Source organism: Xenopus laevis, chromosome 1L, assembly GCF_017654675.1.
Source record: "Xenopus laevis strain J_2021 chromosome 1L, Xenopus_laevis_v10.1, whole genome shotgun sequence".
NCBI lineage: Eukaryota > Metazoa > Chordata > Amphibia > Anura > Pipidae > Xenopus > Xenopus laevis.
The window spans coordinates 156,520,709-156,642,837 of record NC_054371.1 but is presented as its reverse complement, the minus strand read 5'-3'; the positions used below and the strand labels follow the sequence as shown (position 1 = coordinate 156,642,837).

General features: G+C 39.8%; 3 protein-coding genes and 2 long non-coding RNA genes across 7 annotated transcripts; 2 read left to right on the top strand and 3 right to left on the bottom strand.

The window, feature by feature from the left end:
- Positions 1 to 5,365: 5,365 nt before the first annotated feature.
- Positions 5,366 to 14,593, bottom strand: zmat5.L (zinc finger, matrin-type 5 L homeolog). Its single transcript, NM_001093865.3, is given in 5 exon segments — positions 5,366 to 5,583; positions 6,911 to 7,013; positions 10,338 to 10,418; positions 13,258 to 13,320; positions 14,335 to 14,593. Coding segments are annotated over 5 exon segments (498 nt in total). The 5' UTR covers positions 14,462 to 14,593; the 3' UTR covers positions 5,366 to 5,459.
- Positions 14,594 to 14,702: 109 nt separating this feature from the next.
- On the top strand, positions 14,703 to 16,917 carry LOC108715381. Its single transcript, XR_001935505.2, has 3 exons — positions 14,703 to 14,821; positions 15,855 to 15,959; positions 16,742 to 16,917. It is a non-coding gene; the product is annotated as an uncharacterized LOC108715381 (long non-coding RNA).
- Positions 16,918 to 35,377: 18,460 nt separating this feature from the next.
- On the bottom strand, positions 35,378 to 38,167 carry LOC108715375. The gene is made up of 2 exons (XR_001935504.2): positions 38,046 to 38,167; positions 35,378 to 37,763 (listed from the first exon to the last, which is right to left on the bottom strand). It is a non-coding gene; the product is annotated as an uncharacterized LOC108715375 (long non-coding RNA).
- Positions 38,168 to 38,405: 238 nt separating this feature from the next.
- Positions 38,406 to 90,483, top strand: mtmr3.L (myotubularin related protein 3 homeolog L; the record flags this gene model as incomplete). The annotated part of the gene is given in 21 exon segments (NM_001086542.1): positions 38,406 to 38,505; positions 68,887 to 68,933; positions 69,078 to 69,100; positions 69,456 to 69,528; positions 69,607 to 69,696; positions 69,980 to 70,096; positions 71,071 to 71,153; positions 71,660 to 71,826; positions 71,904 to 72,000; positions 72,100 to 72,213; positions 74,037 to 74,245; positions 74,354 to 74,485; positions 74,705 to 74,816; positions 80,424 to 80,619; positions 81,160 to 81,345; positions 81,624 to 81,794; positions 82,000 to 82,145; positions 83,472 to 84,966; positions 86,011 to 86,121; positions 86,808 to 86,896; positions 89,528 to 90,483. Coding segments are annotated over 18 exon segments (3,675 nt in total). The 3' UTR covers positions 89,685 to 90,483.
- Positions 90,484 to 94,939: 4,456 nt separating this feature from the next.
- On the bottom strand, positions 94,940 to 111,843 carry MGC107841.L (novel acyl-CoA-dehydrogenase protein L homeolog). Of its 3 annotated transcripts, none has more exons than XM_018245957.2 (15): positions 111,496 to 111,786; positions 108,484 to 108,763; positions 107,279 to 107,511; positions 104,529 to 104,628; positions 103,838 to 103,955; positions 103,420 to 103,562; positions 103,125 to 103,274; positions 102,867 to 102,961; positions 102,694 to 102,793; positions 99,977 to 100,117; positions 98,600 to 98,692; positions 98,148 to 98,255; positions 96,680 to 96,851; positions 95,819 to 95,885; positions 94,940 to 95,736 (listed from the first exon to the last, which is right to left on the bottom strand). In XM_018245957.2, exons 1-15 carry the CDS (start codon positions 111,588 to 111,590, stop codon positions 95,610 to 95,612), a joined length of 2,022 nt encoding a protein of 673 aa, XP_018101446.1. In that variant the 5' UTR covers positions 111,591 to 111,786; the 3' UTR covers positions 94,940 to 95,609.
- Between the last annotated feature and the right edge of the window lie 10,286 nt (positions 111,844 to 122,129).

The window sequence follows — 122,129 nt, the reverse complement described above, 5'->3', positions numbered from 1 at the left end:
CTGCCCTTCATTTTTTATGTTTTAAATGAACATAACACTTATGGGATCTATTATCCACAATGCTTGGGACCTGGGGTTTTCTAAAACTTTGAATTATTTGCTTAAAATGGACTATATTCGAAGTTTCCAGATAAGGGCTCTCGTACCTGTATTAGCTTTCTCTTTCCTTCCTGAAGCTGACCCCCAGCAAGGCCACATTCACCGGGAGGTTTCAATTTTCTTATTCTTGTGTTTTCATTGCATCCAGGTTCTCTTCTATCTTTTACTCTGACTTCTCCAATGTTTACTGATTACTAGAGTAAATAAGCCATAGCAACACTGCATTACATTCAAAGCTGCAGAATGAAAACTATCATGCAGCAGTTTCAAATTCAGAATGGCAGATGAATAGTAGAGGGTTAAAACAGAAATATAAGTAATAAAAATACCAGTAAGGAACCTTTGACATGGGACACTTCATCATCCAGCTGGAAATCTCCTCTCCTGCTGGCAATGAAGTGACCAACAATACTTGCCCATTCACATTAGTTGGGATCGGCACAAGTATACCACATTACAATGCAATGACCATGGGTAATTGTCTGAAAACGCTGATGGAGGCATTCTTAAGCAATTTTACTGAAATCACCACATATAAAACACATTCCAAGTATTGTGATGGGGTATTGTTGGGCACGACATCACCCGTGGGAGAGAACATTTCCAGCCAGACAACGAGGGGCCCTAAAGCTCACGTGGGGCTTTCTCCTGCTGCCAAAGTGCCTGAATCTGAGGAGTCTGTCATTAGTTTTAATGAAAATCAGAATCCGCTTGTCACACTGGTGAAGGAAGGATCCTACTGAAACCATGAAACCAACCACGAGGATGCAAATGATTCTCTGATGTCCCATATGCCATAACCCTAAAGTTGAATCTAAAGGCCCCCATACACAGGCCGATAAAAGCTGGCGACAGACCAAGTCGGCAGCTTATTGGCCCGTGTGTAGAGCACCCCGACAGGCTTTCCCAATCGATATCTGCCCGACCACCGGTTTGGCCTCCATTCTGATCTCATCGTTGGGCCCTAGGGCCCATGATCGGATCAGCCCGATAGCGCCCACTCAATGTGGGCATATCAGGGAGAGATCCACTCGTATGGCCACCTTTACAGTCTAGTGGGCAGATTCACTAAAGCGCAAAGTGGCGTCTCTAACGACAATTCGCCAGAAATCTCACCTGCAGGGACTTTGCCAAATCACTAACAGGCGTAGAGGACAACTCACAAGCAAACGAGACCGTCGCTAGCATTCATTCGCACCCTATCGCCAGGCAACTTTTCGATCTCGCGAGTGGTCGTTACTCCGTAAATTCACTAAGAGGCAAATTTTACTGAATGTTACCTCTTTCACCAGAGTTTACTTCGCCACCTCAGACCAGACGAGCTGATAAAATTAAGCTACATCCTCCTCAATCTTATGTCAGTGACATCATATCCTGTATGCTGGAAATGCATTAAAGTTGCAAAAAACGCGGACGACTATAATTTTTTATAACTATTAAAGATTTATGTGTGAACAGTTTTTTAAAACTAATTTAAAGGGATCCTGTCATCGGAAAACGTTTTTTTCAAAACGCATCAGTTAATAGTGCTACTCCAGCAGAATTCTGCACTGAAATCCATTTCTCAAAAGAGCAAACATTTATATTCAATTTTGAAATCTGACATGGGGCTAGACATTTTGTCAATTTCCCAGATGCCCCTGGTCATGTGACTTGTGCCTGCACTTTAGGAGAGAAATGCATTCTGGCAGGCTGCTGTTTTTCCTTCTCAATGTAACTGAAGGAGTCTCAGTGGGACATAGTTCTTAGATCTACCAGGCAGCTGTTATCTTGTGTTAGGCAGATGTTATCTGGTTACCTTCCCATTGTTCTGTTGTTTGGCTGCTGGGGGGAAAAGGGAGGTGGGTGATGTCACTCCAACTTGCAGTACAGCAGTAAAGAGTGATTGAAGTTTATCAGAGCACAAGTCACATGACTTGGGGCAGCTGGGAAATTGACAATATGTCTAGCCCCATGTCAGATTTTAAAATTGAATATAAAAAATCAGTTTGCTCATTTGAGAAATGGATTTCAATGCAGAATAGCAGCACTATTAACTGATTCATTTTGAAAAAACATTTTTTTTCCCATGACAGTATGGCATGGAACATTTGTTTAAGGGTGGGTTCATGTCTAGGGCATTAGAGGATCTCTTCTGTCTTTATTATGGCTCATTGAACGTGTTTGAAAAAGTTGCCACTTCAAGCATTTGCACCAACATTATGTCCATACGACTTTTAGGTACACGCCCTATTCAAATTAACCTAAGCGCAAGAGTGCTAGCAAAGTTTTGCTTGCACAGCCGGAGTAAAACTAGAGAAAATTCAACAGCCTTCATCTGCTGATACACAACCTAGCATTTTAGTGAATTAGCGTAGTGGTATTGAATTGGCGCAGAGTGTGGTGAATCGGTCTTTAGCAAAAATTCACCCTTTAGTGAATTTGCTCCAATGTTTAAGGATCACAGATCCATGATGCTCTAGAATAAGAATAGAAAAGCTAATAATTCAAAGACCATAACAAATAAGAAAAACAAATTTTTCAAATGTATGTGCAGTGGAAAATTTTAGTATGTATGCAGAGAAATAACGGTATTTATAAGTTATTATGTGTGCACTTTACTGTTTTATTTTGGGGAAGCTTAAACAAAATTCTAACATACTGAATTGCACCCGTACTGCTCATACCAGTGTTGTGCATCGAAGCAAATAGCTGCAGTGAAAAGACTAAAGTGATTGTGGCAATCTGGTCATGATGCATATGATGATATACAGGAGATTGGTAGTCTGGGATCTGCTAGGTGCAACATGTGAAATGTGCACAAAACTGAAAAAAATATCATCCCAACTCAGATACAGGTAAAACAGGCATTTGTAACATGCTAAAGATGTTATTGATCGATATTGATTCCTGCCTATTTGTATAAACAATAAAATTGTGGTGTCTCTGTCACAGAGTCCGCAATGAATTCCTCATAAGAGCTAGAATGACCCACAGACTCTGTAATTAGAAAGGACAGTTGGGCACACAACCAGCAATTCATTGAGAAACGGACACAAACAGAACATGTTTTAAATTCAGAGGCTACTATTGTGGTATGCGCAGCCAATGCATGACTTCAGGGGTGCTACTGGTATTTAACAACCACAACCTAAAGGAAAAGATTGCCCACTGAGGCATGACAAGAATCAATGATGTTTTGATCATGCGCCTCGCTCCCTGCTCCTCTCGTGAAGCCTGCAAATGATAGCTGCTCTCTTCTAAAACCCTGTCCATAGATACGGTCTTGCAGACCTTGTAATTCTAGATTAGCAATGTATTCTGGAGACGAACAAGCTCCACATATCTTTATATATTGCAGCACGGTTGCAGTACGATTATAGTGCATTCAACCTGCAAGCTAATTATATGTAGCCGCAGTTAAAACTTCAGGAAGATTATGGTTTCTGCCCATGGGGCCACCAGCAGTCACACAGTATACTACTTTGATTTTATGAAACTAAAGCCAGAGATGATGGCATAGAATGTACAACAATATAGATTTATTAAGCTCTGCACATGAGAGACCTCCAGCATTCATGCCAAGCTGCAAGATCCCCCTCTTAAATATAAAGGGGCGTGTTTACCACAGTCAAGAAAACAATATTTACAAATGTTTCTTCAAAAAAAATATTTTAAAAATCCACTGATTTAGAGGTTGCTTTAAGGTACCAGTGGACCCAGGGCACACATTTCATCGGTGGGCCCCACATAGCCAAAAATTACTACTCTAAAGCAGGTGAACATAAATAAGCAATAAATAATAATAAGCAATAAATAAGCAGGCAATAAAGAAATGCTCTGTGATACTGAAGTAGACATCAAGGTCCAGGGGAGTCGTCCTGGCATTGGGATTGAATAAACTGTAATCACACCTCAAGAGGAAAAGAAACCGTTAAAATGCTTATGTTGTAGAGCTCTTCCAGATAAATTGAATGAGAGCTTTGTCATTTGAGGGATGCTTTAATCAAAGCTCCAACGGTGAGTCCCGTGTACTGGTGAGCCTGAGGCAAATGCACCTTTTGCCAAGTTTACTGAACGGTCTCCATCTAGGAGCACTTGTTGCAGAATCCAAGAAAGGTAATGAACGGTTAGGTCACTAATTTATAAATATGTCCAAATAAACAGATAGTAGGATGAGCAATTGAGACTGTAGTAAGTAAAGTAAAACCTCTATTTAAAATTTTACCATATAAATTTTAATACTGTGGTTCAGCCCATCTAGGAACCAATAATGAATCTGATCTACATGAGCTGTGGAGAACTAAGAGGACAATAGCAAGGAAATCTGAATAGGATAGGGCCTGATGATACAAAGACAAATATTGGGTTAAAGGGGTGGTTCACCTTCAAGTTAACCTTTAATATGTTATAGAATTGCTAAATCTAAGCAATTTTTCAATTGCCTGTCTTTTTTTTTTTTTTTTTTTATAGTTTTGGAATAATGTCTTCTTCTTCTGACTCTTTACAGCTTTCAAATGGGGGTCACTGACCCCATCTAAAAAACAAATGGTCAGTCAGGATACAGATTTATGGTTATTGCTACTTTTCTTTATAGAATGTGCTATTCTTTAGCAAACATGTTGAATATTTTTGCAGAGCTTCTGAACAAAATGTAAATAATTCAAAAACTAAAAACTGTCTGGTTGCTGGGCGCTGCTGAAAAATAGAAAAGAAAAAGGAATAAATAAACCCAATAACAAAAAAAAGTTAGTCAGGTGAAAATGGTCCATGTCTATTGTTAGAATGTGCTACCACTGCCTGATATGTGTTGCAGATCAGCTATAAAAAACAGACTGTATTAGAACAAATTAGAAGGTTCTGAAAAGGAAAGCAACATAAATCTGTGATGCAGAATGGCTGACAAGGTATAGCAGGGATGTACATGCTGTTGTTGAACTGTAATTGGCAGCATCATTCAGGTGAGAGGGATGGAATGATGAGAGCTAGATGTTACAGTTCAGCAAGAGCTCAAAGAGATCCGGTTAGGAATCTCTAAAGTAGAATACACAGAACAGAAGAGTTAAAAATGTACAATTAAACAATAAAATAGTGCGCACCATGTTAAAAAAGGTAAGATTGGCAAGTGGCCTCATTTAAAAGAGCTGTATAAAAACACAACACCCATCGTTCTATAATGCCAATATGCAACAAGGTACATTTTTCATAATATGTCATGTTCTTACTTTACAAATAAACACATGCACAACCATCCTTGCTTTGGGATACATTCATCAATAATCTCAAATTATTGTTTTTCACAATTTTATTATATAAAACAAAAGAAAAAATATCAGTGAACACTACATTGCAGATATGCCCTTTCTTATCTTCTTCTAGTTTCAGCCCCATTCCTGGCCAGGTGGTTCATCCCATTCTGAGGGGGGGTGGAGTGAAGGAGGCAGCTCACACAGAGGTGGCCAGCCAGGTGGCAATTGGTAGGTGGGTGGTTGAGAAACAGAATCACTTAAGAAAGAAAAATAAAAACAGTGTTAATGATGCAGCTGAAATGCAGGCTAATCAGTGAGAGAGAAAAAAAAAAAAAAAAAAAGCCATAAAGAGGTTTACAGGTTGATGCTTTGCAGCCTAGATTTTGCAATCTATTGAGTATCAGCAATATGGCCAAAGCACTACAACAGTGTAATGAAATTGTGATTGTCACTTGTATGTTGCAATATTAATTTGGTACAGCCAAATAATCGAAGAACTGTATGTACTGGTCATTAAAATGATACTGACACTAAAAAATGAATTTTAGCATATGAATGTACATTAAATGTTACCTATAGGTCATGTTGATCATTTTTTGTTGAGAGGTTTGTTTTTGTATATAATTGTTAGTTGAAGTTCCTAAGCCTGATACTCTGACTTTGCCAACCTGACTGTCCCATCTCAGCCTGTTAGTTACAGTTTCTAATGCTAACGGACTCCTGCTGCACAAATATGGCAGCCCCCTCATACAGGAACATGGGGGATCAGACAGGTAATGTAAAAGCATCATGCAAATACTTTATGGCAAAGTTAGAAGTAGCTTGCAAAGCCAATATTATTGGTACGGTACGGTGATCCACTTTATGGGTAAAAAGGTCCCCTGCTATTTGTCTATAATGTCCTCTAATGTACATTATAGTCATGTGACTTGTGCCTGCACTTTAGGATGGAACTGCTTTCTGGCAGGCTGTCATTTCTCCTACTTAATGTAACTGAATGTGTCTCAGTGGGACCTGGATTTTACCATGGAGTGTTGTTCTTATATCTACCAGGCAGCAGTTATCTTGTGTTAGGGAGCTGCTAACTGGTTACCTTCCCATTGTTATGTTGTTAGGCTGCTGGGGGGGGGAAGGGAGTGGGGTGCTATCACTCCAACTTGCAGCACAACAGTAAAGAGTCACTGAAGTTTATCAGAACACAAGTCACATGACTGGGGGCTCCTGGGAAACCGACAGTATCAAATCAGTAAAAAATCAGTTTCCTCTTTTGAGAATAGGATTTCAGTGCAGAATTCTGCTGGAGCAGCACTATCGACTGATGCGTTTTGAAAAAAAATTTTTTCCCATGACAGTATCTCTTTAACTAAGCAAAGAGAACAGAAAACAGGTTATATTATATATGAGGAAATGTGAAATCCCTGTTACCATCAGCTCATTTTTGTCCCCCTACCACCCCCACTGAAACTTTATGAGGGAGAGTAGGCGAGAGACAGCGAGGAAGAATTATAATACCTATAAGTTATAAGTGATAGAGTATGCAATTTGGCTCATTCTGCTCCAACAGCTCCCTCTGCTGTACTCACTTGTTACTGCACGCTTTCTTCTTCTTGGCTCTCTCTTCAAGCCATCTCTCTACATTGCAAGGGGGCAGTTGTCTTCTCTGCATCTCTCTTGCCCTTCTTTCTGCTGCAAGACAAAGTACTAAGCCATTAAACAATACAATTGTGACAAAACTGTGCTGGGGGGGGGGATAGTTCTGCCCACCAGGTATACTTAATGGGCAACAAGTAAAAAGGAGACAACAACAATTCTGCTAATTCCTGGCTATCCAAAATGCCCACATATTTATAGCTTGAATCATATCTGTCTGAACTCCTATAAACCTTTTGGTCTCAGATGTCTTAGCCTGGGGCAACATTACATATTATTAATGTAAGAATAGTTATGACAAAACCCTAAAACAGGATGAATTGTACTTGTCAAGCCAGTGGAGTTATTGATTGGAATTTAATAGAAGGAGTTCACAGCACAAAATATTTAAATAAACAGATAGATAGGGAAACTTTGGTTTAAGTAAATACACTGGTTTTGCACAAGTTCTGTGAATGCAGTAGTTTTGTTGTAACACATGAACAGTGCAGTAAAAGAGAAGAAATGAGGAGTCAAAAATTACCACTTATGTGCTCTATTGGAACAAATGGCCTCTGAGGAAGTAATATATATTAGCAATATATTGGGTTTGACAATTCAGGGAGCCTTGCACAACTAGTCTGGAGTAGGGTTACCAAACCATTTCAAAAGTCAGGGACAAATGTAATAAATGCATTTTTCAGGGCTGTGCTAACTGCATTTAAATTACATTCAAATCCCTTCTAGATGAATTTTCTATATGTCCTTCAATTGGTCTGGCAATCATAGCCTGAATTGCAGTTTCTGTAGGGACTTACTTAGCAGAGGCTGAACTAGGGGTTTACACGAAGCAGAGACACAGGGACGACATACAGGCCTCTGAGCCACTCAGATGGGCCTATATTAGGCTCTAAACATTTCAGCCCATCAGCCAATCGCCTTTACTTACAGGAGTTAAGCTTGAAGCATAAACCTTCCCTGTGGCCTGGTCTGGAGATGGTGGGCACATTAACATATCTACCCACCTTAGAACAACTGACCAGAACAAACACAAAAGAAAGAGTATGTTGCAATGGCTATAACAAATCGATCCGAAAAAATCATGTTAGAGATGGTTTCCTCTGTCCAGCCCATAATGGCTGATGACTCTCAGTCAAAGTTTAGTAAAAAAAACTATTCTATCCTGCACTAAGATAAGCTCAATGAAGTCGGCCAGCAGGAGATGTTGAGTGCGGTACGTTGGATCTTGCAGTGTGAATATCGCCCCATCGCCTTATTTCAGTAGACTGGAAGCTCAGTTGTATTGAGGTATTTTTAATAGCATTGAAAATAATGAACTTTGTGCAGGCTACAGCTTTTTATTAGTGCAGGGTAGAATGGATTTTTTTTTAGTGTTACAGTGCCTTTAAAGGACCAGTAACAGCAAAAATAAACTGGAAAAATGCATTTGTATGCGACACCAACACATTAAACTTTTTTTTTTTAAATTCGGGTAGTTTATTGAGTAGATAAAATAAGCAGTTTACAAAATAAAATCAAAATAAGGAAGAACAACATATTAAACTTTAAAGTCGCTAAGCCTTTATTAAGAAATAACAACGAAACCCCGCTTGCGCTCCTCTTCAGAAAAGGCGATCGGCGATCCATCGTACGGAGCTCCATTTCTCCCTCTGCCTTCCTTATAGGAGATAGCCAGGGAGGAGAAATCGAGCGCCACACGATGGATCAGTAAGTTTCAGTAAGTTAAGACTAAGTGATTTTAAAGTTTAATATGTGTTGGTGTCTTTTTTTCATATCATACTAACTAACCCACAAGCTTCTCTACCCCCCACTGTGAATCATTCTCTACAAATCTGGAAAAGGTAATCGGGATTCTTATCCCTTAATGTCTCCCGATCGCCCAGCTCTTTTCATACTTAACAACCCAGATTTTTCCCAGGGCTGCGAAAAGGGTGCCTTTATGTGGTGGCGATTAAATAATTTCTCAACTTTATACCGATTAACCCTTGAGCATAAATTGATCTCTATACAATCCTTAATGGAAAAATATCTTATGCCTAGTTCTGAAACCTTCAGATATGCTCAAATCCGTCACTATGTTTTGTCTCTGGTGGGGCAAGACCCTCAAAATTTACCTCCCCCCACTATTTTCTAAAGGTTATGTCTTCACACTCTCCCCTTTAAAGGGGCAATTTCCAGAATTTATGACATGTTAATTCACAACAGCCCCAGAAGGATCTGTGCTATATACTAAAATGGTAGGAAGAGCTACACATTACCCTAGAAGAAGATGACAGGCTAGACAGGTTCCAGGATATGACTACGTGCTCTCCAAGTATATTAATTCAGGAAACATCCCAGAAAGTCTTAACGAGATGGTATTTAGTTCCAGAAAAGATATCTAAGTGGTACCCGTCGGCACCGCCAACATGCTTCCATATTTGTGATCAAACAGGGTCTTTCTTACATGTTTGGTGGTCCTGCCCTAAGGCAGCACGATTCTGGACCAGAATCTTTACTATGACTGCAAGTGCTACAGGGTTAAATTTAAGTAAATCCCCTGCTATAGCACTCCTCCATGGGAGAGTGGCAGGTAGCAACAAATATGGTAGAAAGTTGATTAGTCACATCTTTTCAGCTGCTAAACAAACCATTGCCAAGGCATTGAAAACACCTCAACTTGATCTGAATCAAGTCAAAGCAAGACTGGATAATTACATGGCAATGGAGAAACTTACATTTGTAGCAAATGGGGAAATGGATAAGTTTCTTAAGATTTGGGATCTTTGAGCCAATATAGAGGTATAACACAGTGACTCCTGCTCCCATTGAAAGCATAGTATAGTCTTTTACTGAGGGTCTGCCCTGTACAGTGCCATGCTCTTTGATCTTTAAGTTAAGTTTAATGTGGACAAATACTTTCTATTCTTTCTTTTCTATCGGTTCTCTTTATTTCCTTTTCCTCACCTTTCTGTCCCTTTTTGGGTTTTTTTTTTCTTAATGGCAAAATAAGATCTGCTCAGTCTGCAGACAGCAATTGTGCGAGTAAAGACAATACTAAAGAGATGTAAAATTTCACGTGTTTATTTCTGTTTATTACAGCAATGCATAATGTAACGTATATACCTTTTTCTTTTTTCTTTTTTTTTGTACCACAGCAAAATGTCATATTCCTTACTGCCATTATGCCTTTGTTTTTTTTTTTCCTTTCTGTATGTTATTGCAAAACAAAAAAACTAAAAATAAATAAATAAAAAAGCCATTGCCAAAGCAGCAATTAAACATTTGAAGCAAAAATGGCTGATAGACAAGGCTGGAAAAAGGATGAGCCTAAACAAACATTATGTGAAAGAGACTTTGTGATAAAGTGTTTTCACTTACCTTCTACTTGACCCTTCAGAGCTTCCAGTTCCTCTACTGTCAGATGGGAAAAGCGGCAGCCAGGGCCAAAGTCACACTGACCTGAAAGAGGCAACTCATAATTTTAATAATGATACTTTAGTACTCATTGCAAGGACAAAAACATTAGTATAATCAATAGCAGCAGGCAGTGACATCACCAGCTAACCTTCAATTACATTGTATAGAGGGCACCGTACAAGAGCATTGCCATGTGCTGCCATCAGACAATCTTATTAAGGTGCTTCTAGGAGAAGGGCAAAATAAAGCAACCTATCTCACAGTGACAATGCATCCCATCATGCACTGCCTCATATTCATTACAAATATAATTAATGCCTAACGGTACCTCAACATGTTCTTATATAACAAGGGAGATGGTCTTTAATCAGAAATGGCATTGGAAACAACACTTAATTAACAAATAATTAATATACAACAGAGAAGAGCACTGGGACAGCAAAGTGCCTGAAAGCAATGAGCAATCAGTCAAGAGCCTTTAAGGTAGCACACAGTCAGTAATCATACATAGGTCATTTTTATTTGCATGTACTTACATGAATTGTACTCACACGCAGATGGTTGCTCGTGTGTTTCTGTGCAGTTCGGGTTTTTTTTGTGTTTCAGTACAGGACTTAATCACACTGAACCATCCAACCCAGGTGAGATGCAACAAGCAGCGTTCCATTTCAGTTTGATGGTACAGTGTAGTGCAGTGGGTATATAGACATAAATGGGCTCCGTTAACTCTTATTCCCTTGTGGTGGAACAAAGCAGGTTAAAGGAGCAGTAACACCAACGAAAAAAAGTGTATCAAAGTAATTTAAATATCACTTAATGTTGCTCTGCACTGGTAAAACTGGTGTGTTTGCTTCAGAAACACAACTATAGTTTATATAATAAGCTACTTTTTAGTCATGGGGCAGCCATTCAGGCTGGAAAAAAGGCACAGGTTGCATAGCACATAACAGACAAGACACCATTGTATTGGACAGAGCTTATCCATTATCTGCTATGTAACCTGTGCCTTTTCTCCTTATTTCCAGCCTGAATGTCTGTCCCCGTTGCTACACAGCAGCTTGTTTATATAAACTATAGTAGTGTTTCTGAAGCAAACAAACAGGTTTTTGTGAACAGTATATATTACTTTAAAACACAAATTTCTTGGTGTTATTGTCCCTTTAAGAACAGCAATGGTTACGGGATATACTATGTGATTGTACCAGCTACTAAGCCACATTACACACAGTGCAGTTGTTACAGGCAACCACTGCACATTGTACAGTAACAATAATAGTTACCCTAGAGCAGTGCACATTGTACAGTAACAATAATAGTTACCCTAGAACAGTGCACATTGTACAGTAACAATAATAGTTACCCTAGAACAGTGCACATGGGGGCGTATTTATCAACACTGGAGACAAACATCAACAGTGATATTGCCCATAGCAACCAATCAGCAATTAGATTTGAACAGTCACTTACAAGTCAGAAGACAGACACAAAAATCAGCTTGGTTGCTATGGGCAACATCACCGGTGTTGATAAATATGGTGTAAACAATGGCTACAAGTAAAATGTATTAAAGTATAATTGTGCTACTGACTTGGCCAATTAATCAGTGCACATTCCCTGGGCCCCTGTCTAAGTAATTCAGTATATATGCAAGTGCATTTGTTAACAAAGACAGGGGTTTTTAGTTACAAAGTTATGATCATAAAGTTGAAAAGCCACCATACCATGTCAAGTAAACCCCACACGGTGGTCCCTAACTTGTTTCAAGCAATTCAAGCACATTATATAAGGAGGACAGGGACTACTGGCAACTGCAGCACCTTGTACAACAAGGACAGTGGCTTTTGGAGACCCTGCGTATTACACAGATAAAATTAGATAACGACAGCCCCGTGACGGTCATTCTCGTGTGGATAACAGATAACACCATTATGTTCTACAGAGCTTATCTGCTATCTGCTGTGTAAACTGAGCCTTTTCTACTTTGAATGGCTGCCCCCATTGCTACACAGCAGTTTATTTATATAAACAATAGTAGTGTTACTGAAGCAAACACAGCAGTTTTACCAGTGCAGGGCAACACTGCATTATATTTTTATTACTTTAAAACACTTTCATGTTTTGGTGTTACTATTCTTTTTTAGGTATGAAGATCCAAATTATGGGAAGATCAGTTACCCTAAAGATCCCAGGTCCCGAGTATTCTGGATAACAAGTCCCATACCAGTACTAAAGAATGCTACTTACCTTTAAACAAAACATGGATTGTTTGTCCATTTATAGCAATATATGAAAAAATAATCAATGTTTTGTTTAAAGGGAAGGGCATTTATAGTAGCAAATAATGCACAAAATGTCAAAGGGGTTGTTTTCCTTTAATTTACCTTTTAGTAAGATGTAGACAGTGTTATTCTGAGACAATTTACAGTTGGTTTTCATTTGTTTTTACATGTCGTTTTTTAGTTATTTAGCTTTTTATTAAGCAGCTCTCCAGTTTGCAAATTTAGTGGTCTGATTGCTAGGCTCCAAATTTCCCTAAGAACCATGCATCAATTTGAATAAGAGACTGGAATATGAATAGAAAGTGCCTGAATAGAAAGAGGAGTAATAAAAAGTAGCAATAACAATTATAAAGTATTTTTTTTAAATTGGGGTTAGTGACTCCCATTTTAAAACTGGAAAGAGCAAGAAGAAAGTTGTACCCCGGTTATCATATATATGCAGAGGACCTCTTATTGTTGACTGTATGAATTTTGTGATCACAGCCTCATTTCACCCCCACCTAATGCTTTACAATTAAGTGGTGAGCAAAACTTTTCCTTTTGCAATATAGGAAATGGAGTGTTATCAAACACCTTTAGAAGAGGAGAGGAAAGAGTATTACCACACTGTATAAATCTCCTGCAAAGTTTCTTGGTTTGTTCTTCTGCAAGGACCTCCGAAGCATCTGTGAAAGGCAAGAGAAGAGGCAGATATTAAACGTGTCGGTTACCAACCTAAACCTTGTATTAACGGGTATTTTTGTGCATAGTGACATCGACAATCTTGCATGGTCTTTGAAAATTGCAAAAATGATATTTGGAGCACACGCCTGCACTTTCATACCACTCTCCTGTTCTCACACCTACATATGAATATCAATCAAATCAGGCCACTAGGAGGAGGCTCATCTGCTCCAGCTCAGAGAGGGTGTAGGACTAATGCAATTCATCACTGGGCTCACATAAGCAAACACTTGTACATGCCACATGTTACTGCTTCAATTAGATAACATGCACATATACACACACATATGTATATTTATATATATTCAAACATAGTTTAGAGCATAGTGTGGCTTTCAGTACTAGAAATGCTGTGCTCTGAAGTGCTAGCATTGGGGTTACCGTACTGTACACCCCTATGGCTTCAGAGCAAGAAGTGGGGCAGCCATATACAGGTCTGTCTTGTATAGTATTCCACAATAGCACCGTGAGCCAGACTGATCCTGTACAAGGGCAATACACTTTGGGGTCTATTTATCTTGCTGTGTAAAAAGTGGGGTGAAAGGTTACCGGCGATGTTGCTCATAGCAACCAATCAGATCTTTTGTCTTTGTTTTCTAACTGTTGAAATGTAATGGCTGGTTGTTTGCTCTGGGTAACATCACCTGTAATGCTTCTCCCACAGCCTGATAAATAGGTTTTTCCCTATTGTTCCCTGTGTTTGGATGGACAGTGTGAATGTAGGAAGGGACAAATGAGACGAGACCAGGGACACAAGACCCTGTAAGTGGGGCCAGCAGCTCTCTAGCAGCCCCCAGAATCCTCCTGCAGCTTTTGTCTGTCACTGTATAGTAGGATCAGTAGTATATGTAAGTTGGGCTAACTTTACACACAATATAGCATAAACGTTGCCGCATGAGAGACGAATCCTTTGGAGACACAGAGCATGTCATGAGGGACGCAGGAAGTGCTCTCACCTCTGAACGTATCAAACCAGGCCTTTTTGCTCCGCTGGTGCTGCACGCCATTCAGGTGCTTCTTGCGGTTGTGTAAATTGTCCTGAAAAGAGCGATCGCAGTAGTCGCAGAAATATCGCCTCCCCATTGCCTCAGCAGAGCCTGCTCGACCCACTCAGGAACGGCTGCGCTTAACATTTACTTATACACCGACCCAACTGGGAACCTGCTCTGCCATTCCCATAATCCTCACTGAGTGAGACCCGGGGGCGCATGCGCATTAGATAAAGCCGACGCAGAGAGATTGCGGCAAGGTAGTGGCTAGTTCCTATCCTCGGAAAGGACTTGACGTCACGGTCATGTGATCCTACCATGTGACCGCTCCACTGCGGTTTAACTATTAGTGAGCGGCAAATTCGAACATGGGAAAGTGGTAATGGGTTCTAGTGGCGGCTGCGGACTCTTGACAGGACCTGCAACTAAATCCCCGAAGTTGCCAACTTGTATTGTAGGCAAATGCTACCTTAGGTTTTGAGCAGTTCATTGTGTAGCTGGATGTTTGTAGGGGATGAAGGGATCAGTGTGCCTCTGAATTTTTATGGGGTATGGCTTCTTAGATGAACCCCAAACACGTATGCTCATTTCATTTAAAGGAAAAGTAAAGATACCAAAGTCATTTATTGCCAATAGATTAGCTGCAATAGTGTAAGCTATAGCACTATATTTATTCTGTAGAATGCTTTACCATACTTGAGTAAACCGCTCTAGAGGCTCTTTGTTTGTTTAGGATAGCAGCTGCAATATTAGCTTGGTGTGACATCACTTCCTGAGTCTCTCCGTGCTCACTCATAGCTCTGAGCTCAGATTACAGCAGAGAGGGGAGGGGGGAAAGGGAGAGGAGCAAACTCAAGCACAAGCCCTGGAGATTTATGCTGAAAACAGGAAATCTGATACAGAAGCCCATGTGTACACAATAAAAGGAAAGAAATGCAGTGTTTCTTTTGACATAGGAATCGGAAGCATTATTTTGATGGTTTACTGGTGTGTTTATATAGACCTTTCTGATAAAGCTTACTTAGTTGTAGCCCTTTCTTCTCCTTTAAGGCACTAGCCATTAGGGATGCACCAAATCCACTTTTTTGGATTTGTTTGAACCCCGGAATCCTTTGCGAAAGATTCAGCCGATTACAGAACGGTATCCGAACCCTAATTTGCATATGCAAATTATGGGTGGGAAGGGGAAAACATTTTTTACTTCCTTGTTTTGTGACAAAAAGTCACGTGATTTCCCTCCTCGCCCCTAATTTACATATGCAAAATATGATTCGGTTCGGCCGAATCCTGCTTAAAAAGGCCAAATGCGGAACCAAATCCTGGATTCGGTGCATCCCTACTATCCATATGGAGTGTCTGTTTCCCTCTGCAAATTTACTGATGACTTTATTGCCTCCTGAACTGAACCAACTGTGATAGGAAAATCAGTTCTACTGGAGACGCCATGTGCTGTATAAAGGATAATAATGATGTTTCTTTCCCCCCAGGCTCCTCTCTATGCAACCTCTCAGTTGGTCTGGTTCCCTTATTCAGCTATTGACCATCTCCGGCAGGCTCTGGGCGAGAATGAAAGTAACCGGGACAATCAGGCTGTGAGTTCTCTGCTGTCCTCCCTGTCTCATGTTAAAGGGGTTGTTCACCTTTAAATGAACTTTTACTATGATGTAGAGAGTGATATTCTGAGACAATTTGCTTTTCATTTATTATTATTTGTGGATTTTCAGTTATTTAGCTTTTTATTCAGCAGCTCTCGAGTTTGCAGTTTCAGCCATCTGGTTGCTAGGGTCCAAATTACCCTTAGCAACCATGCATTGATTTGAATAAGAGACTGGGATATGAATAGGAGAGGACCTTAATAATAAAAAGTAGCAATAACAATACATTTGTAGCTTTACTGAGCATTTGTTTTTTAGATGGGGGTCAGTGAAAACTAGAAAGAGTCAGAAGTAAAAGGCAAATAACTTAAAAACTATGAGAAATAAATGTCGATGACCAATTGAAAAGTTGTTTAGAATTGGCCATTCTATAACATGCTAAAAGTGATCTTAAAGGTGAACCACCCCTTTAAGCACTTCTGTTCAGGCTTCAAACAGTTCTAGCATTTTTATATTCAACTTTTCTTTAAAGAGGAGAAAATGTAAAATCACTGGGTACTGCCAAGTTGTTGGGGGGCCCCCCAGTTGTTCCAATCACTGATCCCCTGTATAGTCATCCCTCTTATATCCATTTGCACCAGACACAATGAACTGTCTCTAAAAGAACATTTCTAGGTATTTATTCTGCACACGGATGTGAGTAAAAGGGGTTTATTGACTGATACTAAACCGTTCTCTCTCTCTCTTGTTCATTTCTGCAAATTCTGGGCAAACTCCAGAGGAAGTTGGATGAATATTTTGAGAAGCTGAAGTAAGCCACCAACGACTACAAAAAGAAGCCGCTACGGTCGTAAAGCTGCTCATTTATATACAGATGGAAACCAGGCCCCCGTGTTTATAATTCAGAATGTCATTAGTTTTCTGTTTTGTACAAAAAATAAATAAAAATAAACTATTTTGTATGATGTTTCTATATTTGTCCATTTGTGGGATGTTTAATTATCAGATCTCAACCCCCTGTCACATGTCCTACTGAATATATAGATCTATACACTGTGTTTGGATTTGCTGTTTGATTATTTTTCCTGCTTAGATCTGATACCCGAAATATGCTCCCTTGCTCATTCTTTGAGAGGTGGACTAGTCTGGCCAATGGACTGTACAAGAGCAGGGAGCTGATCAGTGGCTACTTCAGTCAAGGGTCCATTTCAAACCTGGCCAGATACATATGGCTGAGTTTCAATCAGATATGAATTGGGTTGGCATATCACCAGACTTACCAGTAATATAGCAGCCGAGACTGGGACCAGTGTTACACATTTAACCAGCAGTGTATTTGCTCATAAATTTATAATTCCCTAACGTACCACCCCTGTCCTGTCCCTCCCCAGTCCCTGCCTCCAGCTCTGCTTCTTGCCCTTCTTCCTATAATGCCCCGCTCGCATATTGACCATATTTTCTCCCAAACCACCCCCTCATTGTCCCTCCCCTTTCTGTACAGCCAGATTTTTTTTTCCAAAATGGTGACAACCCTAGATATTGGTCAGGCAGGACCTTCTGAGGGCCCATGTATGATAATGTCCCTGGCACAGCACAAACCCAGTATAATGCCTCTTCCAAGCTGACTGGACTGTGCTGGCACCCAGCCTAAATCAGTGAAATGGACTGTGAAAACCTGTTGGTGGCACCAACTCCCACAAGCAGCGTCTCCTATTTCCCCTACTTCTGTATGTCAGTGGGCATGGGTATTCTACTACTACTTAATTCTAAAGCATGGGGGGGCAACACCATGCAGCAGGGAGGCAGCAAGATCAACATGTGATTCCTTAAAGGCCTGGGCCCAACAGAACTGAGACGCTTGATACGGCTGTACCCTGCAATTACATAAACTTAACCCTTGTCTCTTAAAAGGCAAGTTAATCCAGGACTAAACATAAACTGTATGGATCAATATCAGGGCAGAGGGGCTGCTGTACTGCCTCTCAGCCGTGTCATTGGTGAAGTTACATCCCCCACTTCAGCAGAAAAAACTTACCTGGTGACTCCTCTTCCCATTTTCCCAAAGGGAGTGATATGTGCAGTGAACCTCTAGGGAGCAGGGTACTATGGTAAAATATTCACTACGAATCAAAATTTAGAGTAAATTATGTAAGTCTTACTTTGGCCCAGGGCTCCTTGAATTTCCAGTGGCCATTAATATCCCAACTGTTATCAGTAGACCAATCACGGGATGGACTGATGCCCAATGAAACATCACACAGACCTGCCCTTCCTCTGCCCAAATAATACCAAAGGACACTTTAATCATGGGACAAACGTCTTCTAATGACAGTGGCATGTTTATGGGTCAGCTCTTTCTAGACCCAATGAGTCAGTTTCTCCTTGGCCCAAAGGATATTAATGGCAGTGACATGTATATCCAAGTCCCTGCTAGGCCCAAAATAACATATTAATAAGTCAGCACCTTCTGAACCCAGTCTCATAATGTACTAATCTCAGTGATATGTTTATATACACTATATATCATTTGTATGTGATTGATTGAGCAATACTCTGACATCAGTGCAGATCAGTAGGACTGGCTCCAGACATGGCTTATCCCCATTTTATATTTCTTCATCCTTAGCATCTTCTTTCACCAATTTCTCCCATCCTTGCCTCTTGATTCCACCTTCACTTTTCAGTGACCCTTTTCCCTTGCACTAGAGGTCTCCCTCCTCTGTAATGTTCCCTGGCAATACTATAGAACTATAAAAAATGCAAGAACACCAATGAAATGTGTATTAACATATTTATTTATAAATTGAATGTTATATTCATGCATTTTAGATTAAATTGGGAAGGACTCACATCCATTAGCTTCAAGTTTTAGTGTAAAAGGGATCTTCCTATTTAGTAGTTGATCCAGAGGAAGGCAAAAACCCCATCTGAAGCCAGAGCCAATTTGCCTCAGAGGGGGAAAAATTCCTTCCTGACTCCCAAAGGGCAATCGGACAAGTCCCTGGATCAACTTGTACTATGAGTTTATGTCAGTATCAGTACTAAGAGTTTATGTCAGGGTTTAGAGTAGGAGATGTGACTGGTTGTTGAGTGGAAGGCCTGAGAGGATAGAATTTAGAAAGGAAACAATTTGAACAGGAGAAATCACTGAGGAATTAGTGTTAGGAGATTGCGGGGGGGGGCAAAATAAAAAAGTGGAGAAGAGAAGCCTCTGTGTAGGGGGCATCATTTTAGTGTGTGCTGTGTGGTGGTGACTAAATGTCTTGGTATTGGTGGAATGGAAGAACCAATGGAGGTGCAGGTAGAAGGGCAAGGAGTAAAAGATATTTTAAAGAGGAGAAACTCTTGATGATCTGTAAATAAAAGAAGATATTGGTGGAGGTGTGTTAGCACAAGGACAGAGCTTGCGGGTCGAGGTAAAATATGGGATAAGGGCTGGTGGTGGAGCTAAAATTAAATGAAAAGTCCTTGGATGGAGATGTGGTAATTGGATACTAATGAAAACTAAGGTCCTAATAGTGGAGCTATGGTGTTTGAAAATGTGAATGCTGCTAGTGGAGCTGTAGAGGTGGATATGAATGTTGTATTTACGGTTCTGTGAAATGTAGATGCTTAAGGCAAGATGTTGGAGTTTGTAGTAGTCTGCAAAAAAAGGAAGATGGATGGAACTATGAGGTAGAGATGTGTGTGGGTGGAGTGATGTAAACTGTAGCAAAGACACCACTGGTGGAGATGTGGTAGTCTGAAAAGAATATTGTCATGGAGCTACAGAAGGAAATAAAGTCCCTGCTGGTGTAGGTACAGGAATCTTGAAGTTTCCACTTGCTGAACTGCATCAGCTTGAAAGGAGATGTTGCTGGTGGAGCTGCAGACGCCACTGGATCTGTATGAGAAAAACATATCAGTCAGTAATAGATCATCATTAATTCTCATTCAGAGGCATGGCATTTATGCACAATCCTTATTCAGTAGGGGTTCCAACATGTTAGGGAGTTTTTCTCCCAGGCTGATGCTCCTTTTAGAAATAAATGCACTGGCTTTGGGAATAGAAAATAATGCCCGAGCCTTCTCAATCGCATTCTACCCTGTTGTGTTATTGTGCGGCTGCTGCAGTGAGACTTATGTCCATTAGCACAGAAAACCTTGACTCAGCCCCTACTGCCTGGTGTGTTTATTTGCTTCACACATGGGGAGGATTATGACCAAGAAATGTAAACTTAAGCATCTTCTAGCCGGAACCCACCTCTTGTGCACAGTGAGGATTTGGGTCCTACCAATGTAGACAAACACCAGACAGCAGGGGATCAAATTGCTATTTGTCTACCAGCTGGGAACCATTGTACAGGGATACTGAATGGAGATGGGACCTTACCCTGTGGATGTTTCTTTTTCCTCGGCTGTGATTCAGGAAACTCATTCTGGGCTGTTGATGTTATTGGCCACAAGATCAATAACAGGAGAAGCCCTCCAGGGCCATTTGCAGAGCTGCATCTTGTTCTGCAGATGTCTGACAAGCACACCACAGCTGTTTCAGGGTCCAGAGAGCTATTCCCTTCAGTCCTGTATAGGGAAAAATCATATTTGTAATTCATGAATACTAATTAGAGCTTGTGTATGATTCATAAACAAAAAAATAAAGACTGAAGACCAAATGCAAATTGTCTTAGAACTCCATTGTCACCATTATACTAAAATATAATATTAAACTAAAGTACCCATTAACATGTTTATTATTCCCAGTGCCATTATAATAAAACCAACTCTTGCAACTGTTGAGTTACACTGTGTGTGTCAGAAACAGCCAGGAATCAAACCTTGGTCCCTGTTGTTGGGAGGTTCTGCATTACCAGGGTGAGCCACTGGAGGATCTCTGTCCTCATGTTAGACACTGCTCTGGACAGACTTGAAATATATTCTTTCTCCCCTGCCTCATTATCCACATGTGTCTTCCATTCCCAATTAATGACCCTTTATAAGCCTGTCCCTGCCTTAAGATCCTGGCTTGATTATCTGAGCTCCTGAGCCCGATCCAGCCCCTTACTTGCGATTCCTGATTCCTGACTCCTGACTCCTGTGTCCCCTGCCTGGTTCCTGTGTTCCCTGCCTCGACTCCTGATTCCTGTTCCCACCTGGTTCCTAATTCCTTTCTCTGTGGATTCCCTGGTTTGACCTTTGGCCTGTTATCTCGACCCTGCTTGAACGCTGCCTGCCTTTGACCTTGCCTTCTCTTTGGACCTTGCTTGCCTGCCCAGACCTTCTCCGCCTGTTTATTGGACTTTGCTTTGCCTTTACCCAGGTTGTATCTTTCAGTTTATACTGTTATTGATATTTCATTCATCTCCATTAAAAACTCCTTTATCATAACATGGCTTTTGCTGTTGCAGTAAATGTGTATCACCTGGATTATCCAGCATATAGGCTCCATTCATCAGCACCCAAACCTGACAGTGTGATGGTGCAGTTGTATCAAATATAATGGATTCCATCACCTTTCTTGGCCGATGGGTTCTGCAGAGTCAGGAGATGTTCTTCAATCTCAGCCCTGATGATCTTCTTAGGTGGCAGTTGGATGATGAATGGGTGCTGCAGGAGTTCTTCAGCACTCCCTCTCTCCGTAGGATCCTTCTTTAGACAGGACTCCAAGAAGGACACAAAACGTTGTGACCTGGAAAAAAAGATATTTTAGCTTTAGCTAGCAAAAAAACCTCCCCAGATTATTATTTCCAGATTCCAGAAGCTTTTACCCAGTAACCATTAGCTATACCCCAGAATATACATATATTTTGCAGTATATCTATCTATCTATCTATCTATCTATCTATCGTCTATTTATCCTCTATCATCTATCTATCTATCTATCTATTTATTGTCTGTCTATCTATCTATCTATTTATTGTCTATCTATCTATCTATCAATCGTCTATCTATAATCTATCTATCTATCTATTTATTGTCTATCTATCATCTATCTATCCCTGCATTTATCAATAGATATCTATCTATCCCTCAATCTTTCATCTATCTATCTATTTTGATTTGATCTCTTTAGGGAGAAGTGAGACCCATAGTATTACAGCATTACACATTATAGAAATCTTCTCCCAAAGTCTTGTCCCTACTGACTATGCCTTACCTTGTGCACTTTTTCATCTCCAATTTGTACCTCTATGTTAGCCTCCCATCCACATAGACTGTAAGCTCTATGGGACAGGGACCTCCTTCCAGCGCCGATTCTAATGAAGACGCCGCCTGAGGCGGCTCCTTAAATGCCGCCCCTCCCCTCGCAGAAACACTAGTGCGGAGAGCGCAACTGCGCTCTCTCGCACTAGTAAAGCCGAATTTCCGGTTTCAAAACCGGAAATTCGGCTCTTTAAAGTGACAGGAGCGGCTTTTTGCCGCCCCTGGAAACTTATCTGGCGCTGCCGCCTGAGGCGAGCGCCTCAGCTCGCCTCATTGGCGGAGCGCACCTGCCTCCTTCCCACTATGTCTCTTACCACATAGCACTTTAGCTCTTTGTCCTACGATTCTGTATATATTTATTATGTGACTTGTCTCCCCCATGGATGCTTTTATATATTTTTATATATTGTACTTTTATGCACTGTACAGTGCAGCGGCTCCTTAACAGCCCTTTACAAATAAAGTTATACATACATACATACAAGTGTAAACCTCTATTTATATTTAAAAACCTCTGTTTATATTTAGGAGGTATTTAAACAAAATACACATCCCCCGGAGCTGAGACTGAAATCTCCCCATTATTCCAAATTTGTACAGACAAGGGACATGGTGAGGGCAGACTGTGGAAGCGGCTAAGTGGATATAGGAGTTGCCAAATGTCCCAAGTGTTATTAAGAAAATGTGGGGAGTTCCATGTCTGCAAGCACAGGGACAATGTACAGTGACAAGAGCAGGGACCGACTCACCATCTGTTTGATTGAAGCTTCGGTGGTTGGGCTTCTCTTATCAGGTGCTCCACCGGATTGATCTGCATATGCTAAAAGTTAAAAATATATATATATCAGGCCCATCAAACATGTCTAGAAATTATTTATTTAATCTATAGAAAGTTATTTTTTGCTGGAAATAGCAAAACACCCCAAATTCCTCCCATTCTGATATAGAACCTCTGCTGCTCAATGTATAAAATAAAGTAGCCACAATTGTTGTGATTCACTTACGTTGTTTTCCCTCGGCCATTTTGATGGCAGTTATCCCCAGCGACCAGATGTCACACTGCAAAAGACACACCAAAGAGCATTAGAAGGAGAGAATTGGGTTAGTGGGTGTTTAATAAAAAAAGTAAAAAGGTTACACATATACAATTCCTTTTTAGAAACATATACATATATTATCATGGGTGCAAAAGTACACGCCATTCTCCTTAGCTCAATTATGGCCAAAATAGAACAGAATACAACTTATAGCCCAATGCAACCTCTAGTAAATGAACACATCATGGTATATGTAAAAGTGAAAAAATGCTTTATTATATATAAACGTGTATACAGCAATACATCTCCATTACTGCAGTTACAGTACATAACACTAGTGTCACAATGCAAATGAGCAAATATATTAAAGCAGACACATTGTGCAAAAAGTTAAGAAACCCAACGTTTCAGAAAAAAGCCTTTCTCTCCATGAGAAAATGACTGCTTCTATGTCCCATTAACACTGATAAGTAAATGCTCCATGTTGTTACAAGTATTAGAAGTACAACATACTTTGGTGTTGTATGCCAGGCGCTGGCCCTTTTGCCTTATGGCCTCGGGAGCCATCCAATGTGAAGTCCCGTCCGCTTCGTGGCACAACCCAGTCTGCGGGTCCAGGTCCCAGCTGTTTCCAAAGTCGACTGAAATGACAGATAGAATCTATTAATGCAAAATAACTTGTTTAACCACAATAAGATAGAAACCTGAATTATGAAACCCCCTGACTCCATATTCACAGAAGCTCCCCACCATCCATCACTCTTATAACTGTAAGTTTTACTCACTGATCTTCACTTTGGCCGTCTCTGTGAGCATGATGTTCAGGCTCTTGATGTCTCTATGAACGGCCCGGCTCTTGTGAATGTGGTGCAGCCCCTGGGGAGATTGAGATGAAGGTTATTAGACTATAACAGACATAAGACTAAACATTCCCAACAAAGAGATAAATCTGCCTTACCTTTAAAACCTCCTTGCAGACATAGCTAATCCAGGTCTCCTTCAGGGATTGGCCATTGGTCTTGCTGATGAGGTTGTAGAGAGAGCCTCCACCACAGTACTCGAGGACAATCTGCAATATATAGAAATTATTTAAGGTCATGTATTCTATCACTTCCAGTGGAGATTGCTTTGGCACAAGAGGAAAGAACACGATACAGTAAATCATTTCTTACTTCCAAGAGCTCCGATGAGCACTCCGTGAGTGGAGCCCTGTAGTAGGCTCCATAGTAAGAGGCGATGTTCTTGTGGTTGCTGAATTGCTGGAGAAACTTCAGCTCCCTGCAGACTGACTCTTCATCCTGGAGTGGAATAATAGAAATCCCTTTAGCTCACATAGGCAACTACACAAATAGGATTGATATATAGTGATTGGAATTATAAAGATACAGTACTCGGCTGATGTTGGCGATCTTCACCGCTACCATGCCTTTACGATGGTGTCGTCCCTGTAATACAGACAAAAGGGTTGACTTATATACAAGTAGGAAAGAGAGGGTCTAATGCAGCCCCCAAACCAAACGCTTGATATGTCTGCCTAAATCATTGTGTGATTGTGTCTAGTGATCACAATCTTGTTCAGTTCCCCTACTCTCTAGGAAGTGGTTGGTCCCTTACCTTGTAGACGTCTCCGGTGCCACCTTCTCCAAGAAGCAAATCCTTGGTCAGCCGACCATCAGGAGGCTGGAAAATTAAATAGAAAAAAAGAAAGATTTTATTGATAACATAATATTCCCCAGGGTACTAAACATGTCTCACTTCCGGCAGTAGCGGCAAGTGTTTTACCCTCCTTTCTACTCACCTTATAAATCTCGGAGAGGGGTCTGGATTCCACCTGTGGCTGAAGGAGAAGAGAAAGATTCTATTACATTCTATACTTTATCTGTATACAACAAAACCCCAAATTCAGATAAAACAGTAGCAGTTGCCTTACCTTCCTCCAGGGGGTGCAGAATGTCATTGCGCCCAAGTTTTTTAGCTCTTAAAAGAGCTGTTGGGTTATAAAGAAGATATCAGCTGACGTCAAAGGATGATGTTTTTTCCAAACGCCAAAAATCAGATGGAATATGGCTGAATATCTCTATAAAACAATCGCTGTGAAATCACTCGGAAATTCAGTCTGAAAATCGATTCGAAGACGCTATGAAAACGCTTCGTCGCTTGGAAATTTCACTGTTTGGGGACACAGAAAGAAAGAAGAGATTGTGAGCTCACATGCACCAGCCCTCTCTGCTATACATATCAGGATTCACTGCCTTATATAAGTATTCACACCCTCAATCAATTCTCCCATTGTACCAAAAACAAACCCTAAACTTATATATATTGTGGCATTTCCCTGTATTGGCATCATTCATTCTTCCCTCTATTACAGGAATCCCCAACCTTTTGGACCCATGAGCAACATTCAGAAGTAAAAGGAGTTGGGGAGCAACACTAGCATGAAAAATGTTCTTGGGGTGCCACATAAGAGCTGTGATTGGCCATTTGGTAGCCCTATGTGGATTGTCAACCTACATTGATGCTCTGTTTAGCAGTGCACCTGGTATCTATACAACCAAAACTTGCCTCCAAGCCTGGAATTCAAAAACAAGCACCTGCTTTGAGGCCACTGGGAGCAACATCCAAGGGGTTGGAGAGCAACATGTTGCTCACGAGTTACTGGTTGGGGGCCACTGCTCTATTATAATATAAGGCCCAGTCCCTGCTGAAATGCAGCCTCTCAACACCATGATATCACAGTAAAAGGACTAGTACAGGCTGCAGGTCTGACAAGAGATGCTGGGATTTATAGGTTAGTAACAGTTAGAAGACTACAGGCTGCAGGTCTGACAAGGGATGCTGGGATTTGTACTATAAGGTACAGGTCTGACAAGGGATGCTGGGATTTGTACTATAAGCTGCAGGTCTGACAAGGGATGCTGGGATTTGTACCATAAGTTATTGGTCTGACAAGGGATGCTGGGATTTGTACTATAAGCTACAGGTCTGACAAGGGATGCTGGGATTTGTACTACAGGCTACAGGTCTGACAAGGGATGCTGGGATTTGTACTATAGGCTACAGGTCTGACAAGGGATGCTGGGATTTGTACTACAGGCTACAGGTCTGACAAGGAATGCTGGGATTTGTAGGTCAGTAATAGTTAGAAGACCACAAGCTGCTGGTCTGACAATGGATGCTGGGATTTGTAGTTCATTAAGAGCTAAAAGACCACAGGCTGCAGGTCTGACAAGGGATGCTGGGATTTGTAGGTCAGTAACAGTTAGAAGACTACAGGCTGCTGGTCTGACAAGGAATGCTGGGACTTGTTGGTCAGTAACAGTTAGAAGACTACAGGCTGCAGGTCTGACAAGGGATGCTGGGATTTGTAGTTCAGTAACAGTTAGAAGACTACAGGCTGCAGGTCTGACAAGGGATGCTGGGATTTATAGGTCAGTAACAGCTAAAAGACCACAGGCTGCAGCTCTGACGAGGGATGCTGGGATTTGTAGTTCAGTAACAGTTAGAAGACCACAAGCTGCAGGTGTGACAAGGGATGCTGGGATTTGTACTATAGGCTGCAGGTCTGACAAGGGATGCTGGGATTTGTACTATAGGCTACAGGTCTGACAAGGGATGCTGGGATTTGTACTATAGGCTACAGGTCTGACAAGAGATGCTGGGACTTGTGGGTCAATAACAGTTAGAAGACCACAAGCTGCAGGTCTGACAAGGGATGCTGGGATTTTTACTATAGGCTACAGGTCTGACAAGGGATGCTGGGATTTGTACTATAGGCTACAGGTCTGACAAGAGATGCTGGGACTTGTGGGTCAGTAACAGTTAGAAGACCACAAGCTGCAGGTCTAACAAGGGATGCTGGGATTTGTACTATAGGCTACAGGTCTGACAAGGGATTCTGGGATTTGTAGGTCGGTAATAGTTAGAAGACCACAAGCTGCTGGTCTGACAATGGATGCTGGGATTTGTAGTTCATTAAGAGCTAAAAGACCACAGGCTGCAGGTCTGACAAGGGATGCTGGGATTTGTAGGTCAGTAACAGTTAGAAGACTACAGGCTGCTGGTCTGACAAGGAATGCTGGGACTTGTTGGTCAGTAACAGTTAGAAGACTACAGGCTGCAGGTCTGACAAGGGATGCTGGGATTTGTAGTTCAGTAACAGTTAGAAGACTACAGGCTGCAGGTCTGACAAGGGATGCTGGGATTTATAGGTCAGTAACAGCTAAAAGACCACAGGCTGCAGCTCTGACAAGGGATGCTGGGATTTGTAGTTCAGTAACAGTTAGAAGACCACAAGCTGCAGGTGTGACAAGGGATGCTGGGATTTGTACTATAGGCTGCAGGTCTGACAAGGGATGCTGGGATTTGTACTATCGGCTACAGGTCTGACAAGAGATACTGGGATTTTTACTACAGACTGCAGGTCTGACAAGGGATTCTGGGATTTGTAGGTCAGTAATAGTTAGAAGACCACAAGCTGCTGGTCTGACAATGGATGCTGGGATTTGTAGTTCATTAAGAGCTAAAAGGCCACAGGCTGCAGGTCTGACAAGGGATGCTGGGATTTGTAGGTCAATAACAGTTAGAAGACTACAGGCTGCTGGTCTGACAAGGAATGCTGGGACTTGTTGGTCAGTAACAGTTAGAAGACTACAGGCTGCAGGTCTGACAAGGGATGCTGGGATTTGTAGTTCAGTAACAGTTAGAAGACTACAGGCTGCAGGTCTGACAAGGGATGCTGGGATTTATAGGTCAGTAACAGCTAAAAGACCACAGGCTGCAGCTCTGACAAGGGATGCTGGGATTTGTAGTTCAGTAACAGTTAGAAGACCACAAGCTGTAGGTGTGACAAGGGATGCTGGGATTTGTACTATAGGCTGCAGGTCTGACAAGGGATGCTGGGATTTGTACTATAGGCTACAGGTCTGACAAGGGATGCTGGGATTTGTACTATAGGCTACAGGTCTGACAAGAGATGCTGGGACTTGTGGGTCAATAATAGTTAGAAGACCACAAGCTGCAGGTCTGACAAGGGATGCTGGGATTTGTACTATAGGCTACAGGTCTGACAAGGGATGCTGGGATTTGTACTACAGACTGCAGGTCTGACAAGGGATGCTGGGATTTGTAGTTCAGTAACAGTTAGAAGACTACAGGCTGCAGGTCTGACAAGGGATGCTGGGATTTATAGGTCAGTAACAGCTAAAAGACCACAGGCTGCAGCTCTGACAAGGGATGCTGGGATTTGTAGTTCAGTAACAGTTAGAAGACCACAAGCTGTAGGTGTGACAAGGGATGCTGGGATTTGTACTATAGGCTGCAGGTCTGACAAGGGATGCTGGGATTTGTACTATAGGCTACAGGTCTGACAAGGGATGCTGGGATTTGTACTATAGGCTACAGGTCTGACAAGAGATGCTGGGACTTGTGGGTCAATAATAGTTAGAAGACCACAAGCTGCAGGTCTGACAAGGGATGCTGGGATTTGTACTATAGGCTACAGGTCTGACAAGGGATGCTGGGATTTTTACTATAGGCTACAGGTCTGACAAGGGATGCTGAGATTTTTACTATAGGCTACAGGTCTGACAAGGGATGCTGGGATTTGTACTATAGGCTACAGGTCTGACAAGGGATGCTGGGATTTGTACTATAGGCTACAGGTCTGACAAGGGATGCTGGGACTTTCAGGACATGAGTAACAGTGACTGGGAAGTTGCAACTCTAAAACTTTTTCCTTTAAAGCTATTTAAGAGGTCAGTTTTATATACAAAGTAAGATGCAAAGAGAAATATGAATATTAATAGTATTGGAGGAGAAACAGCAAGTGGCCAACTGTCACTCCAAACATTGGGTGACCCATGTTATATGGGAACATGGGGGATTTCAGACTTTTGCCCTTAGTAATTGCTGAACTTTTACTGAAACGCTTTTTAATAAGTACATTTTATATACAAAGTGAGATACAGAGAGAAATATGAATATTAATAGCATTAGAGGTGAAACCTGAACACCAGGTTCAGCGGTCCCAAACTGTATGGTATCCTCAGGGGAGTGAAGAGTAAAAGATTCAGAGGGAATAAAGACCTTGCTGCTAGGAACATAACCAGGCTGTGAAATCTTCTCCTGATGCCTTTTCATTAATCTGGGATCCACCTGTATAGCTAGGTGCATTTAAGGGGATCTAAAGTCTAAAATAGAATAATGCTAAAAAATGCTGTATTTTGTATACTAAACATAAACATGAACTTACTGCACCAGAAGTCTAATTAAACAAATGATTTATGTTTTCAAGGTTGGCAGCAGGAGGTCACCATCTTGTAACTTTGTTATACATCTTTGCAAGACATGTCGATCGAGCAGGTTTAAAAATCCCATCAGATCGCGGCCCCATCTGTTCATAGGTGCGGTCCTGCGATCCGACTGCCCGTTTTGGCAGCACTATGATCCGATCGTTGGGCCCTAGGTCCCACGATCGCATCAGAGCGATATTGCCCACCTCAAAGTGGGCATGTCGGGGAGATATCCGCTTGTTTGGCGACATTGCCAAACAAGCAGATCTCTCTCTGTATGGCCAGCTTAGACAGGATAGAAATTAACTGGTTCTTATATAAACTGACTAGTTTCTATCCCTGTTTTGGACCTGTCAGGTATTTGCCTAATATAGATGGTTCATGTACTGTTAGAGAAGGTCCTTAGATAGGATAGGAATTGGCTTGTTTATATATGAACTAGTTTCTATCCCTGTACTGGACCTCATATGAAGTCGAGGTAAAACAGCTGAACACAGTATGAAGGATTTCACACAAATTTATATATATATATATATATATATATATATAATTAAGTACTGACTCTAAAAATGGCAGAAATATGTCCTTTAATGAGTTTCAAATTAGTTTCTATCTATTTAACATACCAAAAGGTTAATATATTGTGAGGGCCTTTACAGACTAGACTAGAGTCTATCCTTATTTTGGACCTTACTTTGAAGGTCCCTGTACTGGATGGTATTTAGCTTTGTCAGTATAGACTGGACTAATTCCTATACTTTCCTGGTACCTCACCACTAGAGGCATTAGGTCCTTTCTGAGGATAGAAACTAGCTCACTGCCATGTGAATCGTCTTTTTCCTATCTGCTAAAGGGACGGTCCTTTGCGGCACAACAACAAAGTTGTACTAGTATCTAAGATCTTATTGGTCAACCATCTGTCTTGTAAGTATTATAATTATAACTCTTGCAGCTGTAATAATAATGTTTCTACATTCATATCTGAGGTGCTCAAACAGATGTCTGTGTTTGACGTGATTTCTAAACGTATTCATCAAAGGAAGGGGTGAATTCGATGTCAACTTGCAGTCCTCACGTGATCGGAAAAGCCGTGGCTCTTAGGTTCATCTGGACGCGGAAATGACGTACCAAGAGGTGGTGAATTTGCCGGGCAAGATGGTGCTGGGAAGTTTTCTGTATCGGGCGCTATTCCAAAGGGCTTCTATCTTAATGCTTAGCAAAGTGATCGGCGCACTGCTGTTCGCGTGGGCGTTTGACCAGGGGGCGGATGCTCTGTATCAGGCCCGGACTGGCAATCTATGGGTTCTGGCAAATGCCAGAGGGGCTGCTATAAGGTCCCATAGAAAGTCAGTATTTAGTGGGCTGGTGGGGGCTGTTTGGGCCTCTATGTGGGCTGATTGGGCCTCTGTGTACCTGAAATGCCAGGGCCTATTTTAATTCTCAGTCCGGACCTGCTCTGTATGATCATCTTAACAGAGGGGTAAGGACAAGCCGTGGGCAGACATTGAGGCCCAAGGACACCAAAGGGTCACCAGATCTTGTGCTGCCACAATATCATTCATTAATGTGGAAATATAGCAAATAACCATGTATAAATTCTGCTGCAATTTTATTTGCTCTTTAGCTAGGAAGGCTTGCTATGTTCCTTGCCTCTTATGTGATATTCTCTGCCACATCTGCTGATTTCTCTATTATTGGCCAAGAGACCAGCTTCATGCTCAGCCAATGTGATGCTTAGTAGTGATGCCTTTAGGGAAGTTGCTGGGAAAAGTCACGTGTTAGTGTTGTCCTTAAAGGAGAAGTAAAAGTGGATTCACTGGGGTAGGGGACTAAGTGGTTAGAACCGGCGAACCCCCGAATCCTTTGTGAAAGATTCGGCCGAGTGAATCCGAGTTTGCATATGCAAATTAGGCATGGGAAAACATTTTTTACTTGACAAAAAGTCACACGTTTCTCCCTGCCCCTAATTTGCATATGCAAATTATGATTTGGTTCGGTTCCTGCTGAAAAAGGCCGAATCCTGGATTCGGTGCATCCCTAGTATTCTAGTCCCTTACCTTTTACCCTTGTCCATTTCTCCCCTGAAAAAATTACCTGCCTCAGATATTGTACTTAGGGTTGCCACCTGGCCGGTATTTTACCTGCCTGACCAATAAAAATGATGCTTGATAATTACTAATTCCAAAAAAGGTGGCAACCATACTTGTACTTGGCAACTGCAATTGGCATGGAAAAATGTTTCTCAATTTATCTCAAACTATGTGAACTTAATAAAACCTAATACTATGCATCCACTTCAGTCTGAGGGCATTTTGATATTAGGGATGCACCTAATCCACTATTTTGGATTCGGCCAAACCCCCGAATCCTTCTCAAAAGATTCTGTAAAATATCGAGCCAAATCCTTATTTGCATATGCAAATTAGGGGTGGGAAGGGGAGAACAGTTTTTACTTCCTTGTTTTGTGACAAAAAGTCACACGATTTCCCTCGCAAACCCTAATGTGCGTATGCAAATTCAGATTTGGTTCGGCCAGGCAGAAGCATTCGGCCAAATCCTGCTGAAAAAGGCCAAATCCCCAGGCACCGCCAGGGACTTTTTTCATGCGCCATAACTTTTTTTACATTTGAATGTGGCCCATGGGAAAAAAGTTGAGGACCTCTGCCCTTTAGCTTCTCAGGTGTTCACTCTTGTTCTTTGAGTTACGATTACCCTTACTGGCACCAGTCTTACTTCTTCTTTTCTCTCTCTGCTGTAGAAATTATGGGATCACATCAAACACAAGAACTAGCAGTCAGAAGAATTGACGTACCAGACTGATGCATAAAGAAAAAGCCTGGCCCATCATCCAGGGAGAATAGCAGACTCCCCTACAAGAACATTCCCCTGAAATTCTGCAGACTGTTCCTTGAGATGTATTTATCATGAGTTCGCTCTGCGTCTGTTTAATACAACTCATCGTAAAGTCTCTTTAATAAAACCGTCTGCTGAGATGGATTTAAATATTTGTTGTTGTGGCAGTGAATGATGTGTTGTTGCTGTAAACACACTGCCATTTATATAGCCTTTCTCATTACCTCTCACATGACTTGAGACTAGAATGGGAAAACTAAATATTGTCAGTGTGACTGTGTGGATTTTACAGACATAGGTAGGCCAAACGAAACTATGCATGTGTATGGGTGCCGTAAGATCAATACAACAACGGAAGCACAACGTTTTCAGAACATTGTAGATGTTCCGAATCACTGTCAGGCAATTTCCCTTGGTCTCTATTTTAAATAAGAATTTTTTTTTCCTACCTGACTGATGGTTCTTTTGAAACAGTTCCTTGTAGCTGATAACTAACCCAGCACCAATGCATGGTAATGGCAAAAATGTATAAGGTTAGGCTCATAGGGCATTTGAGCACAACCACATAATGTTCAGGTACTCCAACTAGTGCTGGTACTTTGTGGTGTTGTGCTCAAATTGCAGGGGGTTGCCATCCCCAGAGGCCCCTGCACCAGGCTATATGGTAAAGGCCCAGGTCTGCTTGTGAAAACAAGTTTTTGCTATATATTACATTTGGCCCACTAAGTGTCAAAACACCCCATCTGCAGCTGTCACCATTCCTAATGCTCTTTCATGACAAGGACTCTGGCTATTAAACAACAAAGATAGGGCCACAGGACACAATGGGGCAAATTTACTAAAGGGCGAAGTGACTAATGGCGAAAATTCGCAGGCGTGACGTCATTTCGGTACTTCGCCGATTTACTAACGGGCGTAGAGGTAACTTTGCTAGCGAAGGAGACTGATGCTGGTGCTCATTTGCACTCAATCGCCAGGCGAAGTTGCGCTCTGGCGAAGGGATGTAACCCTTGCGCCAGACTTGCCTTCGTCATCTCAGACCAGGCGAAGTGCAATAGAGTAGATAGGGCTTTCTGAAAATTTAGTCCCAAAAAATGCTGGCGTAAACTATACACTGGGCTCATGTGTAGGGCATTATAACAACTATTTTCCTTTATTAAGCTTCCCTAATGTAATGTGCTTGCTGCAACATATATATGTCCATTCAACTTTAACTTCCCGCCGTATGCAAATTAGCCAACGCTAGCGCAACTTTGCTCTGCTTGCCGAATTAACGCTATCGCAACTTCGCCCTGGATGCAACTTTGCATGTTAGTGAATTAGCGTTGTCTGAGTGAATTTTCATCTGGCGAAGTGTTGCGCTGCCTGCGAAGCCGTCGCTGGCAAATTTTCGGTGCTTAGTAAATTTTCCCCAATATCAGTAACTCACCACGTAGAGCAGCTGATCCAGCTGTACCAGACTTTCCACTTAGGGAACGGATAAACCAATAGAAAACCAAAGGGGGCATCCAGGCACTTGGAAAAACTCCACAAGGGCCACCAATAATATAAAAAAATGTATGTTTATTGTAGAATCATACTCGTGGACCTCTGTGCAAACTTAAGCGTTAATATATGTTAAATTAGAAACACTAGTATTTCCCAGGTAAAGGCTCCTTTACAATAGGAATTGCTTACTTTTATTGCCCCAGCATGCCTCTTCCAATTCTTTCCCGTGCAGCAACTTCTGCTCAGATAAGTGTTGTGACATCAGGAGCCTGCAAGTAAATAAATGGGCTGGAAAACCAAGATCACTTCTCATGTTACCCCCCCCCCCCCGTAATAGGGTTAGCCTTTTGGTCATATATTACATCCACTGCTACATTAGTCTGGCCTTGGATTTAGAATCATTGCCCGGCTGAGAGTCCCAGACAAACTGAACCCAAATCAGCACACATGCAAAGCAGACAAACCTTTAGCTACAGTTTTCTGTTCTGGATAACAGGTCTGTACCTTAAAAACATTAACGTGCTGCCTCCCAGTTCCTTTTACCTCCACCTCCCACGGCTCTAGTATACTTTAGCTTTGTACCTTTACATAGTCACAGATCCCTCAAAAGACATTTAAAGGGGTTGTTCACCTTTAAATTAACTTTTAGTACGATATAGAGAGTGATATTCTGAGACAATTTGGAACTGGTTTTCATTATTTTCATGATGAAGTGCCAGAATGAGGCATGAAATGCGTCAGGTGACTAGACACGTGATAGTTTAACCAAAGGTCTCAAGATGGATAACTGTTCATGTTTTTAATACAAACTTGGCAATACATTTTTTCTTTTTATTTCACCCATGGCTTGGTAAGGCTCCCGTTCATCTCCTACTCTACTGAACGTCACTGATTTAGGCTAGAACGGAGTCCAGTAGGCGGGAGACCACTGAACAGGTAAAGCTACAAAACCGGTTGACATGTAAGTGTTCTAAAGCTAACTTCATTTTTTTCATGCACTGATTTGAATAAGAGACGGGAATATGAATCGGAGAGGCCTGAAGAGAAAGATGAGTAACATATAGTAACACTAACAATAAATGTGTAGCCTTACAGAACATTTGTTTTTAGATGGGGTCAGTGACCCCAATTTGAAAGCTGGAAAGAGTCAGAATTAAAGGGCAAATAATTAAAAAACTTTAGAAAAGAAATAATGACCAATTCGAAAGTTGCTTAGACTCTATAACATACTAAATGTTAACTTGAAGGTGAACCACCCCTTTAATTTCCTCAAATTTTTCATTAAGGGATGCATTATCCATTATTTATTTTAGAGACACCATCCCATATACCTTAAGCAAGTTAGGCACGTTCTCATCAAGATCCTGGTAATAACTGGGTTGTTGCTGGAAAATGTTTCCTTGATACAGAGCATTTGAAGCATACAGTGTTTTGAAGCATACATCACAATGAAAGATGAAACAAATTATGAGCTGGCAGGAAGCTGGAAATCACATGCTATGTTTCCTGCTTTACTCAAATATAAATCATAACTCGCATGGCAAATAGATGACGAGACACAAAGTCAAGTGTTAAAATATTTATTTACTTTTCAATTGTATATGTTTATTTTCTTGAAAGGAAAGTAACTATACACAGTTTATAATAATTAAAATATTATCTTGAATTTTTTTTAATCGGGAGGCTACAGATAATTAACAAGTTTTAACCTGCGCCAAAACGAGTGTTACTAAATACTGGCTATTTAGTGTTCTTTCAGGTCTCTTCGCTGCCACAAAGCCTGTGGGAGCATGCACAGTTGTGCCCAGCCAGGAATCAGCTTGAACTGTGCATGCTCCCATCTGCGGTCAGACCTGAAAGAACAAGAACGTCCAGAAGATGGCGCCCTGGAACTCCACTGCACTGTTCTGCAGTGCAAACCACTGTTCAGGGTTTTTTTCAGGGGCTTCTTTTTAACTAAGACACAGCTTGGAGATGGAGAGGCGAGGGGGGCAATCCATTGTATAAATGCAGTACATCTGTAAGGGCTATAGAGGAGCATTTTTAGAGTAACTACCTTCAAAAATGTTAACAGTAGAGAATGAAGGGTTGTGGCCATCAATAAATACAAAAAAAGCAAATTCAGCATTGTTTAACTATAATCTTCTGCAGCAGAGCAGAATTTCTCATTCCAAAAAGAACACAGATATCCAAGATGCCAAACAGATAGTTGTTGTACAAGATTTTCCCCAAAGACAGAGGGGGTAATGTGGTGTTCCTTTAATAAACAGACACAATTAAACAAATATGCAATGAATGAAAGATTTATTGCATTCAGTGATATTATGTTGAGGCCCCTTGGACTCCTTGTGTGTCGACAAGAAGGCGAGGAAGACATAGCGATGAAGCTCATTTTGCACTTTCTGCACAGGAGGAGGAAAGGGATAGTGGCAGTCATATCTCCTTGAAGCACTGCTCAAAAAAAAAAGAGTCTAGACATTTTTGTAGTGACTCGTTAAATATCACCTGAAGTTTTAGAAACAGAACGCGAATAGTAAGAACACTGGTCAAGTGCATAGTTGCTACATTTAACACAAAATGATTTTATTATAGACAACGGTAATAGTAGAATGCCTCAAAAACACACAGAGGGATTGTATATGGGGAAAAGGGAACTCCTTCTCTAAAAAAAAACAAAAAAAAAACATTGTACAGCAATCATTACCCTGGACAAAATGCATTGTTTCTCACACACGGTGCTTAATTGTATCCATTCACTGGGTTGGAGTTATCATCTTCCTTCCCTATTAGGCAACTCCAGCGATAGATTTGGCCGTAAGCACACAAAATGTATTATCTACCGATGTTTTGCAGTCAGCTGTGAAGCACTGCCTGTTCTAACTGGTGACAGAAGGCATACACTGAAACTAATGACATTGGTCATTAGTTGGATTCAAGTATTCAAGTATAGCAGAGAAAATGTCCTGTGTGCCATGAGCCTAAGAATTCTATAAATGATTACTACAAATGCTGTTGCATTTTTCCTGTGTAAGTGCAAGTGTATGGCAGCTCTCACTGATATATGTCTGAATACACACTTCTCAAACCTTGCTCCACCAAGTACTTTGGAAGCATAAAAAAACTAAATAAAATTGTAAAATCGGTACAACAGAACATAAACGTTATAATAGACTGGCAACTGAGAGAATTGTAAAATGCCTGCATATGTATATGGGAAAAGCAAAAAGGCAATTCCTCTTAAGAAATGGAAAAAATACATTTTTCAAAGTACATTTATTTTTAATGTATGTCCCTGGACAAAAAGCATTGCTTCTTATATGCACAGAGCTCATTACATTCAGTCAAAAGGGTGGGAACTGGTAGTTTGGTAGGAGCACCGTGGAGCAATAATCTTCTTTCTCTTCTTTAATGGGCCCAGGCTGGTTTATGAAAACCTTTAAAGCAGGAGCACCAGCTCCTTTTGGTTCACAAAAACATTTAAAGTTTTCAGTGAGCAGGAGCACCAGCCCGCAGTATCAGGTAAGTGATTATGACCCCTTACATTCAGCATCCCTAGTGATTTCACACCTTTCCTTCTTATTTTTTTTTTTTTACAAGATTTTATTAATGTATGACATGCAAGGTTTAAAAAAAAATAATAAATAATAATAATTAGTAGTTTGGCACCAGAAGAGGTCATGTGACATGTGCCCCAGTAACCAGCGTAGGTCTTGTGTGATCAAATTAGCTCCTGGAGCACTGGGAGCTGGAGGGGGTACATATACAACAAAGTGCCTTCATACAATACGCTCAGGATACTGGTAAGAACGAAAACAACCACTTGGACTCACCTAATTCAGTCAAACATCTGAAAAAGCATATGTCAACGTTAAAGGGGTACAGACAAATGTCCATATTCATGGACAGAAAACAGAGTCACCTGAATCTGATTCAATGGCAAAGCTGGCATCCTGGGAAGAATAAGAATAGCAGATTAGAATGAAATGCTGTTATACATTTGGGGTTAATATGAGCCAGTGGATAAGTGCACTGACAGAGTAAGTTTGTTTGAACACAAAGACACAGTAGTAGTGAGGTATTACTGCTAGTGCCAACACTGAATGAGATGTGGCATTTCTAGTTAGGGAACGGAAAACAATTTGTGGGGAGATTATACCTGGGGCCATGGCAAACAAATTCTAAAATATACTCAAGCCCTCACTGACAGACCTATAAAAGCGTCTTGCACCAACCTGTCACCAAAAGCGAAGGGAAACACTTCTTGGGAAACGCATATCCGCTTCTAACAGGAAGTGACGCGCCATCACGACACATAAAAACAAATATGAAGACAAGTGTGCGTCTAGGACTATCGGTGCCCAGGACGTCGATCACGGTCTACCAGTAGATCCCTGTAATGTTTCTGGTAGACCGCGACCGACCAGAGAGGAAGGGACGTGGAACACTAGGGCAGTGGCGTAACTAAGGCTCACGAACTGTTTCAGTCAATCCAGCGGGCTCTAGGACCGCTCCTCCACCTAGCTACCACCGTGGCTCCGCCCCTCCCACTCCTCTGTGTTCTAGTGTTGCTGCCGCCTCTGCTGTGTGAGTCTCTAGTCCAGGCCCGTGTCTCCTAACTACCCGACTGTGTCCTGCTACTACCTAATAGGCAAATCACATGCAAAAGCAGCTGATCGTGCATGCGCTAACCAGGTACATCTTGAAAATAAGTCTTGTTTGATTTTTGAAGGCTCAACTCTAAATCCGTGGTATAGATCTGTTTACGTTCAGAGGTTCCCATGGCTAGTTAATTGAGCAGCAATAATGCAAGGATGTGTAACTGCAAAGATGAAGACCCCTTACTTCTTGGGGCATTTTAATGTAATCAGACCAGTTCTAATCTATCATTATCCTGAACCTTTAAAGAAGAATAAGTATGACTGATTGGAGCTATAATAGTAAATACAGCATGTCCGTTTAGGAACTAATATTATTTAGATAAGATGGGCTTTGCCTGGTAGTTGATGGATTCTGTACTTTTTTTTTTAAATGTTAGTGTTTGGTTACAGAGGCAGGCTAAACACTTTGATAATTGCAAATAATACGTTTTCGAGCTGTGGCAGGGTTGATAAAAACAAGGAATCTGTCAGGAACTAAAACCTTTTCATTTGCATAAATATATCTAGAACTGGAGCTGCAATGCTTCTAGAGATATATGTGTGTGTGTTGTGTCCATACAGATATATATATATTTTCTGCACTATAATAGAAACTGTGGGGATGATTTATTCGTTTTTAGCTAATGGGACTGGGTATACCAGTGTTATAAAATGTAGCCATCTTTTTCACATTAATCAAAAAATATATAAATCTTGCTGTATGAGGACAATACAGGGTGAGGAGAGGGGCAACTCTTATACAGGGTACACTAAACTTGAATCTATAAAAGTTGCAGTCAGTGGATACTACCCTGGAGAGTGTTTTACACTGCATATTGCATCACTATCCTCATTGATTTTAAAAGGGATTGCTCACCTTTAAATCCAACCATTTTAAGGGCTTGGGATACTTGTTCTTGTGCCGTACGATAGACAGCCCACTATTTTTATCGACACCTGATGGGGCCAGGTGTCGAGAGTAGATCCCAGGGTAACAGTCTGGGCATCCGTAGCTGATTTGAGGTGAATGCAATTTCAGCATCTTATTGAACAGTAAGGGTGGCAGTGCACGCATTCTCATTCAATGTTTATAGATATAGCAAAGATAATAATAATAAGGGGTTTTAATGGGAATTAGGGTTCCCAGCTATGCAGCTCTAGAATTATGTTATTAGCAAAAGGTAATATCCCTATTAACATATATTTATATACATAAGTAGCTGCTCCTTCTTACGTAACACTTGTACATGTTGCACTGTATATGTATATAGTCTAGATAAAAAACACACATACATACACATATTCAAAAACAAGCACTGGCACTCACTCAATCCTGTGCTGGATCCCAGGTGCTTCTCTTTAATTCAAGCAGTTAGAAGTATTAAAGGCACTCATGGCCATATTAATAAGTGGATTTATTGGAGTTTCACATAATCCACCACATCAACGCATTTCGGTTCTCTCTGAACCATCGTCAGGATACACACGGTCATCACTCCACATATATACTTAAAAAGCACCAATCGGTAAAGAATAGTGGTAAAGCTGTGTAGCATATTTGTATAATAGTGCTAGTAGTTCTGCATGTGCACATCCAAACCTTATAAGGATTGATGCTTTTTAAGTATATAGATGAGGTATATACGGAGTGATGACTTACGTGTGTATTCAAAGAGAACCGAAACACATTGATGTGGGGGATTATGTGAAACTGCAATAATTATTTTGCCCATGAGCGCTTCTAATACTCCTAACTGCTTGAATTAAGAAGAAGCACCCAGGATTCAGCACGGCATTTGGGCGAGTGCCATTGTCGGTTTTGAATATATGTGTGTTTTTTATCTAGAATATATACATATATAGTATGTATAAGTGTTACCAGAGCAGATACTTATGTATATAAATATGTATTCATAGGGTTACTACCTTTTGCTAATAACATAATTCTAGTGGTGGTGCTCATCGTTACATCTCTCTCAATGCACATCTGTATACATAGTTTATTGGTTACATATTCTCTCTCAATTACATATTCTTATATTCAGGGGTGCCAAGCCTGTGGCCTGTCAGCTGCTGTTCAACCACAACTTTTAGTGTCCCCTGACAACACTATTCTAGTGTGGGGTGCAGGGAATTCTAGTTTAAATGCAGCTGTTAAGCCACACAGTGCACATCCCTTTAAAACTTATTATATGTTCTGTGTCCTTGTGTCTGACATATTCCTTCTTGTGGTATGCAATCCAATATTTCCAAATATATCTAGTTTCAAGTTTGTGTGTACCCATAATTGTTTCTGTTTGCCTTTTCTATGCAACTCTTTGAGCTGTCAAATGGGCATCCTTTATGATGCACTGTAGTCCGTACTATAGATTGTACACTTAGCAATGGCAATGATGTATCCTTTCTTTATTGTATTTTAGCCAGAATGATCATTGGCCTATTCCTTTTAGTTTCTCTTTCCTACATTGTCTTATTGTCTTGTATACATCTGAAACATGTACTAAAGTGCTGCAGCATTACTTGTGGTGTTGCGGCTGATTGCTTAAGTGGTTTAAGCTTGCACCAGTGTATGTTGGATTTTGCATTGTACATTCTCTTGATGTTGGCTACTAATGTTAGAACACACAACTATATATATTTATTTGTGGAAATGTCTGTATGAGAATAAAAAATAAATAAATATATATATATATATATATATATATATAGATATATATATATAGATATATATATACACACACACAAACATAAAAAGAGGCATTTTGTGAAAATATTTATATATAAACGCTTGTTCATAGAAAAGATTCTAGTGTTAGTTGTTGCAGTTGTAGCCTTTTCTCTCACATATCTCTCGTGACTGTGGAATGTCAATGCTCATTGCCATCCGTAACTGACTAGTTGGCAGGAATGAAAAATATCCATGTATTCCATGAGGCTGATAAATCCTTTTTAATTCCCAGCTATGTTAATTCATTCACTAAGTAGTCATGTGACCGAGAGGTGAGATGCAAAATCCAAATTCCATCTGAATGAGCAGCACGATCTGGCAACTCCTTTGCCTGTATCGGAGAAACAAGTTAGTAGATTCCTTCGTCGTCTCTTGATCATTTAAAACGTGTGCTGCGCCAAGCCTTCGGAATGCTTATTCTATCCTTTCTAAGTTATGCGGAATTTTTTTGCATATTGATATGCAATGTAATTTTTACAGGGGCAGGCATCAATAGACACAAAGTATAGAGATGGATATAAAAATATTAATTGCAGATTTTTGCAGAGACTCTGTGTTCTACGTTAGCCGCTCTATTTAATGGTCTAGGGATATACAGTACAGATAAAGAATCTGTTGTAACGAGGTTTAACAGTGTTTGGGCCACAGCTGTACAAAGGCACATATTTTGGACACTCGCTGCATGGAAAAAAAATCAGCTTTACAACTGACTGCATCACTCAAAACTCTTTTACACAATGCAGCTTTTTTTTGGCCCACGTATGAAGCAATGTTGCATGTTTTTGAGTATTATATAACCAAATTGCTTTGTGGCTAGCTCAATAGTTAACTGTGTTTACCTTTCTAATACAGATGTTAATCTGAACATTATGTATACAGAGGTTTTCAGAATTTATTTGTCAACTGACCCATTTGCAGTTCAGAGTTTTGTAAGTGTCCCATCATTATGTAAAAATGCTACAGAAATATGAAGATATTATTTTAATAGAAGCTCTCCTGTAGCTCCAGGACATTTCCAAAAACAAATTCACTGCCTTTAGGTTTCACCCACATTTCCATTTAGGCTGAGTCCTCATCCAGAAGCTTTGCTTATGTACTTTGGAATTGTGTACTTTTGTCTCGTCTATAGCAACAGGCCTAACTTAAATTATTGACCCCCTTGGAAGTTTTCATATTTTATTGTCCGAGAACATTGAATCACAGCTGATTTATTTAGTTGTTTTTTTTTTATATGAAAGTGATCTAAATCAATTAATTAAAATGAAAAATTACAAATGAACTGATTGCATAAAAATGCATACTGTGGAATTTTCTCTATGAGCATTGCACATCTGAAGTGGGCCATATTTCCTTTATAAGCTCCAGAGGGCCCAAGTTTAAGGCAGCATATTTAGGTGCCCTTGGGTGCCTATAAAAAAACTTTGTTAGGGGGAGAGAATCACTCAGCCTGCCACCGAATACTTGTGACTAAATATTAGGGTGAAGACATACAGAGCTACTAGTAGCAATTAATTGTCACGGTTACAAAATAGGCAATAGTGATAACTGGCATTGCTAAGACACGATGTGTGTTTTAGCAGAAGCAATTCTCAGCATTGTATGTGACCGGATGTATTCGAGCCACAACAAGTAGCTGCTGCTACTACTAGTAGCTCTGGAGCTACCAGAGAACCCCAGAGAATTGCCTCTGCAAAAACACACGTAGTGTCTTGCAAAGCCAATGATCACTATTGTCTATTTTGTAAAAGTGACAAGTAGCTGCTACTAGTAGCTCTGTGTGTCTTCACCCTTAGGCAAGGGCCAGAAGATGTATACTAACCACAGCCCTGCTGCTCCACTTGCCTTTTGAACTGAACTTGGGCTCCAAAATCCACCACATCTGCCTGCATCCGAGCAGAAACAATGCTTCTGGGTGCAGGCAGAGCAGGAGCTGAAGAGTAGAGGGGCAGAGGATTCTCAGCTTGCGGAGAAACTCAGGCCAAGATCCGCAATCGCTTACCATTGCCTTAAGGTGGACACTGAGGCAAACGGTGAGGGGGGGTGCCTGTTTTATTTTGGGCAGTTAAGTGGTTGTCTCTCCCTTGTGTGGCCCCCCACATGAAGGTCTGCCTGCTAGGACTGCTTACCTTGCACACCACTAAAGCCCTGTACTGTTCACACCTCAGACCCAGACTGAAAGTGCCCACATTGTTCATCTGGTCTCTAGTGATTCGCCCAACACACACAGAAAATATTCGGGCCGACACACACTCAAAATATTCAGGTCATGTGCAAGCCAAGCTCTTCCTGCTGACCTTGCAGGCCTTCCCACCCTAAAAGCACTCCTCACCTCCCTATCCTAAGCTCTTCTCACCTCCCCAACCTTGATGCTCGTCGGAATGCACCAGCCCCTCTATGATGTCTATAAATGCAGAACTGACAGCTGGGTCGGGTGCGGGTCCACATGCGTCGGATGGAGGTAGAGAATTTCTCGACCTGCACATCACTGCTGTGCACACCTCACACAAACTGCTGAAGGGGCACCAGTATTTTGTCACTGTATGTAGCACAGTTTAAATTGTTCAACTTAGAGTGGTCCTGATGGGTTTCCCTATCTCCTGCTCTATTCTGTCTGCCCTATGCCCCCTGTGTTCCATTCTACTGATGGCCAGTAGTTTACAGTATCCTGATCACTTGATGTGATAGCCTTTACAATTAGATGATCAAATCCCATCTGTATGTTGGTGCATCTGGCTTAAAGGAGAACTAAACCCTACAAATTAATCTGGCTAAAAATGCCTTATTTTATATACTGAACTTATTGCACCAGCCTAAAGTTTCAGCTTCTCAATAGCAGCAATGATCCAGGACTTCAAACTTGTCACAGGGGGTCACCATCTTGAAATGTGTCTGCGACACTTACATGCTCAGTGCTCATGCTCTGAGCAGCTGTTGAGAAGCTAAGCTTAGGGTTCGTCACAAATTATCAAGCAGAAAATGAGGTTGGACTGTAATATAAGCTGATGCTACAGGGCTGATTATTAAATGCTGATGCTAGTTGCACTGGTTTCTGTGCTGCCATGTAGTAATTATCTGTATTAATTACTAATCAGCCTTATACTGTGACATTTATATTCTATGCGTACTGTATATTGTGAGTTGGCCCCTAAGCTCATTAAGTGACAGCAGCAGAGAGCATGTGCAGTGAAAAGAAGATGGGGAGCTACTGGGGCATCTTTGGAGACACAGATCTTTACTGCTAAAGGGTTGTGGTTCCCTTGGGCTGGTACAGAAGCCCAAAAAATAATGTACAACATTTAAAGCCTGCTTCTTTAGTTATGCTTTAATTCGCCTTTAAGGATAGTGTGGGCAAAAAAACATCACTGGGTAACATGAGACGCCCATGGAAGCAATAAGAATAGTGAGAGCAGCAAGTGTCAGCACTTACGCATTTCTTATGAGGAGTAACTGGAGATTAGTTTGGAAAGAACACACCTGGTTATTATGCTATTATTGAGCATAAATGTCCATTTTATAATCTTGGTACAGAAATTTGTGGGACATGTTTCTCATAATTTTGAAAGGGTGTGATAACTGACTGTGCTGTTGTACTTGGGACATTAAAACATGGCAAGAGGCCTGGAATATTGCGTGTTTTTAATGTTGTGTTATGTGGAGTTTAGTAATTCTGCATTTCTAGTACCCACTTGGTTTTAAGACCAGGTGAGCTAAATTCCCATTGGACTGACTATAATGGGAATGTTAACCCAAAAAAATGTAAGTCTTGCCTAATGAAATCAAACGACTTTCCAGGGATGAGTTCTGCTACATCCTACAGTGACTAGAAATAATTAGGAAAAAAAGACATTCATTTGTAATATTTTGTTTTTTTCAGTCATATGCAAATGTGACCTATATAGTTTTTATTTGGCAAGTACTTTGAGGAGTATCCAGTGTATTCAATATTGGAATGTGGGAAATTCACTGTCTGTGGCACACAGTGTAGAAAAAATTGCTTGCATGTGGAAGTTGGCACTCTTACAATACTAGTTGAGGTGTGATCTCATCTGCTTGATTCCCAAGTAAGGACGATGATGCTTCTGGCAGACGCCAACTAGATGTTTTGATTTTGGTGGTTCTTCCCTGCTTTACCTAGCTTTAATTATAGGCAGTCACATACGTGTCTCTTTACACTGAGCGTTTAAACCCAACAGGCTGCTGATGCTGGCAGTTGGGCATCTCTAGGCAGTTATATGTATAGCATTGGCCCTTGGGGATGTTTAGATAAGTGCTTTGTGTTTAGACTGTGCTTTATTTGTCCATGTAATAAAATCTTAGAAGCTGCAATTGCTCAACCATACATTATAAGTACAGCTATCTTGGTTGTGTACCTGTGTTTTTAAAGGAACAGTAACATCAAAAAATAAAAGTGTTTTAAAGTAATGCATATATAATGCAGTGGATTATTGCATTAATGGAGGTAAAAAAAAATCTTATTGGGTTTATTTAATGTTTCAAAGATTTTAGTAGACAATATGGAGGTGCAAATTATGGAAAGATCCCTTATCCTGAGAATCCCTAGGTCTCTAACATTCTGGGTAACAGGTCTCAAATATGTATAAAGTGTCAATGAAGCAAGCCACATTAAAGGAACAGTAACACCAAAAAATTGTTGTCCTGCACTGGTAAAACTGATGTGTTTGCTTCAGAAACACTACTATTTTTTATATAAATAAGATGCTGTGTAGCAATGAGGGCAGCCATTCAAAGGAGAAAAGTAAAGGGGACCCGTCACCCAAAGAAATTATTCAAAATCCTATTTTATCACATTAGTCAAGCAAAATGAACTTTAATTACACTATATAAATTATTTGAATCTTGTTTCCTTCAGTCTGGGATTTCAAAATTATAGCAAGCAGGCCGCAGCCATTTTGTGCACACTGTTATTAAGGCAAGCCTTGTGTCATCTCAGAATCTTGTTTGTGCACCAGAATGGGGGACCCAAGGTCCATTTCCATGCCCTGGATACACAATTAAAGTGGACCTGTCACCCAGACACACAAATCTGTATAATAAAAGTCCTTTTCAAATTAAACATGAAATCCAGTTTCTATTTTTCATTAAAGCATTCATAGCTGCTGTAAAATCATTTAAAAATCTCAGATGTCAATCAAATATTGTCTGCCCCTCCTCTATGCCATGGGCATAGAGGCGGGGCAGACAATTACTTTCACTTTCCATTCAGCACTTCCTAGATGTCACTGCTCTTCCCACATTCCCCCGTTCTCTTTACCATTTAATTGTGTAACCAGGGCATGGGAATGGACATCGGGTCCCCCATTCTGGTCCACAAACAAGATTCTTAGATGATGCAAGGCTTTCCTTAAAAACAGTGTTCACAAAATGGCTGCTGCCTGCTTGCTATCATTTTGAATTCCCAGAGTGAAGGAAACAAGATTCAAATCATTTAAACATTGTAATTAAAGTTCATTTTGCTTGACTAATGTGATAAAATAGGATTTTGAATAATTTTTTTGGGTGACGGGTCCCCTTTAAATGGTTAAGAGAACGGGGGAATGTGTGGAGAGCTGTGACATCTAGGTAGCGCTGAATGGAAAGTGAAAGTAATTGTCTGCCCTGCCTCTATGCCATTGGCATAGAGGAGGGGCAGACAATATTTGATGACAGCAGAGATTTTTAAATGAGCTATGAATGCTTTAATAAAAAATAGAAATTGGATTTCATGTTTAATTTGAAAAGGACTTTTATTATACAGATTTTTGTGTCTGGGTGACAGGTCCACTTTAACACTTTATACATGTATGGGACCTGTTACCCAGAATGCTAGAGACCTAGGCATTTTCAGGATAAGGGATCTTTCCATAATTTGCACCTCCATACTGTCTACTAAAATCATTTAAACATAAAATAAACCCAATAAGATTTTTTTACCTCCATTAAGGATTAATTACATCTTAGTTTGGATCAAGTACAAATTACTCTTTTATTATGGAGTAAAAGGAAATCATTTTTAAAAATGTCATTATAATGGAGTTTATGGGAGATGGACGTTCTGTAACTCTGAGCTTTCTGGAGAACGGGTTTCCAGATAACGGATCCTATACCTGTATGACTGTTGTTCACATTGAATGGCAGGAAAGCTCATGTGTATCTTGGAATATTATCTGTACATGTACTTAGTTCTGCAGTACACATAGAGTGCACAGCAAGAGCAGAGTGTTGGCATTAACCAGAGGGTATCTCAGCTTACATTTGCTGGAGCCACTACAGGCAAGCACCAGCCAAAGTGACAGTTTACTGTGTTTTAAAATGCATTCACTCATTTGCTTTAATTTGCAGCAACATTAATTCTGCTGTAACAGAAATATGATAGGGTCTCCATAAAAGTCCAGTGTTCAGTGGTTCACACAGTACCTAATCTATATAGAAGTGCAGCCGCAATATTATATATCTTGAAAAGTTCAAACGTCGACTTCAAATACCAGAAGATTTTTTTTAGAAAATCACATCATGCATTTGCTTTTGTCTGTCAATTGTATGCAATAGCTTGGACTTTTCTTTAACAGTTTATTTAGAAATTTAGGCGGTGTACTAAAGCATACATTTATAGAATAGCACCTATGCCATGAGGCTGTTTAGGCAGGTTTTAAAGCTTAAGAATTCTAGATTTTGAAGTATTGTTTCTATATACTGTACTATATCTTCATAGAATGCTTGCTGTTCATAGCAGGCCTGTTTTGATTTTGTTAAACTCTATGTATGGGTCATTGTTAGGGAAATGCTACATCCAGGATTCTGTTATATTTGTATTTAAATACTTGGCGTGGGTGTGTGTTTGACTGGGGGCAGTTCATGACAGTCATTTTTATATTAAGATTAATATATGTCTTGAAAGAAGCCCTCACTTGATATCTGAGCTTCAAGCTGGGCAGCCTTAAATAGTGCTGTGGAATATAGCTCTTGATGCATAATACCACTGCTTGCTAAATTTAAATTGACAGTTTGAAAAAGTCAAGCAATTAACCAATGAGCTTCATTCTGTACTAAGTTACTGTATGTTTTTCATGATTTGCCTCTGTTTAGAGCAGCTTGAAAATTGCATCAGAATATTTTATGCAAAGAATGGGTAGAAGTTAAAATCTATTTGGGGGTTTGAGTGGTAGAAACAGTCAATGAGACTAATCTAAGATATGAAAGCTTTTGTTCTGTGTTTACCGGAAAGGTTTTATAGGCCATGCACACAAGTGTGTTCATATGAAGACATTTGTGTGCATTAAATCCATAGCAAATTGGATAAACTCCCACAGATAAATTGTACCTGTTTTCAAACCTTCTTTATTACAGGTATGGGATCTGTTATCCGGAAAGCCATTATCCAAAAAGTTCAGAATTATGCAACAACTATCGCCCTCCCCGAGCATTCTGGATAACTGGTCCCATACCTGTATTTAGTTTTCTGTTGGCTCGGTGGGTAGCATCTCTACCTGAGTTTGATTACGGTGCTTCAGCTTTCACATTCCAAAAAATAAAAACATACAGGCTGGATAAGCCATTTTTGATCAAATTGCTCCGAACTTGTGCAAAGGACCTTTGATTGTGTTGGTGCTATATAACTAACATATGATAAATAGTACACATGAAATGCTTTTATATTTATTATTATTTCCCACAATTCATTCAGGCTTTTTTGATTATGATTGGATAGAGGGGAGTATTAATAAACTGTTGCTCATTGGGGACCAGTTGGGTGAGGGTCCAGCATCAGATTTTGCTTGGGCACAATGCTTCTCAATCCAGCCTCTTCTCTCTTTGTAATATTGCTCTACTTTGTTACACTTTATTTAAAGTTCATTATAACGTGCTTGGCTAATAAGCTGTTTAGGTTTAAACAAGTGGATATCTAGTCAGCATTGGCTTGGAATTGTACAGATACTAACTTGCAAAATGTATCAGAGTGGTTGTTTCGGTATGTGTATACAGTTCCTTTCCAAATACCATATCTGGTTCCCGTACTGACCGTTTTGGCTCACTGCCAAATTGAAATTGTAGGATGAGTGGGCCCATATTAAACTTTAATTACAACAGAAGTACTTGCATATCCCTACTTGTATAATTGGTGAGTCCACCACACCACCTTGCCATGGGCTAATGCACAAACAACTTTTTTGAAATTCTTTATTGGCGTGAGATCACTCCTTCAAAGTGAACCTCAAAAAAGAGTTAGCAGCCAATGCTTACCCATGTTTGTGCATTATACATTTAATACTGCATAAACCAAAAATGTACCACGTCATGAGCAGGTAGGCCTTCCACTCTGTGACACAATAAGACCACCCACATACTTTAGGGCACAAATTGGAAACCTTTTAGATACTGGTGTTGAAAGCTCTACATTCTTTTACTTGGTGGGAATATATTCATTGGCAAGTATCCCTTCCTTGTCCTTGATATTATCTGGGTTATGTGAGAAGATAAACCCAGCTATTAAGAGCCATGATCAATATTTACAGTGTCACAGCCTGCGGCTGTCTGAACACAAAGATAATAGGAGAATTCTTTGTTGTTATTTGTAGTGTTATTTGTACATCGCAGTGCAAAGCCTGCATTGTGATATTTGAAGTGCAATATGTTACTTTAATGCATGCTTACTATGCACTGTTGATATTATTTTATTATTTAACATGTATCCATTAAACACACACATATTCCATGCAACAGTTCAATAGATCTGTACCATACAATTGTTTGTTCTTGGGTAAAATAAAATTCAAGTTAACGTTAAATGAGAACTTAAAAATGATTTATGTGGATATATTATTGTATCTCCCTTTACCATGTGATCAGATTTGAGTTTCCAGCCCATATGAACAACTAATCAGGCTGTGCATGAACAGTTGAAGGTTAAAGCTAGCTCTGTAGTAGAGGGAATGTTATTCCTATGGTAGTTTGTTGGACAGCTACACAAGCTAGCACCTGCTTTATTGTAAGCATTTCAGTGAATTCAGCAATGTTATTATCTAATGTGTTGGGCTACAACTAAAAGACCTACTGTACTTTGGTACACGATCCCCTGTACCTTACACCTGCCTCTAGTAGGAGGTTATCCCAGGTCACCCCATTTACAGGTTTCACCACTGGGTGTGCTACTGTCTTTGAGCTGCATGAAAATGATACTTTATTGGCGCTGATATTTTGCACTCTGCACTATTTTACTAGTGTCGTTTGCTGCTTAATGAAAGAAAGCAGGAAGAAACTATATTTTGAGTGAAAATAAAACTTTCAGTATTGTAATCAGATCATGTGTTAGGGTTTAAATACCTAGTTGTACCATATAGTGTACGGTATGTTTAGCATACACTATAAACCATGGATGGGCAGTAGGTTATTTACAGCTGCCTACTTTGTTTTTCTCATTAGATATGGTTTTATTTGGTGTTCTCACTCATGTCCTGTGTACTCTGTGAATTTTTCACATTAGCACTTCAGCAAAGGCATTCAGCCTCTAAACCACAGATGGGTCGCACGGCCCTCTAAGGAGAGTCTCTGCCATTCCCTTGATTGTTGCAAGTAGACCTGTCTGCTTGTACTTTCACTTTTTTTTTTTTTTTAAATGTGTTGTCTGGATAGTTTTTTTTTATATTATGTAAAACACAAGTATGTGCCAGTTCATTAAACTCTTTTAGATATAGAAAGAATGTGCCTTAAAATGTTTTGTTTCTGATTACGTTATTGAAAATTTCTGCAAAAACCCTATTAGTCCTGCCCATCAGTTCCAATTTCTACTGCCACCTTTCCCAGGCTGTGCATTGGGAGCCAGCGGTACTCCGTACACTGCACTGTAGGATAGGATAGGAACCAATCAGAAGCTAGGCTGACCTGATAGGGAACCAAACTTTGCTTGTGTGACTGCAGAGCTGTGATTGGCTGTCCCCCCTCCTACTGTGTGTCTGGCAGGGACCATTAGGACACAATCACCCATGAAGCGGCCATAAAGGGGTCTTTTTTAAAGATGATAATTTCATCAATAGACCTCTGTAGATCCAGTTTAAACTGAATGTTTTCTGCGATCCTGATTAAGGTAACAATGGCTGCAAATGTGTACTTGAACTCGAAATGATGCTTTATCTTTAAATTGTGCATTGTCTTGGTTATTAGCACATAACTCACTACTATTTCTTAATTTGTCTGTGTCACAATTATGCTCGGTAAGCTGTAGACTAGTCAGCCCCGTTCTTCCTCTTTTGGCTGTATCATAAATACTTTGTTCGTGCATTGTCATCTTTTTTGTCACTGACGTTTCTTGGTAATGTCATGCACATCTATTTTGGCAATGTTTCTCGGTGGTTCATGATTGTAGAACTTTTTCTAAAGTGAATCCTGTTAAGCATATAAGCAAATGGTTTAAATACTGATTGCTTATTTGCTTCTGCTAAAGACATACTGACTTGATTTCCTTATTTTTACACACCCCATTAACTTTCTAGGCTTCAATAACTGAAGCACCAGATGTCAGGCTGCTGCATGTTCTTCTCACAATCCAACTGCCAAAATAGAAATTTGGAAAAATTTGGAAAAAGTGGTAGATTTGCAGAAATTACACCCCCCATGGATTCAGAAGTGATGTAACACTTCTATGTTACAAAACACAGATGCTGTAAAATTTATGGAAATTGTAATTTGTAACTGTTAAGGAGTATGGATGTTTTCCTGTGCTTGGGTGGTTTTCCTGCCAAACTGCAAAAACATACAGACAGGTTGATTTGTTCCTAATAAAATTGACCATATACTGTGTGTGAATGCGGTAGGGACCTTAGATTGTAAGCTCCACTAAGTGCCGTGAAGCACTACTTTTTAATTGAGGCTGTACAAATAATTGAGAATAAATGATGGACACCTTTTTTCTAATCACCACTGCTTTGTCCTTAGTTTGACAATATCCATATCTAGCTTTTTTTTTTTTTAAGTTCAATTATAGTAGCTGCTCAGATGGAAATGGAAAATTAAATCTGATGCATGCAGAGTCGGACTTGGCGACTGGGGGCCCACCGGGTTCCACACCTCAGAGGGCCCCAGCAATGCGTATGCATGAACGGTGCCATGTGTACGCAAATGCCATTGTGTGTGCGCAAATGCCACCATGCTGGCCTTCGTTTCAGTTTTCTTTATGGGCAACCAATCGGGGCCCATGTGGACCGTCCCAGTCGACCCTGATCGCATATAAATTGTGTCCATTTACTGTGTTTGTCAGTGGATAGGACTGCGTTTTGGACTTGATGAAATTGATTGATTGCATTGAAATAAATTATATGAAATTGAATTAAATTAGATTAAATTAAATTAAATTAATATTAAATTAATATCAGATTAAAACTATTAACAAAGCTAATTAATATGCATATTGGATTTATATGTATCTCATAAATTGATTTATGTTATTGTGACTATCATGTTTTTAATTATATTGCTGGACATCACCTGATGTTTTTAATGTGTGTATAAATGTTGTCAGCAGGGGGCGCTTTTGGCTTCTGATGAAGTGACCGCTATAGTCACAAAACGCATATAGCCATGCACTCCCCTGCTTTGCTTCATTCACTCTTTTTCATATGTGTTCTTAAATGAACTAATAAATTTGGATTTTTACCATTATCCTTACCTACATGGTAATCTCTACCCCTACCATTGAGCCAGTGAATGCGCCATTAATAATCGTGACCAGAGTGGAACGACTGGATGGAGGGATAGAGCTCTCACCTTACCCCGTATGTGGAGTTGCCTACGCTTATTTGCTTCCAAGATCTTGTTTGATGTAATCCAATTCATTATGCAAAAGTCAGTTTTAGGGTGGATACCCACTTTAATGAGAGCCAGCTAAAATTATACATACTCGTCATTTATAGGCAATTCTTGATTTGCATATGTAATTGCCTTTTGCATACTTGTCTGCCATCACTAGCGTTTCATTCTCTAGCACTACATACTCATGAATATCTGGAATAGTTTAATAATCATTCATACTTTCTAGGAGTAATACGTTACTGTGGGTGTGATACCTGGCCCAGAAATCTAGCTGGTATTCCGAGTAATTATTGCGAAGCCCTTTAAATTACATAATACACCTGGGATTTGAAGTAATTCCATTCAGTGTTTTTCAGCATCACAAAGGACAACTTGTAGCACTTTCAAGTAAGCGGGGAGTTGCCTCATGTTGCCTCATGTTGCCTCATGTTCAACAGCTCTGAGAGCGGGGATTTTTAACCTTAACATGCTGCTTAGCTTAGGTCTCCATAACAAAATAAAACACAGAGAATAAACCAATTTTTGGGTTGCAAAGCAACATAATTTTTATCCCCTAAGAAAGTCACTGACTTTGAGTTACCTGCAGGTAAAATAGATCACATTTTCTGTATATTTGTCTTTCTGCAGAACCAAGTAAATAATGATAAACTTTGTTTGAACGTATAGATAGTTTTATGAGCTTGGTTTATTTCCCTCTGTATGGATATGTTTGATAAATATATGGACAAAGGTTATTCTGCACAGGGATACTTTTCTGTGGGTAGTAGGTCTGAGAGCTGATATTTTTCTCTCTCTGGCAGTGGAAAACAACATTTATCCAAATACAATAAAGACCCTTAAAGTGAGTGGGGGAAAACAAACCACGTACTTAAATTCGGTATTTGTCTCTGCACAGGCTCAGACAGGCTAAGCAGCCTTTTCTGTTGCAAGATGTGTAATTTAACATTGGTAATTAAGAGCCATGTCATATAATGAAATAGTTTCATGGAAGTATAGTGTCGGGTAATTACTGTCCCAGCAACATCCTGTCTATGTCATCCTAGTATTTCTATACCATCCTAGTATTTCTGTAAAGAATGAAGTGCTGTATAATCTAACCTGTACTGAATAAAGCCTTTTCTTTGTTAGAGAATATTTGGAATGCTTGGTGCAATTCCGTGCAGTGGCAATCGAATTACAGAGTAATTTAGTTATCTATTATTCGTTAGCTGCACTGAATTACGTACCCCAAGCTGCCCAAGTTAAATTTATGTACGCATGCGCTGTACTGAAGGTCCTTCTGCACATGTTTTGATGAGGGTTAAGGTCCAGTGCCACCCCTTCTTGCAATGCGGTTTGATTCCTGGTCCTGTCTAGCCCTTTCTGTGGCTTAATGGCTTTGACCTGATTTTGCTTACGGTACACACACACTGACTTCTGGCTGTGTTAGAAATTATTTGCCTGTGAACTAGTTTAGGATAGGTCCCCCAATACGCTTTTAACTCTGTGGTGGACCATAGTAATTTAAAATGATGTGCATAATTCCGGAATGTCCTTCATCCCTGAAACTTACTCCCAGACTTGGTAATATCAAAAGTTAGTGATGCTCAGCAATCGAACACAGCCATTGGTGTTGCCATTGTATTGGCATTTGATTAACAAACCTACGGCCAGTCCTCTAACAGTGGTGTTCAACTGGCTGCCCTCAACCCCCCCCCTTCTGTGGTCCTCCACATGGGAGTTTGCCTGCTGTGACTACTTACTTTTTGTAAAGGGTATCAGTACGGAGATTAACTGGCCCCTGCATTGTTTACACCTCAAATTCAGACAGTAAGGTTCACACTTGTAATCCCCCATGTATTGTTCACACCCTTAAAGACATGTACTGTACACATTTCATACCCAGACTGCAAGTGCCCACATTGTTCACCTCTTCACCCCTCATATAAACTGCTGGAGGTCCACCAGCATTGTGTCACTGTTTGTAGCACAGTATGAACTGTTCATCTTAGAGTGGTCCTAATAGGTTTCCCTGTCTCCTGCTGTTTTCTGCTTTTCCTATGCTCCCTGCATGTGCCTGTCATATGCTTTTTATGTGTGCCATACTCTGCCTGCTCTATGCTCCTTGTGTGTCATACTCTACCTGCCCTATGCTCCCTGTGTGTGCCATATAGGGATGCACCAAATCCAGGATTCGGTTTGGGATTCGGCCAGGATTCAGCCTTTTTCAGCAGGATTCAGATTCGGCCGAATCCTTCTGTCCGGCCGAACCGAATCCGAATCTTAATTTGCATATGCAAATTAGGGGCGGAGAGGGAAATAGTGTGACTTTTTGTCACAAAACAAGGAAGTAAAAAATGTTTTTCCCTTCCCACCCCTAATTTACATATGCAAATTAGGATTCGGATTCAGTTCGGTATTCAGCCGAATCCTTCGTGAAGGATTCGGGGGTTTGGCTGAATCCAAAATAGTGGATTCGGTGCATCCCTAGTGCCATACAATGCCTGCCTTATGCTCCCTGTGTGTGCCATACTCTGCCTGCCTTATGCTCCCTGTGTGCCTGTGTGTGGTGTGTGCCATACTCTGCCTGCCCTATGTTCCCTCTGTGTGTGTTATACTCTGCCTGCCCTATGCTCCCTGTGTGTGCCATACTCTGCCTGCCCTATGCTCCCTGTGTGTACCATACTCTGCCCTATGCTCCCTGTGTGTGTGCCATACTCTGCCTTCCCTATGCTTTCTGTGTATGCCATACTCTGCCTGCCCTATGCTTTCTGTGTATGCCATACTCTGCCTGCCCTATGCTCTCTGTGTGTGCCTAACTCTGCCTGCCCTATGCTACCTGTGGGACATGAGCCTGGTAGGGTTTCTTCTGGGGTCTGTTAGCATTTTGAAATTGCTGTTAGGGGCCCCTAAGGTGTTTAATCATGTGCTGGGGGGAGAGGCACTCTGCTTCAAATTGGCAGTTCTAGAACATACTAAACGTTATCTTAATGGCGAACCACCCTTTTAAAAGTTCTTGTGGTAACATGGTTGTGGTTTAAAGTGGGTGTGGTTCAAAACAGGGAGTGGTCAGCACTGGTTTCCATTATCGGCCCTGCAGCACATAGGCCACAGAAGTTGGACAGCACTGCTCTAAAATAATCGCATAGCGGTACTGGGAGATTTTGCAGTAGAAAATCTTTACAGGCGACCTTGACCCGAAAACTGCTTTTTCATAATAAAATACAGTTATTCAATTTTATATACAATTTTGCATTAAAAAAATTACAATTCTAAGCAACTATTGCTTCCAGTATACATTCAACTTGTTCAACATTTTTTAAAGTTTCAGAACTTCTTTCTCCACCAAGTCTGTTTGTTACCCGTCTTATGCTACGTCTTACTTGTTCCAATAGACAAAAATAAAATAACTAAGGGACGAAATAATCCAATATAACCAAAGCCGGCTGAATAATGGTACTAGAGGAATATTACGTTTGATTACATTGTTTCTGTAGTAACAACCAGAGAACAGATGGACAGGCATTGCTTTAAATCGCATTTATATTCATTTATGAATACTGTAGTTTTAAAACATTGAGAAAAAGAAAGCTGGTTGGAGATATGAGAGTTTTTCATTGTTCCTTCAGCAACATATATCTTTCATGTGCTATATATTCCAACATGCAGACTGTACAGTCTTGTTAGATGTTCTCATTGAAGGTACAATGGGGCACTAGGGCATAGGACTCGGAGTCTAGTCAGACATAGCAAAAAAGTGTTTGGCTTGTTTGTACTCTGGCTATGCACTTCACAGTGATTTGACTTAATGTTCCTGACTGTACACTCCTATATAGTCACTGCATATTTCAAATATTTTCAAATATTTCAAATCCACTTATAGGAACAGTAACATCAAAAATAAGTATTTTAAAGTAATAAAAATATAATGCAGTGTAAAACTGCTGTGTTTGCTTCAGAAACTATTGTTTACAGTATATAAATAAGCTGCTGTGTAGCAATTGGGGGCAGCAATTCAAAGGAGAAAAAGCTCAGGTTACACAGCAGATAGCAGTTAAGATCTGTAGAACATAATGGTGTTATCTGTTATCCACTATTTAACCTGTGCCATATAGCCTTTTTTTCAATTTCCACCATTGCTTCACAAGCAGCTTATTTATATGAACGATAGTAGTGTTTCTGAAGTACATGATATTTTCATTACTTTAAAACACTTGTTTTTTGGTGTTACTGTTCCTTTGGGGTTTGCCATTCTCTTGCTGTGAATGTTCTTCTGTATTCTGGAATGTACAATAAACCCTGTACTCCAGTATGCCTCACTGGTTAGCTTGAAATCAATTATTCCTTTTGTACTCAGGCAGTGAGATGTCCCAATTCCTGGGCTTGACAAGGAAAGAGAGATCATCCATAGGTTTTTCTCACTGAACCAAAAATATTGGAACACTTGAATTATACAAGTATCACATCCACTAGCTACACAAAAAAAGTTGGTTGTCAGATGAAGTGATTGGTATTGCATGTTATCAATGTATTTCTTCTAACACAGGTATTGGCCTATGGGTTAGGACTAAAAATTGAGTTCAAGACCAATTCTTCAGTGCTGGAGAGAGTTTAAAGGAATTATTCAGTATAAAAATAAAAACTGGGTAAATAGGATGTGCACAATAAAAAGCATTTTTCAAGGCAGTAACCAATGAGGGACTTGAGGGGGGGGGGCACATGGGTTGTAACTGTTGCTTTTGAATCTGAGCTACATGCTAAGGATCAATTGCAAACTCACTGAACAAGTCCCATTTTCTATACACCGTAAACCTATTCAGTATTTTTAAAGTATTTGTAAATAAGATTGATTTTAAAATCATTACCTGTCTGTTTATATTCTATTTACTGCTAACTTTGGCTCTTGAACCACTGTAGCAGAATCAGCTGGTAAACGGAACGGACTTCTGCTACATTGTTTCTGGAGTCTGGGCCAACCGTAAAGTGAATAAAATGGCTAGACAGATACTGCTTTTAACAACAGTTGCTTTTTCAAATCACTTTAAACATTTTTCAAAGTTTTTAATGTGTATTGGAAAGTTTCTTAGTTTTGTTTCTTTATGCAAATAGACAGTTTTTGTAGAGGACCCTTTATCAGTCCTATTGTAATGTGGGCAAATACTTGCTTTGGTGTCAACAGTAACCTCTCCAGGTGAGGAGTCTGTTTTCTTCTTAAAGGGATACTGCCATGGGATTTTTTTTTTCCATTTCTCAAAAGAGCAAACAGAATTTTTTATATTGAATTTTGAAATCTGACATGGGGCTAGACATATTGTCAGTTTCCCAACTGCCCCCAGTCATTTAAGTTATATCAGACCCTTCCTTCCCCCCCCCCAGCAGCCTAACAACAGGACAATGGGAATGTAACCAAATAGTAGCTCCCCGACACAAGATAACTCATTGGTACATATAAGAATGGCACTCAATAGTAAAATCCAGATCCCACTCCGACACATTCAGTTACATTAAGTAGGAAAAAAAGTGCAGGCTCTTCCTGAAAGAACATAACCTGGCAAAATGAGCTGATATGGCTGCCTACACACCAATATTACAACTAAGAAAAATACACTTGCTGGTTCAGGAATTAATTTTTTTTATTGTAGAGTGAATTTATTTGCAGTGTAAACTATAAATAACTACATCATAGAAATCATGACATAATCCCTTTAATACACTCACACAGTGTTGTAGGGTATTTCTTCTTGATACACTCACAAGCTGTTGTAGGGTCTTTGTTCTTAAAGGAGCGTGTCACCTTTAAGTTAATTTTTAGTATGTTATAAATGACCAATTCTAAGCAATGTTTTAGTTGGTTTAATTATTTTTTTTTTTTTTATAGTTTTTTAATTATTTGCCTTCTTCTTCTGACACTTTCCAGCTTTCAAATGGGGGTCACTGACCCCATCTAAAAAACAATTGCTCTGTTATGCTACACATGTATTGTTATTGCTACTTTTTATTCCTCTGGCCCTCTCCTATTCATATTCCAGTGTCAAATGAATGCATGGTTGCTAGGTTAATTTGAACCCTAGCAACAAAAGGGCTGACACTGCAAAACGGAGAGCTGCTGAATCAAAATCTAAATAGCTCAAAATGCACAAATAATAAAAAAATGAAAATCAATTGCAAATTATCTCAGAATATCACTCTCTCCATCATACTAAAAGTTATATCATAGATGAATAGCCCGTTTAATACACAATATACAGTTTTTTTCCTTCACATTAAAGGGGAACGATACTAATATCAAAATTCATTAAATTGAATGTTAAATGAATTATTTAAGTTTCTCAGTTCAATGTTTGTTTCTGGTTGCACCAAACTCAGCGATGCTGTGAGTTACAGACAAATTGTACCTGCTCTAACTGGCTGATTATGACAATTGACGGTGTACCTGAAAAATGTTAGGACGAGGACACATGCCAATAAATAACATATCTAAAACTATAGGAAAAAACTACTAGATTCTGTGAACTACAGAAACTAGTAACATTTGGGAAAGAATCGGTGTCCAATTGGTTAGCTTATCTTACTGTTTATCGTACTGGCAGCAAATCCCCACTGGTGTTTGTCTCAAGCAAGTTTACCTCACTCCATCTCGTGCCAACAGCCTAAATAATTATGCGATTAGATTGGTACTGTGCTCCAATTAAAAGACTTATAATGTGACAAGATCCCGTTTCTATGTATTTTTGACTGTAGGTTCCATGCCTGTGTTGTTCTAGCCAGCTACAAGTAGCGGAATGTCCGAATGGAACAGCCCTCGATGTGTAACTTCCTCCATTCCTCTGCTCTGTTTGCATAGCAGCTGACTTTTTTTTTTTTTTTGGTTGTTACATGTTCAAGTTCCTTATTCTAGCAGAAAACACAGCTTGTTCTGCAGCTCTCGGATTTGGAGTTCAAATTATCATTTTGTTGCTATATGTCAGTTACACTAGCAACCAGGAAGCAAAAATAAAATATTTTTTGTTGACTACATGAAACCCTTGGGGCCAGGGCACACAGACATTGGCTCTGCTGCTCTCAGCTTTTATTTTTTTTTTTTGCAGGTTTGAGAGAAGCAGATCCACTCCGTTGGTCTGCATAAAAATCATTAATCTACCAAAAGCCAATCAAATTAGAAACTTTGTATCTATTTCTGGCTGTTCAGTGCAGGAGATCAAAGAGAAATCAGAGTGAAAGTCGGGACATTTCAGTAACAAGCTGGGACTGCGGGTTGAGCTGTCAAAATCGGTAGTGTCCCGCAAAAAACAGGACAGTTGGGTGGGTATGCTGTTATTTGGTATACTTTCTGGAACTTACAAGCCAACACACTTGTACACTAGTTATTTGGGTAACAGTTGTCAATGTTCTAGCAGTAGCCTGCTGATTTTCCTCACGTTAATTCAGTCTCATATTTTTCCCCCAGTAATGTTTTGTTTTTATGTAATACAGGTTTGGATCTGTTATCCCGAATACAGGTATGGAACCTGTTATCCAGAATGCTTGGGACCTGGGGTTTTCTGATAACGGATCTTTCCATAATTTGGATCTTCATACCTTTAAATCTAGTAGAAAATATGTAAACATTAAATAAACACAACAGACTAGTTCTGCTTCCAATACGGATTAATTACATCTTAGTTTGGATCAATTACAAGATACTGTTTTATTATTATTATAGAGAAAAAGGGAATAATTTTAAAAAAAGTTGGAATATTTTATATGGAGTCTATAGGAGATGTTCTTTCCGTAATCCAATACGGATTAATTATATCTTAGTTTGGGTCAAGTACAAGGTACTGTTTGATTTGTATAGAGAGAAAAAGGAAATCATTTTAAAAATTTTGATTAAAATGGAGTCTATGGTAGATGGCCTTTCCGTAATTCAGAGCTTTCTGGATAATGAGTTTCCAGATGATGGATCTGATACCTGTAGTTTATAATATATCTGTGTGTTTATATGAGATGCATTGAAATGGGACAAGAAAATATTTACAGGGAGATGGCGAAAGTGTTAAGACGCTTTTCACTTACAAAAAAAAAAAAACCCACACGGGTTTTATCTAGTGCTGACATTTGTGTTGGAGAATTTATCTCTGAGTTTCAGGTACTGATAAACAACTGTATGGGTGGAAAAATAATTAAGGGCATACTCCACTCTTTGTCTTCACCGTGTCTATTAAAATCCAATAATGCTTGTGGCAGAAAATGTGGTAGAAAACCTCCTATAATATGAAATACAGTTTGACTGCTTAATGACCAAACCATGTGATCTTTGGTGCATATGTGGCCTCCCTGCCAAGTCATTAGACTGATAAACATTTGGCATGATCACACAAAAGTGAATCTAGCAAAGCTAGAAAAAAAACAGACAGATAACCCAGAAGTGTCTAAATCTTCTTTGGAATATGCAAATTTTCTGCTGCGCATACTCCAATTGCTATTAGGGCAATGACAAATGACGAGATCAGTTGCCCCACAATTAAACTACACTAGTGCGGGCGACTGATCTCCAGATTCTTCCCCAGCGGCTAACATGCAAATCACTGCTGGGGAAACATACATGTCGCAAAGATGCCTGAAATTTCCTCACACAGAATTTCCAGGCTTTTCCGGGTTTTTCCTGACCCTCACCCAATCCGCGGGTATCGGGCCGGTCCGCACATCACTAGATTGAATAATTGAGATTAGTTGTCCACGCTAGAGCAGGTTATTGGTGGGATGACTAATCTCCTCATTTGTCGTTGTCCTAATAGCAATTGAGGAATTGGAGTATGCTCAACAGAAAATTTGCATATTCCAATTTTTCCCAAACACCATGAACTCCATTGTGTTTTGGCCACGTTATCTGCAAAATAAAGAAGTTATAAATCATTTTTACATGTCAACATGCTTATTTAGTGATATCGCAGGTTACCTGGTTTGTTATAGTTTTTTTTTTTCCAGACTGGTGCTTAGTTTAGGGAAAACAAATGTACAAGCCCAGGGTAAAGCAAAAATTAAACATTTGGAAAAATGTAAGTCTTAGGGCAATGACGCACACTACTATGTCACCCCCAGAAAATACCCTGCCAAAATTGTCTTTGCTAAAATACTCATCACTGAATCTCTCAAAAATGCCTTTGTATGCCCTTAAAAAGGTGGTTCACCTTTAAAGGGATACTGTCATGGAAAAAATTTTTTTTTCAAAATGAATCAGTTAATAGCGCTGCTCCAGCAGAATTCTGCACTGAAATCCATTTCTCAAAAGAGCAAACCGATTTTTTTATATTCAATTTTGAAATCTGACACGTCACATGTCATGTGACTTGTGCCTGCACTTTAGGAGAGAAATGCTTTCTGGCAGGCTACTGTTTTTGCTTCTCAGTGTAACTGAATGTGTCTCAGTGGGACATGGGTTTTTACTATTGAGTGTTCTTCTCAGATCTACCAGGCAGCTGTTATCTTGTGTTAGGGAGCTGTTATCTGGTTACCTTCCCATTGTTCTTTTGTTTGGCTACTGGGGGGGAAAAGGGAGGGGGGTGATATCACTCCAACTTGCAGTACAGCAGTAAAGAGTGATTGAAGTTTATCAGAGCACAAGTCACATGACTTTGGGCAGCTGGGAAATTGACAATATGTCTAGCCCCATGTCAGATGCTCTGTAAAGCTACACGTTTTTTTGGTATTGACACTTTTTATTACTCCTCTTTGTATTCAGGCCCTCTCATATTCATATCTCAGTCTCTTTTGTAAATCAATTAATGTTGCTAGGGTTATTTGGACCATAGCATAGCAACAGGTTGCCGAAATTGCAAGCAGGAGAGCTGCTGAATAAAAAGCCAAATAACACAAAAAACACAAATAATAATAAATAAAAACCAATGGCAAATTGTCTCAGAATATCATTCTCTACATCATACTAAAAGTTAACTCAAGGTTCAGCAACCCCTTTAAGGTAAGGGCACTCCTGGCGATTTGGGGAGATTTAGTCGCCTGGCAACTAATCGCCTCTTCTTTGGGGCGACTAATGTCCCTGAAAGCCTTCCCCCTGTCTTGCGCTGGCTATAATGAAAAGTCGCCTGCGGCATGGCACACGCGGCGCTTGGTATTCCCAAGTCGCCCGAAGTTTCCTCGTGAGGCAACTTCGGAATATGAAGCACCGAGTGTGCCATGCCGCAGGCTACTTTTCATTATAACTGGCGCAAGACAGGGGGAAGGCGTTCAGGGAGATTAGTCGCCTCACAGAGGAGGCAATTAGTCACCATGCGACTTAATCTCCGCGAATCGCCAGGTGTGCCCTTACCTTTATGTCTGCTGAGGGATGCTTGCTAAGATAGTGGTGCTGTGCTTTGTTTTTTTCCCCTCATGCCTTTATTTTTTTCTTAAAAGAATCACCAGCCACAGAGAAATCATGATTGAATTCACTAGTGGATTGCTTATCCTATTTCCTTATCCTTTTAAGCTTGGTAAATTACATTTGTGTAGGAACAATGTGACCAATATTAAATTTCCCATACCTGAATACATATTCAGCGACACAGTTACAGAACCTTGATTACCCTGTTGATCTGGTAAATCTTGAAGGTATATCTTGACTGACAATAGACTCCATATTACTGAAGTCTGGGAATTCTTATTTTAGTGTGTTCATTTAGATCTGCCAACCATCACATGTGCAGTATTGTAATATGAAATCTATCCAAATAGCCTTTCTGAACAGTAGATATACATGTTGGTGTTTTGAGGTTTGTGCTGGGGCTTTTATTATTTTATCACAGGATGTGGAACATTATTTAGTTACATTGCTGCACATAGATTGCAAAAATACCTCAAATGTAAGGACTAGTGACGTCCTGATTCACAGGCGCCACATATTAAATTGTGCAATGGCTACTGCAGATGAACATGGACTATAACAAAAGCAATAAAGAAGTGACATGCCTGTATATTGTGATGCAGAGAAAAGGTGTGTCGGCTTCTACCTATTTTAAATTCTATAGTCTGTTGTACTAGTTCATGGCAGTAAGATTTATACTCTAGGCCAATCACCTCTCCTATGCTATTTAGAGCTGCACATCATTTTACTTGTAAGGAGTGATTGCTCATAGTTAGCCTGTACAATTGGCAATACATTTCCAGCAGTCTCCAGAACAGCACACCGTATTTGAAATCTCTCCTAAGTTCAATGAAGGCCTCACTTCTATTGGGAACCTCTTCTCCCCATAGCAATATTACTGGAGCTGGCTAAGCTATCTGACCTGCCTAAAAATGTATTCCTCAGTCACAAATGCTTCAATGGGCATTGAAGTGATATGCATGAGGGAAGTTAACATGCTACCTAAAGCTGGAAAATAAGTACGCTTGATGGAATTAGAGGGAAGACTGTGACATGTGAGTTGTGTGAGACTTCCGAGGAATACTGGTTGCTGAAATAATCTTCCTAAGCCGTCAGACTGGTGACCTAGAGCTGTATGTGACAGCAGTTTGGATTTTTGACTCCCAGCTCTTGTCCAAGTTTTACCAATGCTTAATTGTAAGAGAGAGTGGTTTATAAGGTACCGTAAATGGACTAATAAGCAGAAAGTGTTCAGCAATACTTAATCCAGTATTATTGTGATCGGAATGCCTTTACAGAGATTATCTATCACTTCCTTGGTGCTTACAACATTTTGCCAGTTAAACTACCTGTGTGCTTTTGAGTGTAGGAGCAACCCTGAGTAGAGAGTACCCATGAGATACTTACATGGACATGAGGTGGACAAACTGACTTGCATAGAGTTCCCAGGCTAAGCGCTAAAGACTGGCAACTGTTTCGTCCAATTATCTGGCTTTATCACAGAAATGAGAGTCTGAGCAAAATGTATTGTTTACCTGTGTTTTTGAAGTTGTATTCTATAGTTTTTTTTTTAAGGGCAATTTGAACCAGATTATAGCATATAGCTTTGAACCAGATTATAGCATATAGCATATAGCATACTATAGGTATGGGATCCATTATCCAGAACGGAGCTCCGGAATTATGGAATGGTTATCTCCCATAGACTCTATTTTATCCAAATAATCCAAATTTTTAAACATTTTCTATGTAATAATAAAACAGTACCTTGTACTTGATCCAAACGAAGATATTAATCCTTTTTGTTTAATGTTTACATGATTTTCTAGTAGACTTAAGGTATGAAGATCCAATTTATAGAGAGATCCGTTATCCGGAAAACCCCAGGTCCCAAGGATTTGGATAACAGATCCAATACCTGTAATACATCCTGTGGTTTGCAGCCCTTTGCTTAGTGATCCCTGTAATAGACAGGCTTCTTTTTCTGCTCACAATTGTATGATCCTCTTTCTTGGGAGGCTGTAATTCAGCAGGGATAGAACTGCTGGGTGTTTGATGTGGTACAGCATCTCTGTTATTTAATACAAGCTCCTAAATCTACAAGTTAAGTCTGGGCGGCAAATGTACTTTAAGATCCAATTTCTCAGTAGTTTTGACAGTCATATGGGCTTTTGGGTCTCTTTTTGTGTCAAATAACTTTCAAACTCAACAGATTCATGTTTTTGGTTTATAGCCTGCAATAATGTGTTATCTAGAGACTCAACAATAAATGTAAAACATATGCGTTGTGATGTAGAAACAAACTAGGCCCAGAGGGAGGGAATAGTTGGAGGCTGAAGATGTCGTCTAAGGTCGTCTGGGGCCTAGAACATACTGTTCTGAAGACTGGCTTTACAAATGTTCTGCATTTGGATCGGTATAGCATATATCAAAATATAGGTTATAGGCTCTCACAAGAGTAAACAAGTACACATCTGATTTATTTTGCATCTCGTGTGGTCAAATGAGGACATACAATAATAGAGGCAATTAAATTCTGATTATACAAAGTAGTCGGAGTGTGTATTCTATCCTAAGCTAGTGCAACCTTTGTGCTTGCTGGAAATGATCACATGGATTTAATTTAAAAAGAGAAAACATTTGATGCTTATATCAAAGAATTCAAGAATTAAATCATTTTAGCAATAACCAAAGCAGATATTTGAGCTTGTGAGAAGACTATACTGTCAACGGTTTAGTGCATAAAAATTGCTATGAGCCACTTAGCATCCACATGATCAGGATCTCTGAGTTTCAGTACTGGCTTAGGCTGAGCATGACTTTTCCTGGCTAAGCCAAAGAAGGCTCCACTTCATATAACATTAATAAACGTAACCACATCCTCATGCAGTCATCTGCATAAACTGAATAGCTGCAGACAATCCATTAATCAGGGACCAATAAAATCTGATGACCTATGCTTGGTCATTGAGCTTTTTAGCAGCACATTCCAGAATTCATCTCTGTTGGCTGTGACCCAGTATTTTCATTGTCTTAAAGGAGAAGGACTGGTCTTCTAACTTGGGTGTGCCAAAAGTTAGGCACCCCCAAGTGATCGCATGTACTTACCTGAAACCACGGGCTGATGTTCCTATTAGAAGAAAATGCACCAGCCCGGGCTAAGGCCCAACTAATAGGAGGTTGAGATGCACTGAAAATATTCTCAAAATGCAGCTTGGAACTATTACATCTGCTGCCTGACTAGAGCCACATGTTATGAGCCAGCTGACACATGCATGGCCTCCTCTCTTGTGGCTAGAACATTTCCTCAGGCACATGTTAGTTGTCAGATAGCATGTGCGTGCCTTGCGCTGATCTCATACTGTACTGTAAATGTTTTTATTGCTTAGAAATCCTTACATTATCCAAGAAGCACCCAGCATTAAAGGAATAGTAACACCAAGTAGGAAAGGGATGAATTTATTTTACAGTTATTAAAAAATAATGTACTGTTGTCCTGAACTGGTAAAACGGATGTGTTACTTCAGTAATATAGTAATATATAAATAAGCTGCAGTGTAGCCATGGTAAAAGCCATTCATAGAAGAAAAGGCTTAGGTTACATAGCAGGTAGGTTCTGTAGAATATAATGGTGTTCTAAAGTGCTTATCTGTTATCTACAATTTAACCTGTGCCATTTAGTCCTATTTCAATTGCCTCCATTGCTACACAGCGGCTTGTTTGTACACATAATAGTACATCCGTTTTACCACTCAGTTTTACCACTGCAGGACAACAGTACATTGTATTTTAATTGTTGTTACTTTTCCTTTAACAGAAATATTTTTTGTATCCCTGAGTCTCAGAGCTTGCCTTTTGTTAGTCACGTTTTCATGGTATCCTACAGCACTAGTACCTGCTGTATGTGCTTGCCGTAAAATCAATGCTCACAGCTAATAGTTCCCTTTGTCACACCTGTACTTATTTTGTCTAGTCATATGCTTTCCTTGCGAGATATGTCTAATTTTTCTTAGTCATTTTAGTACTTTTGTATTGTACCCTATAAAGTCATACCAGTTGCATTCATTGTCATTCCTTTTATTTTAGAATAAGCAGAACTTCTATTCTCTGCCTATACAGATACGAGATCCGTTATCCAGAAAGCTCTGAATTATGGAAAGACCTCCTCCCATAGACTCCATTTTATTCAAATAATCCAAATTCAAAAATTACTTCCTTTTTTCTATAGTAATAAAACAGTACCAGATACTTGATCCAAACTAAGATATTAATAAGATAAAATATTAATCCTTATTAGAAGCAAAAACAGCCTATTCAGTTTATTTAATGTTTACAGGATTCTCTAGTAGACTTAAGGTATGAAGACCCAAATTACAGAAAGATCCTTTATCTGTAAAACCCCAGGTTCCAAGCAGTCTGGATAACAGGTCCCATACCTGTATATTATATTTATGTGGGTTGCACCTTTAGGGTTTTCAACTACAGATCATCCTTCAACTATTCTGCTTACCTTTATGTAAATTCAGTAAGATTATATCCGACTTGTAATTTTAATGTGAGAATGACTGGTGAAACAGTTAAAACGTTGCCTTTACATTAATTTCTTAAGTTATGTTGCGTGCATGCCCTGCAATACATGGTTATATGTGTATGGGTGGTGAACAGATTTTCTGGAAAGTAGAGGGAATTCATCAGCTGGGACTGGGCATGGGCATCTTGTTAAAATGGATAGAAGAATTGGTGGTGTAAACAAAAGCTAGTACTATTCAGTCTTCTAATGATTGAATAAAAGCTGTTTTATAACAAGTTAAAGATCCTTAACACTTCCACACACAAGAACTTAATATAAAAGTCCTTCGGCCAAATCCAGTCCAATGATCTTAGTCCAATTAAACATCAGTTGCAAGCTGGGTGTTTAGAGGGGTTATTCACCTTTAGATTAATTTGTAGTATGATGTAGAGAACGATATTGTGAGACAATTCCATTTTTTTATTATTTGTGGTTTTTTAGTTATTTAGCTTTTTATTCAGCAGCTCTCCAGTTTGCAATTTCGGCAATCTGGTTGCTAGGGTCCAAATTACCCTAGCAAGCATGCATTGATTTGAATAAGAGACTGGGATATGAATAGGAGAGAGCGTGACTAGAAAGATGAGTAATAAAAAGTAGCAATAACAAGAAATGTGTAGCCTTACAGAGCATTTGTTTTTTATATGGGGTCAGTGACCCCCATTTGAAAGCTGGATAGAGTCAGAAGAAGTCAAATAATTGGAAAACCAATAAAAAAGAAAACATGAAGGTTAATAAAAAGTTAATGTAAAGGTGAACCATCCCTTTAAAGCTGGTATTGCTGCAATATTTGACTCTACGTAATACCGAATCAGTGATTCTTAACCTGCAGGATCCAAAACTGCATCTCCAAGAGGTTAAGGATGGGTCTGTATCTAGAACCCCATGTAATAAAGTGAAATGTCCTGCTGCAGCAGAGAATAGTGATTAAGGTACATGATTCTAAATTCTTGTGCAAGAAGCATAGGAGAAGAAAATTATGTTTCTAAAAAAATTGTTTCCTTTTTTCCTTCATTCCCTGTAGGAAAATGTGTTAAACCTGCAGCCGCCAAGGAAGGGAAACTCCAAAGTGTGAGTAGAAGAAGGAAGGAATTCCTTTTTATGTATGTGTAAGATTTTTTTTTTTTTTTTGGTGGGGGGGGGCTGTACTGAAATTTTTAGATCAGTCTGACCATTCTCTCTCTCTTCCTCCTTTTTTTGCCATGAACTGAACAGGAGCCAGTGGGATATTTTATTTGGTAAGCATTCCCCCTCCTGTGTGTAGCATGAGCACACTACTACATGACTTGTGTAATGTACGTAGTCTTTGTCTTGTCACAACCAAAGTGTTAGGCAATTACACATGCTAACCTGATACCCTGGTGCTCCTGTTCGTTTACAAATGCTCTGGCCGGGGTATTGCTTTAAAAGTCCATCATCACTGTCTTATGTTTGTTCGCAGTATATTGAAAGCCAAACTTAAATGCAAAGCGTTTCACTCTACTGCGTCTACCCATGAGTTCTAAGCAAGCATTTGTGTTGTCATTCATACAACAGCTATAAGCTTTTCAGGGTTCTTTTTGCAATGTACGGTAATTGTTATTGATTTTCTAGGTCAGTTGGATTCTGTGAAGGTCAAAGGCCTTGGTAAAGACGTTGTATAGTCGTACAGGTTTCATTTGCCATGGTAAGACTTGATTTTCTTCACTATCATCTCTACCCCCTTGTTTAATGTGCCCACCTAATAGCATTCCATGTCTCTTAGGATGAAGAAAGTCAGAGCAGCCTAGAGTGTATCCAAGCCAACCAGATTTTTCCACGCAAACAGCTGATCAGGGAAGATGAAACCCTTCAGGCGAGTGGCGCATTTATGAATGTAACAAACCCTATAAAAACAAGGACCTGTTTCAGATATACTTTAAGAAAGGTGGCTGGAAGCTTTATTCACCTTCATTATAAATAAGGAACTTATTTTGAGTTTTTAATAAATCTGAGTAGCAAAACTATCCAAATATCTTGCAACCCCTTTTGATTAACGAGACACTGTTATGCTGTGAGTTACAGGCCTACTTGTAAATTGGTGATGGCTGAAAGATTATGGTTGCTTCTTGTTTTTATCATTTCTATTATTTGTTCAGGTTCCTTTCCAGGAGCTGCACGGGGAGAGCACAGAGTTTGTGGGCCGGGCAGAGGATGCAGTCATCTCTTTATCCAGCTATCGTTTAAACATCAAATATAAAGAATCTTCTATCAATGTGAGTGACCCATCTCATGCTGCATGCCTGTGACACAACTGTAATCTAAATTCTCATGTATTCTTCTTTGACTGGTTTTCAAAAGAAAACTCTTCCCAATAGATCTTATCTCCTTAATTAGCGTTTCCACCTGGGTGGTGGCAATGTACTTGTGTTAAATTAGTAATAACTAGTCCTCTGCCTCTGGCAGGCCTCCAATCTGCCCCATCTCTGATTCCTCCTTTCCTAGCAGCCCCCGTCTTCCACATACACCTACCCTACTCAACTCACTCGATTCCTTTGCATTAAGCAGATGACATGTGACTCCACCCCCATTTGTGCTCACTGCTCTTTTATCACAGATCCACCCCCTTCTATACCCACCCAGACAGTATAATGACAGCTAAAACATGTCAATGCCACCAGGGCCGCCATCAGGGGGGCACAGGAGGTACAACTGTACCGGGCCTAAAGGGGGGCCCGGCTGTGCTGCAGTTTTTGAAATAGCCGGGCCCCCCTTGGCAGCGCCGAGCCTCTGAAGACGTGCCGCCTCTTGCAATGTTTTTTTTTTTAAATATTCTCTGGGGACCCAATTTTTTTAAACTTGTAAGGGGGGCCTTGGCGCCAATGTTTTTTTTTTAACTTGTAGGGGGGCCCTGACCACCAATGTTTTTTTAAAATCTCTTATGTGGGACCCTGGCTGCCATTTTGTTTTTAAATTATAAGGGGGCCCTGACCACTCATGGCGTGGGGGCGGGATCTGGGGTGGGCAGGGGGCACAGAAAATGTTTTGTATGGAGCCCTGTGATTTCTGATGGCGGCTCTGATGCCACCCTTAATAGATATAGTGAAATTTCAATTAAATACTGTATTTATGGAATGGACCAAAAAGGTGAGCTAAGCCGTTCTTATGTGCTGGAATATTCTGTTCTCTGGTCTGTTTCAAACTCTTTTCTGTTTTTATTTTATTAATAAATTTGTGGTCTTGGTTGTAGGTTCCACTGCAGATGATTGAATCTGTGGAGTGCCGTGATCCTTTCCAGCTCCATCTAACCTGCAAAGACTGTAAAGTGATCAGGTAGAATATGGAGCAGAACTCCAGTTTGGTATAGTAGACTGTTATTTGGGGGGACTGTCTGTGTAACAACATTTTTAAAAGAAGCCTGTCAAAATGGCATACATGTGATTTGATGAAGAATTTATCTATAAATAAATAAGTATTGTACTTTGAACAGTTTTGAGTTAGTCTTTCTTTCACAAGAGTCATAAAATGGATCATAATGAAAGAGGCTAGATTATATAAAATAACTTCTGGAATGTATGAAATTGCATATTATGCGTTTTCTTGTAATAAAAGCTACACTTCAGTCCGTTAACTCTTCAGTGCATGATCTATATATCACTCTGAAAACATTGTTGCATCTGAGCAGTACCAGAACTATGTGATGCCATATTACTGGAAATAGGGAGCAAGTCAATTTATTAAAGAAACTTTTTATAAGGATTTATTCTTTTAATTGTTAAGGTAATGTTGTTTTTAGAAGTATTTGTTGGTGACTGAACTGTACCTCTGTACGGTCCTAGGTGCCAGTTTTCCAACTTTGAGCAAGTGCAGGAATGGCAGAAGCGCATGAATGCTGCTCTGCGCCCACCCAGTCGAATTGAGGACTTCTTTTCCTTTGCATACCATGCATGGTGCATGGAGGTGTACGCAAGTGAAAAAGAACAGCATGGAGACTTGTGTCGTCCAGGTGTGTTGCATATTCCCTTACTCCTTGGCCTACCAGAAAATTCTAGATTTTAGTGAAACCTAATCTTCTTTGTGCAGGTGACCACGTAATATCACGATTTAAGAATGAGGTGGAACGAATGGGTTTTGACATGGACAATGCTTGGAGAATTTCGAATATCAATGAGAAGTTTAGGTAATTAAGGCCATGTTTTCTATTCTATTAAAAATACTTTTTGTTTAATATACCATTATGAACAGTGCATTATAGTAGCTTACTTTTCTTCTTGCATAGGCTGTGTCCTAGTTACCCACAGGAACTGATCATCCCTGCTTGGATAACAGACAAAGAGTTGGAAAGTGTTGCCAGCTTTCGTTCATGGAAGCGTATTCCGGCAGTGGTGTACAGGTGAGTCTGGATTCCTATAAAACCATGATTTCTGCCAAACATACTTTTTTAAATATATGTTTCATTGCAAGCCTTTTTGGTTTTCATGTTGGTAATTATTTAGGTGAGCGTTATTTAAATCTTTGTATTTCACAGCATTTCAGATATAGGAATTGTTACAATTCATAGCAGTAATTCCCAAACTGTGGTGGCCTTAGAGGGACAAACATGAAGTCTGGCTATGGTAGCATCATGAGAGGTTACCTATTTGTTCTGCTAAATTATTCTGAAACCCCAAGTCAATTTGGTTAATAGCAAACACTGGTTTGCTATGCTTTATATTTTAACTGTAAAAAATGCTGAATACATGAGTTTTTTTGATGTACCTTGCTTAGTCTTCGCTTAGCTTAGATGGGGGGCAAGACTGGTGTTTGCAGGAAATTACCATGGGACAGTGCAAATTTTAAAGAAGAGGAGCACCAGCCCAGGGGTTGCGGTAGTAAGTAGTGTCACTGGGAAATACCTCCCGACTGTGGTTTACCTGTACTTTACCTGTACTTTTAAACGAAACCAAAAGTATAGAAATGTTTGTTCTTTCAAAACTGCAATTGCTTTTCCTGTGAAAGAGGATAACTGACACCTAGGGGCCGATTCACTAAATTCGAGTGAAGGATTCGAAGTAAAAAAACTTTGAATTTCGAAGTATTTTTTGGGCTACTTCGACCATCGAATGGGCTACTTCGACCTTCGACTACGACTTCGAATCGAAGGATTCGAACTTAAAATCGTTCGACTATTCGACCATTCGATAGTCGAAGTACTGTCTCTTTAAAAAAAACTTCGACCCCCTACTTCGGCAGCTAAAAGCTACCGAAGTCAATGTTAGCCTATGGGGAAGGTCCCCATAGGCTTTCCTAAGTTTTTTTTGATCGAAGGATATTCCTTCAATCGTTGGATTAAAATCCTTCAAATCGTTCGATTCGAAGGATTTAATCGTTAGATCGAAGGAATAATCCTTCGATCTTACGATCGCAGTATTTGCGCTAAATCCTTCGACTTCGATATTCGAAGTCGAAGGATTTTAATTCCTAGTCGAATATCGAGGGTTAATTAACCCTCTATATTCGACCCTTAGTGAATCAGCCCCCTAGTGGTGGAACTTAATATTCACCCATCGCCTTAACCAAAAGGATGGGTACAGTATAAAAGAGGTAATTCACTTTTACATGAACTTTTAGTATGATGCTAATGGTGTAACATTTAGTCATGAGCACAACTTTCTTTTTTTTGCTATGATTTTTTACAGATCAATAGTTTTTTTGGCCTGCAGTAACCATCGTTTGCATGTTGGAAACAGGTGGAAAAGGAAGGCAATTAACATACAGGCAAACCACTACTTTAACAATTAAATCTCTCTGAGAAGGGTGTATTATATATTGCATTATGAAATAAGAAATGATCTACATTAGATTATTTCAGAAACTGCACTATTTTAAAAGTTACTCTTTTGATTGATTACGCTTATATTACATTTTTGCAAAAGTTCCCCTATAAGAATGAAGGTATTTGATGTCAAGGCTATTTCTTAATTTTCAAGGCTTTCTAAAAATTACAAACTGCTACATTACATAAAAAGTATTGGAGCTAGAAACTGTGTATTCTGCTACCCTACAAATGCTGCACTGCAACTCTCAGACTGCCTTAGTCTGTTGGTTGGATGCTGTGAGTTGTAGTGCATAGAGAATGTTTAACTCTTGAATCCAATGGCAAGATGATTGCTTATTGCTGAATTTCTTTTCAAATGATTTTCACCTATTATAAACATACTGACTGATTTTTCCCAGGCACCAGAGTAACGGGGCTGTGATTGCACGATGCGGGCAACCTGAAGTCAGTTGGTGGGGCTGGAGAAACGCAGATGATGAGCATCTTGTTCAGTCTGTTGCTAAGGCCTGTGCCACAGACAGTAGTCGAGCCAGCCCAGGCAAAATGGCCAATGGCAGCTGTCACCGCAACCACATTAATGGTGGAGTTCTGGCCGATGTAGATTTTGGTAGGAATCTAAACACTGTTTGAGACTATAGTGCAACTAATTATAATTAAAATCTATTCATGGTTCAGAGTCCATAATTTGAAAGATCTTTTCTGTGTCTTCCAATAGAATCCTCCTTGTCAAACATCCCACCTCCTGAAAGCCCCTCAGTTCAGCCACAAAAACTGCTGATCCTTGATGCTAGATCCTATGCTGCTGCAGTGGCCAACCGTGCCAAGGGTGGAGGCTGTGAGTGCCCTGGTAAGGATGTTTTGGATTGTGTTTAAGGTTGGAAATAAATAAATTATGGTTTTTTTGAACCCTTGTGTGATGAGGAAATGTTTTAACTAGCTAGTTGAGAATGCTATGCTTTGCATTTGTTATGGATAAAGAGAATTCAATTTCTCATTGACAAATATATTCTGTTTTGCTTAATATTGTTACAGCTAATGTTTAATACTGTGTATTTTGTTTTAACAGAGTATTATCCTAACTGTGAGGTTGTGTTCATGGGAATGGCCAATATTCACTACATTCGTAAAAGCTTCCAGTCTCTGCGCCTGCTCTGCACACAGACGCCTGACCCAGCCAAGTGAGTATCACTGTGTATTGTCTATGAATTTCAAGCCACCATACAGCTTGTGGTATACACAGATTGTGAAACACTATCAATGCTGCTTTCTTGTTTCTTTCTTATTTATATAAACTACAGTAGTGTTTCTGAAGCAAACACACCAGTTTTACCTGTGCAGGACAACTGTACTTTATATCCTAATTGCATTAAAATTAAAGGGGATGAATGGTCATTAATGATAATCCCCTTTGCCTTTGGGAATGAATATAAACATTTTTCAAATTGCAAATCATTATTTTTATATGAGCCAGTTTTGTGTTGCTTGCAGCGCAATCAATTCCCTCACATATCTGCTCATTTCAGCAGCGCTCAAAACCGTCATGGTCCATGGCCGTCTTCTCTGCTGCTTGGCCTGCCTGCTTCCTCTGCTAGTCCCGCCCACCTACCAATGAAAAACTGGTAGGCAGTCTTGTTTACAGACGCCTTGTGCACCTCACTATCAAGTGCTGGTCACTACCACTGCTGCCTACTCGTTTTTCATTGGTAGCAAAGGGGGATTATAATTTTTGACCATACTTCCCCTTTAAATTTTTTTAGTGTTACTCTTCAGTTAAAAACAAGGAAAGGCTTCTTCATTTAGGAGTGCCAATATTTTAGGTACCCCTAAGTGAATTAAATTATTTTTTTTCTATGTACTACTGTTAGGGAGGAAAAAAATGCACTGTTCCGGGATTATTTCTATCTAAGCACCTTGTTGCCACCTTAATTGTATTACTTAGTGGTCCCTTGTATCTAGCTAGGCTTGTGCATGAGCAGTAAAGTAACAATTTTCCAAGATATCTTAATATAGAAAGATCCACAGACTCAAAAATTTTACCTCGAAAAGGCAGCACTGGAAAAAGTTTGATTTCATTATATATATATATATATATATATATATATATATATATATATATATATATATATATATATATATATATATATATATACACAATCCATGAAAGCACTCACAGCGAACGCCATCCAGCGTGTATCAAGACATTATTTATTGGTATAAAAATATATAACTGGTTTAGCAGTGTGTTTTTTACTGCATATTGTGGCTAAAACAAATTATGATGATGATGCTTGGTTCTGGCAACATCTTGATGGCATATATAATTCAGTGTGGTGCAAAGAGCACACTGCAAGTCAAGAAGAGAAGTGTTTGTGCAGTAAGCTCAAATACACAAATGCATCAGAGTTGAATTAACCCTTTACGGGCCACATATTGTAAAGTGCACTTCCGTACAAGAGTACCAGCACTATAAGGGTGCCAATTAAGCTTAGCTTGCTTTTCTAGAATTAGGAGAATATGGCTAAAGATACTGTATTTTATGTATTGAATGTATAGGACAGCTAAATGTCTCTGCTGCTACCGTAACAGTAATGGTCCAAGTTTTCATAGTAACATAGTAAGTTGGGTTGAAAAAAGACACACGTCCCTCAAGATCAACCTTTTAACTTTTTTTGCCTAACTACTAGTTGATCCAGAGGAAGGCGAATACCCCCATCTGAAGCCTCTCCAATTTGCCTCAGAGGGGGGAAAAAATACCTTCCTGACTCCAAAATGGCTAGTCCCTGGATCAACTTGTACTATGAGCTATCTCCCATAACCCTGTATTCCCTCACTTGCTAAAAAGCCATCCAACCCCTTCTTAAAGCTATCTAATGTATCAGCCTGTACAACTGATTCAGGGAGAGAATTCTACATCTTCACAGCTCTCACTGTAAAAAACCCCTTCCAAATATTTTGGCGGAACCTCTTTTCTCTAATCAGGTGACCTTTAGTCAGCTGGAAAAACCTACTGGTAAATAAAGCATTATAGAGATTATAATATGATCCCCTTATATATTTATACATAGTTATCATATCACCTCTTAAGCGCCTCTTCTCCAGCGTGAACATCCCCAGTTTTACCTCATTGCTAAGATTTTTCCATACCTTTTACCAGTTTAGTTGCCCTTCTCTGGACCTTCTCTAATACAATAATGTCCTGTTTGAGTGATGGAGACCAAAACTGTACGGCATATTCTAGATGGGGCCTTACCAGTGCTCTATAAAGTGAAAAAATGACCCTCTCCTCCCTTGAATCTATGCCCCTTTTAATTAAGACCTTTTGCCCTAGATGCTGTTGACTGGCATTGCTTGTTACAGCCAGGTTTATCATTTACAAGGATTCCAAGGTCCTTTTCCATAATGGATTTGCCTAGTGCAGTCCTATTAAGGGTATAAGTGGCTTGGATATTTTCACAGGTGAATGATTTAACATTTATCTACATTGAATCTCATTTGTCACTTAGCTGCCCAGATTGCCAGTTTGTCAAGATCCTGTTGCAAGGATGCCACATCCTGGATGGAATTTATTGGGCTGGATAGTTTTGTAAACACTTATACTTTACTTACAATACCCTTCCTTAATCATTAATGAATAAGTTAAATAAAAGTGAACCCAATACTGAGCCCTGAGGGACCATTAACAACCACCCTCTGTACCCGATCCTGTAGCCAGTTTCCTATTCATGTGCAAATGACTTCAATAAGCCCAACAGACCTTAGTTTAGTTAGTTATTTGTGGGGCACAGTATCAAACGCTTTGGCAAAATCCAAATAGATCACATCTACTGCTCCCCCACTGTCCAGCATATTACTTACCTCATCATAAAAAGCAATCAAATTTGTCTGACATGACCTATCCTTCATAAAGCCATGCTGATTGCTGCTCATAATGCCACTAGGACAAAATGTTGAATGTGATCCCTTAACAAGCCTTCAAATAATTTTCCCACCACAGATGTCAACTCACTGGCCTATAATTGCCAGGCTGAGATCGAAATCAAATATTGGAATAACATCAGCTTTTCTCCAATCCATAGGTGCCATACCAGATGAAAGTGAATCTGAGAAAATCAGAAATATGGGCTGGCCTGAAACTGTTCTAAGCTCTCTTAGAACCCGAGGGTGTATGCCATCAGGCCCTGGAGCCTTGTTTACATTAGTTTTTATTAAAGCTTTATGAATCATATTCTGAGCCATCACTGCAGCTATGAAGTGAGCCTGGGAACTCTGATTCCTCTATTGTATACATTGAAGAAAACAGTGTTACCACCACACTGGTACCATTATTTAATGGAGCAACACTCTCAACCTGCATCTCTTTATTATTAATGTATTTAAAAAAAACTTTTGGGGGTTAGTCTTAGCCTCTGCCGCAATGCACTCTTCATTTCCTTTCTTTGCCTTTCCGGATTGCTGATTTACAACATTTATTATAGTGTTATGCAGCTTCTGTCCAAACAGACTTGTAGTTTTTAAATGGATGATGCTTAGAGCTACTCCTTAAGGGAATAAATTGAGAACAGTAATGATTTAATATTATTTTAAATGACAACCATTTCTGTTCTGTGTTTTTAGCTGAAAACTTAATGCCCCAATCAATACTCTGTAGGGCAGCTCTCAAGGCACTAAAATCAACTTTTCTGAAATTCATGGTTTTTGTTCCCCAAGTATATATTTGTTTTTTGCACCAGACATTATGGTCACTATTATCCAGGGGTTCAATGACTTGCACATTTGCTATAAGTTCTGGGTCATTAGAGATCACTAGATCCAGAATAGTATTTTTTCTGGTTAGCTCCTCAACAACCTGTGCCATAAAATTGTCATGCAACAAGTTTATAAACTTGTTCCCATTAACTGATCTGGCAGTACTGTTGCTCCAGTCAATATCTGGATAATTAAAATCCCCACATTATCATTACTTTACCCAAACTAGCAGCCTTTTCTATTTGCATCAGAAGCTTAGCCTCCTCCTCCTCATTTACATTAGGGGGTCTATAGCATACGCCTACAATTAATTTGCTGAACTCTTTACAATTGGTGAAGAACTCCACCCATAAGACTTCTACCCCCTCATTTTCTAACATAACCTACTCCTTTATATAAGTTTTTAAATCCTGCCTAACAAACAGACATACCCCTCCTCCTTTTCTATTGCCTCTGTCCCTCAGAAACAAAATTTAGCCGCTGATATTAAGTGCCCAGTCATGCGACTCATTCAGCCATGTTTCTGCCACACCAATCACATCATATTTTCCCTTCAGCACCAGCACCTCCAGCTCTCCCATTTTACCAGTCAGACTCCTTGCATTTACAAACAAACATTTAAAACTGGTACCATATTGAACATATGACATGTGGTCATCCCTATCCTTAACAGTACCCCAACCAAATCTCTTCTACATTTTCCCTTCCTTTGCCCACTATCTCATCTAACCTGTCTTCCCCTGAATCTTTTACTGAACCCTCCCACACCTAGTTTAAAATCTCCTCCAACCTTCTAGCCATCTTCCCCTCCAAAACAGCTGCACCGTCATCATTGAGTTGCAGCCCATCCCTAGCAAAGAGCCTGTAGCCGACTGAAAAATCAGCCCAGCTCTCCCAAAACCCTCCTCCTGCCACACATTAATCTCCCTAAGGTCCCGCTGTCTTCTTAGCGTTGCTCATGGCACAGGTAATATCCCTGAGAAAATGACCTTGGAAGTCCTCGCCCTCAACTTTACACCTAGTTTTTTAAAATTTTTCTTGAGGATTTCACCACCTCCTCTAACTTTGTCATTGGTACCTATTTGTAGCAAGACTGCTGGGTCTTCCCCAGCCCCTCCCAATAAATTGTCCACTCGTTCCGCCACATGCCGAACCCTAGCACCAGGCAAGCAGCAGACTGTTTGGCATGAAGGGTCCTTACGACAGATTACCCTATCCACCTTTCTAATTATTGAATCCCCTATAACTAAAACCTGCCTTTCCTTCCTTGCACTCCCCCCACCACCCGTATTAGAAGCACTGCCTCCCAGGGTGCTCTGAGAGTCAGTCTGCTCCATACACGCCAGTTCAGAGCTTTCCTCCTCAGCATCTTCAGCCAAAATGGTGAATCTGTTGTTTTGGACAAGTTGTGGACCAGCCCCCCCATCCTTCTGTCCACTACTTCCCCTCCTCACTGTAACACCTCCGCTTCCCTTATTAGCCTCCACTGCCCCTTCTCCTTCCCCCCATTCCACTAGCCCCTGCCACTGGTTGCTCTGCGAGCCTCCTTTCCTCCCCCACGTTTGCCGCTGCCTCAATGTTGTCCATAGCAGCTTCCAGCATGCTCTGGGCTGCTGTTGAGATACTAAGCTTAGGGATCATTGGGAGCTATCAAAACAAAATTGCATCGGTCACAGAAACTGATCAATTCTAAATACACAGTGTTCTATGTAGGATGAATCTGAATGTTGTATTCATCAGACTTCAGTTTTACAGATATTGTATCTGTCTGTGTGTCTGTCTCTAAGTTCAGATAACTGGATGAAAAAAATAAATGAGGTCACCTGTTTCATTGTTAGCATCTACCGGGATCCTGATAACTACCACAAAAAAGTGCAACACAAAAAAATGATTGTCTGATGAAAAGATCCCTGCCTAATACAAATGATAACTAAAAGTACAGAGGGATGAGTTGTAAATTAAGTTTTAAACAGAAAACTGCAGAATGGGTACACCAGAATTTCTTTAAGATCATGTTTGTTCTCTTTTTTTTTTTTCAGCTGGCTTTCTGCATTGGAAGGTACCAAATGGTTGCAGCACCTCTCTATGCTGCTTAAATCATCCCTTTTGGTAGTGCATACGCTAGACAAAGATCAAAGGCCTGTTCTTGTTCACTGCTCTGATGGCTGGGATCGTACCCCACAAATTGTGGCACTCTCCAAACTGCTGCTGGACCCTTATTATAGAACTATAGAGGTACACAGGTTCTGTTGTTGCACCAACTACATTAATAGGGCAATACTCCATTAATGTAAATGTTTGTAAATTACATTGCATAAAGGTGGCCTTACACGGGCCAATAAAAGCTGCCAGACAGACCTAGTCGACAGCTTAATGGCCCGTGTATGGGGCCCTCCGACAGGCTTACCCGATATCTGGCCAAGAGCAGGCCAGATGTCGATGGGGCAGGGGTAAAAATTCCGTTGGATCACAGACCGCATCTGTTCGTTGATGCAGATCTGCCCGACTGTATACCTTTCATTAAGATTCGATCGTTGAGCCCTAGGGCCCACTATCAGATCAGCCGATATCGCCCACCTCAAGGTAGGCATATTGGGGAGAGATCTGCTTGTTTGGCTACATCACCAAAGGAGCGATTCTCTCTCTGTATGGCCACCTTGTGTATACTTATATATAGTATTTCATTTTACCCTCTAGTAAATGCAAGTGTCTTTAAATATGTCATCTAAGCTTGTAAAGGTGTGACATTTACTCATTCCTCTCCCTACTTTACAGGGTTTCCAAGTCCTGGTGGAGATGGAGTGGTTGGATTTTGGGCACAAATTTGCAGACCGCTGTGGACATGGAGAGAACTCTGAAGACCTGAATGAGCGCTGTCCTGTCTTTCTGCAGTGGTTAGACTGCGTGCACCAACTGCATAGGCAGTTTCCATGTTCCTTTGAATTTAACGAAGCTTTTCTGGTAAGTTCAAACGAGTTTAAAGCTGATGTTGAGAAGTGCAGCATTTCTGTATGAACAGTGCATACATATAGATGACTCCAACAACTATTAGAAACTTCTAATTAGAAACTGCTAATAGTTGAGGCACGGCAACTGCGTATTATATTCTAAGGTATTCCCCATGGATATCCACAAAACCATCGCCATTCATTTATGTATACAATTACTAGGCATGTGTTTGTTTATGGCAATGCATTAACAACAAAGAGAGGAATTGATTGTATTGATTGTATCTGTAGGTTAAGCTGGTGCAGCATACATATTCCTGTTTGTTTGGGACTTTCCTATGTAACAATGCCAAGGAGCGAAGTGAGAAGCACATCCAGGAGCGTACATGCTCAGTCTGGTCCTTACTGCGTGCAGGGAACCGTGCTTTCAAGAACTTGCTATACTCGTCTCAGTCTGAAACTGTGAGTGTCATTTTTTACCCTGACAGTATGGTTGCCTTCATTATTCTTTGCTAATACTTACCTTTCCAAAACATGTGTGGTCTCCACTATCCATGTATCCATACTGCACAGTGCTACTTTCCACTAACTTTTCTTCCTCATGGATTCTAAAGCCATGACAAATGCTCTGAAACCTTGTATTCTTTGTGTATGATTTAAATTTCAGGTACTGTATCCTGTATGCCATGTGCGGAATTTAATGCTATGGAGTGCTGTTTATCTACCAGGCTCCTCCCCATCCACTCCTAGTGAGGAATCTTGCACACCCTACCCTGCTTCTGGGTCTGCAACAGAGGAACCACCAGTATGCAGGTAAGAGCATAATAGTCTGTTGCCTTTTATACCCTCTATAATGTAGTTATTATGTGGAAATTAGCTAATTTGAGTGTGCTTAGTGCAGAGATTTAAGGCCCAAATCAAGTATGCAAATAAGGGTATGGGATCTGTTATCTGGAAATCTCCAATTTTTTGAAAGGCCATCTTCTCTTTTAAGCAAATATTTATTTTGTCATTTCTTTCCTGCCTTTTTCCCTGTAATAATATAACTTTATTTTGTACCTAATGGTAACTAGGCTAGCATAAATCCATACTGGTGTCAAAACGATCTTATTGGGTTTAATGTTTTAATTAGATATAAGGTATGGTGATCTAGTTACAGAAAACCCCTATATTCCATGCACTCTCTGATTATGGATAACATACCTGTATTTTTAGTCAAGCAGCATTTGAATCTCCATCATAAAGCATTAAAGGAACAGTAACACCAAAAATGAGGGTTTTAAATGAATGACAATATAATGTACTGTTATCCTGCACTGGTGTGTTTTCTTCAGAAACAATACTATAGTTTATATAAACAAGATGCTGTGCAGCCATGATACACAGCAGATAACAGATAAGTTCTGAAGGATCCCAGTGTATACTACAGAGCTTATCTGTTATATACTGTGTATCCTGTGCCTTTTCTCTTTTTTAGCTTTTAGGGTGTGCCACCACCCTAAATGGCTGCCCCCATGGCTACACCACAGCTTGTTTATATAAACTATAGTAGAGTTTCTAAAGCAAACACACTAGTTTTACCAATGCAACACAACAGTACATATATTTTCAAATTACTTTAAAACACTTTAATTTTTTTTGTTGTAACTATTCCTTTAACACTGCTATTAATGGGAGAGGGAAAATAAACTGCCAAATTCATAATGGGATATGTAGCTCTTCATAGTTTAGTTTATTATTTGATTACTGTTTAACAAACATTAAAGAAAAATCTAAAGTCACAAACCTGTAGCCCCGAGCTAGTACTGCAGGGCACAGCAGTGCTTGATACTGCACATGCACCCACCTCAAGCTGTTGCACAGGTCACTGAAAAGTTGGTGCCACCAATCTCTCCCACAAAGTACCACAAGCCAGAAGAGGCATACCAGCCCCAAGTGCAAGGTTACTTTGCTAATGGCAACCAATTTGGCATATTTCGTTTGTATCCCAGACCTGTGCCGTTTATATAGTATTTATTTCCATTTATGTGGTAAGTGCACATTTTTTGTGATTTTTATTTGTAGAAAACCGTAACAGCAGCCATTTCAGTGTGTATATTGTAATCTGCATGATACTAGTTTTCTTGTTTGTCTCTGAAGGCTGTCAAAGACCAGGTCATATGATGATCTCCCTTCTGCATGTGACATGATGGTGCCCTGCATGAACAGGAGGAGCAGTGATCCCAGCCTAAATGATAAGTGGCAGGACCATCGACGTTCACTAGAGCTGAGTTTGGGGAACGAAGGGTATGAAGGCGATAGACAACCACTGGGGGCTCAGCTGTCCATGGCAGCTGGTGTGGGTGAAGGGCAAATGGAGAACATACTGCAAGAGGCCAGCAAGGAAGAGGGAGTTATTGAGGAGCCAGGTGGGAAGCCTGGAAAGGGCCAGGAAGAGTGTTTGAAAATTGAACAAGCAAATTCTTTAGAAGTTTCTGTAAAAGGGGAAGAAGTTTTAGATTTGACCAGAAACGCACCCAATGTTCAAAGTAATGAGGGGCTACCAGACAGAGATCAGGAGTGTGCCAACCCAAAGCCAGGAGGAGAATGTGATAATTTTTCAAATGGTAAAATCTGCAATACTGAGGATACAGAACTGGATGAAAGTTCACCTCGGGAATTTTGTGATGAGGAATGTGCAAACCCAGTGCCCGAGAATCTTACCTTTAAATCAGAGGTGAATACAAAACAAAATGGATTCGAATCTGAAGTGGATGCAAGCCAAATGCCCGAGAAGCCTTCCTTTAAATCTGAAGGGGACACAGAACAAAATGGAATCGAATCTGAAGAAGGTGCAAGCCAAGTGCCCGAGAAGCCTTATTTTAAATCGGAAGGAGATACAGAACAAAATGGAGTAGAATTTGAAGAAGGTGCAAGTCAAGTGCCCAAGAATCACAATGGTGTAAAAATTGACAAAGATATCCAGAACAGTCCTAGTCCTCTTCCATCAGCCCTTCCTTCTTCACATGTAGTTTTGGAAGATTCAACCGATACCTTAACCGAAGACCCTGTAGTCTCCTGGCCCTGCAAACTGGACCATGTGACTGCAGCAAATGAACTGTCACAAAGACCAGAAAATTCATCCACTGAGGGCCTCATTATGATGGGTCTACGGGGGTTGCAGCTGCAAAGTGAAAGGACATGTATGCCTCCCATGCTTTCTCATGGTGCCTTCCACAACTCTGAATGCAAAGTACAGATTCATTGTAACAGGGACCTCCTTTCTTTTCCCTCTCTTGATGGGTCTTGCCTTAATGGGGATAGCCGAAGGGGCAAGCCAGGACTCTCTCGACAGAACTCTAGCACAAACACCCCTCAGCCTCACCTACGTAACACCCCACACAAGTGCCCACTGCATAGTGGAGGAAGGAATAGAATTGGTAGTCCTCCAGAACAGCAAGCTCGCAACCATCTCGATGATGATGGAATGCCTCTCTATGTGGACACCATACAACAGAGGCTCAGACAGATGGAGTGTGGCCATCAGCAGGAGGTGGAAACCTTAAAGAAACAGGTTCGGGAGCTTCGGTGCCAGTTAGAAAACTTCTTTCCCAACAGTCCCTTGCGCTTTAATGGTGAATTTGCAGATGAAGTGGTAAGTCTAAATATGTCTTTATATTGTAATTGAACTGTTGGTATCTTGTTGTATGGCAAAAATGTTGACTATGTGAGATATAATGTAATAATATTGCTTGTTTAATGTGAATTCCAAGTGACGCATGCTTCTCAACCTAATGATTATTTATTATTTTATTCTGGCACAGCTAGTTGCTTCTGTTTCCACCCAACTAAGAGTCTCAAGCCTTGATAAATATTTTCACCACTGTGACAGCTGCTCTGGAATCAGTAGCCTTTCTATATGCACTGATGATGGTAGTAGAATCTTTAGAAAGCAAAGCAGAAACTAATGTGGAATATTTTTGTAATGTAAATTATTATTTTTATAGTTCCTAATTATTACAGTGTTTGAGCATATTGAGGTTTATGATCCAAACTAATGTACTATGTATGGGTCTGCTGATTTGAAAATGTAATCTGCTGATACACCTTCAGAGCCAGTGGGTCGTAAGGAGATGAAGTGAAGAGTAGCCACACCTTCTTTACTGATATTATTATGATCTTGAAATTTACAGTTGGTCTTCTTTTGTGGGTTTTGTTGTCTTGTTTTGTTTTTTAACTATTCACCTTGTATTTTTTCCAAAATAAGTTTAATATTTGAGCTAAATTTTTTTTAGTTAGTTAGATAACTGTTGAAATTACAAACTTGGAGGGCTTTGGATAAAAAGTTACTCATTCTAAAGCCTAACAAAAATAGACAACTTATCCTTGGACAAATATAGATTAAAAAAACAAGCCCTAAACCCACCCCACTGAGTTAAATGAATATAAACAGCTGCAGTAAAGGCTGTATGTGAAGCAGGTTTATTAAAGTTCCACTTCTGTTTAGTGGAATGTTTTAGCATACTAATGTTACTGTGTACAGTATAACGAAGTTAATGGCAAGGTGAATTTCCCCCATGATGTGTCTATATCTTAATTACACATTACACTGTCCATACTTCAAAGGTCAGAAAGTCTTAGGACAAACTATTTAAAAATGATTTATTTTAACTCACCCTTTATAATTTGAAACCCTTAGAACTCGATCCAAGATACTGAAAGCAACAGAGCCCCCGGTTGTTTGTCGGGCTGCAGCACAGAACACTTCTCTGAGGCTAGCTGGGAGCAAGTGGACAAACGGAATACAGAGGTAGGGCTGCTGAATTGTCTAACTCACACAGCTACGCCATTAAGATTTGGGCAGAAATCTGTATGGTGATATAGAGGTTAAATCGTGTATTAATCTGTCCATTTACAGTGCAACAGTTGCAAATGAAAATGTACCAAGAAGTGGGACAGACATGAAAGCTAATGGCTGAATTGGGATAAAAAAATTAAAAACCTGCTTGCAAAAATCAACATTTTAAGAGAAAAGGTAGTTCTTGTTTAGAATTACACAGCAAAGGGTTGTATATGCCTATTGCAGAAAATGTATTTGGTGGTGAGGTCCACAAAGAGAAGGCATTTCTTTTATAGTAAGGGTGCAGTATAAGTGTAATGAATAGGACTTGTACTGAGCATACTATTTGCATATTGTTTGAATCACAAAACATCCATGTTTGTTATTTTATGAGCTGAATATGGCAGACAGGGAAACTGAAGCTACTCCATGCTTGGTCCTTGCGAGATGGGTAATTGCCAGTATACAACCCCTTCCCTTAAACCTTTGTTGTGACTGTTTGTTTGCAGGAGTCCATTATGCAGGGGGTCTGCTCTATCATCTAATTATTAACACTCTCCCTCTTTCTTCCCTTGATCCCAGAATCTACTACAAATCCATACATATTCTGTATCCTACCAACCATTGTTCTGTTAACTTATGACTCTTTGTTACAGTTGACGAGGTGGGTGCCAGATCATGTAGCACTCAACTGTTATAACTGTGACAGCACATTCTGGCTGGCAAGCAGGAAACATCATTGTAGGTAAGGGCAGTTCTTCATGGATGGTTCTTCTTATCCTTGCTTTTTTTTCTTCTGCTACTGCTGCACCCTAGTATGCTACAGGGTTATTAGCTTTCCCCCTCTTAGCCATGTTTCGCTTGTTGCAGGAATACAGAAGCCATATCTGAAAACTGGTGAGCTTTTGTTCCGGTCGGTCAGCTTGTCCGTTTGCACCAAAACTAACCGTGTCTACCTACCCCCACATATTGCACCCCAGCAATGCACACAAGATAACACTATATGCCAACACAAATCCTTTCAGTGCTGATTATACACATTGCAGGGCATAGAAAAGCAAACTGTTCTCGTATTAACTATTTTTATATGGGCATGAACTGCTAAATTGGTATTTTACAAGGTTGTTTAAAGAGCCCGATTCTCCTGGCTTTTAGTCCTATCCACTCTTTTCCATAACATCACTGCAAAATGTAACAGTCTGCCATCCAGTAGCATCCACGCAGATTTTGCATTGAAAATAAGAATAATAAAAGCAAATATGTGACTGCTAAGAGTTGCTGTACTTTTAAATCTGTTAAAAGAAGCCTTATTTTCTTCTATTTTTGAGGATTACGTTTGTATTCCCAATAATATTGACTTTAATGCCACAAATCTCAGTGTTCCCCAAATACAGGCTGTCCAGAGATATAAGAAGTGTGGCTCAGTAAAAATGTCCTGCAGGACAGTTGGTGGCATGAAACGAGAACAGATGTATCTGTTGAAGATCACTGAACCTTCATTTTCTGACGTTGGAAGAAATAGGAAGGCTTTGCATTATTCCATTGAAATATGTAAAACCTAATGCCAGCTTAGAAACTCATTGTACATTTGAGGGCTGTGATTCCTTTGCAGGTTGACATGGGTGAGGGGAAACTACTTGGCTGCATGGGTGCTACCATGCAGCCAGAGCGGTGTAATACTGCGTGTTTCTTTGTGCTTTATCACGCAACAGAATTGAATTGAAACTTCCTCTTAGGGTCACGCTGAATTTGGGAGTGTGTGCGCACTCGCTGAATGCTACATTGAAGTCAAGTTGTATTTTAGCATCAGTGTCCCCTCAGGATTTCGGATCTAGATTATTGGTGTAGAACTGTGAAAAGCACTAACCTTGTACCATCATACTGACCATTTTCACATACTTTGGTGCATGTGCACTGCCTCCTTTGTGCATGCAAGCTGTCTGCAGCAGTTACAGCAGTGATCCCCAACCAATAGCTCATGAGCAACATGTTGCTCACCAACCCCTTGGATGTTGCTCGCAATAGCTTCAAAGCAGGTGCTTATTTTTGAATTACAGGCTTGGATACAACTTTTGGTTGCATAAAAAACAGTTGTACTGCCAAATAGAGCTTTCTGTAGGCTGCCAGTCCACATAGGGGCTACCAGATAGCCAATCAAATCCCTTTGTTAGCATCCTCAGGAACTATTTTCATGCTTATGTTGCTCCCCAACCCTTCTTACATTTCAATGTGGCTCACGGGTGAAAAAGGTTGGGGATCCCTGCGTTACAGTCTATCATACCCCTTCCAGCATGCACAGAATTGTGGTTCTGTAACCCTTTTTAGCCTACATACTAAGTGGCTGGTGTATGTTGCAAAACAAGGCAATGCACCAACTTGGCTTCAAGAATGGAATGGATTACCTTATAAAAACAAACATACTATTCTGTCACAGAATATCTATGCTTGCAACTATATTGTGTTACAAACACACACCAACCCGTATTTGACAACCCTAATGGGGATGGAGATCCTGCTTCCGTTTCTTTCCTGAAGGCTGTTCTATTCAGTGTGTGCAGTCATGCAGTTTCCTATCAGTCCTATAGAAGTTCTTGTATAATGTTTGTTTTCATGGGTGGCTCCTTAAAGGGATCCTGTCTTCGGAAAACATGTTTTTTTCAAACGCATCAGTTAATAGTGCTGCTCCAGCAGAATTCTGCACTGAAATCCATTTCTCAAAAGAGCAAACAGATTTTTTTATATTCAAATTTAAAATCTGTCATGGGGCTAGACATTTTGTCAATTTCCCAGCTGTCCCCAGTCATGTGACTTGTGCCTGCACTTTAGGAGAGAAATGCTTTCTGGCAGGCTGCTGTTTTTCCTTCTCAATGTAACTGAATGTGTCTCAGTGGGACATGGGTTTTTACTATTGAGTTGCTGTTCTTAGATCTACCAGGCAGCTGTTATCTTGTGTTAGGGAGCTGCTATCTGGTTACCTTCCCATTGTTCTTTTGTTCAGCTGCTGGGGGGAAAAAGGGAGGGGGTGATATCACTCTAACTTGCAGTACAGCAGTAAAGAGTGATTGAAGTTTATCAGAGCACAAGTCACATGACTTGGGGCAGCTGGGTAATTGACAATATGTCTAGCCCCATGTCAGATTTCAAAATTGAATATAAAAAAATCTGTCTGCTCTTTTGAGAAATGGATTTCAGTGCAGAATTCTGCTGGAGCAGCTCTATTAACTGATTCATTTTGAAAAAACTTTTTTTTCCCATGACAGTATCCCTTTAACAAGGGCTTCAGCTTCAATGTTGTGTAGCTGGTGACACAATCATTGGTATACAATTGTACCTGAGCTCATTTTCTTTTTCTCCTTTTTTTTCTCTTTGACCAAAGGAACTGTGGGAATGTTTTCTGCTCCAGCTGTTGTAACCAGAAGGCAGCGGTTCCAAGTCAGCAGCTGTTTGAGCCTAGCCGCGTTTGCAAGTTATGTTACACCAACCTGCACCCCTCCCGGGAACTGGAAAATCCTATTGCAGCAACGTCAAACTAGACAATCTTCCATTAAGACAGGGAGCCAAACCTTGATACCCAGTGGATTGTCCAGAGGAATGAGATGTTGGAGACTAAAATCATACTGCTTTCACTGCTATGTACCTTTCGCCACTCTACACACTTCATTTTCAAGATCCTGCTGTTTATTTGGACTGTGTTTGAAAGGGGACCTTTACATATGTGTTTTCCATACTAGTTGTTTAGCAGCAGTAATTCAGGTTTTATAACTCCTTGAAGGACTAAATAGTGGCTCTGAGGTGAGTGCATTGCTCTGTTCTCCTCCTGTCACTAGTGAGCCTTTGGTTGGTTGATGGGATTTAAGCTCCATAATTCTGCACATCTGAATATATTGTCACACACTCCCACATCCCTTACTGAATCAGATGTGACAACTTCTCTTAGTGGGAGTTAGGCCCTACAACATTTAAAAGGATGCTGTTGTGCACAGGATGTTATGAACCTATTGGTGTGCCCAATGTAAACCTTTTGTGAATTCCTGATCCAGTGAAAAGTATTGGAAATGTGGGATATAAAATGCCAGTGAAGTCACATGAGGATTAACGCCAGGCTGGATAAGCAATGCTGAAATACTAAGTAAGTTCTAGAAAAGCAGATAGTGTTTTCAATGCAATTGTTGCTGGGTGATGCCGCTTTAAAAGAGCTAGCACTAAAGAAATGATTGTCTTTTAAAGCAAGTGATGTTGTCCTAGACTGGTTAAAGTTGTGTGTTTGCTTCAGAAACACAACTTTATATAAATAAGCTGCTGTGTAGCCATGGGGACAGCCATTCAAGCTGAGAAAAAGGAGAAAAGTCACAGGCTACATAATGGGTGAGCTCTGTATAATACAATGGTGTTTTAAAGAGCATATCTGTTATCTGCTAGGTAGCCATTTAGCCTCCATGGCTACACAACAGTCTTTATATGAACTGTAGTAGAGTCTCTGAAGCACCTCATAACTTTTACTTGTGTGGGGCAACAGTACATAATAATTACTTTGAGACTTTCATTTTCTTGGTGTTACTATTTATTTAAAGGTATAGTAACTTCAAGAATAATCCTCTGCAATTTTAATGCAATTCTTCCCTCAAACAAGACTTATTCATTCCAGTTTGTCATGTGCCTGATTATCAGACTAGCATCTTCCCTTTCATAAGGGCTTTTGCAATTTTACAGCCTCAATGTGACAAGTGACCAGTATCCACTCCATCTGCATTCTTTTCCCACTAGTTTTTGCACTGGCATGTAGAATAGATAGGGTCTCACTGCACAATCAGCTCCAGGGATCTATAAAGCAGAAAATATTCAGGACAAAAGAGTAACCTATTCAGAATGAAGCTCAATTCTGAAAATGAACCCACAATCAGCTAGATAACAGTGGCCAAAGGACTGACTATAAGCTCTTTACAAGAAAATCTATGCTAAGGAGGTTGCATTTGAAACAGTGAGAAGAAAGTGTTAAAAACCAAGAAACGTATTGGGATTTATTTTTTTAAACACTTTTTTTTATGCACCTTACATTCTGCTTTATCCTCCCCACATCTGCTCCTTTTAGGGTATGGATATAAGATAAGGTAACGTTGGTTCTTGACTTGTTTTCAAAACTATAGAAGCAAGGTTTGTGCTACTGCCACATTACAAGTGTCTGTGGTACCACTCAACAAATGAATATTAAATCAAAAATACAAAATGATGATAGAAATAATGAAGGAGAATACACTCACAGTTCACCTCAGTCCCAAGGTGCAAAGTCCAAAGCCACTGTATCCAAAGAGGATGTGAGGATCTCCAATAATAAAGAAACAAATGTAAAAAGTAGAAAAATGTATTAGGACATAAGACCTAACGCGTTTCGTGCCTGTTGGGGCACTTACTCATAGGCTGATTTGTTTTCAAAACTCCACATTTCACTTGCTGTCTCATTAGTAGAGTAAATCTTAATGCAAGCAGATAAAATGCTTCAATACTCTGCTCTAGTTCATTTCTAATCACCGCTGGCTTATTGGGAAGCAAAGGCTCTAGTCAAGTGTGGGTGCTAAGGGCCGTTCTGCTTCCACTGGAATATAAAAGGGGTCATCAATTTGTCTTAAGGTTAATCTTATGCATTGGCTTGGTGTATCCTTCAGGGTATGAAAAATTTGAGCACCAAATCTGGGTACACTAGCTGCATTTAAAAAAAAAAAAGGGTGGACAATGAAGTCATTGCCAAGACTGCACCGTGAAACAATCTAGGGTATTACTGGGGAAAATGTTGTTTTTTTGCACTTTCTTTTCAATTATTTTTGTACAAATATTTATTTTCCCCCCCCTGCTTTAGTGCACTTAACCCACATTTGGCTATGTCGTAAAAGACTGCTGGGTGGGAAATAGGGGTGCAGGGTTAGTAAGTGGGTTGCAAGAGGATGTTTGCTTTACTGCAGTGCTGCAGAATCCTAGTCATAAATTTTCTACGTTTGGGATTTGAGCCGGAAGACATGAGAAAGACTAGATGATTTTAGCGAACACTAGTCAGGGGTAATGATAGTTAAACTAGGGACTAGGCACCTTTAGGGAGCTTTAAAGATCAATGCCTTGGAAATAAATGATTTAGTACCAAGTATGACTTGAAACTCCTGATAATGTAATATGTGTCTTTAACATTGATAAAATGTTCCAAAAAGGAAACGGTTTGCTCTGCATGTTTGGAATCTGGATTTCAGGCTATTGCTTGGTTTATTTCAAATTTAAATGGAACGAGGCTGGTAATATATTTGGTGTATCACTAGAGAGTGCACCATTTCTATTTTGAGAAGAGAACAGGGAAACAAAGGACTATTCCCCCCACCCCTACTGAGATTGGGAAAGCATGTAAATTTACCAATTTATTTGTCAGAATACAATTCCCTGACAGAAAGTTTGTAAATAAAGACTATAGCTGACTCTGGTCAGTAATGCACTTTATCCCTCTGCATTGATATTTGTTTACTTACTTCATAGATTATATATATATATATATATATATATATATATATATATATATATATATATATATATATATATATATATATATATATATATATATATATATATATATATATATATATATATATATAGCTTTCTCTCACGTCTAATGAGGCAGGTAAAGAACTTCTCTATATATTTTTTTTCTTTTGTGTCAAAGCAAGAGGTAAAGAATTTAGTATTGTTAACTATACAAAAAATAAAGGTGACATAAAATTCACAGTTGGCATGGTACTTGTTTGCAGTGACATTTATAATTTATTTTTAGAGATCTGTAATAAAAAGTGTGGTTATGTATTGATCTAATGGGGGGGGGTAGGTTTTTAGACAAGTCTTTAATCTGAGCATGAAGATTCATTCACTTCCATATTTTTTCTGCATACATCCAGTGTATACAGCCAAGCAGTGACTACCCTTTGGATAAAACGGCTATACCTTAAAAACCTTGATTTCGCTACTCAATTGTGTGAAAAGGCTGCATTAAAATTAATGTTGGGATGAGTAACGGCTTCCTACAGAGACTGAAGTGGGAATGTATATGAAGGGCAAGTTAGACCCCATTAATGGCGGTACTTTTAATCCTTTTCTTGCTAAATTCTTACAAACATTTTCGAGAGGGAGAAGATTTTATTGGAAGAAACTAAGAGAACCCTTGTTGAGTTTCTAGACAAAATCAGAGCCAATAATTTTAACACTGCAAAATTATGTGAATTTTCTGCTTTTATTAACTGTATTATATAAATATAGTATATATAGTAGACATTTTCAAGGCACCATCTTATTTATAACTGCTGCCCTACTGACTTAGCTCTTACAGCACATGCCATAATCAGCACTCACAAGCGCAGCCTGTTAAATCACTGTCCATAGAGCTTTAACAAGAACTTGTTTATGTGCACAAAAAGAAGTGTTCCGAGCACGTGTTGTTATTATCTACGCTATGCTCTTGTGTTCCTGCAGGATACATTAGCTATCCTTTTTGTTGAAGACACTGGTAAAGTAGTGCTGTGGCTGGTGCTTTGCAAACTCTACATGTTTCTTTGCTTCACTGTAAAATGTAGATTCCAGCAAGGCTGCTCTAACTTGGTGCAGGTCGGAGAGTGATGCATATTACTAAAGAACTGGAAAAATACACTTAAAAAGACCAGTAACGTCAACATTTTTTAAAAAAAAATTTGTTAGAATACCACGAAAAAAAAAACACCAAGACTAATTAAACGTTAAAATTGCGCAACCTTTATGAAGAAATAACTTACCGAAACTCCGCTTTTGCTCCTCTTCAGAAAAGGCGACACGGCAACAATCCATCGTGCGGCGCTACTCCCTGGCTATCTCCTATAAGGAAGGCAGGGAGGAGAAATAGAGCGCCGCACGATGGATTGCCTTTTCTGAAGAGGAGCTTCGGTAAGTTATTTCTTAATAAAGGCTGTGCGATTTTAAAGTTTAGTCTTGGTGATTTTTTTTTTTTTTTTACTAACGAATTTTTTTTGATGTTACTGGTCCTTTAAGATTTATTTTATGGTACAAACACACAAAGTTTCTCAATTGTGTCTATTTGACACCACACATTGGCCCAGATATACCCTGGTTATCCTGATGTAGGTTACCTAGACCAAGGCAACTCTATGCACGCATTTTGGGTAGAAGTTTGGCCTATGGCAAGTGGCACTGGGGCTCTCCAATATACGCTGCTCTGAGCTTTGTCTCCTGGGGATCACTGAACGACTATCTCTGAACTCTGTCTTACCGCCTACAACTCCATTTTGCTAAAAAAAAAAAATCTAGCTATCCTGATGACCTGGAAGGCAACAGTACCCCCAACGCTGAGTTTCTGGAAAAAAACAAATTGATGACATTCTCCCCAGCCAAAAGCAGTTCATTGCTAAAGGCTACCCTTAAAATTTCAGGAAAATATAGAGCAGATGACTGGGGGAAGACCAGGATATTCAGGCATCTTTCACTCTCCCCAGTGCCAGAGCCCTTTGAACTGAGACTAATTATGTCTTAATGCTAGAGAAACATACCTGATTTCTCATCTCACTAATGACTGTACACTCTGATTAAGTCACCCCAGGCCATTCCTGGCAAAACCCAAATGGGGCCCTTATCCTTTACGTCTCCCTTCGGTATTCTCCTGAAGCACGGACATTCTCTCTCTTTTTCTACTTCTGTCTTTATTTTAATTTGAAAAATGCAATAAATAAAACCTTATGAAAAAAAAAAGATTTCTTGTACAGTAAACACACAATAGGGCCAATTTATCAAACGATTGTATTCAATTTCTTACCACCAAAATTTAGTAGATTTATTAAGCACAAAAAACTTGAATGCAAAATTTAGCATCTAAAATCTGTCAGTTATGTAGAAGTCCATGGGAGTTGTCATAGCCAAAATGTAATACATTTTTTTTTTAATTCGTTTGTCTAGATAATAGAATGCAAATTTGTTGCATTTTCTTTTTTTCACATTTTTAGTTAATCAAGTTTTGAATAGGAGTTTTCAACTGAAAGTTCTTATATCATATCCTTGGTGATTTTAAGTTTAATTTTTGATCCTATTTTGGATATTTAGCAGCCGTTTGCATATTAATTGGGTAACACCATATATTGTTTTTCATTTACTTCATAAACTGCTGATAAGAAACTATTGGGGGGGGGAAGAAGGAGATGGGGCAGAATTATAGTTCAAAATAGTTTTTTTGTACATTATAAATTATATCATACTCAAATTCTATAATAAAAAAAACTAGAAGTTACCGCAGCGTTCCATTCCCCTGGTTTTTTCTATGGCCATGAAACTCCTTGGAGACTTAGCCTTATAAATTATGGTAGGTGATACATTATCCTCTCTTTATATACTATTATTTTCTGATACAAATATTGTGCACGACTGAAGATTATCAATGTTACTTTTGCTGTGGATGTTTATAATTTTCCTTTTAAAAGAGGGCTATTGTCATACACTAACTGTCTGTCTAGGGACATTGACTCAGAGTCATAACAGCCTGATGCCTTGGCTTTATCCACGGGGCAGAGATCCTGGTCACTCCACCTAGTAAGAGAAAAAGTTAGAAGTCTACAAAAACTAGCGTTTAACTTGCTTCTGTAAACATTGCAGTCGCAGCAACTGTTACCTCTGAGCAGAGTAGATGTCTGTGGCAGATGCTCCTTCCCAGGCTGCATGGTCCAATAAAAGGGTGCCTTTATAAAGAAAGAACAAAATTGGCATAAGATTAGAGCAGTTATAAAACGGGTTCTTAAAGGAGAAGGAAAGCTACCGAGGCAGTTAATTTCCAATAGATTAGCTACACTAGTGCAAGCTATAACACTATATTTATTCTGCAGAATGCTTTACTATACCTGAGTAAACCGCTCTAGACGCTCTCTATTTCTTTAGGATAGCAGCTGCCATATTATATTGGTGTGACATCACTTCCTGCCTGAGTCTCTCCTTGCTCACTTATAGCTCTGGGCTCAGATTACAACAGAGAAGGTATGGGGTGGGGGGAAGAGGAGCAAACTGAGCATGCTCAAGCCCTAGCCCTGGAGGTTGAAGCTGAAAGAAGGAAGTCTGATACAGAAGCCCATGTGTACACAATAGAAGTTAAGAAATGCTGGGTTTCTTTTGACAGAGGACTCCAAGTAGCATTACTTTGATGGTTTACTGGTGTATTTATATAGACCTTTCTGATAAAGCTAACTTAATTTTAGCCTTTCCTTCTCCTTTAAAGGGCGAAGTTCACATTCAGACATGACTATTCCAATCAATATTTCTTATCAATACAATCATATTTACAGTAAAATTCTATTACAAAATGTAGACTTTTGCAAGATATTAATCTGTTTATGTAATGCTTATCAGGTCCTCAGGTCATGTTGCAGCATTACATGAACTCACACTGTAAGGGCAGTGCTACTAATCATGCCCCTGGCTGCTTACATAAACTGAGAGTATCTCCCTCCATATGAATCAGTCAACCACCACTTAGTATTACCAATATAGATTTTAGCCAGGCTGTAAGCGAAGTCTCGTGCAGCAAGTTCCATATAGTTGCCCCCGAGCTGTCCAGCTTCTTGCGTGAAGGCCATAAGTTTGTTTAAAGCTTTCATAGTGTGCTTTGCTGCCTGCGACAAGCTGGGGACACACGATGCACGATCCAGTTTTTCCTGCAGGTCAGAAAATACATGAATTTTGTTTTTTCAATTTAATATACTGTAAAAATACCACAAAAATTAAGGGGATTATTTATCAAATGTCGAGTTGTTTTTTCCCAAAACATTCGAGTTTTTGTGGGTAGTTTCCAGTAAAGACTTGAATTTTCAGGTTACATTTTTTTTCGAGATTTATCCAAAAATGTATCCAAAAATACTCGAGCTAAAACCTGTCATGTATAATATAATGGCAGAGGTCCCTTGAATCATGTGAAGATGTTTGTAGCCTTCATGATGTTTGGGGTTTTTTTTCAGTGGTTGGTGCTTGAAAACCCGATTAATTAGAACAATGAGGGTTTTTTTTGCTGAAAACTCGTTCAATTTGAGTCAGTGGCGTAACTAGAAGTTACAGGGCCCCACAGCAAATTCATTTTAGGGCCCCAACATATCCAGAGGTTGTCCTGTTTTACGAATATAAATTGAAATTTTTGGGGCCTCCAGGATCTGCTTCCACTGTAGTTACAACCCTGATTTGGGTTTTTCACCCTAACCACACTGATTCAAGTTTTTTTACATTCAAGTTTTTTCATAAATAAGAAAACATTTGCGTTGTAAGTTTATTCGAAAAAAACTCACAAACTCAACCTTTGATAAATAACTCTGTTAGAGTAATTAATACCATTATCACTGGTACATCAATATATTATTGTAATACTAGATCCAGATGTTAAAACATTGCTATGAGGACAAAGGCTACGCCCAAAATCATGAGATCATAGACAGTGCTGGTCATTTAAGCATAAAGAACACAAAATGGGCACTAGTATAGAGATACTGCACATGGGTTAAATCACTCTAAATATTTTGTACAGTAAAGGAAACACCTGTTTTGTCTGTCACTAGTATCAATACTGATAGGGTCTCCATGATCAGCTAACAGATAACGCTACTCCAGATCCGCCCAACATCCCTGCTCCACAGCCTCTATGGGTGCTCTGCCACCGATGCCTCTGCCGTCTCCACACTTGTTTAAATCACATATCAGTCAGCACTCCAAGCTAAAAAAACTGTGGTTTTATTGCACCAGGATGGACAGTAAGGCCTGATGCATTTCGGGCGTGGCACCCTTAATCATAGATTCCGTGGGGTCTCCATGATCCCCTTTAAACTAAAAAACACTATGAAACGTTAATTGACAGTAACCAATTCCTAGATCAATTTTTAGGTGCTCTGAGAAAAAAAGAATAAAGGGACAAACTTCCACCTGCCAAGATCAATATTGTACTACTCCAAGCCCTCAGTGTGATGTACCTGGGCAGTTGAAAAGAAAGCACTGAGCACTTTCCCATTGCTCTTGATGACCGACCGCAGTACATCTAAAGACAAGATGTTTGTTGTCCCTTCCCAGATAGTCAGAACCTGTCAGAGAAATATAATATAAAAAAAATTGTCAACCATATAACCAACACCTGTAAATGAGTGCTCTTCTATTGTGTCTATTTTATGGAGTAGGTTTATTCACTGAAGTAACCAAAGCATCCAGCAGGTTTCATTTATTGGTCATCGATTAGAAAACAAACATCTGATTGGGTTACTTGATCAGGTGCAAACATTGCTACCTTTCTCATGTTACCCCAAGTTGTGTTTGGTCACATTCAGTAGGGTCAGTTCTGACAGGAGCCAAGTAACCAGTATATTTGAGTTGTGTGGGAGTAAACAGGATTCTTAAAGGAATCCCACACAAACACAGGAATATCTTTTACCTGAGCATCTCTGAGCATAGCAGGCAGTCCTGTGTCCTCCATGTATCCCTGTCCACCAAAGCATTCCAGACCCTCTGATATAACTGCAAGAGCCTGAAAAATAAAACTGGATTATATCTCAGTGATACGCAAATATGTATATACACAGCACTCCTAGGATTTGAAGAATTACAAATTAATTAATAAATACAAACAAAGGTTTATTACTTAATTTTCAGTCTCACACAGAGATTTTCATCTGGGCATGTTTTTGTACTAGCACCCAGGTTTTGTTGCTACACATGGGGGCAGATTTATCAAGGGTCGAATTGAAATATATCATGTATTGTACTGTCGAATTCGACTATTCGCCATCTAAAACCTGCCAAATTGGTGTTTTCACCTATGGGGGACCTCCTATAATCAATTTGGAGTCGTGTGGTGGACTTTTGAAAAAACATTTTTCGATCGTATTCACCCGAGTTTTTTTTTTAGAAACTCCCGTAAATTCGAAATTCGACACTTGATAAATCTGTATATATATCAGGAGGGAATGTTGTATGGGGCTGCCTTCAGAGAGCTGCCGACTTCGGACAAGAGGGTGGGAGCACAAGTGGAGGCATGTTCAGTCCATTCCCTTCCCTTATTGGTCACAGAGTTTAAGTCCCGGTTGAGCTACTCAGGGATTGTATAGCTGAGGTTTGAACTTCCCCTCCAACTCATACAATCAACATGAGACTTAACGGGGTCATAAAACTTTGTGACCAATAAGGGAAGAGAATGCTCTTGCTAGAAGAAGATGCAGCCACCTAAACTTCTGGAGGACACAATTTTTTTTACATGGACATGTTAGGGGGGCCATGGCCACCAATGTTTTTACAACATGTGGGGGACCCTAGCCACCAATGTTTTTTGTTTTTACTGTGGGGTGGGGGTAGAGTTGCCACCCGGCCAGTATTTTACCGGCCCAGCCGGTAAAACACCTGCCGGGGCCGGTATTACAAATCTACCGGCAATGCAGTTGCCGGTAATTTGTAATACCCTTTAAAAAAAGCCCTTGGCCTGCCCCCAATTCGCGCAGAACTTACCTTTTTTCCAGCGCTGTGGACATCGCTGCGGTGTTGCTCCGCCCCTTTTGCGGCACACCACGTAGCTCCACCCCCGTTTACATCATGGACCACCCCCTTTTTGTGCCCGCCCCCACTGGCCAGTAATCTTTTTCAGTAAAGGTGGCAACCCTAGGTGGGGGTAGACCTGTGGGTGGGGCTTGCTGTGGGGAAATTTTGTCATATGGGGCACTGTGATTTCTGATAGGGGCCCTGTTTACATATACCCAATGGAACCAAAAATTTAAGAATTCAAATAACCTCTATACAGAGACCCTTTGTTTCAGTGTACCTGTTTGCCTGTATAAAGTTTAGCGACAGGAGTTAGTAAGCGAAGGAGATGCTGATCCTGTTGTGTCGCCATGTTTGTTTCTTCTAGTCCCAGAAGTCGAGAAATCTCCATCAAAAAAAGAAAAGCCCCACGGGCTTCAACCTAAGTAGTTTTAAAAACTTCATGTTAACATAATTTTCCTTCAGATTATTCTAGCACATATAGTATCTCAAAATTGTCAGAACTGATGAGCTAAAACGATATGTTCTTGAGACCACAGCATAATTGCTATTTGCAAACTGCCAACACATTGAAGGCTATGAGAATTTGTTTTTAGCAAAATACATTGAAATGTATGGGTGTTTTTTGTGGCACCTTTTTCTGCTTTGGAGCTACCAATAAAACTTTTTTTTTTATTATTTTCAAGTCTTGTTGACTGTAGTTATGCAGCATTTTGTTTTGTGTCAGAATTTGCAAACCAGCATCAAAATCCACTGATTTGCATTAAAGTTAATGGGAAGGTAAAATTAAATGTGTTTTTTTGCACTTTATACTACAGGTATGGGATCCGTTATCTGGAAACCCGTTATCCAGAAAGCTCCGAATTATGGAAAGGCCGTTTCCTATAGACTCCATTTCATCCAAATAATCCAAATTGTTTTTAAAAAAAGTTGTGTACCCGGTAACTTACCAAGAATACACAACTTGAATACACTCATCTATGGCACAATAACAGTATTGTTTTATTATTAACACAATTTTAAAAATGATATATACTAGTTAGGATACATAATGTAAAACAGGCATACAGTACAGGTATGGGATCTGTTATCTGGAAACCCTTTATGCAGAAAGTTCTGAATTACAGAAAGACCATCTCCCATAGACTCCATTTTATCCAAATAATCCAAATCTTAAAAAAAATTCCTTTTGCTGTATTATAATAAAACAGTACTTTGTACTTGATCCCAATTAAGATATAATTAATCCTTATTGGAAGCAAAACAAGTCTGTTGGGATTATTTAATGTTTACACGATTTTCTAGTAGATTTAAGGTATGAAGATCCAAATGACAAAAAATGATTCATTATTTGGTAAAAAAAACAGGTCCTGAGCTGTCTGGATAACAGTTCCCATACCTGTACTACACACATGCCCTACATTGTAAGGGGACCTCCTATCCACTATGCTACAACTGATTTTTTAGTAGGAATACTCCAAATTTGCGGATTTCTTAAAACATGTCTGATTTTTTACCTTACCTCTGGTGGACTAGTATTAATAACTACTACGACACCAACTATGTTGTAGTTTAACCATATAAAATATATACAGTTTTTAAATAGCAGGAGTAGGGTTTCCCCTCATAGTCAGGAATATGGCTGTAACCTCCTGCCACATGGCATTCTCATGCATTGATGGCTACTGTGGGGTAGCATGCCCACACCAGCACCACACTCCTATCTAAACAATCTAAAAAAGGGGTGGGTGGAGATTTGGGGGATGGGAGTGATAAATAAACCACTAAATGAAATTACAAAAAAAAAAAACAACTCAGCAGTAGTGTGCACCCACAAGGGATACATACAGACAGACAAACAAACTAAAGGGATCCTGTCATTGGAAAACATGTTTTTTCTCAAAACGCATCAGTTAATAGTGCTACTCCAGCAGAATTCTGCACTGAAATCCATTTCTCAAAAGAGCAAACAGATTTTTTTATATTCAATTTTGAAATCTGACATGGGGCTAGACATTTTGTCAATTTCCCAGCTGCCCCCAGTCATGTGACTTGTGCCTGCACTTTAGTAGAAAAATGCTTTCTGGCAGGTTGCTGTTTTTCCTTCTCAATGTAACTGAATGTGTCTCAGTGAGACATGGGTTTTTACTATTGAGTGCTGTTCTTAGATCTACCAGGCAGCTGTTATCTTGTGTTAGGGAGCTGTTATCTGGTTACCTTCCCATTGTTCTTTTATTTGGCTGCTGGGGGGGAAAGGGAGGGGGGTGATATCACTCCAACTTGCAGTACAGCAGTAAAGAGTGATTGAAGTTTATCAGAGCACAAGTCACATGACCAGGGGCAGCTGGGAAATTGACAAAATGTCTAGCCCCATGTCAGATTTCAAAATTGAATATAAAAAAAATGTTCTTTTGAGAAATGGATTTCAGTGCAGAATTCTGCTGGAGCAGCAATATTAACCGATTCATTTTGAAAAAAAATGTTTTTTCCCATGACAGTATCCCTTAAACATTTTTAAAATTTTAGACTTTTTGACAAGATTAGAGGGGGCATTTCCAGTGCATATCTATGACAAACACCATTACATTGTCACTGCAAATGCAGTTTGAACTGTATAGAACTAGACCAGTGATCCCCAACCAGTAGCTCGTGAGCAACATGTTGCTCTCCAACCCCTTGGATGTTGCTCCCAGTGGCCTCAAAGCAGAGGCTTATTTTTGAATTCCAGTCTTGGAGGCAAGTTTTGGTTGTATAAAAACCAGGTGCAATGCCAAACAGAGCCTCAATGTAGGTTGACAATCCACATGGGGCTACTAAATGGCCAATCACAGCCCTTATTTGGCACCCTGGGAACATTTTTCATGCTAGTGTTGCTCCCCCACTCCTTTTACTTCTGAATGTTGCTCACAGGTTCAAAAGGTTGGGGATCCCTGAACTAGAGTTTCATGTTCATCTACTGTAGGTGTATCATACATCATATATCTGTAAAGAACTCACCTCCATTCGTGCCATGGTCTGAATATGAAGGGGATGTTCTTTTATCAACTTCCCAAAGACAAATCTTTTGGCTGCATAATCCCTTGCCAAATTAATGATTCTGGGAAGCAAATAATGAGGTTTGAGTACACGTTGCCATTATTTCATTAGGGAACCAATGATTTCAGTCTTACCTCCTCATTCCTGCTACTGCAGAGATGGTATTATGGATGCGGGTTATAGTCAGCATGTTGGAGATAGAAGCCACACCACGACCTTCAGGGGAAATCTGATGGAAAACAGATTATTTCAGATGTTGCCATATTAACAACATTTTTTATAGTTTATAAGCACATCTACTTTTATCTGTGCTGTCAAGCTGTATATCTAAACTAAATCTCTTCCCACAGGCACACATTTTATGTGGTTAAACTGCCGACTATTACACCTACCTGCAGGGCTTTAACTCCATCCAGCAGCAGCTCAGCAGTTGGTACCTGCCGAGTTCCTAGCTTTTCCTTAAGCCTCTGAACTTCAATGCCGTTTAGATTTCCTTCAGCATCTCGTACTTCCAAATAAAACAGAGAGAGTCCTTTAGTTCCCTAAATACAGAACAGAAACCGATCACCACTTTCATTGCCTTTCTGAGGTCACCATTTCAAAAATATGAAATACAGAGATGGTATATCCCCTTGTTCTACATGAGCTCATACCAGGGCATTAATAGAGCTTTGCCTTTGAACTTACCACCACTGTGTTTCCATGGTTGTCCACTACTCTGCCCAAGGTCAAGCTCATGTCTGAGTCTGTGGCAGATGTAAACCATTTGTATCCATGTAACCTGTATGTGCCATCCTCCTGTCTGTGTGCAATGGTTTCTGTACCAACCGCTAGAAAGAAAAGGGCATCAAGTTAAACACTCAAAACCCCTTTAGGGTGAGGACACACAGGCAGATTCAGGGCACGTTTTGTTTTCCGAAGTCGTCCAAAGTTGCCTCACAAGGAAACTTTGGACGACTTTGGAAAACGGGAAGGCAGGGGAGGCAGTTCGGGGGGATTAGTCGCCCCTAAGAAGAAGAGATTTGTTGCCGGGCGAAAAATCTCCCTGAATCTGCCTGTGTGCCCTGATCCTTAATGATTGGCAAACTCACGTTAAAGTACCTACCTACATCTGAACCTCCTCTACGTTCTGTCATCCACTGTCCAGAGGTCCAGAAACTGCTGGGATTTCGTGAAGTCAAATGATTGTAGGCATTCTGCAATGGTTCTGGGACACCCAGAGACTGTGGGAGTTGCAAGGGAACAGTGATAACAAGAAAACAAACGTTTTGTACAATTCATCAAATAGAGCTACACAAGTTTTACAGTTATAACATATCCAGACATGTTGGTCAGCACTACTTGTTTGCCATTGAAAGCACTGTTATTATCACCTAAAAGCATGCAATTGTTTATGTAACATAGACCTAACATTTCTCTCAACAGGGATCAGATCATAAAAACTTTGTATCTGATATCTGTAATAGATATGCAGAAACTGCAACAAAAAAAGGGGAAGCACAGAAAACCAAAGCATCAACACTGACATTTGCTTCCAATTAGTCATTCTGACGGCAGAAGTTTAATAGCTAGCCACGCACATCTGGTCAGCAGCATATCCTGTATCCAGTCTGTGTGGCTGCTCCCTGAGTGTGAGGATAACTGCAGAATTTCCTCTGCATCACAGAAAACAGATAATAATGACCTGTATAAGGTATATCTGTAACTTTGCTATAATGTATGGTTAGTCTGGCTAAATTTTGTTCTCATAAGCAGGGCTTGAACCCCAAGTCTATAGAACCAGTGCTGTAACTTACCTCAATAACCTTGGCAGCGCCATCAGTCATAGCTAGGGGGCAGGTGAAGAGTCCAGCAGAGGGAGAATACAGATAGATCTTGATAACCTGGATAAGACGACTATGAAGAGAAACATTTTTTGCTGAAAACTGCATACTGAAAAGGACAGCCATCAAGATTAAAACTGTGAAATGGCGTGAAAAGTGTGGCATGAAAATAAAGATTCAGCATTTTATCAAAAATGAGTGCCTTATTTCATTTCCCATGAATGAATACTCCAACATACTGTTTTTCCCTCATTGGCCCTACCATATGTAGTAAAAGTAAAGTAAAACACTACAGTGCTAGGATGACTATACAAGCCCATGTAGCAACTAGAATAATGGAAATTACTATTATAAAATTAAGCAGCTGTTTTACTTGGCACACGTGTGTGTTACTTATTAGGCATTGAAGGTTCTGTTCACTCTTCTTTATCCCTGATCTCATGAGGAATATGAAGAATTATGAAGAATATTTATATAATCTATTTTTCTTTGCTATACAGATATAGGATCGGTTATCCGGAAACCAAATATACAGAAAGCTCTGAATTACAGTAAGGTTGTATCCCGAGACTCCATTTTAATAAAACAATACAAAACTTTTTTCTCTGTAATAACAAAGCAGTACCTTGTACTTGATACCAACTAAGGTATAAAGAATACTTATTAGTGGGAAAACAATACCATTGTGTTTAATGTTCACATAATTCTTAGTGGACTTAAGGAAAGATCCCTTATACGGAAGACCCCAGGCCCCGAGCATTCTGGTTAACAAGTCCCATACTTGTATTTGTGTATATAGACAGTTCAGTGCAGTACAACTTGAGCCAGGCTATGCCAAAGAAGAAAACAGAAATTAAAATCCCAAGCCTGTCCAGCTCTACCTAATACACAGGTATCTTCCAGGGGTGGAGACCTAAACCCCTACAAAACAAGCAAACAACCTTAAAAACAAACAAAATTTACACTCTTAGGCCAGGGGTACACAGGCAGATTCGGGAAGATTTAGTCACCTGGCGACGAATCACCTCTTCTTTGGGGCGAATAATGTCCCCCCAAACTGCTTCCCCATGCAGTCACCCCAAAGAAGAGGCGATTAGTCACCGGCTACTAAATCTCCCTGAATCTCCAGGTGTGCCCTTACCCTTAGGAATTTGCAGCCCTTGGTTTCTCCTACGTCGTCCCTCTCTTTTTCATACCCTTTACTTCCAATATGGTTTTCTTGGATGCAGGCAATGATACATTGATCAAATATATTACAAAATCAGAGGGCAACTATCTGACATGGATATTTTGTGCATAACAATTTGTATGCTTTTGTTTCACAATAAGTTTGTGTTTCGGAAGTCACTTTGCTCTGCCAGTATCCTCTGGGTGTGAATTAATAAATGTCTTCAATGAAATTATCTCCTCTGCAGGACTGTCTCTGTGTTTATTTACTTTGGCTGCTGGGGAGTAGCTTCTTTTTCCTATGGATGTTTGGCCAGTGATTTAGAAACTTTGGTCAAATGAGAATTAGAGGAAAGACTGAGGGTGAGAGCAATGATGTTACATTTTTCCTGCATTTGTGCTTTTCGATACAATGTATTTCTGGAATGCTAGGCTTACGTCAAACAGAGTTTTTCCAGTTGTTTTGTGCAATTACTGAAATAATCCACATACACGTAATTCTAAGAGTCGATAATGCACTCTTGTGATATTAGTTTTCCCCAATCTCTGCTGATAACATAAGGTAGGCACACCTTTGTGCATTTATCTTATTATTGTCCATTAAGAACATAGCATATATAACTGCACATAATAACTACATAGAAAATAATTTGTATGCTAAACAGATTTGCATCCAGATTATCCTGATCTGTTTCATAACAGTCTGGGTGGAGTCTGCATGCTCTCTGGGTATACAGACATTGGACAGTTCATGCTTAGATCATGATTAGTTACCATTAAAGTGATACTGACACTAAAAAATATTAATGTACATATTAAAGTACATTAAAAGCTACCTATAGGTCATTTTGATAATTTTTCACTGATAGGGCTGCTTTTGTTAGTAATTTTTACTTACTTGTTCCTAAACCTGACTATTTTGCCAACCTAACTGTCCATTCTCAGCCTGTCAGTTAGAGTTTTTAATGCTGCACAATATGGCAGCACTTTCATAGAGTAACATGGGGGAAAGGTAATTTAAAAGTATTGGCAAACACTTTTGTGGCAAAATTATAAATAGCATGCAAACACAATGTTATGATAGATGTAAAAAAAGGTTTAAATCTCTCAAGGTAGCGTTTTATTTAGGGATGCACCAAATCCACTATTTTGGATTTGGCCAAACCCCAGAATCCTTCTCGAAAGATTTGGCCGAATACCGAACCGAATCCTAATTTGCATATGTAAATTAGGGGTGGGAAGGGGAAAATATTTTTTACTTCCTTGTTTTGTGACAAAAAGTCACGATTTCCCTCCCCGTCCCTAATTTGCATATGCAAATTAGGATTCGGATTCGGTTCGGCCGGGCAGAAGGACTCGGCCGAATCCGAATCCTGCTGAAAAAGGCCGAATCCTGGCCGAATCCCAAACCGAATCCTAGATTCGGTGCATCCCTAGTTTTATTATTACAGAGAAAAGGTAAAGAAAATTCAATTATTTGCTTAAAATTGAATCTATGAGAGATGACTTTCCTGTAATTTGGAGCTATCTGGATAATAATCTCCTATTGTATATACCTCCAGCTGGAATATCTTCTCTCATATGCTTCTGCAACCAGGCCTTCCTCTGCTGAAACTTCTTTCATTTTCTTCCAAGCCGAGCAGGTAATAATCTGATCCACCCTGCGGCCCCAGGCATCGTATTGTTGTAACCGTGGTAGATTCAGCTCACAGTCCCTTCCTAGTGAATCAATTTCCTCCACTAAGCGCTGAGCAAAGCGAATATAGTCCTGACTCACCTCACTGACCATCTGCAATTGAAAGGACAGCCATTTAACCAATTACTTTATATGAGTGACCATTTTTCTAATATTGAAATGTAAAGTTTTTTCACCTTCTTATGTCTTTCTAAAGCAGCTCTGGGAGGGGGGGGTCGTCAACTCTGTAACTGTTCTAAATGGATACATTTAGTTGATACATTTCTTTGTCCCTGCTGAGCAGAATCCCTGAGTTTTTATTAAAGGCAGCTGTTAGAATTGATACAATAGTTGTTAATACTCCAGAGACGCTGCTGAAAAATGTATCAACTAAATTTTGCAAAATTGTAACAGTTCAGAATCTGCACCTGAATTACTGAGCTGCCAGACTGAAACACCAGAGACAGAAACCTTAAACTTTAAAAATGTTGGGAAAATAAAAAATGGAAAGGAATTGAATTGAAAAAAGTCTTTATTTCTGGAGAACAATCTGAAAAAAAGCGCTTAGAAGTTGAACGACAAGCAGATAAACATTTGTCAGTTGATTACATCTTTTCCTGATATATAGTATAACGGACAGGTTTCCTGGACTAGGGGTGTGTGACATGAAATTCACATTTTATATGCAAAGTCTTTTAGAAATATGAGACGAGTAAAACAAGATACGGATTGTTTAATAGACTAATATTAATAAACCCATAACTCTTCGCATAACTTTGTCTCATTGTGTGGAAACTTATAAATAGAAATGTACTGGATGTAGCGCTGAGCTTGAGGAAGTGGTTAGGAACCATAAAACATATCACACTCAAAATGCCTGGGTGTATTTCAATGATACAAAATAAAGGATGAATTTTAAATGATATTCAGTGAATGAATGGTGCATTGCTTTTAAGTGAACTCAGAACTCACACACACATATTAAATATTTTATGGCCTTATTTATTCTACTTATTAAGTATGATTTAGCTGTATGTCATGCATAAATAAATAAATAAAATATTTTTTTGCAGGTCTACAACCTACCTGAGGAGGGAGGTGCCTCTTTATGTAACTTTGGAGCAGAGCATCCTCTAGGAATTGGTTTCCTAAAGAAGGTCTTTCTTGGAAAAAATTCCCTATTGCTGCATGGGAGAAAGGCATCTTCAACTCATCCAAAATCCCCTGTTGCTGAGTATCAGCTGGATGGCTGAGGGCTGGTGACATAGCACTCTTGCTTCCCATGTGGCATGAAGGGTGGCACAGCGCCCAGGAATTTACAATTCTGCCATGGTGTCTTGCCAATAGAAGGCTTCCTAATTTCACCCTACAGTACAAGGAAACAAATCATCAACAGGATGTGTTATACTTTATTCTGATTTTGCTCACACTATACAATACAGGTACAGGACCTGTTATCCAGAATGCCCGGGACCTGGGGTTTTCTGGATAACGAATCCTTTTGTAATTTGGATCTTCATAAGTCTACTAGGAAATCATGTTAATATTAAATAAACCAAATAGGCTGGTTTTGCTTCCATTAAGGATTAATTATATCTTAGTTTGGCTCAAGTACATGGTACTGTTTTATTATTACAGAGAAAAAGGAAATCATTTTTAAGAAAAGAAAAATTTTAAGAAAATTTGGATAAAATGTACTCTATGGAGTCTACTTAATTTTAGATGCATGAGAAAAAGCAAAATAGTTCTATTTCAGCGGAAAGCAGTGGTCTCAAATGCAATTATGGCCCCTTTGGAAAAATATACCTAAATACATAAATATATCTCAGTCTCTGCTATATACCAGTACCACATTATGTAATATACTGGCCACGTAGTGACTATCCATGGGCTGCTGGGGTAGTGACATCAAAGCTCATGCTTGACAAAGGGGGTTTTATTCCCCGAAACGTTGCATTTGCATTCCGCTTTGAAATAATAATAATAATTTGGAAGAATTCCTTTAGTCCTGTGTGCCATCAGATTTTGTTGAGTTGTACCCTGTCGTGAGGTGGCCGAGCCTCTACCCTTGTGCACCAGGCGTCTTGGTCGTTCTACAGGGTGTGCGAGGTCCTGCACTGCTTTGAAAATCAAAGCTCATGCGCCACATGTCCAATTTAAGGATACAGTACATCATTTTAAGTGTTTAGTTAGTAATATATACATTGTATATATAATTCACAGACAATAAAATTAATCACATTACATTGTCTCAGCTGTACTCGCAACTTTTTTTTTAGAGAAAGCCAAGGAGCAGGATTTGCTGCAAATCAGCGTTTAGTCCCACATGTTTCCAGCGTCTACCTGTGTCCCTCAGGCTGCTGTTCACTACAACACTCTACAAATTATCTTAGCATAGAGGGCATTTTAAAATAACACAGGTATAGGATCAGTTATCTGGAAAGCTCAGAATTATGATTAAACTACAAGGGAGATTTTTAAGTCAGATGGTGTCGTTTGTTCATGCATCTGCATCCAACATTCAGAGGCCCATTTACTAAGGGTCGAAGTGAATTTTTGAATTAAAAAAACGTTGAATTTAGAAGTAATTTTCGGGTACTTCGACTATCGAATAGGCCAAATTCGACTTCGAATCTAAGTGAAAATACTTCACAAATTCGACCATTCGAAAATCGAAGTACTGTCTCTTTAACAAACTTCGACACTTCGCCACCTTAAACCTGCCGAATTGCTATGTTAGCCTATGGAGACCTCCTAGAACATATAGCCAACATTTGGATAAGTTTTTAGAAGTCGAAGTAAAATCGTTCGGTTCGAAGTACGATTGAAGTACAATCATACGATCGGATGATCTTAAAATTCCTTCGACTTCAAATGGCCGACTACCTTATTCGATGGTCGTATTTCGACGTTTTTTTCACTTCGAAATTCGACCCTTGATAAATCTGCCCCTCAATGTATTTTTATATTGATGAAGACGCAGCATTTCCCATCAGACAGGCTTGTCGCATTGGAGGCCAAAACTTCCAATAACAGATCCCATACCTGTAAGTAGTGGGTAAGTTTCCTTCTGTACAATTTCAGTACCTCATATAAATGTATTTTAGAGAATGCAAACAGTCCCTTATGTGGTTAAGACTGAATATAAAGCCCACTATACTATATCACTATAAGTGATATGAGTTTACATAGCTATGACATGGCCAGACCAGCCACTATATATATATATATATATATATATATATATATATATATATATATATATATATATATATATATATATATTCCACGGGGCTACCAGCACTCACGACAAAGTTAGTAAGTATGCCTGGGTGCAGAAACGACAACATTTCCACAATACCTCCAAAAGAATCCGCACTTTCAGGACTTATAGACGAATAAAATTAGTCTTTATTTACAGAACTTCAGTCTGACGTTTTGGCCCTATCCAAGGCCTTTCTCACTTTGAGAAAGGCCTTGGAAAGGGCTGAAACATCAGACTGAGGTTCTGTAAATAAAGACCACTTTTATTCATCTATAAATCCTTAGAGCGTGGATTCTTTTGGAGGTATTATATTATAGGCGAATTTATGGGGAGTGATATTCAGACAATAAAACTTACTTTCTCTTAAAGTGATACTGACACATTACTATAAAAATCATAGGAACGTGTCAGTATGAAGTAAATGCTGTAAAAACTCACCTGTGCGCAGCAGACTGGCTGACACTACTAACTGATCTTCTGGATTGCTTCAGTGACGAAGGGCTGAGCGATCCTTCCATAGGCTGAAGTCCTGTTTTGATTCACAATCAGCCTATGGAAGGATCACGCCGCCCCCAGCCCAGCTTCACTGAAACGGTTGAGAAGATCATTAAGACGTGTCAGAGGGTCGGGTGAGGGCAGGTTTGCGGGGGACTTTGAGGGGAAATATTCCAGGTGCAGCATTTACTTGATACATCCTTATGATTTTTATAGGACCGTGTCAGTATCGCTTTAACAGAATAACTACAGAAAAGTCAGAGTGGGATTTGGTGGGGTTCCTTAGTACAACAGCCATGCACCCCCAACTTACTGTACAACTATATACATACACGTACATGCAACAAGTCTCTCTCTCTCCCAAACACAAGCAGATTTCACTTGCACAACCATATTGTAACATTGCTTCTGTCCAACACCCCTCCCCCATCATGTGACCTGGCTGGGACTCAGAAAAAGATACAAAGAAAGACGTTTCAGGCTGCAGCAGTTACCAGAGAGAGCACTGCAGTGTTATAAGGGGAGAGACACGGAACCTGCTGTGCTACTCTTGCCCCTTACTGGGGACACAAAGTATAAATCCCTTCTAACCCTCCCCATGTTTATCCTCTTTACCCTCTTGCTTGCGACATTGGAAGTCTCACTCTCAGGAACACGGAAGTGCCCAGCTAAGTATTCACAAGAGGGAGGGATTTGGAATGATATTGTTGCACTGAGCTGTCAGACTGCCTTTCATTGGCTGGAAGAAGCATGTGAGGCACAAGAAACTTTACGCTACTGTGTTCTCCTGTTCTTGTGTGTGTATGTGTATTTGTGTGTGTGTATGCCCGCAAAAAAAAAAAAACACACACACACCTGCTAGAAAAGCTAGAAAAGCTAGAAAGCTTTTCTGTTACCAGCAAGGTCATGTTGGACCTCCAGAGATCAGATCATCATTAGGCAGGCGGGGCATATTAATGCACAGGCTACTCTAGGCTATAGCCTAGTGGCCCAGTGTGATCAGGGGCACATCTAGCTTATTTCAAATTATTATTTCTATATTCTTTTAATATTTTTTTTTTATGTGTCAGACACACCTGATGGGAGAAGAAGGCAGGCAAGACACGTGTATGCCCTAGATGTGGGCAGATCTAGTGACATTACTAGCGAATGCCAAACCCAAACTGGCATAGAGAGCTCGGGACACAGGTGCCTGAATGTGCACACATCCCAACCCAGCAGTAGCCTTGGAACCATGCGTCATTAATCCGCCACTGTTTGCAGCATGTGTAATTGTTTCTAATGCAGCAAGAGGGGAACACAGAGTAGGGTCTGGGCCTGCGGTCCCAGTGCGACCCTGCAGGTGGGGGATGGTGGACCATAGCACTTTACGAGAACGGGGGTTGAAGTATACATCGTTGGACAGGGGGGCCCCCGGGGCTGCTGTCCAGGGCCCGGCCCCCATGCTGCACCACCACCGTCGTGCAGTGCATGTGCGAATACGCGTTATGTTTTGCCGCGACGAGAAAACCCATTCCCGACGGCTAGTTTCATTCTAGCCAGCAGGTAGGGTTGCCACCTTTTCCAAAAAAAAATACCGGCCTTCCTATATATTTATCTTTTTTCCCTATTGATAACATTGGGATCAAGCCAGGCCAGTAAAATACCGGCCAGGTGGCAACCCTACCAGCAGGGGAGGCAGTTTGAGGAGATTAGTTGCCCCGAAGAAGAGTAGATTTGTCGCCACGTGACTAATCTTCCCGAATTGTCGCGTGTGTCTCTGCCGTTACATTTCATTGACTCCCCCAAAAGATATAGATTTTAAATTAAAAGTAGTTTCAAAAATCTATTCAGCACACCACCCAAAACCATATAATTAATTGCACTTGCTTGGAGTCAGCCTCCAAATATCTATAACTTGATTACTTCCTAAAAGTAAAAAAAAAAAAAAAAAGATTAAACTAAAATGCTTCCATTTTTGCCTTCAAGAAAATAGTATTGGTCTAGAGAAAATATTTTTGAATATTCTTGCCACTGCTGTTTCTTGCTGTAACTGTTCAGCCAAAATGTATTCTGTGCAGATTTCATTGTATTGCATCACTTCAAATGGATATGACAACAATCCCACCACACCCACTGGGCAGCGAAGTATTTGAACTAGAAACAGAACAGATGTTTCTGAATATGCTTGAAGCACTTATTTTCTTTTGTTACTATATTGTTTGTGCTTTCCGTCTCTAGGAAACAAGACTATAAAGTTGTTAGATCCTTTTGGATTATCAGCCAAAGATGTTTCAGTAAAGTATGCTCTGTCAGTGCCTCAACTACAAAAAAACATGAAACTAGAAATTTTACAAATCAACTGGAGAATTACTAAAAGCCATTCTTAATAACTGGGCCACCAAAAAAGTTTGTGTGTGTTTGGGAGGGGGTGAATAAAATATTTAATATAGAATGATTTGGATGACTAATGTATGACTTTTATGCAAATATTAATGTCCAACATTGCTAGACATCCCAACATGCTGAGGGAAGACACTGGCTTATGATTAAATTAGCAGCTATCCCTGAGGATGGCCACCACCCCTCCCAGAGGAATCAAGTTATTAGCTCTCTAGTTGCCTGTACCTCCTTGGAGTTGGACCATTCAAATATTTTAAATGGAGCCCCAAGAATAAAAAGGAGAACAAATTAAATTGCACACCTGGTTGCACCCAGTCACACCCCATTATGTCCAAAACATGCCCATAACCTTGCCTCCTTTGTGGCCTACAGTTGCAAATTTTTCATCACCTTTATCCCTTGGACAGTGATTCAAAGCATGAAAGCACAATATTTACATTACTGGGATAGTACAAGTTGACAGCTGTCAATTGTTTTGCAGCTTTGAAGGGTATTTTTATACTAAAGTAAGGTTTGGTATTTCTTTCTATTCTGTATAATAGAACCTAGACCTGTATAATCATAGCAAAGAATATTTATTCAGTATATTTTACCTGACATTTTTAAGCTGGCCATATATTGGAATATAGTGTTGAGCTTTAAATTCTTAGTTATATTGATAACAGAGGTCTTGTAATTTACTCTCTCGCCAGAGGATGGTGTAGTACCTCCATGAGGTGAGTTATTTATCTCTCAGGCAATAGAATACTTTGGGTGTCAGATTTTTTTAAGCAAACATAAACAATCTACTAAATCAATTACACAATGTTTAAAATTGCAGTTGAATATCAATGCATTATCAATTTGTACTTACAGCACCATATATGGTGTCCTATGTGCCAACAAAGATTCTGGTACTTTTTGCACTACTTTAGAGGAAGAAACCTGTATCGACTACCCCATCTCTGTTATTGGGTTTATTACTGGCGACACTATAACTTGTGTATAAATCTATACTGTATATAATAACCTGTAACCAGTTTTTGGTTACAAATTTAACCAAAACCACAATTAAACATAACTATAGTTTCTGCCACTGGCTATGTCTGATGTAGGCTACACCTGGAGTAGTATATACAGAGTATAATGGAAGACAAAAATTAATCTTACAGATTTATCACCCATATTTAGCCAGGGATTCCATAATTTGTAGAATTTCTGAGGTCATCATCAAGCTCGATAGGTCAATTTGTACAGAGGGAGGGCACAATTGATGAGTGAATACGGGTATATCATAATAGGGATTATGTCAATTTTCCATCTCATCATTATGGTTTTACCAGCATTAAATAGCTGTGTGGGGGTTCTGAAACTTTTTTTTATAGCAGCATACCCTCAAATCCAGAAAGTATCCTAGGGATGGTTATGTACTTCTTGTCAAAACTTTTTGGGACAAGGCAGGGTAGGGATTGCCATGTGCCAGGCCCATCTGAATATTTTTGCAGGAGTGCCTGGTGCACACTAGTTATGCCACTGCCAGTGCATGCCTCCCACCATTTGAAAATTAGAAAGAGGGACAAAAAGTTCTGGCATGGGTACCGCAGCAATTTTGTGTCCACATCCCCTAAATACCATGTACATTTTACAAAGTTTGGCAGGTTATGGAAAGTTTGAACATATTTCTGTGGGTTTTAGGGCCATGTTTTATGTATTATTACAGTGAATTGCCATTTAAACTGTAAGTCTCAGTTATCCACAGAGACCTGCTTATTATCTTAAATAATTACAACTGTATCTTTGCTTATCTTGTTACAGATGTATCTAAGTGCAGGGGCAAAGTATTCTGGGCTCTCTGACAAAAAGACTTTTGTTTTAAAAACGTTGTATCCTTTTCTGCTGTTCAGTGCAGGAGATCAAACAGAAACGTGGAAAATTTCAGTAACAACCCAGGACTGCAAGATAAGCTGTCAAAATCGAAGATATTAAAGGATACATGTACTGTTAATATGAATACATTTTGTTACAACAAAGCCACCTGCTGGACAGTTTCCCACCAGTCTGAACATCAAATAGTCAATGAAGTTTCAGTATATGTAACAGTATCTTTTAATATCATAGAATAAAAAGAAAAAATGTACATTGCAAAAGAGCATAAAATAACACCATCTTCAATTTTACATTCATTTATTTTAAAGGTTTACTTATCCTGCACTGGCCCAGCGTATTTCCTTAGAAAATCATTTGGCACAATCTTCCTTCTTCTTCTTCTGTCTTCTTTTCTCCAGGCCTGGGCGGACACATGCACAGTAATGTAAAAAAAAATTGGTTTTAACTCTATTGCACGTGCACCAGCCCAGGCCAGAATATAAAGAAAATTGAAGAAGCTGCAAAATATGGTCACAGTGATCTTCTAGAGAAATACCTTGAGCTGATGTAGTGTTTGGGGTACAGGAGCACCAGCCAGGGGTATTGGGTAAGTGATTATAATCACTGGGGGGGGGGGTGCCTAATATTTTGGCTCTCTCTAGTGATTATCATTTTTGTTGTTCCTTAAATTTTAACGCTGTGTGTATTTTTTAATTGCTTATCTTTATTTTCAGGATGTCTATTATTCATCTATTCTGCAACCAAGTAGCAGTATAAGTAGAGTAGAGTTGCAGTACAAAAACTATCAATGTTTAAAAATTAAGTTTCATAATGGTATATAATTGGTACATAACCTTTGGATAGATCTTGGAAGCTGGCTTTAGAATTGCTTACTTAACTAACCAGACCATGCATGATAATGACTGGGGTGGGGGGCAGAGATATTATGGAGCATTGGGTGAACAGTGAGGAGCGGGCAGTACTGGAGGGACTCGAGGGCCTAGACTAAGGGTACGTAGGCAAGAGAGCCTAGCATCCCCCCCCACACACACACACAGCATTGCACCCTTGACATGTGCCTCTTCTGGCTACCCTTAGTTCCGGGCCTGCCATGCAGCAGGAATTTGAAGACCATATTCAATGGAGGCTATTAATGTGAACATCTTTTTGAAGATACCTTTTGCCAGATTATTTCATACATCTTTTTGATCAATTTGATTAAAATGTTCTGAGAAAAGGTCCAGAGTTGTTAATGCTGTCCTGTCAATTTCCAACCTATAAGGTTAAGTCTTCTGGCATCTATAAACATGATCATATATACAAGCAGCATCAAACTGATGCGCTATCAATATTTACAAGTAAACTTTTAGGGTGGAACTCCACAATTCGGCTGGAGCCGACACGTCGCCATGCAACGAAACGCATGCGAAGTTCGGATGTTCTGAAGATAACAGGAAATGAAGGAGAAATCACAGGTAAGAACTATATCACGTCGCATGTGTTTCGTCGCATGCCGACGTGATGGCTCCAGCCGTATCGTGGAGTTCCTCCCTTAGAATTGATGTGTAAGGCTGAGAGGTAATGACCTTGACATCATCAGTACCAAGATCTTGCCAGCAACAATTTTGTCACAGTGAATTTTTTGATGGTGAATTTTGGCCACAGTTTTGCAAAAACATTCAAGGGTGGCGAAACAAGAAAATTCACCACAAGTCCATGCATGTGGAATAAATTCCCCATCAGTAGCTAAAACATCTCAACTGCTCAAACTTTCTTTCCTGATGTTTAGTCTCAGTTGGGACCATATTAGTACCTTAGTTCCACTTATGTCCTGAGAAGATACTGTTGACATAGAACTCTGCAAATAGATTGAGAGGGTTACACAGGTACTGGACCTAACTCTGTAAATGGATTGAGAGGGTTACACAGGAAATAGACCTAATCACATGTCTTACAACCTGTACCAGCAACATCTAGATGCCCAGAGGTTCTCCAGGAGTGTATTGGTTGAGACTCCTTAGACCCTTTCTTGCAACAGAGAAAGATTTTATTATATATTATATACTGTTTACTATTTGCATCCTACTCACTTAGTCTTAATAATATATCACTTTTTACATGATTTAGGCAAGGTGATTTCCCAACATAGCACTCCTTTAGAGCGATAAGTATTAAAATTTTGGTTCAGATCTCCTTTAAAAGTCAGAATCCAGTGGTCTAGGTATGCTTCTAATGTCTACAATTCTAGAGCTAAAGGTGTTAAATGTGTTTTGCATTCACAGGGATATAGTGACAAAGATTTGTTATATATAGTATATAAAGCTACAGTATGTAAAATATTACTTACTCTATTTTGTATACAGTATCTGCTATGTCAAAGGAAGTTTGAATCTAATCTGCACTAAAAATCTAGAGAGTTTATGGATAATTCAGTTAGGCTTTTTGATGCTAAACTTGCTGAATACTGGAAAGTCTAAAGGTCCCCATAGACGCAAAGATTTCTCTTGCTGAACGACCGATTTTAGTGAAGTCCGACCAATCCTTCGAAATTATCGTGCGGTTAGTGGGATTCGAATGATCGAACATCCGACATCTGTCAGGAAATTGATCAGCCAGGTTAAAAAATCTATCTATGTTTGCAGGGACAAGCAGGCAGCTCCCCTTTGTTTTCCTGGCAAATTGGTCTTTTTAGTTGATGGACAATTCGTACAATCGTTCCAAGATAATCGTGGTCTCGCGATGATGATCGGACCTTTTAAAAATCTCAACATCTATGGCCAGCTTAAGTTGCTTGGGGGAAAAGAGCTGCCCTTATTGAGATGCGATTTAGACAGAAAATGGGTATTTGTCAGCCTATAAGATCACGCAATTAGGATACAGCTTTTGGTTTGTCAGCTGAAGTGGTGTGATGAAATGAGAAACAGGGAATCCCCCAGCAGGAGTTTCTTCCAGCTCAGCTCAGGTTCCTCCCAAGCATTCTGTACTCATTTACAAAAGAATGAGGGAAGAATAAACAAAGAACTTGTTTCAGCCTGGAGAGCAGAGTTTGCTGGCTCTGCTCCCAATACAGTATATCCAGTTGTGTCACAAAGCTGAGCCAATAAACAATAATTGAAAGTTTTATGCTTCTGTAATTGTTTTTTTTTTTCAGTTATAAAAAATTAAGTTGCATTGGTTTCAGTGATTTTACCCACTGAAACGATTGATGTTCAAGGTATTAATCTTAAATTACCCTACCTTTGCAAAAACTTATCCAGGTTGGAATAAATTCTGTAACCAGTAAGTAGTACATTTGCTAGGGATTCTGGGTAACTCTCATACCATACCGCCCAACATTTTGGAAATAAAAAGAGGGACAAAAAAAATTGCCGCGTCTATTTTTGGCTGCGTCCATTTTTGTGGCCACATCCCTAATTACCATGTTCATTTTACAAAATTTGGCAGGTTATAAAAGTTTGAACATATTTCTGTGTTTTTTTCCAGTTATTACAGTTTTGCTAATGAAGATGAATTGCCCTTTAACCTGTGAGTCTAACATTTCACCAGGGTTCTCTTTATCTAAATTGTTACAATTACTTATTTTCTTATCTCAAAAAAGATACAAAGTATCTTATTTGCATCTGTTAGCTCTCTGCCAAAAGCCAAATAAGTTAGACACTTTGGGGTAAATTTATCAAAGAGTGAAGTTCCGCCACTATAGTGAAATTCCGCAGCTCTCAATTCATTTCTATGGGATTTTGAAAGGTGTATTTATCAATGGGTGAAAGTGAAAGTTCACCCTTTGATAAATACGCCTATAAAAATCCCATAGAAATAAATGGAGAGTGGCGGAATTTCACTCTAGTGGCGGAACTTCACTATTAACTTCACTCTTTGATAAATATACCCCTTTGACTGCAGTTTGAGTTGTCAAAAGCGGGACTGTCCAGCTGAAAACGGGACAGTTGGGAGGTATGCCATAAAAAATTATACAGGCAGGGAAAGAGTCTCCTAATGATCTTGCCCTAATTTGCATGTGTAGAACATAAATATATTAGATCGTAAATTCCAACGGGGCAGACTGTGAATGGTGAAGATACTCTGTAAAAAGCTGCATAACAGTAATCTGCTCTTATGAAATCCTCTGTCTTATCGATCTAGATAAATAAAGAACTCAAAATTCTTTATCAATGTTTGTTATAACAGACAGACCAGATACACATGGATAGTATGGGTGGGAGCAGTGTTGCCTCAGATGTGGTTGGGGGTGGATATGTTAGTGGGGCACATTCAGAAGCCAAATCATGAGATGCTGCCTGCCTGTGTATGGGCACCAGGGCCGGAACTAGGGGTAGGCAGAGTAGGCAGCCGCCTAGGGCGCCATCATGGGTGGGGGCGCTCTTTTAATAGTAATTTAATAGTAATAGCAATAATTTAATAGTTTTTTTTTCATTTTATAAACTGCCTGTTCTTGCCTGTGAGTCGTACTGCAGGCAGAAGCACTTCCCACCTCCCTCTTGGCAGCTGCTGGCACAGGTACATATTTGTGGCCAATATCTTGGTTGCTACTTGCACAGGTAAACAATATGATGGATTTTGGCTGCTGCTGGAACAGATACATATTTGGGGGCAATATGATGGATTTTTGGCTGCTGCTGCTTGCACAAGTACACATTTGGGGGCAATATGATGGATATTTGGCTGCTGCTGGCACAAGTACACATTTGGGGGCAATATGATGGATTCTTGGCTGCTGCTGGCACAAGTACACATTTGGGGGCAATATGATGGATATTTGGCTGCTGCTGGCACAAGTACACATTTGGGGGCAATATGATGGATTTTTGGCTGCTGCTGGCACAAGTACACATTTGGGGGCAATATGATGGATTGGCTGCTGCTGGCACAGATACATATTTGGGGGCAATTTTGTGGATATTTTGTCTGCTGCTGGCACAGGTACAAATTGGGGGCAATATGTGGGATTGGCTGCTGCTGGCCTAGGTATATGGGACAATATGGTGGCTGCTGGCACAGGAACACAGATGTTTGTGGCAATATGATGGATTTTTGGCTCCTGCTGGCACAGGTACAAGTTAGGGGCAACATGATGGATTTTTTTGGCTGCCGCTGGCAAAGGTGCAGATTGGGGGTAAAATATGATGGATGTTTTGGCTTATGCTGGCACAGGTACAGATTGGGGGTAACAATATGATGGATAATTTGGTTTATGCTGGCACAGGTACAGATTGGGAGCTTGGGAGCGATCTGAGGGATTGAATGCCGTCGGCACAGGTACAAATGGGGGCAATATGATAGGTCTTGGCACAGGTACATGAGGCAACACAATGGCTGCTGGCACAGGTACAGGGGGCAATATGAATGGTATGGTGGGAAATGGTAATGCAGGACCGGATGGGGGGGCACTGATTGAAGCCCTTACCTAGGGTACCAAAGTGCCTTGGCCCAGCCCTGATGGGCACCTTACTTTGCCTTCTGTTGCTACATAGCTGAAAAAGAACAACTTTCTTTCCTACACAGCTTTAAATCAGACCTGCCAATTTACATAATTTCAGCTCAGACTCCCATAATGTCTTCATATGCCAACTGCCCAAGACTTACAAGAAAGGCTACATATTCAGATCTAATTTGCATTCTGCTCCCAGGCCTTCCTAAGCACCTTTCTTTGACTTCATTTTATTTTTGACTTAATTTAGTTGCACTATGAATGGATAGAGTGGAGCATTTGATAGACAGTTTAAAGTTGCACTCAACCCTGTCCAATCACTGTTCCTTTGCATGGATGGCCCTAGGGAATGAAATTATTATAAAGGGGAAATCTACAAAAACATAACCAGCTTTTTGAAAAGTAAACATAATTTCAAGCAACTTTGCAATATACATCAATTAAAAAATATGCAGACTTTTCATGATTTTTTATAGTTTCTGACAGTTTCTTAAGCCTAGCCCCCCTTCTCTTCTGCTGATCTTTCTGACTACTTTGCTGAGCTGGCTGACTACTGTTACTTTGTATCAGCAGCCAGCTGTCCTCAGCCTGCATCCTCCAAACCCCACAGTTCCCTGCAGCTGTGATTTAAATAAGGAATGGAACATCACAGTGCAATGCATTGTGGGTTATGTAGTTCCTGCATGCTGTCTGTAAGCTGTGGAGAAGTTGTTACAATTTGTAACATCAGTTTTTTAGTCCCTCCTTCCCTGCTAGGATTTCAAATGATGCAGAAAGAGAACTGTTAAGCAGCTGGATTGCAGCATAGAAAATGGCATTTATTCATACTTTTTGAAGAAACAGATAATTGTGATGGATATTTTAGGGGTTTCTGTGTTATGCGGGCCTTTTTATCAAATTTTGGTTTGGAAGCCAGAGTTCCCCTTCAAGGCCACGGTGTTGCAAGCAAATGAGATCAGCCAAATTTACAGCTGGCAATACCACTTCAACTACAAGGCAACACATGGTAAGGGTTCTGTACTTTTTATGGGATTCACTGTGTGTGGAGATAACTGCCATTATTTACATTTCTAGTTGTCATTATATATTCTGGGCTCATTCTGCCATTATATAAAGGCACCATAACCTTAAATATAAAATGGCAGAGTTAATGGGTAATATATATATATATATATATATATATATATATATATATATATATATATATATATATATATATATATATATATATATATATATATATAGGTATATGCTGGAGTTATTCACGACAAAAATAGCAGTTAGGCAGGCACCAATCTG

Bases quoted from the DNA above. Each gene is read 5' to 3' on its own strand.
- MGC107841.L (XM_018245957.2), bottom strand. From the start codon at position 111,590: ATGATGGGGGAGGGGTGTTGGACAGAAGCAATGTTACAATATGGTTGT. The intron at 98,693-99,976 runs GTACACTGAAAC...TTTATTTTTCAG, and splicing joins AACTTTATACAGGCAAACAG to GCTCTTGCAGTTATATCAGA. The intron at 95,737-95,818 runs GTAACAGTTGCT...TTCTCTTACTAG, and splicing joins GACATCTACTCTGCTCAGAG to GTGGAGTGACCAGGATCTCT.